Below are 144,179 nucleotides of genomic sequence, written 5' to 3'. Positions count from 1 at the left end.
TCATGAGGGGGGGTACCCTCAATCGTCAGGAGATTTTAATGGGAGCATTCGCATACCATGGTTTATATAGGGCACAGAGTGGGTGGGTACAGGCTGGCCTAGGGGCGTGGTGATTGGCTCATGTGTTACCTAGGAGGTGTTTCCGTCTATGGCGGCATGTTGTTACAATTTCGCTGCGCTTGTTGAGGGATGACAGGTCTGGACGGTAAATAATAAACAGTTTCTCTTTCAAGCATAGGTTGCATCTTTTATTACCACTATTGTAAGGTGTGCTGGATGCAAGAATTTGCCATGTTATTGAATATTCAACATTATTGTCTTTGAGGTCCCAAATGTGTTTGCTGAGTTCTGTGGTATTTCGCAGGTTTTTGTTCCTGAAAGAAGCCTTGTGATTGACAATAATGTTGAATATTCAATAACATGGCAAATTCTTGCATCCAGCACACCTTACAATAGTGGTAATAAAAGATGCAACCTATGCTTGAAAGAGAAACTGTTTATTATTTACCGTCCAGACCTGTCATCCCTCAACAAGCGCAGCGAAATTGTAACAACATGCCGCCATAGACGGAAACACCTCCATGAGCCAATCACCACGCCCCTACACCAGCCTGTACCCACCCACTCTGTGCCCTATATAAACCATGGTATGCGAATGCTCCCATTAAAATCTCCTGACGATTGAGTGTACCCCCCCTCATGAAACAGGCCTGTAGAGATGAAATAGTCTTGTGATTTTTTTCCCACACATACATATATTGCGCTCTACTACGGTATCGAGCACTATTTTTTGGATAACCTTATTAAGACATATATATATACATGTATATATATATATATATATATATATATATATATATATATATATATATATATATATATATATATATATATATATATATATATATATATATATATATATATTTATTTATTTAAAAAACAATTAAAAATTTTTTTTTAATTTATTTATAATAAAATATAAATACAAATACATATATATATATATATATATATATATATTTAATTATTTTTTAAATTATATACAGTATATATATATATATATATATATATATTTATATTAATATATATACTAATATATATATATATATATATATATATATATATATATATATATATATATATATATATATATTTATATATATGTATGTGTGGGGGAAAAAAATCACAAGACTATGTCATCTCTATTTCTCTATTTCATCTATATATATATATATATATATATATATATATATATATATATATATATATATATATATACTAAATCAAAATTAATGATGTTATAAATTATTGATCTATTCAAGGTTCCAATTATTTCACATCAAATATTTGTCTCTGAAATATTGTTTTGGGAAAAAAATGCATATTTTATTTGACATAAAACAGATGGATTTAAAGATTTAAATGTTGAAAATATAAAAAGTCTTATTTTCATAAGTAGGACCCTTTTTGGTCCCCAATATTTTTTGTGTTTTTTCTTTTTCAAACTGTCATTTCTCTAAAGTAAAAAAAACAAAAAAACAATGTAATGAATTATTCACCTAACTGAGGCTACAATTACCTCATTCCATTTTGATTTTTGAATAATTTTTTTAATATTTTGCATATTTTATGTTTTTGCCAAAGGAAAAGGGTTTTGACAAGTGTATTAAAAAATAAGTTTGTATCGAGTTAGATCTGAAGTTGACCTGGAGAGGTAAGTGCAGAATTAAAAACATAAGTATATGACTTAATTCTAACATTTTTATGACTGAGACCCTTCTGGGTCCCGGGACTAAACTTAATGGGAGTCCTAAAGCTAGTAAAAAAGCACATGTTTTATTGGTTTTGAAAATAAAAAGTATCCAAATAACCTCCCCAATAGCTTTGATTTTGTTAGTTCACGGCCCTCAGTGGTAAAAGTTTGGACACCCTTGCTGCAACGAGTCGTCACTCTAAAAATATTTCCTAAAATAAACGAACAGGTGGATGATTGCAAAAAAAAAGTCCTCATGACGCATGTAAGTGTCATGTCCCGACAGCAGGTGGCGCTGGGACGATACCGTAGCTGTTACTTTTCTCTGCGTTTCAGCCATCAAGACACTGAGACTTCACCATGGAGCACTTGTTGGAAAATAGATACACCGTTTAAGCTTTGAAGAAGTATGCACGAGTTATAAAATGTATCAACATGTTTGTGTTCGATTTGAGTGTGGCCATGAACAAATAGTGGGAACACTCACATTCTTCGGTGATGCTGAAGTGTTAAACAATATTGTTGTATGGACATTACCAAAATGTGAATGATCACCCCCATTCTCTGACTTGGACATGAACATGCAATGCTGCCACCTGGTGGATTATAGAGGAAATGACATGTGCCAAGTCCACTTGCGGAAGGTTCTCTGTGTACAAAAGCTGAATTTCCTATAGCTTATAAAGAATATTCTTCCCCATTTGATTAGGAACACACATTTCTGCATAACAACTTAATGATCACACATGCAATACACGTGTTTGGTATCTTTTATTAATACTGAACTGACATATCACCACCACAGCTTGTAGGGAATGGTTGACATCACTGACAACTTCTGGAATGTGCCGTGGCAAAGCCTTTGAAACTTCTCAATACTCCTCTCCTTCTTCTTCATCCTCCCCAATGCTGTCAGTGCCCACCTCTTCATAATCCTTCTCCAGGGCGGCCATATCTTCCCTGGCCTCAGAGAACTCTCCCTCCTCCATTCCCTCTCCCACATACCAATGCACAAAGGCCCTCTTGGCATACATCAGGTCAAACTTGTGGTCCAAACGAGCCCAGGCCTCAGCGATGGCCGTGGTGTTGCTCAGCATGCACACCGCTCTCTGCACTTTGGCCAGATCTCCTCCAGGAACCACTGTTGGAGGCTGGTAGTTGATGCCCACCTTGAAGCCCGTGGGACACCAGTCCACAAACTGGATGGTGCGTTTAGTCTTGATGGCGGCGATAGCGGAGTTGACGTCTTTGGGCACCACATCACCACGGTACAGCAGACAGCAGGCCATGTATTTACCATGACGAGGGTCACACTTCACCATCTGATTGGCTGGCTCGAAGCAGGCGTTGGTGATGTCTGCCACAGAGAGTTGCTCATGGTAGGCCTTCTCAGCGGAGATGACCGGGGCATATGTCGCCAGAGGGAAGTGGATACGAGGGTAGGGCACCAAGTTGGTCTGGAACTCTGTCAGGTCAACATTCAGGGCTCCGTCAAAGCGAAGAGAGGCCGTGATAGACGACACTATCTGGCCAATGAGCCTGTTCAGGTTAGTGTAGGATGGCCTTTCAATATCGAGGTTTCTGCGGCAGATGTCATAGATGGCTTCGTTGTCAACCATGAAGGCACAGTCGGAGTGCTCCAGGGTGGTGTGAGTGGTGAGAATGGAGTTGTAAGGCTCTACGACTGCTGTTGAAACCTGGGGTGCTGGGTAGACGGCAAATTCAAGCTTGGATTTCTTCCCATAATCAACAGACAGCCTTTCCATGAGGAGGGAAGTGAACCCAGAGCCAGTGCCTCCACCAAAGGAATGAAAGATGAGGAAACCTTGCAAACCGGTGCACTGATCAGCCTGAAGGAAGAAATTAGCTGGTTTTTTTTATTCAAATACTTTCACAGAGAGATGTTCTCAACCAAAAAAACTTACCAGTTTGCGAGTCCTGTCCAAAACCAGATCGATGATCTCCTTCCCGATGGTGTAGTGACCACGGGCGTAGTTGTTGGCAGCATCTTCTTTCCCTGTGATCAGCTGCTCTGGGTGGAAGAGCTGACGGTAGATACCTGTACGTACCTCATCTGTGGAAAACCATTCAAGTTTGAGACATTTTCACCCACCAACCACTAAATTTGAGTAAAACCATAAAGTTAAGGGCATAGTTTCAGGATTTACAGGTCACTAACCAATGACAGTAGGTTCCAGATCAACAAAGATGGCTCTAGGAACATGCTTGCCGGCTCCCGTCTCACTGAAGAAAGTATTGAATGAGTCATCTCCTCCTCCAATGGTTTTATCAGAGGGCATCTGTCCATCTGGCTGGATGCCATGCTCCAGGCAGTACAGCTCCCAGCATGCATTGCCCATCTGGGCTCCGGCTTGGCCCACATGCATTGAGATACATTCACGCTGGATGGAAGAGAGCGTCGTTATTGGTAAAACAGTATGGTCAAGTGATCAACAGGAGCTAAACCATCTAGACATTTTGGGAAATACACTGTCACAAACAATTTTACGCTGGGATGTTACCATGGCGACCGCCACTTCCTCCTGCACGTTAGCACCTATTGACCCTGCGTTTCTAGTCTTTATTACATGCATGACGTCACGGCCCCCCAATCAGCTGTTGTTCTGGCACATCCCATGAAGAATGACTGAAAGACCATTTGAATTGTTTCTACACCAGAACAATACAATGAGAAGTCTCATGATAACTTGATTTTGTTGTGACATTAAAAAAAGGCCAATCTTATGGCACGTTCCATTTGTACTGGGAAGTCGGAATTACCGAGTTCCATCCATCCATCCATTCGGGGGAAGCTGCCTAAGCATGGAAGCCCAGACTTCCCTCTCCCCAGCCACTTGGTCCAGCTCCTCCCGGGGGATCCAGAGGCGTTCCCAGGCCAGCCGGGAGACATAGTCTTCCCAACGTGTCCTGGGTCTTCCCCATGGTCTCCTACCGGTCGGACGTGCCCGAAACATCTCTCTAGGGAGGTGTTTGGGTGGCATCCTGACCAGATGCCCGAACCACCTCATCTGGCTCCTCTCCATGTGGAGGCGCAGCGGCTTTACTTTGAGTTCCTCCCGGATGGCAGAGCTTCTCACCCTATCTCTAAGGGAGAGACCCGCCACCCGGCGGAGGAAACTCATTTGGGCCCCTTGTACCCGTGATCTTGTCCTTTCGGTATACATTTTCCTGAGGGAGCTCTCCTGAAGGAATCAATAAAGTACTCTCTATCTATAGCCCAAAGCTCATGACCATAGGTGAGGATGGGAACGTAGATCGACCGGTAAATTGAAAGCTTTGCTTTCCGGCTCAGCTCCTTCTTCTTCTGTACCGGATCAATACAGCGTCCGCATTACTGAAGACGCCGCACCGATCCGCCTGTCGATCTCACCATCCACTCTTCCCTCAGACCCTGAGGTACTTGAACTCCTCCACTTGGGGCGAGATCTCCTCCCCAACCCGGAGATGGCACTCCACCCTTTTCTGGGTGAGAACCATGGACTCGGACTTGGAGGTGCTGATTCCCATCCCAGTCGCTTCACACTCGGCTGCGAACCGATCCAGTGAGAGCTGAATTACTGAGAATTACAGAGTTCCTAGTTGGAATTTCAACTGAAGTCAGATTTCCAACTCAGTAAGTCTGAGAATTCTGACCAGGCCGGACGGAGTTTGCTTCAAAGATGGCTGCTCTGGATGTAAACAATGGTATATGTTTCAATAAGATCTGTTATTAGCACTTCTGGTTAGTGTTTGTATCACTAAATTAGCCATAAAGGATGTACCGTTGAAGGGTTATGCTAACATCACTGTAGTGTAAACAATTTTCTTTTAATGTGGTATACACCTTTTAGATCACTAGCAACAGCGTCTTAGGTTCCTCTTCATCCATCGTGTTGGAAGGTTGCATCTTTCCGCAAAAGTTGTTTCTATTCAGACAAGGCAAACTCAAAAGTGGCCATCTTGATTTCCAACCTCTAACTGGAACGCTCACAATTCAGCTGCGACGTCATTTCCAGCTCCGACTTCCGTGGCTCAATGGAACAAACTAAATTGTGATTCAGTGATTTCTTACTTGCTCCAAGTGGAGGAGTTCAAGTACCTGGGAGTCTTGTTCACCAGTGAGGGAAGAGTGGCTGGTGAGATCGACAGGCGGATCGGTGCGGCGTCTTCAGTAATGCGGACGCTGTATCGATCCGTTGTGGTGAAGAAGGAGCTGAGCCGGAAGGCAAAGCTCTCAATTTACCGGTCGATCTACGTTCCCATCCTCACCTATGGTCATGAGCTTTGGGTTATGACCGAAAGGACAAGATCACGGGTACAAGCGACCCAAATGAGTTTCCTCCGCCGGGTGGCGGGGCTCTCCCTTAGAGATAGGGTGAGAAGCTCTGCCATCCGGGAGGAGCTCAAAGTAAAGCCGCTGCTCCTCCACATGGAGAGGAGCCAGATGAGGTGGTTCGGGCATCTGGTCAGGATGCCACCGGAACGCCTCCCGAGGGAGGTGTTTCCAGTAGGAGACCACGGGGAAGACCCAGGACACGTTGGGAAGACTATGTCTCCCGGCTGGCCTGGAAACGTCTCAGGATCCCCCGGGAGGAGCTGGACCAAGTGGCTGGGGAGACTTAGCTGCTGCACCCGCGACCCGACCTCGGATAAGCGGAAGAAGATGGATGGATGGATGGATGGATGGATGGATGGATGGATATATATCAGGACTGTCCAAGTTAACGCAATAATAACTCGTCAACTATACGTCCGCTTTAACGTCAATCGTTTTTGGGACGCGCGATTAACGTTTTTTACCCTCGGCCCGTTCCGTAGTTTGGGGAAATGTGTAATTGCGTCTCGTCGCATCTACGTTCCCATCCTCACCTATGGTCATGAGCTTTGGGTTATGACCAAAAGGACAAGATCACAGGTACAAGCGGCCCAAATGAGTTTCCTCCGCCGGGTGGCGGCGCTCTCCCTTAGAGATAGGGTGAGAAGCTCTGTCATCTGGGAAGAGCTCAAAGTAAAGCCGCTACTCCTCCACATGGAGAGGAGCCAGACGAGGTGGTTCGGGCACCTGGTCAGGATGCCACCCGAACGCCTCCCTAGGGAGGTGTTTAGGACACGTCCAACCGGTAGGAGGCCACGGGGAAGACCCAGGACACGTTGGGAAGACTATGTCTCCTGGCTGGCCTGGGAACGCCTCGGGATCCCCCGGGAGGAGCTCAACGAAAGCTTAGGCTGCTGCCCCCGCGACCCGACCTTGGATAAGTGGAAGAAGATGGATGGATGGATGGATGGATGATTTCTAACTTTTGCAGAACCATGTCGTCCCAATTGGTAAAGTGTCTACACTCACATCATATACATGTCGTTGGTGACAATAGATCCAATAAATAAGATACATTTGTTGGGTTTTTGGAACTATGCGTGCACTTTTTACAACAGCAAGTATTGAGGACCTTTTTATTTGATGAAGGAAGGCAGTGAAGAACAGGAAGGCCCGGCTGACTAAACATGACCTCCCCCTCCCCCCACAGCCACAATGCTGAGTAATCCTCAGGATGTTTGGCCTCCCTCCACTTCAACCCATGGACAAAAAAAAAAAAACGCCCAACAGCTGAAAAATGGCGGACGAGTAACTTCTGACTCCAGACCACTCCTCTTTTTTTTTCCTCCCTTTTTCTTTCTATCAATCCCCCGACTGCCACGAGGACTTTTTGGAACCAACACAAGACTTCATTATTGAATTATACCAAGTACAACGCTGTTTAATTGGAGTTGCAACATACTAAACACGTGTAAGACTGTACAATACATGTTGAAAATAAATGTAAATATATTTATATATTTACATACATGGTGGAGAAAGTTGCGGTTAACTAGCGCCGACTAAGGGAGTAACGGTACTGTGGTTAGCAGCAGCCTAGCTAGCATGACGCAGTCATCACAATGGCGCCAAGAGCGGCGAGGATGCAAAGTTTCTTGACTCACCATCTTGTCTGCTTGTCCTTCGAACGACGTGGAGGATTCAGACAGGGAGTAGAAGTGTGGGAGCGAGGGGGGAGTGAGGCGTTATATAGGAGGAGGAGGAGGACCCACAGGCACCCGGCAGCTGCATTGCTCATTGGCAGGGAGGAGTCCAGTCGCCATTGTTGAGGCGGACAAGATGTCAGCAGGCGGGGTGGACTCTGCACTCTAGTCCTGATACTTGCATTGTGGCGCAGTTTCTACTCACTTTGTACTTGCACACACTATGACTCTTTTTAGCAATATAGACAATGAACTACTATGACTATGACTCTTTTTAGCAATATAGACAATGAACTACTATGACTATGACTCTTTTTAGCACTATAGACCAAGATTTACTATGACTATGACTCTTTTTAGCAATATAGACAATGAACTACTATGACTATGACTCTTTTTAGCAATATAGACAATGAACTACTATGACTATGACTCTTTTTAGCAATATAGACCAATGAACTACTATGACTATGACTCTTTTTAGCACTATAGACCAAGATCTACTATGACTATGACTCTTTTTAGCAATATAGACAATGAACTACTATGACTATGACTCTTTTTAGCAATATAGACAATGAACTACTATGACTATGACTCTTTTTAGCAATATAGACAATGAACTACTATGACTATGACTCTTTTTAGCAATATAAACAATGAACTACTATGACTATGACTCTTTTTAGCAATATAGACAATGAACTACTATGACTATGACTCTTTTTAGCAATATAGACCATGAACTACTATGACTATGACTCTTTTTAGCAATATAGACCATGAACTACTATGACTATGACTCTTTTTAGCAATATAGACCATGAACTACTATGACTATGACTCTTTTTAGCAATATAAACAATGAACTACTATGACTATGACTCTTTTTAGCAATATAGACCATGAACTACTATGACTATGACTCTTTTTAGCACAATAGACCAAGACCTACTATGACTATGACTCTTTTTAGCAATATAGACAATGAACTACTATGACTATGACTCTTTTTAGCAATATAGACAATGAACTACTATGACTATGACTCTTTTTAGCAATATAAACAATGAACTACTATGACTATGACTCTTTTTAGCAATATAAACAATGAACTACTATGACTATGACTCTTTTTAGCAATATAAACAATGAACTACTATGACTATGACTCTTTTTAGCAATATAAACAATGAACTACTATGACTATGACTCTTTTTAGCAATATAGACCATGAACTACTATGACTATGACTCTTTTTAGCAATATAAACAATGAACTACTATGACTATGACTCTTTTTAGCAATATAGACCATGAACTACTATGACTATGACTCTTTTTAGCAATATAGACAATGAACTACTATGACTATGACTCTTTTTAGCAATATAAACAATGAACTACTATGACTATGACTCTTTTTAGCAATATAGACCATGAACTACTATGACTATGACTCTTTTTAGCACTATAGACCAAGAACTACTATGACTATGACTCTTTTTAGCAATATAGACAATGAACTACTATGACTATGACTCTTTTTAGCAATATAGACAATGAACTACTATGACTATGACTCTTTTTAGCAATATAGACAATGAACTACTATGACTATGACTCTTTTTTAGCAATATAGACAATGAACTACTATGACTATGACTCTTTTTAGCAATATAGACAATGAACTACTATGACTATGACTCTTTTTTAGCAATATAGACCATGAACTACTATGACTATGACTCTTTTTAGCACTATAAACAATGAACTACTATGACTATGACTCTTTTTAGCAATATAGACCATGAACTACTATGACTATGACTCTTTTTAGCAATATAGACCATGAACTACTATGACTATGACTCTTTTTAGCACTATAGACCAAGAACTACTATGACTATGACTCTTTTTAGCAATATAGACAATGAACTACTATGACTATGACTCTTTTTAGCAATATAGACAATGAACTACTATGACTATGACTCTTTTTAGCAATATAGACAATGAACTACTATGACTATGACTCTTTTTTAGCAATATAGACAATGAACTACTATGACTATGACTCTTTTTAGCAATATAGACAATGAACTACTATGACTATGACTCTTTTTTAGCAATATAGACCATGAACTACTATGACTATGACTCTTTTTAGCACTATAAACAATGAACTACTATGACTATGACTCTTTTTAGCAATATAGACCAAGAACTACTATGACTATGACTCTTTTTAGCAATATAGACAATGAACTACTATGACTATGACTCTTTTTAGCAATATAAACAATGAACTACTATGACTATGACTCTTTTTAGCAATATAAACAATGAACTACTATGACTATGACTCTTTTTAGCAATATAGACCATGAACTACTATGACTATGACTCTTTTTAGCAATATAGACCATGAACTACTATGACTATGACTCTTTTTAGCAATATAGACCATGAACTACTATGACTATGACTCTTTTTAGCAATATAGACCATGAACTACTATGACTATGACTCTTTTTAGCACTATAGACCATGAACTACTATGACTATGACTCTTTTTAGCAATATAAACAATGAACTACTATGACTATGACTCTTTTTAGCAATATAAACAATGAACTACTATGACTATGACTCTTTTTAGCAATATAGACCATGAACTACTATGACTATGACTCTTTTTAGCACTATAGACCAAGACCTACTATGACTATGACTCTTTTTAGCAATATAGACAATGAACTACTATGACTATGACTCTTTTTAGCAATATAGACAATGAATTACTATGACTATGACTCTTTTTAGCAATATAAACAATGAACTACTATGACTATGACTCTTTTTAGCAATATAGACCATGAACTACTATGACTATGACTCTTTTTAGCAATATAGACCATGAACTACTATGACTATGACTCTTTTTAGCAATATAAACAATGAACTACTATGACTATGACTCTTTTTAGCAATATAGACCATGAACTACTATGACTATGACTCTTTTTAGCACTATAGACCAAGAACTACTATGACTATGACTCTTTTTAGCAATATAGACAATGAACTACTATGACTATGACTCTTTTTAGCAATATAAACAATGAACTACTATGACTATGACTCTTTTTAGCAATATAAACAATGAACTACTATGACTATGACTCTTTTTAGCAATATAGACCATGAACTACTATGACTATGACTCTTTTTAGCAATATAGACCATGAACTACTATGACTATGACTCTTTTTAGCAATATAAACAATGAACTACTATGACTATGACTCTTTTTAGCACTATAGACCATGAACTACTATGACTATGACTCTTTTTAGCAATATAAACAATGAACTACTATGACTATGACTCTTTTTAGCAATATAGACAATGAACTACTATGACTATGACTCTTTTTAGCAATATAGACAATGAACTACTATGACTATGACTCTTTTTAGCAATATAGACAATGAACTACTATGACTATGACTCTTTTTAGCAATATAGACCATGAACTACTATGACTATGACTCTTTTTAGCAATATAGACCATGAACTACTATGACTATGACTCTTTTTAGCACTATAGACCATGAACTACTATGACTATGACTCTTTTTAGCAATATAAACAATGAACTACTATGACTATGACTCTTTTTAGCAATATAAACAATGAACTACTATGACTATGACTCTTTTTAGCAATATAGACCATGAACTACTATGACTATGACTCTTTTTAGCACTATAGACCAAGACCTACTATGACTATGACTCTTTTTAGCAATATAGACAATGAACTACTATGACTATGACTCTTTTTAGCAATATAGACAATGAACTACTATGACTATGACTCTTTTTAGCAATATAGACAATGAACTACTATGACTATGACTCTTTTTAGCAATATAGACAATGAACTACTATGACTATGACTCTTTTTAGCAATATAGACAATGAACTACTATGACTATGACTCTTTTTAGCAATATAAACAATGAACTACTATGACTATGACTCTTTTTAGCAATATAGACCATGAACTACTATGACTATGACTCTTTTTAGCAATATAGACCATGAACTACTATGACTATGACTCTTTTTAGCAATATAAACAATGAACTACTATGACTATGACTCTTTTTAGCAATATAGACCATGAACTACTATGACTATGACTCTTTTTAGCACTATAGACCAAGAACTACTATGACTATGACTCTTTTTAGCAATATAGACAATGAACTACTATGACTATGACTCTTTTTAGCAATATAAACAATGAACTACTATGACTATGACTCTTTTTAGCAATATAAACAATGAACTACTATGACTATGACTCTTTTTAGCAATATAGACCATGAACTACTATGACTATGACTCTTTTTAGCAATATAGACCATGAACTACTATGACTATGACTCTTTTTAGCAATATAAACAATGAACTACTATGACTATGACTCTTTTTAGCAATATAGACAATGAACTACTATGACTATGACTCTTTTTAGCAATATAGACAATGAACTACTATGACTATGACTCTTTTTAGCAATATAGACCATGAACTACTATGACTATGACTCTTTTTAGCAATATAGACCATGAACTACTATGACTATGACTCTTTTTAGCAATATAGACCATGAACTACTATGACTATGACTCTTTTTAGCAATATAGACCATGAACTACTATGACTATGACTCTTTTTAGCAATATAGACCATGAACTACTATGACTATGACTCTTTTTAGCACTATAGACCAAGAACTACTATGACTATGACTCTTTTTAGCACTATAGACCAAGAACTACTATGACTATGACTCTTTTTAGCAATATAGACCATGAACTACTATGACTATGACTCTTTTTAGCAATATAGACCATGAACTACTATGACTATGACTCTTTTTAGCAATATAAACAATGAACTACTATGACTATGACTCTTTTTAGCAATATAGACAATGAACTACTATGACTATGACTCTTTTTAGCACTATAGACCAAGAACTACTATGACTATGACTCTTTTTAGCAATATAGACAATGAACTACTATGACTATAACTCTTTTTAGCAATATAAACAATGAACTACTATGACTATGACTCTTTTTAGCAATATAAACAATGAACTACTATGACTATGACTCTTTTTAGCACTATAGACCATGAACTACTATGACTATAACTCTTTTTAGCAATATAAACAATGAACTACTATGACTATGACTCTTTTTAGCAATATAGACAATGAACTACTATGACTATGACTCTTTTTAGCAATATAGACCATGAACTACTCATATAACAGGGAGGGGTCTTTGAAGGGGAATTTTGCCTATAATTAACAATCCTTATTATGTAAGACAGGAACACATGTCTGCATTACTGTAACCTATTATATTCATGTCTCCCTATGTCCATCCATCCATCCATTTTCTACTGCTTGTCCCTATGTCTAGCATTAAAGGATTACAGTTGGTACAAAATGTGTCTGCTAGACTTTTGACAAGAACAAGAAAGTTTGATCATATTACGCCTATACTGTATATACCTTTATATATATATATTAGAGATGCGCGGATAGGCAATTTATTTCATCCGCAACCGCGTCAGAAAGTCGTCAACCATCCGCCATCCACCCGATGTAACGTTTGATCAGAACTGCACCCGCCCGCCATCCGCCCGCACCCGCCCGAAGTTTTATTTACGGAGGCAATAATTGAGCATGGATTTCCAATCGCACTGGCTGATCACATGGGACAGTTAAATGTTTGTAATGCAACCTTTAAAAATCATTACGCGGTGATCGCGGTCCCAAAAATAAACTTTTCTTGCATGATAATGTCCAGAAAAATTCGCTTTATATTACTATAGAGTCCTTTTAACGAATGAGTTTGATGGTTTATCACAAACCTTAAATGAAAGAAGTCCTTTGTTCTCCTGCACCATGCGCGCTCGCGCTTTGGCCTTGCTTCGTGTTTGGTGCGCAATCCTGTCGGCTGTATTTCACAGCACGACATACTGTTAAAAGTGTTTATACTATTTATGCTTTCAAGTCCAAGTTGAAGAAATCTTGTTAAATGTTGACAGCATAACTACCAAAATACAGAAGTATGTCCTTAATATTTTTGCAGTGCTATTTCTGTTGAAAAGTTCAAATGATTACATTAGATGTGATGTGCCACTTTTCAAGTGTCTGATGGCTTAAATTCATTTTCATTAATTTTTCATATTTTGAATTCTTTTGAAAGGCTTACAAAAAAACTACATTTGAATTGTAATTCCATGCTATTGACAGGACTATTCATTTTAATGAAGTTAGCTTACCATGTTTACGGTATGATAATTGTGATAGAAATGTGAATTTTAGGCACAGAATATTTTTTACAATTGAACAAGGCAGTAGATTATACAAGCTTGGACAGAAAGTTAATAATGACACCAATTTTTTTTTTAATGGAATTGTTTAGTACTGTTTTACCATTTGTTTACTGTTAAAAGTGTTTATACTATTTATACTTTCAATTAACAAATTGAAGTCTTGTGAAAGGTTGACAGGATAACTGGCATTAACTGTCAAAATAATTTCAAACTATTGAAGTTAGCTTACAGAATAAACATGTCAATCAACCCATATGATTTTTGCTGTAATATTTTTGTTTTGAAAAGTCACTGTGACTGATAGAAAAGTGATGGTTTTAGCAACATTTTAACCTGTCTGAATGCTAATAATCATTTTGCGTCGGGGGGCGAAGCCCTGAACCCTCCACCAGGACTTTGTCCTGGACCTACCGGGGCCTACGGCCCTTGGACCCTGGCTACTAGGTTTTTCTGATTTCAAAAGTTGGCAGGTATGGTGAGGTTATAAAGCTTTTGCCTGTTAAAGAAAGGAGACTGATCCAATGCAGCACAGACTTTCGCGTGCCACGCTGTCACGACCCAGACGCACACCAGTGCGCAATCATATGGGAGCCGCGCTGAGCGCCCCTCCAAGCGCGTCTCGCTGCCGGCGACGGCCGGGTATGGGCCCGACGCTCCAGCGCCATCCATTTTCAGGGCTAGTTGATTCGGCAGGTGGGTTGTTACACACTCCTTAGCGGGTTCCGACTTCCATGGCCACCGTCCTGCTCTCTATATAAACCAGGGTGAGCCCCACCCCTTTCGTGAGCGCACTGCGCGCGGAGTGACCCCTGTTACGCGCCCCCGGCAACAGGGGTGGCGGGCAGGTAAGCTGCGCGGGCGGAGCGCGCGGAGTGACCCCTGTTACGAGCCCCCGGCCACGGGGGTGGCGGGCAGGTAAGCTGCTTACCTGCTGCGCGTGACGCCGGCCGCGGCGAAGGCGGACGAGGCGGGGTGTCGGTGCGGTGGGCGCGGTAGTGACCCTGGACGTGCGTCGGGCCCTTCTCGCGGATCGCCTCAGCTACGGCTCCCGGTGGGGCCCTCTCGGGGGAAGGGGCCTCGGTCCCGGACCCCGGCGAGGCGTCCCTTCTCCGCTCCGTAAAAGTGTCCATCTCTTTTCTTTTCTTTTTCTTCTGTTGTGGCATATGCTGCAGGTGCCTGCTCGTTTTTCGTATGTGGGTAACAACATTTAACTATGTATATATATTTACCAATTGGTTTAACTGCCACCCGCAAAAAAAAAAAAAAAAAAAAATCTAATTAATCCGCCCGACCCGACCCGCGCGCGGATAAAATCTTATTTTTTTTAATTTCATCCGCCCGATCCGCGGATAATCCGCGGACTCCGCGGTTGAGCCCGCAAACCGCGCATCTCTAATATATATATATATATATATATATATATATATATATATATGTCTTAATAAGGTTATCCAAAAAATAGTGCTCGATACCGTAGTAGAGCGCAATATATGTATGTGTGGGAAAAAAAATCACAAGACTACTTCATCTCTACAGGCCTGTTTCATGAGGGGTTCCCTCAATCTCCTGATAATTGAGGGAACCCCTCATGAAACAGGCCTGTAGAGATGAAGATTTTTTCCCCACACATACATATGTATATATATATATATATCCTTGAGAGGGCGTTTACTACCTCTGCCCCCTAAAGTGCCACTCCACCTGGGTGACGTTACAAAGGCTCTCACATCTGTGTATACTAATGACATCACCACCGAAGACCTGGTAGCTTTGACCTTAGGAGCAGGTGCAGGCAACCTGTGGCTCAGGTGGATGACTAGCATGGCTAAGAGCCAAGACCTGGGTGACTGTGTTGCTTGCCCCGCCCCTTTTAAGTTGACTGACACAAATGGCTCGCACTGTCTTATCTCCTTGTTTTCTGAACCCACACCGCCAGGTTGTGATTTGTTGGCTAGTGTGTACCCTCCTGTTGACAATTTCACCCGACTTCTTCTTTTGTGGCCCAAAAGCTGAAATACACGTGTTTTCAATTCACAGGATCCTCAACATCCCCCTACAAATTGGGTGACATTGACCCCTCCTGGTGCACCACACTGATAGATGGCTCAAAGCTAGGCCCTTGGGCACGAGCTGACTTATTCTGGTATTGCGGGGAGCACAGATTGTACATTAGAATCCCGACGTCAGCCGTTGGGCTTTGTGCTATGGTTAGACTGGTGACCCCACTCACCCTAGTGGGTACCAAATTAACACCCCTTGGAACTCCTGTTTCAGTGGCCTCTCTAACTTCCCACAGTTTTATCTCGGAGGAGTGTAATGGGCTCCTTTGATTTGATGAGAAACCCTGATGGTGTTTACTTTGATGCAATAGGACAACCAAGGGGGGTCCCACCACAACATAAATTGTGGTGTGAATCCTGTGCAGGTTTCGAGAACCTTCCTATCATTGGTGCTATTTTCCCTGTGACTGCTACTAAAAATGTAGAACGCATTAACTATGTTTTTTATAATCTGTTGAGACTGACCAACCTGACTCGTGACGCTGTTGAGGGACTTGCTGAACAACTTGCCCCAACTTCCCTCATGGCCGTCCAGAACCGCATAGCCCTTGACCGCATCCTAGCCAAGGAAGAAGGTGTGTGTGCAATGTTTGTTGACCAATGCTGTACCTTCATTCCTAACAGCACCGCCCCCGATGGCTCGGTCCAGAGGGCCCTGGAGGGCCTCCAAGCCCTGTCTAAGGAACTTACTGAAGTTTTTGGTGTCTCTGACCCCTTCAAAGATTGGCTCCAAAGCACCTTTGGAAGGTGGTCTAACCTAATTAAGTCTGCCCTGATCTCCGTTGGAGTTTTCTTGGCCATCATAGCCCCTTTATCGCCCCTTGTGCTAGGTCTTTATGCACCCGCATCATTGTTAGAGCTGTAGAAGGACAACCCCACCCTGTTTCTGGGTTTGCTATGTCACTGAAGGGGGTCAAGCAAAGTGGTGACTTTCGAGAAATGCTAGTTTCCTTCCCTGAGAGTGACGACATTGACATAGATTGCATCCGTTTATCTCCCATGTAACTATGCTTTTAATTTTTTACTAGCTTGCTCAAAGAGGGGCGTATTTTAGAAGTGTTGTACTAGTGATAAAGATCTTTTTAGAAGATCTGAAGGGGGAATTGTCGGAGGCAGATATTTACAAATATCCGAATTTAAATGTTACTTCTTTTGATTTCATAGTCATATTTGAAAATAGCTCGTGTTTGCCATTTATTTTCTTTCTGTTTCTCTGCAAGTAAACTGTGTGTGTTAACCTTGAATTCTTTGGAATGTGTTTTGACTAGGGAGACGATGTGCATGTGTTTTGACTAGAGAGAGGGGAGAGGAGAGAGGGTTTTGGGGTCGGGAAGACAGACCATTTTGGCGGGGGTGATAGAATGTTCTATGCTGGACTGGTCTCAAATGTATATCTGCAAAGCTTTGAAAATATACAACAAAATACCTATTCTGTCTCTGGTGGTTTTTCAACTCAGCTTTAAGTGTCGTAAAAAGCTTGGGAGCGACTTGTGACTTGAATTCCCTGGGAGGAACAACTGGTCATAAAACGCAACAATATATATATATATATTCCTATACTGTATATCAGAGGTGTGGACTCGAGTCACATGACTTGGACTCGAGTCAGACTCGAGTCATGAATTTGATGACTTTAGACTCGACTTGACAAAATGTAAAAAGACTTGCAACTCGACTTAGACTTTAACATCAATGACTTGTGACTTCACTTGGACTTGAGCCTTTTGAATTGACATGACTTGACATGACTTGCTACTTTCCCCAAAACCCAAAGATGAAAAAGTTATTCGGGAGCGCTCCGTATTTTTCATTGTGTACTTGTCTATCAGCGTTGCGTGTGTCAGCTGGTGTGCTCTCAGTACAACAGCCAATCAAATTACATCTACTTTGTTTTCATCACACAGCATTCATCCAATCAAATTGCAGGACAACCAACGAAGAAGACATGTCCAAACCACACGCCAGTGAACAAAAAATGATACCTAAAATAATTTCGTTTGGGTATAAAAATTACGAGGTGGTCAACACAAAACGGTTTGCAGTATGCAACACATGCGGTTCGAAAATTACTGATGGAGAGGAAACAACTTCCAACTTCGTCCGGCATTTGAAGTTGCACAAAGAAGGGTAAGTTTTGAATGTAAGATAACGTTTATTGGCTAAGTAACGTGACTTTTATTTGCTGTGTAGTTAAATCAGTGAGGCTGTAAACTCACTGCTAACGTTATAACGTTATTGCAAACACGGGAATCTGTTGCAGTTCACTACCTTATTCATACTTTTTGTTCAGTGATTTTTTTTAAGCAGGGTTACGTTAGTCAATATATCACACGTAACGTTAGACGGCGGTCAGCAGCACCGCGTATTTTAGCCACCTAAAGAAGACAAAAATAGTAAAATAAAGGTCAGTTAAAATGTATACTATATTATGAATATGTGTACCGTTTTAGCTAGCTTTCTGACATACTGTTGGTTGTTTACCTCAGTGGTCCCCAACCACCGGGCCACGGCCCGGTACTGGTCCGTGGATCGATTGGTATCGGGCCGCACAAGAAATATATTTTTTAAATTAAATCAACATAAAAAACACAAGATACACTTACAAGTAGTGCACCAACCCAAAAAACCTCTCTCCCCCTTTTGTTCTGGGCATTGAACATGAAGACTCTTCCTTCACTGTTCCGAGTGGCCATGAGAGTCTTGGCAGTGCCTGCCTCCAGTGCTCCAGTGGAGCGAGTTTTCAGCCATGGTGGCATCATACTACGCCCCCATCGTGCACAAATGACTGACAGACTCTTGGCTAATTTGGTCTTTTGCAAATGCAATGCAGCATAGGGCCCTGACACATAAAAAGTACAACTTTTTTGTTATGTTCACGTATATGTCATGTTTTTTCAATGTTAACACTTTTGTACAAATAAGTACATTTGCAGTTTATTTTTCAATGTGTTTGTTCTGTAAAGGAATGAGTTAATGTTTAAAATGACTGGTTAATAGTGCTATTATAAAGTGCAATGTCAGCACAATTTTCTTTCCTGCAATTTAAAATGCACTTGTTTTAATAAATAAATACAGCGTTTGAAAAGCATACACAATCTGTGTTAATATATTAGTCTGTGGTTAAAAGGACTTGAAAGGACTCGAAACTCAAAATGCAGGACTTAGGACTTGACTTGAGACTTTCCAGTCTTGACTTTGGACTTGACTCGGGGCTTGCCTGTCTTGACTCGGGACTTGACTCGGACTTGAGGGCAAAGACTTGAGACTTACTTGTGACTTGCAAAACAATGACTTGGTCCCACCTCTGCTGTATATACCTTTATATACATATATACACATATACCCAAAAGGGACAAGCGGTAGTAAATGGATGGATGGATGGATGGATATATACCTATACTGTATATACCTTTATAGGGGTGTAACGGTACAAAAACATTTCGGTTCGGTACGTACCTCGGTTTAGAGGTCACGGTTCGGTTCATTTTCGGTACAGTAAGAAAACAACAAAATATGCATTTTTGTTTTATTTATTTACCAAATTTGCAAAATCTTCCACCAAAAATATTTTTCTTAGTGGAATATTTGATGTGAAGTAAAAAAAGAAGAAAAAAAAAACCCGCTTTGTTTTATTAGTCAACATTGCAACTTTTTCTAAATTACATTTAACCTTTAAGCTTTTTTATTTCACTTTTGTTATGTTTTTGTTTATTTGAATAGTATTTTTAGAATGGGCCGTGGGCCTTTAAAACATTAGCTGTGGGCCGCAAATGGCCTCCGGGGCACACTTTTGACACCCCTGCTATAGATAATCAAAAATTAAACGTGATAAATGTATGGATAAAAATCAGAGCCTGGCGACGCATGCGCGTTTATCATAACTCTCTCTCTCTCTCTCTGTCTCTGCCCCTCCCTCACCAATGCTGCTGTTTGTTTTGTTTTTAACCCCTTCTTAACCCTGAACGTACATTGAAAATACACACAACCCTAACTCAAAATTCCAGACATTTGAGGCATTTAAGAAACTCCGCCCTGACAGCTCCGCAAAAGAGGACATGTCCGGTGAAAAGAGGACGTATGGTCAGTCTGTCCTAGCCCGCTAGCTGCTAGCATGCTAGCAGCTAACGGGCCGTGTGTTGTGCCTCGGTGTGCATTGTTTACACAATGTGCGTTACGCTACTTAATATGTCCGTGTGGAAACTCATTTGGTACACCTCCGCACCGAACCAGAACCCCCCGTAATAATAATAATAATAATAACTGCTATAGCAGCCGCAACATTAATGCTGCTACGATGACTCTTGCTGGCCTACTGCCTTCGGTAATGGCACCATTCCTAAATTATGTGGGCTCTATTGATAACCTCACTAACAACTTTAAAGATGCCCTGCGCGACACCGATGATAGTATAGCACCGCTAAAGCTAAAAAGGGCCCCTAAAAGGCGTACCCCATGGTTTGCATGGGGTACGGCGTGGCAAAGTTGGGAGAGTGGCCGTGCCAGCAATCTGAGGGTTCTTGGTTCAATCCCCACCTTCTACCATCCTAGTCACGTCCGTTGTGTCCTTGAGCAAGACACTTCACCCTTGCTCCTGATGGGCCTGGTTAAATAATAATTAACTTAGAATTTCATGGCTGCAACACGTGACAAAGAAGTTGGGAAAGGGCATGTTCACCACTGTGTTACATGGCCTTTCCTTTTAACAACACTCAGTAAATGTTTGGGAACTGAGGAGACACATTTGTGAAGCTTCTCAGGTGGAATTCTTTCCCATTCTTGCTTGATGTACAGCTTAAGTTGTTCAACAGTCCGGGGGTCTCCCTTGTGCTATTTTAGGCTTCACATTTTCAATGGGAGACAGGTCTGGACTACAGGCAGGCCAGTCTAGTACCCGCAGTCTTTTACTATGAAGCCACGTTGATGTAACACGTGGCTTGGCATTGTCTTGCTGAAATAAGCAGGGGCGTCCATGATAACGTTGCTTGGATGGCAACATATGTTGCTTCAAAAGCTGTATGTACCTTTCAGCATTAATGGTGCCTTCACAGATGTGTAAGTTACCCATGTCTTGGGCACTAATACACCCCCATACCATCACACATGCTGCCTTTTCCACTTCGCGTCTATAACAATCCGTATGGTTCTTTTCCTCTTTGGTCCGGAGGACACGACGTCCACAGTTTCCAAAAACAATTTGAAATGTGGACTCGTCAGACCACAGAACACTTTTCCACTTTGTATCAGTCCATCTTAGATGAGCTCAGGCCCAGCGAAGCCAACAGCGTTTCTGTTTGTTGTTGATAAACGGTTTTCGCCTCGCATAGGAGAGTTTTAACTTGCACTTACAGATGTAGCGACCAACTGTAGTTACTGACAGTGGTTTTCTGAAGTGTTCCTGAGCCCATGTGGTGATATCCTTTACACACTGATGTCGCTTGTTGATGCAGTACAGCCTGAGGGATGGAAGGTCACGGGCTTAGCTGCTTACGTGCAGTGATTTCTCCAGATTCTCTGAACCCTTTGATGATATTACGGAGCGTAGATGGTGAAATCCCTAAATTCCTTGCAATAGCTGCTTGAGAAAGGTTTTTCTTAAACTGTTCAACAATTTGCTCACGCATTTGTTGACAAAGTGGTGACCCTCGCCCCATCCTTGTTTGTGAATGACTGAGCATTTCATGGAATCTACTTTTATACCCAATCATGGCACCCACCTGTTCCCAATTAGCCTGCACACCTGTGGGATGTTCCAAATAAGTCTTTGATGAGCATTCCTCAACTTTATCAGTATTTATTGCCACCTTTCCCAACTTCTTTGTCAAGTGTTGCTGGCATCAAATTCTAAGTTAATTATTATTTGCAAAAAAAAATAAAGTTTATGAGTTTGAACATCAAATATGTTGTCTTTGTAGCATATTCAACTGAATATGGCTTGAAAATGATTTGCAAATCATTGTATTCCGTTTATATTTACATCTAACACCATTTCCCAACTCATATGGAAACGGGGTTTGTACAACCCATTTACCATTTACAGAAGAAACTAGAGCTCATAAATCATCATGTAGAAAGCTGGAACACAAATGGCGCGCGACTAAACTTGAGGTTTTCCATCAAGCATGGAGTGATAGTTTAATAACTTATAAACGCATGCTTACCTTAGCTCAAGCTAAATATTACTCAAATCTCATCCGCCTCAACAAAAACGACCCTAAATATTTGTTCTGTACAGTAGCATCGCTAACCCAACAAGGGACTCCTCCCAATAGCTCCACCCACTCGGCAGATGACTTTATGAATTTCTTTAATAAGAAAATTGAACTCATTAGAAAGGAGATTAAAGACAACGCATCCCAGCTACAACTGGGTTCTATTAACACAGATACAACTGTATATACGACGGATACTGCAATACAAAATAGTCTCTCTCTTTTTGATGAAATAACATTAGAGGAATTATTACGGCGTGTAAGTGGGATAACACAAACAACATGTTTACTTGACCCACTTCCTGGGAAACTTATCAAGGAGCTTTTTGTATTATTAGGTCCATCAGTGCTAAATATTATAAACTTATCACTTTCCTCCGGCACTGTTCCCCTAGCATTCAAGAAAGCGGTTATTCATCCTCTGCTCAAAAGACCTAACCTCCATCCTGACCTCATGGTAAACTACCACATCTGCGGTCCCCTCCAAGGTTTCTCATTGTCATCCCATTGGGTTGAGTTTTTCCTTGCCCTGATGTGGGATCTGAGCCCAGGATGTGGTTGTGGCTTGTGCAGCCCTTTGAGACACTTGTGATTTAGGGCTATATAAATAAACTTTGATTGATTGATTGATATACTGTAATATTGTACATGCTCATTGCTATGTATTGTAAAATATTATATAATAATATAATATAAAATAATAATATCGTATATCAGTATATATAATATACTGTATATATAATATACATATATGTTACATTTTATATTGCTACTACGGTACATTTTTAGTCTACTTTATACCTGCATTATCCTTTCCATCCTTACACTTTCCATCCTTTGTAAGTGAGCTACTGTGTGGAACAATTTCCCTTGTGGATCATTCAAGTTCAGGCCCGGCCCTAACCAATCTGGCGCCCTAGGCAAGATTTTAGGTGGCGCCCCCCCACATCGGCAGTGAAGTGTATATACTCACAAGAAACCGAATAGCTTTGTCTTTGACCTTTTTTTTTACTTAAAGAAAGCAAATTAACAATCAGAATAGTTAACAAGATAAAAAAAAAAATGAATAAATAAATGAATGCAAAAAAATAAAAAATGAATATATGAAATACAATATTTTTTACATACATATTGCTTAATTTACAAAAATGATGTGCACTTTAACAACTAGGCTTACAACTATAACTAATATATAAAGGGGTGGAAAAGTGACTATTACCTGCAGGGCAAACATTAGCTAACCATAAGGCAATAACAATGTAAACAAAAAACACCTGCTTAAAAGATCTAATACAAATGTCCCTGAGGAATGTAAGGTGGGAGTACTGTAATTACCTAACGTTACATTATTATTTTCCATAACAATTTAGCCCCCTCCACAATATTAACCCGACGTTAAAACAGAACTAGCTATTTATTGATTAGCAATTGCCGAATCATGTAACATTAGCTTAATGCTAAAAAGCCAGGTTACTATCACATTCTGTAACAGACAAATAATTTCATGTAGGCTAACGTTACCTACCTGCTACCTCTTGTCTTTTTCTCGTTTCTCCTCCTCTTCTTTTCTCTTTTTTCTTCCCTGGGCACCTGACAGTTTTGGCCGTTTTGACATCTTGTGTTGATTTTTTGATGTGGTGACGTCCAAAAAGAGTCATGATACGGGAAGGGAGGGGGCGCACTGTGCGGGGGGAAGGGGGGGGGTGCGTAATGTTGTAACAAATAATATTTCTATTATATAGGCTTTACTTTGCATTTTAATTAACGTGGGATTATTTTTTGTATTTAGAAATAATAGTACCAACTTTTTTTTTTTTTTTCTCCAACATTTGTGGCACTGGCGTGGCGCCCCCTGATGGACGGCGCCCTTAGCATTTGCCTATACGGCCTATGCCACGGGCCGGCCCTGTTCAAGTTTGTCTAAGTCTAAGAAGTCTCTAAAAGACGAGTGGTGTCATTTTCAGGGTAGCGAGATATAGGGCGTATAGGGTGTCCAAAGTGCGGCCCAGTGGCCATTATTGTGGCCTGTGGGACAGTACCGTATTTTTCGGACTATAAGTCGCAGTTTTTTTCATAGTTTGGCCGGGCTCCAGTGCGATTTATATATATTATTTTCCTTCTTTATTATGCATTTTTCGGCAAGTGCGACTTATACTCCGGTGCGACTTATACTCCGAAAAATACGGTACATGAATACATAAAAACCTCACACACAACAAACATCGGGTGCGGGTATGCAGAAGGGTATGCAGAAGGGTATGATGCAGGGAGGCAAAGTAAAAATGTTGATTTTAGCTCGGGGTGTAACGGTACATGAATGTCCATCATCATTTGTCTGTACGGAAGCTCCGGTGATGAGGTGTACCCATTGGTATCTGTACCAATGGTTTACCTCTCGGTGTGCAGTAAAGTAAGAGCCAGGAAGTGGGCCTGGCATCAGTAAAAAGATGCACTCCAGCCCACAGCCGAGCCTTAGGCTAGCAGGAGTTATGGCTGACAAAAGAGAATCTCGAGCCTGCAGACTGTCAAGACTTGGTCCTGGGTGTTTGCTTTTCCGGAATGCAACGGAAAGTTGGCTCGGGCGAGACGGGAATGTGAGTACATGATTGTTTATCACTATCAAAAAAAGTACAAACGAAAAGCGCGCACAGTGGCGGAGAACAAACTATGAAACCAAAAGACTATAGCATTAATAAACAAAAACTTACTTGGCTTGGACTAAAGTTGCAGCATGAAAGATGGACATGAAAAAACAAGTGTCAGGAATGTGAAGAGCATAAATGTGGGATGTCGCCAGAAAGACAAACTGAAAACAATGAACTTAAATACTACAGACATTTATTAACGAAAACAGGTGCGTGACTCAAAACGTGAAACAGGTGCGTGACGTGACAGGTGAAAACTAATGGGTTGCTATGGTGACAAACAAGAGTGCACAATGAGTCCAAACGTGGAACAGGTGAAACTAATGGGTAACCATGGAAACAAGACAAGGGAGTGAAAAGCCAGAAACTAAAGAGTACAATAACTAAACAAAACAAAACATGACTAAAACAAAACATGATTACACAGACATGACACAGACTCATTCAAGTCTTCTGTTTGACAAAGACTATTAGTGGATAAGATGAAAAAGGTGTGCCACTATAGCACTTCATCCAATGAGAGACTTTGATGTACTAAACATAAAGTAGTCATGCACAATGTTGAAACTGTTGCTCTTTGCTTGCATTGTTGCACTTTCATAAAAAGGTGCACTGTAAACATTGGTTTTCATGTTATCTATTATTATATTAATAACTTCATCTTTTTATTTATTCAATGTTCTATATTTTGTCAAATTTAGATGTCAATCCATCCATCCATCTTCTTCCACTTATCCGAGGTGGGGTCGCGGGGGCAGCAGCCTAAGCAGGGAAGCCCAGACTTCTCTCTCCCCAGCCACTTGGTCCAGCTCCTCCCGGGGGATCCCGAGGCGTTCCCAGGCCAGCCGGGAGACATAGTCTTCCCAACGTGTCCTGGGTCTTCCCCGTGGCCTCCTACCTGTCGGACGTGCCCTAAACACCAGTGGCTTTACTTTGAGCTCCTACCGGATGACAAAGCTTCTCACCCTATCTCTAAGGGAGAGCCCCGCCACCCGGCGGAGGAAACTCATTTCAGCCGCTTGTACCCGTGATCTTGTCCTTGCGGTCATGACCCAAAGCTCATGACCATAGGTGAGGATGGGAACGTAGATCGACCGGTAAATTGAGAGCTTTGCCTTCCGGCTCAGCTCCTTCTTCACCACAACGGATCGATACTGAAGACGCCGCACCGATCCGCCTGTCGATCTCACCATCCACTCTTCCCTCACTCGTGAACAAGACTCCCAGGTACTTGAACTCCTCCACTTGGGTCAGGGTCTCCTCCCCAACCCGGAGATGGCACTCCACCCTTTCCCGGGCGAGAACCATGGACTCGGACTTGGAGGTGCTGATTCTCAAATTTAGATGTCAAATAACTTATTCAATATGTGATCAATTCAAACACAATGTCCTGGAATGTTGGACATTTGCCTTTAAGGTAATCAATCACAGGTGGCAATGATGTCATCGCAGCCTGTAAATCGCACATCAAAGAAACAAAGACAAGTTTTGAATCTGCTAACTTTATAATTGGTCATCCGCTGTCACATGCTGACATTACAACACATGACATTGTTGAGTCTTTACAAGTAATACATCAAACACATTTCAACTAAGATGGCTTATGCTGAAGAAACCACCTCTCCAAGTAGATAGGTATCACACACTTCACAGCTGGAGCGCCTGTGGCTCAGCTCCAAACCAGAGTCCATGCTCAAGGGCATTTGCCTATTACAGGAGGGAGGGGGCACATTGTTGTATCATCTCCATCCATCCATCCATCCATCTTCTTCCGCTTATCCGAGGTCGGGTCGCGGGGGCAGCAGCCTAAGCAGGGAAGCCCAGACTTCCCTCTCCCCAGCCACTTCGTCCAGCTCCTCCCGGGGGATCCCGAGGCGTTCCCAGGCCAGCCGGGAGACATAGTCTTCCCAACGTGTCCTGGGTCTTCCTCGTGGCCTCCTACCGGTCGGACATGCCCTAAACACCTCCTTAGGGAGGCGCTCAGGTGGCATCCTGACCAGATGACCGAACCACCTCATCTGGCTCCTCTCGATGCGGAGGAGCAGCGGCTTTACTTTGAGCTCCCCCCGGATGACAGAGCTTCTCACCCTATCTCTAAGGGAGAGCCCCGCCACCCGGCGGAGGAAACTCATTTCGGCCGCTTGTACCCGTGATCTTGTCCTTTCGGTCATAACCCAAAGCTCATGACCATAGGTGAGGATGGGAACGTAGATCGACCGGTAAATTGAGAGCTTTGCCTTCCGGCTCAGCTCCTTCTTCACCACAACGGATCGATACAGCGTCCGCATTACTGAAGACGCCGCACCGATCCGCCTGTCGATCTCACGATCCACTCTTCCCTCACTCGTGAACAAGACTCCGAGGTACTTGAACTCCTCCACTTGGGGCAAGATCTCCTCCCCAACCCGGAGATGGCACTCCACCCTTTTCCGGGCGAGAACCATGGACTCGGACTTGTATCATCTCTATTTGGGCAATTTGACATGATCTTTTACGGGTGTTGTATCAACAAGGAGAATCTGTACAATATGCACATCCTGTTTCCGTGAAAACAAACATGAGATGGAAAAATGGTGTAAACTAAAAAGGTTGACAAACATCGATGTAAGAATATATCTATCTCTCTTTCTAGATGTTCCTTTGTGTTATGGTAGAGTTGCAGTGTAAAACAAGATGAGAAGGATTCAGTGGGCTGGGCGTTGGTGGATGATTATCTGGCTCTAACGCTCTCACAGAGTCACAGCTGAATAGTACACAGAAACAGACATTGGATCCCTTTCATAACTTACATTCCACATGTGGGGCTAGTGGGGGAGGTGCACAAAAGAGAGTCTGACACTGGACAAAGGAACATCTCTCTGGAAGTTTAAACTAAGAAATCTCCACTATTTTAATACACGATCACAGGCAGGACTTCTTGTCTGAACTAAAAAAAAAAACTCAACTAAACCACCTCATGTGTGCTAAAATCTACTGTACTTGCGTTTACTTGCGACAATTGTCAACTTTTCTTTGGCTCTTTGGGTCAATATTCCTCTCCTTCATCCTCATCCCCCATGTAGTCTGCACCCACCTCTTCATAATCCTTCTCCAGGGCGGCCATATCTTCCCTGGCCTCAGCGAACTCTCCCTCCTCCATTCCCTCTCCCACATACCAATGCACAAAGGCCCTCTTGGCATACATCAGGTCAAACTTGTGGTCCAAACGAGCCCAGGCCTCAGCGATGGCCGTGGTGTTGCTCAGCATGCACACCGCTCTCTGCACTTTGGCCAGATCTCCTCCAGGAACCACTGTTGGAGGCTGGTAGTTGATGCCCACCTTGAAGCCCGTGGGACACCAGTCCACAAACTGGATGGTGCGTTTAGTCTTGATGGCGGCGATAGCGGAGTTGACGTCTTTGGGCACCACATCACCACGGTACAGCAGACAGCAGGCCATGTATTTACCATGACGAGGGTCACACTTCACCATCTGATTGGCTGGCTCAAAACAGGTGTTGGTGATGTCTGCCACAGAGAGTTGCTCATGGTAGGCCTTCTCAGCGGAGATGACCGGGGCATATGTCGCCAGAGGAAAGTGGATACGAGGGTAGGGCACCAAGTTGGTCTGGAACTCTGTCAGGTCAACGTTCAGGGCTCCGTCAAAGCGAAGAGAGGCCGTGATAGACGACACTATCTGGCCAATGAGCCTGTTCAGGTTAGTGTAGGATGGCCTTTCGATATCGAGGTTCCTGCGGCAGATGTCATAGATGGCTTCGTTGTCAACCATGAAGGCACAGTCAGAGTGCTCCAGGGTGGTGTGAGTGGTGAGAATGGAGTTGTAAGGCTCTACGACTGCTGTTGAAACCTGGGGTGCTGGGTAGATAGCAAACTCAAGCTTGGACTTTTTACCATAATCAACAGACAGCCTTTCCATGAGGAGGGAAGTAAAACCAGAGCCAGTGCCTCCACCAAAGGAATGGAAGATGAGGAAGCCTTGCAAACCGGTGCACTGATCAGCCTACAAACATATTAGTAAAATATAAACAATGTATTTATTTCTTTTTTGGGGGCGGCCTCACCAGCTTGCGAGTTCGGTCCAGAACCAGATCAATGATCTCCTTCCCGATGGTGTAGTGACCACGGGCGTAGTTGTTGGCAGCATCTTCTTTCCCTGTGATCAGCTGCTCTGGGTGGAAGAGCTGACGGTAGGTACCTGTACGTACCTCATCTGGACAAAAATAATAATAATAATAATAATAATTTTCACAATGATGACAACAGTGAAGAAAAAGTTCAATTAGGCACCAACCAATGACGGTGGGCTCCAGGTCTACAAAGATGGCTCTTGGGACATGTTTTCCAGCTCCGGTCTCACTGAAAAAGGTGTTAAAGGAGTCATCTTTACTCACAAATGTCTTATCAGAAGGCATTTGTCCATCCGGCTGGATACCATGTTCCAGGCAGTAAAGCTCCCAGCATGCATTGCCAATCTGAGCCCCAGCCTGGCCCACATGTATGGAAATACATTCACGCTGCAAAGAGAGATGGCATTCAAATTCCACCAGCATATTAAGGATTTCTTGTATTGTATCAATACATTACCATCGTTGATATCTCTCTTCTCCAACGTTCAGGTGTCAGCAAGAAGATTTAGTCCTGTCACCACCGGTGTTGCTTCACTTTATATACCTGCACTTTGAGGTGAGCAGTGATTTGATATTCGCTGTAATCAGAGAACTTTCTGATGGGACAATGACAAGCTCATCCGCTCAACAATGCTAAAGGATGTCACCACCCAAGGCATTGTGCGGCCTTTGTCCTAGTGTGTGTATAATGTGTAGCAGAATGGGGCTATGTTTGTGCAAGCATTATATTTGCAATGAGGGGAAGATAATGCATCAGAGTTTCACTCAGCAGTCTCACATGTTTGACCTTCTAGCTGCTGTATGGCTCCAAGTCAAACAATGTTAAACCAAACACCAAGTTGCAATTTCTTACCACACATTGACTTGAACACAAATTGTTGTGCAGGCCGGATAAGCTAATTGGCTATCATAGCTGCCACACACATACACTCCCAGAACACACACCCTAGTCCCAGAGAAGCAACCAACAATTTGAAATCATGCTGTTGTTATCCCACCTCGCCTGTTTAAGGAGGTACTTGCTACTATTGGATCAAGTGTCCTTAACATTATCAATAGTAGCCTCTCTTCTGGAATAGTTCCAGTAGAGTTTAAACATGCAGTGGTACGACCTCTACTTAAAAAACCCAGCCTCGACCCCTCTCTCCTCTCTATCTTCAGACCTATCTCTAATCTTCCATACATTTCCAAAATATTAGAGAAGGTTGTCTACAGTCAGTTGTTGCCCTTCTTAGAGGATAATGGTATCACTGAGCTGTTCCAGTCCGGTTTTAAAGCCCTCCACAGCACAGAGTCAGCGCTTCTAAAAGTTTTTAACGATATCCTCCTGTCCACTGATTCTGGTAAATATGTTGTCCTGGTGCTTTTAGATCTGTCCGCTGCGTTCGACACCGTCGACCACGCCACCTTAATCACTCGTCTTGAGAACTGTGTGGGCATTAAGGGCGCCGCCCTCAACTGGTTCCGGTCGTACCTAACCGACAGGAGTTTTTGTGTAAAAGTAGACAGTTTTATGTCGTCCACAGCTCCTTTACCACATGGGGTCCCCCAGGGCTCAATCCTTGCCCCAATTTTATTTGCGCTTTACCTTCTCCCCCTTGGTTCTATTTTTAGGAAGTACAGTATTGCATTTCATTTTTATGCCGATGATTGCCAGATTTATTTTCCCATGGCACAAAATAACACGGTTCAACGTCTTATTGACTGCCTGCACGACATCAAAGTCTGGCTTTCAGCTAACTTCCTGAGCCTAAATGAAGATAAAACAGAAGTTATGTTGTTCGGTCCAAGTCGCTCTCCCTCCCCCAACGTTGACCTCGTCACTCTGACCCCGTATCTCAGCGACTCTGTCACAAACCTGGGGGTAAAGTTTGACTCAGATTTTAAATTCGAAAAACAAATCAGCAGCGTCGTTCAAAAAAGCTTTTATCAATTACGCCAAATAGCGAAAGTGAAACCGCTTCTATCAAGACATGATCTTGAGAAATTAATCCACGCTTTTATCTCGACTCGTCTTGATTATTGTAATGCCCTGTATGTTGGCATTAGCCAGGCCTCCCTCGCCCGCCTGCAGCTCGTGCAGAACTCTGCTGCTCGTCTGCTAACACAGACCCGCAGACGTGAGCACATCACCCCTATTTTAGCGTCCCTTCACTGGCTCCCTGTGCGTTACCGAATACATTTTAAACTCCTTTTATTTGTTTTTAAATGTCTAAACAACCTCGCGCCAACCTATCTCTCCGACCTCCTTCAGCCTTACTGCCCCACCCGATCCTTAAGATCAGCCGATCAGCTGCTGTTGACGGTCCCTGACACAAGGCTGAAGCTTAGAGGTGACAGAGCTTTCGCCGTTGCTGCTCCCAAGCTCTGGAACGACCTACCCCCGAGTGTTAGACAAGCCTCCTCTCTTCCTGTTTTTAAATCTCTCTTAAAAACATACTTTTATTCCATGGCTTTTAACACTGAGTGATATCCATCCTGCAATGGCACCCCATAATACACCTGCTGTGATCCTGTTTTTATGTTTTTATGTTTTTATTAATTCTATTTTAATTATTTATTTTTTATCGTGTTCTGTTTGTGTTGTGTTGTGTTTGCTCGGTACTCGTTTTATCTTTTAACCTGCTCATTGTACAGCACTTTGGCTACCCCTGTGGTAAATTTTAAATGTGCTCTATAAATAAAGTTGATTTGATTTGATTTGATGGGCTAAATATCCAAGAATGCTAACATTAGTAGCTAAACTTTCATTAACCGCTATCATTCGCTGATAACAAGCATAACTAATGTGTCATGTGGGGCGTAGTTTACATACTCAAAGCTGCAAAAGGGCAGAATGAAATGCTTACAACACTGTCAAGAGTTAGGCCCTCTAGAAAGCAGACAGCAGCTTTAAGATGTTGCTTACATCAGGATAAGAAACACCCGAGGCTTCAACTTGGTCATTTTTGAAGAATGGCATTTGGTAGAACACAGACACAATTCCCTTCATCAAGCATGGTTTAGTTTTCACAACTGTTCATTGTTTGGTTTGTGTGTCTGTAGTGTTGAAAAGACACTACTTTGTATAGGTTGCATTTGTGGGTGTTATGGTTGCAGGGGGGAGTTGACGGCACAGACACAAGGGGCAGTATAGCCCTATGTTTAATTATATATATATATGCATAATATATATAATACACAATACTAAATATATACAAACCCCGTTTCCATATGAGTTGGGTAATTGTGTTAGATGTAAATATAAACGCAATACAATGATTTGTAAATCATTTTCAAGCCATATTCAGTTGAATATGCTACAAAGACAACATATTTGATGTTCAAACTCATAAACATTTTTTTTTTTTTGCAAATAATCATTAACTTTAGAATTTGATGGCAGCAACACGTGACAAAGAAGTTGGGAAGGGTGGCAATAAATACTGATAAAGTTGAGGAATGCTCATCAAAGACTTATTTGGAACATCCCACAGGTGTGCAGGCTAATTGGGAACAGGTGGGTGCCATGATTGGGTATAAAAGTAGATTCCATGAAATGCTCAGTCATTCACAAACAAGGATGGGGCGAGGGTCACCACTTTGTCATACAAATGTGTGAGCAAATTGTTGAACAGTTTAAGAAAAACCTTTCTCAAGCAGCTATTGCAAGGAATTTAGGGATTTCACCATCTACGCTCCGTAATATCATCAAAGGGTTCAAAGAATCTGGAGAAATCACTGCACGTAAGCAGCTAAGCCCGTGACCTTCCATCCCTCAGGCTGTACTGCATCAACAAGCGACATCAGTGTGTAAAGGATATCACCACATGGGCTCAGGAACACTTCAGAAACCCACTGTCAGTAACTACAGTTGGTCGCTACATCTGTAAGTGCAAGTTAAAACTCTCCTATGCAAGGCGAAAACAGTTTATCAACAACACCCAGAAACGCCGTCGGCTTGGCTGGGCCTGAGCTCATCTAAGATGGACTGATACAAAGTGGAAAAGTGTTCTGTGGTCTGACAAGTCCACATTACAAATTGTTTTTGGAAACTGTGGACGTCGTGTCCTCTGGACCAAAGAGGAAAAGAACCATCCGGATTGTTATAGGTGCAAAGTTGAAAAGCCAGCATGTGTGATGGTATGGCGGTGTATTGGTGCTCAAGACATGGGTAACTTGCTGAAAGGTACATACAGGTTTTGGAGCAACATATGTTGCCATCCAAGCAACGTTACCATGGACGCCCCTGCTTATTTCAGTGAGACAATGCCAACCCACGTGTTACAACAGCGTGGCTTCATAGTAAAAGAGTGCGGGTACTAGACTGGCCTGCCTGTAGTCCAGACCTGTCTCCCATTGAAAATGTGTGGCGCATTATGAAGCCTAAAATAGCACAAGGGAGACCCCCGGACTGTTGAACAACTTAAGCTGTACATCAAGCAAGAATGGGAAAGAATTCCACCTGAGAAGCTTCAAAAATGTGTCTCCTCAGTTCCCAAACCTTTACTGAGTGTTGTTAAAAGGAAAGGCCATGTAACACAGTGGTGAACATGCCCTTTCCCAACTACTTTGGCACGTGTTGCAGCCATGAAATTCTAAGTTAATTATTATTTACAAAACAAAAATAAAGTTTATGAGTTTGAACATCAAATATGTTGTCTTTGTAGCATATTCAACTGAATATGGCTTGAAAAGGATTTGCAAATCTAACACAATGTGTAGGAATTAATTGCTGAGTGTTTACCAGAAGTGTTGACTCGAGAGGAGGAACAAGGCATGTCCGTGGGGCAGGCAGATGATCCAGGGCGAGAGAGAGGCGTCAGAGTCCGTGTCCATGCGAGGGGTCGAGGATCGAGGGTGGCAGTCCAAAGTCCAAAAGGAAAGACAAGGCCCACAGCTCGATCACGCGGGGACGAAGGCAGATTGCTGGGGAGGACAACAAGGAAGAACAATGAAACACGGAGGGGAAAACGCAGAGAGAGAGAGCACAAAGCTGGGTAATCGGCTTACGGTACAGAAGAGTAAGTTCCGGCAAGGATCCTTGGGTCAACTGGTTTAAATACAGCTAGCCCTCATCAGTCCCAGGTGTGTTGATTGCTGACCGCTCACAGCCTTGCCGGCATGTGGGCGTGATGCGGCCAGCGCGAGCAGGGGCGTGTCTCGGCGCTCCGCCAGCGGAGGTGCTGGCAGACCCAGCTGCCGGAGAAAAGCGGGTTCGAGCCTGCGCCGTGACAGTGGGTTGGGAGAACGTTGTGAGGAGAGGTACAGTATACACACTTTCTGGCCAAAAATGTCACCACATGGATTTAACCAAGCATTGCGGTTGCTGCAGTCGGTCAAGTCTAAGTTTAGCGACAATCTCTACCTAAACAATGAGGTCAGATGACTACCTGACCAAACTGAATGGCAAGGTTGTTCCATTTTGCAACTTGTATTTTTTAATGGGGTGGCGAGGCTCAGATGGTAGGGCGGTCACCCAGAAATGTGAGGGTTCTTGGTATGAATCTTCCGTCATCCCAGTCACTGCCGTTGTGGTTTTGGGCGAGAGCCTTCTCCATTTTTTTTCTACCGCTCCCGGCTCCAACCCAGGTTGTCGACATTACGAGCGAGCATGCTGACGACTGAGCTAAAAGCCCGAACTATCGACCCGATAGCCAGCACATACCGTACTCAGTCTTTCGGCTGTGTTGTGTTTTTCCTATTGTTCCGCCTGGGGCTCCAACTCAGGTCAGAGCGTGCTGACTACTGATCTCAAACCCAGCCAGCATTACTTAACTGTCATGGAGTGAGGTTTACCAACGTACACATGGTGGCTGGCCTCTGTTACATTGGGTAGGACCATCTTGCTCCCAGTGCCACCAACACTGGTATGGGGGGACTACAGATGGAAATTCTCAACTATGTTCTAACTCATTCACAGTCTGGACAACAGACTGTGCATTAATGTGCACATTGTCCGGAATAAATCAAGTCTGGACAGAAATAAATGAAACATTTAGAAGCTTGGGCAGCAAGTCATTCCTCGGATTCAGGAGGAACAGTGTGGTTTTCGTCCTGGTCGTGGAACTGTGGACCAGCTCTATACTCTCGGCAGGGTCCTTGAGGGTGCATGGGAGTTTGCCCAACCAGTCTACATGTGCTTTGTGGACTTGGAGAAGGCATTCGACCGTGTACCCCGGGAAGTCCTGTGGGGAGTGCTCAGAGAGTATGGAGTAACGGACTATCTTATTGTGGCAGTTCGCTCCCTGTATGATCAGTGTCAGAGCTTGGTCCGCATTGCCGGCAGTAAGTCGGACACGTTTCCAGTGAGGGTTGGACTCCGCCAAGGCTGCCCTTTGTCACCCATTCTGTTCACTTTTATGGACAGAATTTCTAGGCGCAGTCAGGGCGTTGAGGGGATCTGGTTTGGTGGCTGCAGGATTAGGTCTCTGCTTTTTGCAGATGATGTGGTCCTGATAGCTTCTTCCGGCCAAGATCTTCAGCTCTCACTGGATCGGTTCGCAGCCGAGTGTGAAGCGACTGGGATGGGAATCAGCACCTCCAAGTCCGAGTCCATGGTTCTCTCCCGGAAAAGGGTGGAGTGCCATCTCCGGGTTGGGGAGGAGATCTTGCCCCAAGTGGAGGAGTTCAAGTACCTCGGAGTCTTGTTCACGAGTGGGGGAAGAGTGGATGGTGAGATCGACAGGCGGATCGGTGCGGCGTCTTCAGTAATGCGGACGCTGTATCGATCCGTTGTGGTGAAGAAGGAGCTGAGCCGGAAGGCAAAGCTCTCGATTTACCGGTCGATCTACGTTCCCATCCTCACCTATGGTCATGAGCTTTGGGTCATGACCGAAAGGACAAGATCACGGGTACAAGCGGCCGAAATGAGTTTCCTCCGCCGAGTGGCGGGTCTCTCCCTTAGAGATAGGGTGAGAAGCTCTGTCATTCGGGGGGAGCTCAAAGTAAAGCCGCTGCTCCTCCACATCGAGAGGAGCCAGATGAGGTGGTTCGGGCATCTGGTCAGGATGCCACCCGAACGCCTCCCTAGGAAGGTGTTTCGGGCACGTCCGACCGGTAGGAGGCCACGGGGAAGACCCAGGACACGCTGGGAAGACTATGTCTCCCGGCTGGCCTGGGAACGCCTCGGGATCCCCCGGGAGGAGCTGGACGAAGTGGCTGGGGAGAGGGAAGTCTGGGCTTCCCTGCTTAAGCTGCTGCCCCCGCGACCCGACCTCGGATAAGCGGAAGAAGATGGATGGATGGATGGATGGGCAGCACGGTGGAAGAGGGGTTAGTGCGTCTGCCTCACAAAACGAAGGTGCTGAGTAGTCTGGGGTTCATTCCCAGGCTCGGGATCTTTCTGTGTGGAGTTTGCATGTTCTCCCCGTGACTGCGTGGGTTCCCTCCGGGTACTCCGGCTTCCTCCCACCTCCAAAGACATGCACCTGGGGATAGGCCCCTCCCACCTTCAAAGACATGCACCTGGGGATAGGCCCCTCCCACCTTCAAAGACATGCACCTGGGGATAGGTTGATTGGCAACACTAAATGGTCCCTAGTGTGTGAATGTGAGTGTGAATGTTGTCTGTCTATCTGTGTTGGCCCTGCGATGAGGTGGCGACTTGTCCAGGGTGTACCCCGCCTTCCGCCCGATTGTAGCTGAGATAGGCTCCAGCGCCCCCCGCGACCCCGAAGGGAATAAGCGGTAGAAAATGGATGGATGTAGAAGCTTGTGAAAACGATGCCTCAGCGAATATGTGCTGTGATCAAAGCTTAGGGCGGTCCAACAAAATATTGCAGTATGCAACTTTTATTTGGCCAGGACTTGTATTTTCTCTTGTCCCTGTCACTCGCTCTCATTGGAACTTTCAACTCCTCCGTCCCAGAATGCAATTGGTTCTATCTCACTCACATTACACCACACTAGATGACCTTCACATGATTCCATGCTCTTACATTTGAGCGAGGAACGGCATAAAGATGAACGCACAACGTTCTACAACTTCGCCACGTGACACGCAAAGTGTATGGACTACACACAGTCCGGTCAACCGCAACTTGATGTTACTTTGCGTACTTCTGAGCCACAAACTGTGCTTTTTTGACAGCAGTGAGCACTAGTGAGGATGGTGTACTGGTCTGGGTCTGTCCGTAGATGGTGTACTGGTCTGGGTCTGTCCATAGATAGTGTACTGGTCTGGGTCTGTCCGTTGATGGTGTACTGGTCTGAGTCTGTCCATAAATGGTGTACTGGTCTGGGTCTGTCCATAGATAGTGTACTGGTCTGGGTCTGTCCGTAGATGGTGTACTGGTCTGGGTCTGTCCATAGATGGTGTACTGGTCTGGGTCTGTCCATAGATGGTGTACTGGTCTGGGTCTGTCCGTAGATGGTGTACTGGTCTGGGTCTGACCATAGATGGTGTACTGGTCTTGGTCTGACCATAGATGGTGTACTGGTCTGGGTCTGACCATAGATGTACTGGTCTGGGTCTGTCCATAGATAATGTACTGGTCTGGGTCTGACCATAGATGGTGTACTGGTCTGGGTCTGTCCATAGATGGTGTACTGGTCTGGGTCTGACCATAGATGGTGTACTGGTCTGGGTCTGACCATAGATGGTGTACTGGTCTGGGTCTGTCCATATATGGTGTACTGGTCTGGGTCTGACCATAGATGGTGTACTAGTCTGGGTCTGACCATAGATGGTGTACTGGTCTGGGTCTGTCCATAGATAGTGTACTGGTCTGGGTCTGTCCATAGATGGTGTACTGGTCTGGGTCTGTCCATAGATGGTGTACTGGTCTGGGTCTGTCCATAGATAGTGTACTGGTCTGGGTCTGTCCGTTGATGGTGTACTGGTCTGAGTCTGTCCATAGATGGTGTACTGGTCTGGGTCTGTCCATAGATAGTGTACTGGTCTGGGTCTGTCCGTAGATGGTGTACTGGTCTGGGTCTGTCCATAGATGGTGTACTGGTCTGGGTCTGTCCATAGATGGTGTACTGGTCTGGGTCTGTCCGTAGATGGTGTACTGGTCTGGGTCTGTCCGTAGATGGTGTACTGGTCTGGGTCTGTCCATAGATAGTGTACTGGTCTGGGTCTGTCCGTTGATGGTGTACTGGTCTGAGTCTGTCCATAGATGGTGTACTGGTCTGGGTCTGTCCATAGATGATGTACTGGTCTGGGTCTGACCATAGATGGTGTACTGGTCTGAGTCTGTCCATAGATAGTGTACTGGTCTGGGTCTGTCCATAGATAGTGTACTGGTCTGGGTCTGTCCGTTGATGGTGTACTGGTCTGAGTCTGTCCATAGATGGTGTACTGGTCTGGGTCTGTCCATAGATAGTGTACTGGTCTGGGTCTGTCCGTAGATGGTGTACTGGTCTGGGTCTGTCCATAGATGGTGTACTGGTCTGGGTCTGTCCATAGATGGTGTACTGGTCTGGGTCTGTCCGTAGATGGTGTACTGGTCTGGGTCTGTCCATAGATGGTGTACTGGTCTGGGTCTGTCCGTAGATGGTGTACTGGTCTGGGTCTGTCCATAGATAATGTACTGGTCTGGGTCTGTCCGTAGATGGTGTACTGGTCTGGGTCTGTCCATAGATGGTGTACTGGTCTGGGTCTGTCCATAGATGGTGTACTGGTCTGGGTCTGACCATAGATGGTGTACTGGTCTGGGTCTGTCCATAGATAATGTACTGGTCTGGGTCTGTCCGTAGATGGTGTACTGGTCTGGGTCTGTCCGTAGATGGTGTATTGGTCTGGGTCTGTCCGTAGATGGTGTACTGGTCTGGGTCTGTCCATAGATAATGTACTGGTCTGGGTCTGTCCGTAGATGGTGTACTGGTCTGGGTCTGTCCGTAGATGGTGTATTGGTCTGGGTCTGTCCGTAGATGGTGTACTGGTCTGGGTCTGTCCATAGATAATGTACTGGTCTGGGTCTGACCATAGATGGTGTACTGGTCTGAGTCTGTCCATAGATAGTGTACTGGTCTGGGTCTGTCCATAGATAGTGTACTGGTCTGGGTCTGTCCATTGATGGTGTACTGGTCTGGGTCTGTCCGTAGATGGTGTACTGGTCTGGGTCTGTCCATAGATGGTGTACTGGTCTGGGTCTGTCCATAGATGGTGTACTGGTCTGGGTCTGTCCGTAGATGGTGTACTGGTCTGGGTCTGACCATAGATGGTGTACTGGTCTGGGTCTGTCCATAGATGGTGTACTGGTCTGAGTCTGTCCATAGACACAGACAACACACAATCGACTACATATCTCACATTTCTTATCCAATTTGAACTGTTCCAACATCCACACACTCCACTCAGACTGGACATTCACGCCATCATGTTTCCCGGTTCGGAACATTCCCCGATTACCTGGAATTACCAGGAATTTCCCCGCATTGAAAATGAATTGGCGATAAACAAATCTCTCTATATCCCACATTTCTCAACCCATTCGAAGCGTTCCAACATCCACACACTCCACTCACCCTGGACATTCAAACATTTCAGTTCCGCTCACGTGTATCGGCAGTTGGACGAATCGCACACAAAGAGTATTCACACGTAATTCCTACCGGAATTGCAATTTCCAGTTAGCATATAATTTCCTGTTTGCTAAACATACCAAAGACTTTCCCACGCTCTACAATCAAGTCTGAATGACTGGAGGGACTTCACAAAGCAGCCGTACAATGTGGAGTACACAGCTTGTGGGTTACTCATCCCCTGGGGGAAGACAAGAAACTGGATAGCTGTGAGGTGAATCACCTAAATTGAAGACTGTATGGTGGACATAGCCGAGTGAGATTCAAAAGTCTGCCAACATGTGGTCCGTTAGCAAGGTTTTCATGAGACAAGTCTTCTCTCAATGAGAGTCAGTGGACTAACAGTAGAGTCCGACTGTTTTTTTTTGTTTTTTTTGTTTTTTCGTTTCAAGTTTATTCACAATACCATATAACAAATACAATAGTAGTAAAATATCATCATTTAAAGATGTTGGTACGTGAAAGGGTCCCCCAAATAAGCTAGAAGAAGCTTTTGACAGGGGGTCCAGAGGATAGAATATACATGAAATGATGGAATATACATGAAATGATGGAACATGGTAGCAAGTACAACAACAAAAAACAAAACAAAAAACAACGCTATATGATTAACACAAGATAATAGTACTAAAGCAAGCATACACATACATACATACATTCATTCAACCATGCAAAACCCAACAGTAGTCTACCCTACATGAGGCATTAAATATAGGTGGTTAATAGATAAGTTTTTAGTTTATTTTTGAAGTTGGAGAATGGATACAGCATCTTGAGGTTCTCATTAAGCCGGTTCCAAATCTTTGGTCCCCTGCATACAACACTTGGAGCGGTACAATCCAGTAAACCATGTTTCCCTGATATCAAATCTAAGTTAGGAGTGTTGTGGGCATGCTGGGGATGGTAGATAGGAACCAAGCTACAGAGCCTTAAATTCAGCCTGTAAATGACTTGATAGGTTAAACAAGCATTTTGATGAATATTGAACTCTGTCAGTCTTAAGAGATGATAATTATGGAATAGATGTGGAGTGGGGGCATTAAACTTGGACCATGACAGGGCCCGTATGATTTTCTTTTGCATAGATTCTAATTTGTGGAGGTAGGTAGGGAAGGTGTTACACCAGATGACATTACAGTAGTTTAGATGTGGTTCAAAGAGAGTTTTATATAGTGTGAGTAGAGCATAAAGAGGAAGATAATGACGAAGGTGAAAGAACAGGCCAACATATTTGGATAATTTGTTTAACAGATGGCTAATGTGACATTTGAAATTGAGGTATTCGTCAATGATGACCCCCAGGAATTTTGTGGAGTTCACTCTCTGTATTTCCTGCCCATTGATGTTGATATGGCAGTGCTCAGTATTTGTCCGCTTTTTATTAGAACGAAATAGAATACAATTTGTTTTATTTACATTAAGTGAGAGCTTATTGCATTTGAACCAGGAATCCACTTTCACAAGCTCTGAATTGACAGTTACTTGTAGATGGTGTAGGCTCCTGTGTGAGGTAAACACATTTGTATCGTCAGCAAAAATTATTTTATGAAAAGTTTCGGAGGAGTTGACAAAATCATTTATGTATAGGATAAAAAGGAGAGGCCCCAAGATGGATCCCTGGGGAACCCCATAATTGATGGTCATACAGGGTGAATTGTGATCATTGACGCATACACATTGCTGCCTTCCGTATAGGTAAGAGCGGAACCAATCGAGAGGTACCCCTCTGACACCATAGTGATATAGTTTATACAATAAGATCTCAAAGTCTATTGTGTCAAAGGCCTTGGATAGATCCAAAAAAATGCCAATACCGCATTTTCCTTCTTCAATACAGTCATTGACCTTTTCCAAAAGGTCGAGTATAGCCATACAGGTGGTGCTTTTTTTACGAAAACCATATTGGGAGGGGACAAGGATATTTAGTTTTTCCAGAAAGCCATTCAGTCGGTTATAGACCACTTTCTCAAATATTTTTGAAAATGTTGGTAAAATTGAAATTGGCCTATAATTGTTCATATTATTTTTATCACCTGATTTAAAAATTGGGATTATTTTTGCCACTTTGGACATTTTGGGTACAATGCCAGCACTAAGTGACAGGTTTATACAGTGACAGAGAGGATTTATGATCACATTTGCTATGGCTTTCAAGATTTTGCTACATATCCCGTCCACTCCAGCTGTATGTGATGACTTTAGGTCCATAATGATCGTATAAAGCTCATTGATGTCGGTTGGCTGCATGAAAAAGGAGCTAGGGTAGCTGCCTGATAAAAATTCTTTAAAGGAATACCCTGGAGGTTGACCTATTTTACTGGATAGGTTTTCCCCAATAGAAGCAAAAAATGTATTAAAACTATTGGCAAGATCAGCCCTATTTGACCCTGTATCCGGAACAACAGTTCAGTTGACTGAGAGGAACTAAACTGTTGATCCGGCACATAGCTCCAGGCGGAGGCCTCAGCTCACACCAGAAATATTTCACACAAAGCAAACGGCCAGCAGGCATCAGACCAAGCGAGACTAAGCACACCTGTAAGCTCCGTAAGCTTTGTGACAAATATGCAAGTTCTTGTTCTAACAAAACCTGAATCAATCAATTAAAACATAGTTTTATAGCCCTTATTCCCAAGTGTCTAAAAGGGCTTTGCAAAGACATCTGATTATCTAAACCCACATCCGGGCAAGGAAAAACTCAAAAGACCCCGGCTGGGAAAAAGAAGAACCGTTGAGAAGGGATTGCAGGTGTGGGTACACCCATATGAATTATATACGTTAACAGTAACGTCTGTGGTTTGACTTGTGCAGGTTAATTCCTTGTCTCCTAAAGAGTAAGAACACTCCATCTCCTTTTCATATAGAAAGATAAGTCATGACAAATAAGAGCCTCAAGTGGAGTGAACTTCTGTTGTTGAAGCAAACTGTTATGTTGAGTGATTGTTTCCACTGGAGCTTGTGGTTCCTGCTGAAAAAGGAGGCAGCTTCCTGTGGACAAAAATACTTAGTGGCTCACGTCCCAGGATGGAGAAGATGTGCTGCGTCACACTCATGACCTTGTTGACTGTGACCTCTAGTGTTCACATACTGTAACTGCATGACCTTGTTGACTGTGACCTCTAGTGTTCACATACTGTAACTGCAGCTGTGACCTCTAGTGTTCACATACTGTAACTGCAGCTGTTGACTGTGACCTCTAGTGTTCACATACTGTAACTGCAGCTGTGACCTCTAGTGTTCACATACTGTAACTGCAGCTGTGACCTCTAGTGTTCACATACTGTAACTGCAGCTGTGACCTCTAGTGTTCACATACTGTAACTGCAGCTGTTGACCTCTAGTGTTCGCATACTGTAACTGCAGCTGTGACCTCTAGTGTTCACATACTGTAACTGCAGCTGTTGACCTCTAGTGTTCACATACTGTAACTGCAGCTGTTGACCTCTAGTGTTCACATACTGTAACTGCAGCTGTGACCTCTAGTGTTCGCATACTGTAACTGCAGCTGTTGACCTCTAGTGTTCACATACTGTAACTGCAGCTGTGACCTCTAGTGTTCGCATACTGTAACTGCAGCTGACACGGCAGCATTTGCACTCATTTTACATCACTCACAAAAGGTGAAAGACCCTTTTTTTGGGACCCATTTACAATCATATATAAGACAAGATCACATGTTTTTTATGCATTCTAAATCCTGAATAAAAGCTGGCAAACATAAGCTAACAATGGAGCTAATAAGGAGCCACTCTATTCTGCCAATGAAGCACCCTAAGAAACATCCATCAAGGTTGTATATACACACTGTGAGTATATAGTAACATTCATAATAACATGTAATATATACATGATGTAAGTATATATGTAGTATCTAGTAACATTCATAATAACATGTAATATATACATGATGTAAGTATATATGTCATGTAGTAACATTCATAATAACATGTAATATATACATGATGTAAGTATATATGTCATGTAGTAACATTCATAATAACATGTAATATATACATGATGTAAGTATATATGTCATGTAGTAACATTCATAATAACATGTAATATATACATGATGTAAGTATATATGTCATGTAGTAACATTCATAATAACATGTAATAAATACATGATGTAAGTATATATGTCATGTAGTAACATTCATAATAACATGACATACATACATGATGTAAGTATATATGTCATGTAGTAACATTCATAATAACATGACATACATACATGATGTAAGTATATATGTCATGTAGTAACATTCATAATAACATGTAATATATATATGATGTAAGTATATATGTCATGTAGTAACATTCATAATAACATGTAATATATACATGATGTAAGTATATATGTCATGTAGTAACATTCATAATAACATGTAATAAATACATGATGTAAGTATATATGTCATGTAGTAACATTCGTAATAACATGTAATATATACATGATGTCAGTATATATGTCATGTAGTAACATTCATAATAACATGTAATATATACATGATGTAAGTATATATGTCATGTAGTAACATTCATAATAACATGCAATATATACATGATGTAAGTATATATGTCATGTAGTAACATTCATAATAACATGTAATATATACATGATGTAAGTATATATGTCATGTAGTAACATTCATAATAACATGTAATATATACATGATGTAAGTATATATGTCATGTAGTAACATTCATAATAACATGTAATATATACATGATGTAAGTATATATATGTAATGTAGTATGTACACCATGACAGTGCTAGTGTACAACATGACTAGTGAGACATGTAGTCCATGGACTCGAGAGACATGTATATTATTACATATATAAACATCTGTTTATGAATGTTATTACCTATATAGACATCTACTTATGAATATTATTACTTTTATAAACATATATTTATGAATATTATTACCTATATAAACTTTTATTTATTTATGAATAATATTACCTATACAAACATCTACTTATGAATATTATTACCTATATAAACATCTATTTATGAATATTATTACCTATATAAACATATTTATGAATATCATTACTTATGTAAACATCTACTTATGAACATTATTACATATATAAACATCTATTTATGAATATTATTACCTACATAAACATCTGCTTATGAATATTATTACCTATACAAACATCTATTTATGAATATTATTACTTATATAAACATCTATTTATGAAATTATTACCTATATATAAACATCTATATATGAATATTATTACCCATATAAACATTTATTTATTTATGAATATTATTATCTATCTAAACATCTATTTATGAATAATATTACCTATACAAACATCTACTTATGAATATTATTACCTATATAAACATATATTTATGAATATTATTACCTATATAAACATATTTATGAATATCATTACTTATATAAACATCTACTTATGAACATTATTACATATATAAACATCTATTTATGAATATTATTACCTACATAAACATCTGCTTTTGAATATTATTACCTATACAAACATCTATATATGAATATTATTACTTATATAAACATCTATTTATGAAATTATTACCTATATATAAACATCTATATATGAATATTATTACCCATATAAACATTTATTTATTTATGAATATTATTATCTATCTAAACATCTATTTATGAATATTATTACCTATATAAACATCTACTTATGAATATTATTACCTATACAAATATCTATGTATGAATATTATTACCTATATAAACATCTACTTATGAATATTATTACTTTTATAAACATATATTTATGAATATTATTACCTATATAAACTTTTATTTATTTATGAATAATATTACCTATACAAACATCTACTTATGAATATTATGACCTATACAAATGTCTATGTATGAATGTTATTACCTATGTAGACATTTACTTATGAATATTATTACTTTTATAAACATATATTTATGAATATTATTACCTATATAAACTTTTATTTATTTATGAATAATATTACCTATACAAACATCTACTTATGAATATTATTACCTATATAAACATCTATTTATGAATATTATTACCTATATAAACATATTTATGAATATCATTACTTATATAAACATCTACTTATAAACATTATTACATATATAAACATCTATTTATGAATGTTATTACCTACATAAACATCTGCTTTTGAATATTATTACCTATACAAACATCTATATATGAATATTATTACTTATATAAACATCTATTTATGAAATTATTACCTATATAAACAGCTATATATGAATATTATTACCCATATAAACATTTATTTATTCATGAATATTATTATCTATATAAACATCTATTTATGAATAATATTACCTATACTAACATCTACTTATGAATATTATTACCTATTTAAACATCTATTTATGAATATTAATACCTATATAAACATATTTATGAATATTATTACTTATATAAACATCTACTTATGAAAATGATTACATATATAAACATCTATTTATGAATATTATTACCTACATAAGCATCTACTTATGAATATTATTACCTATACAAACATCTATTTATGAATATTATTACTTATATAAACATCTATTTATGAAATTATTACCTATATAAACATCTATTTATGAATATTATTACCTATATAAACATTTATTTATTTATGAATATTATTATCTATATAAACATCTACTTATGAATATTATTACCTATACAAACATCTATTTATGAATATTATTACTTATACAAATATCTATTTATGAATACTCTAGACCAGCAAACTACCATTTTCCAAATTGCAAAAAATTCCAGGAATTTTCACAATTCACGGTTTTCCAAAGCTTTATTTTCACCTCTTTCTGGAAAGTTTTCACAGTCCACATTTATCAACCGTTTTTGACCATTGCACCTTCAAAACATTCTTCTTAACTGGGACAACTAAACTACCATTTTTCTGTTCGTACAATTACAGGTTTTCCCCAAATTCCAGTAATTCTGAAATACCCATTTAAATTCAAACTGTACGTCAACATTATTGAAAAATTCCAACACCAACATATTCATATCATCTAGGACAATTGTTGTAGTATCTACATTTTCATAAATTCTCTTTTTTCCAAAATTGTTCAAATTTCCAGCAAATTCCCACTCAAATGCAAGATGGTATTCATAGTTATATAATGCCCCAAATTCTCAAAATGTTGTGCCATTTTTGACCCGATTCTGACCTTTCAACCATCAACCCACAACGCCAAACATGTTGTCCCTTTGCCAAAATTCCCGGAATTTCCAGTAATTTTCTCCCCATTGACAATAAATGGGAAATATACAATCGACGCATATCCCACTTTTCTCAACCGATTTGAGCTCTTCTACCATCCACACACTCCACTCACCCTGGACCAGCAAACTACCATTTTCCAAATTCCAGGAATTCTCACAATTCACGGTTTTCCAAAGCCCTATCTTCACCTCTTTCTGGAAAGTTTTCACAGTCCACATTTATCAACCGTTTTTTGACCATTGCACCTTCAAAACATTCTTCTTAACTGGGACAACTAAACTACCATTTTTCTGTTCGTACAATTACAGGTTTTCCCCAAATTCCAGTAATTCTGAAATACCCATTTAAATTCAAACTGTACGTCAACATTTTTGAAAAATTCCAACACCAACATGTTCATATCATCGAGGACAATTGTTGTAGTATCTACATTTTCATAAATTCTCTTTTCTCCAAAATTGTTCAAATTTCCAGCAAATTCCCACTCAAATGCAAGATGGTATTCATAGTTATACAATGCCCCAAATTCTCAAAATGTTGTGCCTTTTTTGACCCGATTCTGACTTTCAACCATCAACCCACAACGCCAAACATGTTGTCCCTTTGCCAAAATTCCCGGAATTTCCAGTCATTTTCTCCCCATTGACAATAAATGGGAAATATACAATCGACGCATATCCCACTTTTCTCAACCGATTTGAACGCTTCTACCATCCACACACTCCACTCACCCTGGACCAGCAAACTACCATTTTCCAAATTCCAGGAATTCTCACAATTCACGGTTTTCCAAAGCCCTATCTTCACCTCTTTCTGGAAAGTTTTCACAGTCCACATTTATCAACCCTTTTTGACCATTCCACCTTCAAAACATTCTTCTTAACTGGGACAACTAAACTACCATTTTTATTGTCGTACAATTGCCGGTTTTCCCCCCCCAAATTCCAGGAATATCTGGAATTTGAACATCGGAGCTCCGTGCTTGTTGGCGGTGACATTTTCCCTTCCTCAGCAAGCTGGGTGTGTAATCCTGGTCATGCAAAGCAGTCCGTCCAGGTGGGAGTGGTTCCAGGTCTAATATAGCTCCTAGTCTCGCTGGATCCGGCAGTTCAGCTCACTGGGACCACATTGAGGACCGCCGTGAGAGGCAGACACAGAAAGTCAAAGACTCCCGAGTCCAAGGAACCATGGTGAGTACGGTAGAACTTTTCTTCAATGTTTCCATTTTCCCGCACCAGACCGGCTGGTATCAGACAACCTAGTATCTGTAGTAGCTGGTATCAGACCACGTAGAATCCTGTAGTAGCTGGGATCAGACCACCTAGTATCTGTAGTAGCTGTTATCAGACCACCTAGTATCTGTAGTAGCTGGTATCAGACCACCTAGTATATGTAGTAGCTGGTATCAGACCACCTAGGTCAGCCCGGCTTGTCTGCCAATCTCTGGGCCAAAGTTCTATTTGTGACAGCAGGAGTCTCGCTAGGAGGGCAGCTGGGAGTTTTCCATAGCCGACACTCAAGGTGAACGGCAAAGAAAGAAATAGAGCTTTTAAGGCTTGTAGTTTCTGGGCTTTGAGAAGAGTTAGTCTCCAATAGTGGCTGGCGTGGAATGTAGGTGTGTCCTGTAAAGCATGCAGGTGCCAACAAGTCCGATCAGTCGTCCTACTGGGGACTTTTCTAGTTTCTGCCTTGAGCAAGAACAAGAACTTAGCCCACACTTTGTAGGTAGACGACAAATAAAATTGGACATGAAGTCTTGGTTGTAGAATTGTTCTTTGTCTAGTAGCTTTGACAGCTGATGTGCAAACAGACTGTGAGTGTTTGCACAGCCAAGAACAAACACGAGCTGCTAGCACTGCTCCTAAAAGGAATATAGCACAGCCTGAATAAATATATTCTTCAACTATTTCAACTTGTATTTCTCATCTTTCACTTTATTTCCACTCTAATGTGGTTTTTAAAGGGGAACTGCAATTTAAAAAAAAAAATACAATCCCTATGTAAGACAAGAACACATGTTTTCTTTATTTTTTTTAAATGCATTCTAAGTTGTAAAATACGGCCAATAAGAGGTAGCTAACAAGAGAGCTAATTGGAGTACTTTCTCCGCCCATGAAGACCTTTAAAAAACTACCAACAATATGTGGTGACATGAATATCAACAAGTATTAGCGCTGACATTAAAGAGAGAGCTAACTCGCTTATGTTGCTATATTGGCATATTGAGCTGCTGCATGGTCTCTGAGTTGGTGAAAGTTAATTCTAGATGATAAATCATGACTCTCACCTGGATAGTAGAAGGTTGTGGACATAATCCCACAAGTTAGACCCGGAGATGGCCAGAAAAACACAAAAAAAACAAAAAAAAACCACTTTTTTTTAACCATTTGTGAGCATGATGATGAATTGTTGATGTAAAGTGGAAGATATAAACATCCCATCAGTCTTTATCCCAGTGAGAGCAGACATTGTACAGTAAGTGATTGTTTTTATTATGTTTGTATATCTTGTTTAGCACTTAGCAATACTGCTACATGATGCTTAGTGTTTGACTAAAGCTGCATCTGTCGTATGCTTGTAATAGTCAAAAGTATGTAAATATTACATGTTATTATGAATGTTACTAGATACTACATATATACTTACATCATGTATATATTACATGTTATTATGAGTGTTACTACATGACATATATACTTACATCATGTATATATTACATGATATTATGAATGTTATTACATGACATATATACTTATATCATGTATATGTTACATGTTATTATGAATGTTACTACATGACATATATACTTACATCATGTATATATTACATGTTATTATGAATGTTACTACATGACATATATACTTACATCATGTATATATTGCATGTTATTATGAATGTTACTACATGACATATATACTTACATCAAGTATATATTACATGTTATTATGAATGTTACTACATGACATATATACTTACATCATGTATATAATACATGTTATTATGAATGTTACTACATGACATATATACTTACATCATATATATTACATGTTATTATGAATGTTACTACATGACATATATACTTACATCATGTATATATTACATGTTATTATGAATGTTACTACATGACATATATACTTACATCATGTATATATTACATGTTATTATGAATGTTACTACATGACATATATACTTACATCATGTATTTATTACATGTTATTATGAATGTTACTACATGACATATATACTTACATCATGTATATATTACATGTTATTATGAATATTTCTACATGACATATATACTTACATCATGTATATATTACATGTTATTATGAATGTTACTAGATACTACATATATACTTACATCATGTATATATTACATGTTATTATGAATGTTACTACATGACATATATACTTACATCATGTATATATTACATGTTATTATGAATGTTACTACATGACATATATACTTACATCATGTATATATTACATGTTATTATGAATGTTACTACATGACATATATACTTACATCATGTATATATTACATGTTATTATGAATGTTACTACATGACATATATACTTACATCATGTATATATTACATGTTATTATGAATGTTACTACATGACATATATACTTACATCATGTATATATTACATGTTATTATGAATGTTACTACATGACATATATACTTACATCATGTATATATTACATGTTATTATGAATGTTACTACATGACATATATACTTACATCATGTATATATTACATGTTATTATGAATGTTACTACATGACATATATACTTACGTCATGTATTTATTACATGTTATTATGAATGTTACTACATGACATATATACTTACAACATGTATGTATTACATGTTATTATGAATGTTACTAGATACTACATATATACTTACATCATGTATATATTACATGTTATTATGAATGTTACTACATGACATATATACTTACATCATGTATATATTACATGTTATTATGAATGTTACTACATGACATATATACTTACATCATGTATATATTACATGTTATTATGAATGTTACTACATGACATATATACTTACATCATGTATTTATTACATGTTATTATGAATGTTACTACATGACATATATACTTACATCATGTATATATTACATGTTATTATGAATATTTCTACATGACATATATACTTACATCATGTATATATTACATGTTATTATGAATGTTACTAGATACTACATATATACTTACATCATGTATATATTACATGTTATTATGAATGTTACTACATGACATATATACTTACATCATGTATATATTACATGTTATTATGAATGTTACTACATGACATATATACTTACATCATGTATATATTACATGTTATTATGAATGTTACTACATGACATATATACTTACATCATGTATATATTACATGTTATTATGAATGTTACTACATGACATATATACTTACATCATGTATATATTACATGTTATTATGAATGTTACTACATGACATATATACTTACATCATGTATATATTACATGTTATTATGAATGTTACTACATGACATATATACTTACATCATGTATATATTACATGTTATTATGAATGTTACTACATGACATATATACTTACATCATGTATATATTACATGTTATTATGAATGTTACTACATGACATATATACTTACGTCATGTATTTATTACATGTTATTATGAATGTTACTACATGACATATATACTTACAACATGTATGTATTACATGTTATTATGAATGTTACTAGATACTACATATATACTTACATCATGTATATATTACATGTTATTATGAATGTTACTACATGACATATATACTAAGGTGCAGTCCCCTTTAAATGAAACGGGACTTTTCCTGGGGCTCCTGTCAGTGTTTACAGCAGCAGAGCCCACATTGCTACTGGCTGTCATCTGAGCAGCAGCACCCTAAATAGCTGCTCTGTAATGACCTGCATGCCTGCTCACTGACACCATGGTCACATGACACTTGCCTGTTCTCCTTTTAGATCAACATGGATTTAAAGAGCCATGAAACACTTTCAACATGAGTCAATATTTACCATCATATACACCATGTACTTTCTGTGAGGGAATATAATAGCCTGGATTTATACACTATATGCTTATATACCGATATTCATTAAGTACCACCATAATGACACCATTAAATACAGTAGTGTAGTAGACCTAAGTATTCATTAAGTACCACCATAATGACAACATTAAATACAGTAGTGTAGTAGACCTAAGTATTCATTAAGTACCACCATAATGACAACATTAAATACAGTAGTGTAGTAGACCTAAGTATTCATTAAGTACCACCATAATGACAACATTAAATACAGTAGTGTAGTAGACCTAAGTATTCATTAAGTACCACCATAATGACAACATTAAATACAGTAGTGTAGTAGACCTAAGTATTCATTAAGTACCACCATAATGACAACATTAAATACAGTAGTGTAGTAGACCTAAGTATTCATTAAGTACCACCATAATGACAACATTAAATACAGTAGTGTAGTAGACCTAAGTATTCATTAAGTACCACCATAATGACAACATTAAATACAGTAGTGTAGTAAGCCTAAGTATTCATTAAGTACCACCATAATGACAACATTAAATACAGTAGTGTAGTAGACCTAAGTATTCATTAAGTACCACCATAATGACAACATTAAATACAGTAGTGTAGTAGACCTAAGTATTCATTAAGTACCACCATAATGACAACATTAAATACAGTAGTGTAGTAGACCTAAGTATTCATTAAGTACCACCATAATGACAACATTAAATACAGTAGTGTAGTAGACCTAAGTATTCATTAAGTACCACCATAATGACAACATTAAATACAGTAGTGTAGTAGACCTAAGTATTCATTAAGTACCACCATAATGACAACATTAAATACAGTAGTGTAGTAGACCTAAGTATTCATTAAGTACCACCATAATGACAACATTAAATACAGTAGTGTAGTAGACCTAAGTATTCATTAAGTACCACCATAATGACAACATTAAATACAGTAGTGTAGTAGACCTAAGTATTCATTAAGTACCACCATAATGACAACATTAAATACAGTAGTGTAGTAGACCTAAGTATTCATTAAGTACCACCATAATGACAACATTAAATACAGTAGTGTAGTAAGCCTAAGTATTCATTAAGTACCACCATAATGACAACATTAAATACAGTAGTGTAGTAGACCTAAGTATTCATTAAGTACCACCATAATGACATCATTAAATACAGTAGTGTAGTAGACCTAAGTATTCATTAAGTACCACCATAATGACAACATTAAATACAGTAGTGTAGTAGACCTAAGTATTCATTAAGTACCACCATAATGACAACATTAAATACAGTAGTGTAGTAGACCTAAGTATTCATTAAGTACCACCATAATGACAACATTAAATACAGTAGTGTAGTAGACCTAAGTATTCATTAAGTACCACCATAATGACAACATTAAATACAGTAGTGTAGTAGACCTAAGTATTCATTAAGTACCACCATAATGACAACATTAAATACAGTAGTGTAGTAGACCTAAGTATTCATTAAGTACCACCATAATGACAACATTAAATACAGTAGTGTAGTAGACCTAAGTATTCATTAAGTACCACCATAATGACAACATTACATACAGTAGTGTAGTAGACCTAAGTATTCATTAAGTACCACCATAATGACAACATTAAAATACAGTAGTGTAGTAGACCTAAGTATTCATTAAGTACCACCATAATGACAACATTAAATACAGTAGTGTAGTAGACCTAAGTATTCATTAAGTCCCACCATAATGACAACATTAAATACAGTAGTGTAGTAGACCTAAGTATTCATTAAGTACCACCATAATGACACCATTAAATACAGTAGTGTAGTAGACCAAAGTAGTCATTAAAAACAAGACAGATGTTTTCTGTAACGTGTATACTTATTATTTTTGCCAGTGTAACATTACATACAGTTTGAACGGTAACACTGTGTTTGAATATTTAATTAAGTGATTCTTGGTTATACCACTAGATGGATAATGGCTGATATAGAGTAAATATGTGAGAGGTTAAATGTTATTTTAACTGACAGTATTCTTTTGGGTATTTTTGCTCTCTTGCACTGCAAAAAATGACCAGAATTATTTGTGAAAGACGGTAAAATAATGGGATTAAAAGTCTTTATGAATAAGAAAATAAAAAAGCTAGCCTATAATAACACATTTCAATGTACATAAAAAAATCAAACAATTCCAAGTAAAAGAAGAAAATTAAATGTCAATTTGGCTGAATTGTTCCGGTCTGGTGTTGGCATTGTTGGTCCGGACCCCAGGATGCAGAGAGAATAGGCAAAGTGCGGGTGAAATACTCTTTTATCGGAGAAAACACAAAAGTAGTGCAGCAGGGAAGTGCACCATAACAAGCAGGGAAGCACTTTGGGGTACGAGGAAGAACAAAGGACAGGTCAGGCAAACAGGAAGTGGAACAGCACTGGACAGGAAATAGAATGGAAAGTAATAAAAAATGTAATTATCATCAATGTCTCAAACTTCATCGGAAATATTTCTTGTGTTCATATTGTACCCACAAAGAAGTCAGGATTATAGTCCACTAAGGAAGGATGTGTATTTGGTTCTTTAATGGCTGCCACGTGTTACATACCATAGGAACTACACCGCTTCTAAACTTCCCATAGGAACTACACCGCTTCTAAACTTACCATAGGAACTACACCGCTTCTAAACTTCCCATAGGAACTACACCGCTTCTAAACTTACCATAGGAACTACACCGCTTCTAAACTTACCATAGGAACTACACCGCTTCTAAACTTCCCATAGGAACTACACCGCTTCTAAACTTACCATAGGAACTACACCGCTTCTAAACATACCATAGGAACTACACCGCTTCTAAACTTCCCATAGGAACTACACCGCTTCTAAACTTACCATAGGAACTACACCGCTTCTAAACTTACCATAGGAACTACACCTCTTCTAAACATACCATAGGAACTACACCGCTTCTAAACTTCCCATAGGAACTACACCGCTTCTAAACTTACCATAGGAACTACACCTCTTCTAAACTTCCCATAGGAACTACACCGCTTCTAAACTTACCATAGGAACTACACCTCTTCTAAACTTACCATAGAAACTACACCGCTTCTAAACTTACCATAGGAACTACACCGCTTCTAAACTTACCATAGGAACTACACCGCTTCTAAACTTCCCATAGGAACTACACCGCTTCTAAACTTCCCATAGGAACTGCACCGCTTCTAAACTTCCCATAGGAACTACACCGCTTCTAAACTTCCCATAGGAACTACACCTCTTCTAAACTTACCATAGAAACTACACCGCTTCTAAACTTACCATAGGAACTACACCGCTTCTAAACTTACCATAGGAACTACACCGCTTCTAAACTTCCCATAGGAACTACACCGCTTCTAAACTTCCCATAGGAACTACACCTCTTCTAAACTTACCATAGAAACTACACCGCTTCTAAACTTACCATAGGAACTACACCGCTTCTAAACTTACCATAGGAACTACACCGCTTCTAAACTTCCCATAGGAACTACACCGCTTCTAAACTTCCCATAGGAACTACACCGCTTCTAAACTTCCCATAGGAACTGCACCGCTTCTAAACTTCCCATAGGAACTACACCGCTTCTAAACTTCCCATAGGAACTACACCGCTTCTAAACTTACCATAGGAACTACACCGCTTCTAAACTTACCATAGGAACTACACCTCTTGTAAACTTCCCATAGGAACTACACCGCTTCTAAACTTACCATAGGAACTACACCTCTTCTAAACTTACCATAGGAACTACACCGCTTCTAAACTTCCCATAGGAACTATACCGCTTCTAAACTTACCATAGGAACAACACCGCTTCTAAACTTACCAAAGGAACTACACCGCTTCTAAACTTTCCATAGGAACTACACCGCTTCTAAACTTCCCATAGGAACTACACCGCTTCTAAACTTCCCATAGGAACTACACCGCATCTAAACTTACCATAGGAACTACACCGCTTCTAAACTTCCCATAGGAACTACACCGCTTCTAAACTTACCATAGGAACTACACCGCTTCTAAACTTCCCATAGGAACTACACCGCTTCTAAACTTCCCATAGGAACTACACCTCTTCTAAACTTACCATAGAAACTACACCGCTTCTAAACTTACCATAGGAACTACACCGCTTCTAAACTTCCCATAGCAACTACACCTCTTCTAAACTTACCATAGGAACTACACCGCTTCTAAACTTCCCATAGGAACTACACCTCTTCTAAACTTACCATAGAAACTACACCGCTTCTAAACTTACCATAGGAACTACACCGCTTCTAAACTTCCCATAGGAACTGCACCGCTTCTAAACTTCCCATAGGAACTACACCGCTTCTAAACTTCCCATAGGAACTACACCACTTCTAAACTTACCATAGGAACTACACCGCTTCTAAACTTACCATAGGAACTACACCTCTTGTAAACTTCCCATAGGAACTACACCGCTTCTAAACTTACCATAGGAACTACACCTCTTCTAAACTTACCATAGGAACTACACCGCTCCTAAACTTCCCATAGGAACTAGACCGCTTCTAAACTTCCCATAGGAACTACAACTCTTCTAAACTTCCCATAGGAACTACACCGCTTCTAAACTTCCCATAGGAACTACACCGCATCTAAACTTACCATAGGAACTACACCGCTTCTAAACTTACCATAGGAACTAGACCGCTTCTAAACTTCCCATAGGAACTACAACTCTTCTAAACTTCCCATAGGAACTACACCGCTTCTAAACTTCCCATAGGAACTACACCGCTTCTAAACTTCCCATAGGAACTACACCGCATCTAAACTTCCCATAGGAACTGGACCGCTTCTAAACTTCCCATAGGAACTACACCGCTTCTAAACTTCCCATAGGATCTGCACCGCTTCTAAACTTCCCATAGGAACTACACCGCTTCTAAACTTCCCATAGGAACTACACCGCTTCTAAAACTACACCGCTTCTAAACTTACAATAGGAACTACACCTCTTCTAAACTTACCATAGGAACTACACCGCTCCTAAACTTCCCATAGGAACTAGACCGCTTCTAAACTTCCCATAGGAACTACAACTCTTCTAAACTTCCCATAGGAACTACACCGCTTCTAAACTTCCCATAGGAACTACACCGCTTCTAAACTTCCCATAGGAACTACACCGCATCTAAACTTACCATAGGAACTACACCGCTTCTAAACTTACCATAGGAACTACACCTCTTCTAAACTTACCATAGGAACTACACCGCTCCTAAACTTCCCATAGGAACTAGACCGCTTCTAAACTTCCCATAGGAACTACAACTCTTCTAAACTTCCCATAGGAACTACACCGCTTCTAAACTTCCCATAGGAACTACACCGCTTCTAAACTTCCCATAGGAACTACACCGCATCTAAACTTACCATAGGAACTACACTGCTTCTAAACTTACCATAGGAACTACACCTCTTGTAAACTTCCCATAGGAACTACACCGCTTCTAAACTTACCATAGGAACTATACCTCTTCCAAACTTACCATAAGAACTACACCGCTCCTAAACTTCCCATAGGAACTGGACCGCTTCTAAACTTCCCATAGGAACTACACCGCTTCTAAACTTCCCATAGGAACTACACCGCATCTAAACTTACCATAGGAACTACACCGCTTCTAAACTTACCATAGAAACTACACCTCTTGTAAACTTCCCATAGGAACTACACCACTTCTAAACTTACCATAGGAACTACAGCTCTTCTAAACTTACCATAGGAACTACACCGCTCCTAAAATTCCCATAGGAACTACACCGCTTCTAAACTTCCCATAGGAACTACACCGCTTCTAAACTCCTCATAGGAACTACACCTCTTCTAAACTTCCCATAGGAACTACACCGCTTCTAAACTTCCCATAGGAACTACACCGCATCTAAACTTACCATAGGAACTACACCGCTTCTAAACTTACCATAGGAACTACACCTCTTGTAAACTTCCCATAGGAACTACACCGCTTCTATACTTACCATAGGAACTATACCTCTTCTAAACTTACCATAGGAACTACACCGCTCCTAAACTTCCCATAGGAACTGGACCGCTTCTAAACTTCCCATAGGAACTACACCGCTTCTAAACTTCCCATAGGAACTACACCGCATCTAAACTTACCATAGGAAGTACACCGCTCCTAAACTTCCCATAGGAACTACACCGCTTCTAAACTTACCATAGGAACTACACCGCTTCTAAACTTCTCATAGGAACTACACCTCTTCTAAACTTCCCATAGGAACTACACCGCTTCTAAACTTACCATAGGAACTACACCGCTCCTAAAATTCCCATAGGAACTACACCGCTTCTAAACTTCCCATAGGAACTGCACCGCTTCTAAACTTCCCATAGGAACTACACCGCTTCTAAACTTCCCATAGGAACTACACCTCTTCTAAACTTCCCATAGGAACTACACCGCTTCTAAACTTCCTATAGGAACTACACCGCTTCTAAACTTCCCATAGGAACTGCACCGCATCTAAACTTACCATAGGAACTACACCGCTTCTAAACTTACCATAGGAACTACACCGCTTCTAAACTTACCATAGGAACTATACCTCTTCTAAACTTACCATAGGAACTACACCGCTCCTAAACTTCCCATAGGAACTGGACCGCTTCTAAACTTCCCATAGGAACTACACCGCTTCTAAACTTCCCATAGGAACTACACCGCATCTAAACTTACCATAGGAACTACACCGCTTCTAAACTTACCATAGGAACTACACCTCTTGTAAACTTCCCATAGGAACTACACCGCTTCTAAACTTACCATAGGAACTACACCTCTTCTAAACTTACCATAGGAACTACACCGCTCCTAAACTTCCCATAGGAACTACACCGCTTCTAAACTTCCCATAGGAAATACACCGCTTCTAAACTTCCCATAGGAAATACACCGCTTCTAAACTTCCCAAAGGAACTACAGCGCTTCTAAACTTCCCATAGGAACTACACCGCTTCTAAACCTCCCAGCCCTTCATGCAAAAATCTTCACATATTTTGCTTAGCGGCAAAGGTTGTAATTGTTCCTCCACCTGCTGATCCAGTCCAGCGAGGTGATGACTATCTTGCTACAGGAAGTGTGGGTGTGTTGTGTGTCTACACGGGTATGTCAAGCGGGTGTGGCCTTTGTCCGTTAAACCACAGTCAACACAAACCTGCTGTCTGAGAGCGGCTCACACTCGCTAATATTAGCTGCCGTGTCATTCGCTGTATTTTCCAGACTGTAGAGAGCGCCGGTATATAAGCCACACCCACTAAAGTTTAAGGGGAAAAACATATGTTTCCATATATTAGTCACACTGGACTATAAACCGCAGATATAAACGTTGTGGAATGACTTATTTACACTGAAATATTCTGTAAATGTTTATTTACTTACCTTCATTGTTTCCAAACGGTGTCTGTAACACTGCAGTAAAACGGCTGATCAAACAAAACGTCAGTCATCATCATGGAACGCCACGGTGACGTTTTGGTGAATTTAATAAACTGAAACAATACATAAAGAATGTCATTGTAAGTTAATAACAATAACACAGACACTGGTAAATGTGTTAGCATATTAGCTGATGCTAACGACGGTAGCTTGGTTTCATATGCATGAAAACACTCCTACAGACATCACACATGGGACGCTTTAGCAAGTAAGAATAGTTTTAGTTATATTGTAAAACTTAAAAAGGTTGCTTGGAGTGATGAATGAAGAATCCATACGAGTAGAAACGCTAAACAAGCAAAGACACGGAAAAGGTGTGCTATTGTCTGTGCTATGGTGCCATCTTCTGGACGAGTTTGCTCACTGCAGTGTCCTTCCATTTTGTGCTTTTCAACCGGAAGTAGAAGTGCTATTACTAGTCAAAGCCATTATCTTCATATGTAGGCTACATTTCAAGCAGTGTGGGTGGCACTGGGAGCAGGTGGCTAATGTGTCTTGCCCAAGGACACAACGGCAGTGACTAGAATGGCGTAAGTGGGGATTGACCCGGGAACTCTCAAGTTGCTGGCTCTACCAACCGAGCCACCCCACCCCTAAAGAACATGGACACACTTGTCAGTAATAGCCCCTCACTACTATTAAGACCCTTTTAGTCATTCCAGATTCTTCCCTTCTGAGACTGTCCAACATGATGAGAAGTGACTCAAATGGAAGATTAACAAGAAATTTTACAGAAAAAGAGGAAGTACAAACAATTGTGGAGAGACAAAACCCAGCTAGGCAGCACGGTGGAAACAGGGGTTAGTGCATGTGCCTCACAATACGAAAGTCTTGAGTAGTCCCGAGTTCAATCCCGGGCTCGGGATCTTTCTGTGTGGAGTTTGCATGTTCTCCCCGTGACTATGTGGGTTCCCTCCGGGTACTCCGGCTTCCTCCCACCTCCAAAGACATGCACCTGGGGATAGGCCCCTCCCACCTCCAAAGACATGCACCTGGGGATAGGCCCCTCCCACCTCCAAAGACATGCACCTGGGGATAGGTTGATTGGCAACACTAAATGGTCCCTAGTGTGTGAATGTTGTCTGTCTATCTGTGTTGGCCCTGTGATGAGGTGGTGACTTGTCCAGGGTGTACCCCGCCTTCCGCCCGAATGCAGCTGAGATAGGCTCCAGCACCCCCCGCCACCCCAAAAGGGACAAGCGGTTGAAAATGGATGGATGGATGGATGGAGAACCCAGCTATCTATAGGTCGGAGCAATCTTTAAAATGGTTGCCCGTCTCTCATGCTTTTGTCCACCTAGGTTGATCCGCCCTGACAAGAGTTTGAAAGTTAACTTGAGGTGAATGTATCTCTTTCATGACACCTTTTAACTTAAATATGAGCGATAAGGAAAGGTGTGTGTATCTCTTCTAGCAGAACCAACTAAGGTGTTCTTATTCTGCCAAAAACAGGGAAAAGGTTCCTCTGACGCTCCCAAAACTACAACTCCAAAAAGGAGTGAACTCACATCCAGATCTTGTTTTCTGAGGGTGGACTTTAACAAACCTTGCATCCTTCTGTCTCTCTTCCCTCCGCCTTCAAGCGCGAATGCATCTCAGTCCATGTCGGCCAGGCCGGCGTCCAGATGGGGAACACCTGCTGGGAGCTCTACTGTCTGGAACATGGCATCCAGCCAGATGGTCAGATGCCCAACCCCAAATCCATAGGTGGAACCGACGACTCCTTCACCACTTTCTTCAGTGAGACCGGGGCTGGGAAGTACGTCCCCAGAGCGATCTTTGTAGACCTGGAACCCACAGTTGTCGGTGAGTACTATCAGAGGAGTTATGTATCCAAGCTTTTGTGTTCCCAGAATTATACAAACTCCAGCAGGTGGCACAATTGTTTGCCACGTCCACCTCATCATACACACAAGACTCCAAGTCTTTGTTAAGCAAGCGTCTATTGTCAAAGTTCTAGGTGCCTATCTTGAAAAAACATTGCCTCAATGCCTGCCTGGTTTTAGACGGTTCGAACTGTTCAAATCGCAAAAAGGATACAAGTTTCTTCAGAGTTCCTCGAGAGGTAATCAACGACAACGAGAATAGTGACTCTGGAATATGGCAAAGAAGCAGAGTCAAAGAACTCAGCAGTTTGCAGCGATCACTTCATTGCTCGTTTGTTTGATATACTTTTAACTTTCAGAATCCGAAGAATCAGAATCAGAAGAGTTTTTATTGCCATTGTTTTAGAACGGGTTCACAAACTAGGAATTTTACTTGGCGCAATCGTGCAACATAAACCGCACATAACACAGAATAGGTCATAAAAAGAGCTGTAACTGAGCTATCAGATCTTGTTATTGTTCATGTGCCTGATGGCCGAGGGGAAAAAAAACTGTTCAGATGGCGGGAGGTGTGGGTCTGGATGGATTGTAGTCTCCTGCCTGAGGTAAGAGGGGAGAATAGTTTGTGTCCAGGGTGAGAAGAGTCAGCTGTGATACAACCCACACGCCTCCTGGTCCTGGAAGAGAACAGGTTCTGGAGGGATGGGAGCTTGCAGCCAACCACCTTCTCAGCAGCACGTACCATGCGCTGCAATCGATGCTTATCCCGGACCGTGGCGCCGGGGAACCACACGGTGATGGAGGAGGTGAAGATGGACTCGATGATGGCTGAGTAGAACTGCACCAGCATCTCGGTCGGCACCTTCAGTTTCTTCAGCTCCCGCAGGAAGTACATCCTCTGCTGGGCCTTCTTGATGAGGGAACTGATGGTCAGCTCCCACTTGAGGTCCTGGGTGATGGTGGTGCCCAAGAAACGGATGGAGTCCACAATGGAGACGGGGGTGGGAGAGTCAATCAGGGTTAGGGGGGATGGTGAGGTTATGACTTTCCTGAAGTCCAAGATTATCTCCACTGTTTTCTATGCGTTCAGCTCCAGGTTGTTGGGACTGCACCAGGTTGCCAGCCGGTCCACCTCTCTCCTGTAGGCGGACTCATCGCCATCCGAGATGATATCATCCGAGATGAGATTCAGTATTTCCCATTGAAGTATTATCTTGATATTATTTGTTTTGTATTTTGTTTCTGAGTTTGTGTCTCCAATGATCTCTGTGGAAAAGGAAAAACGGCAGTGAATCAAGGCTATCGAGTGCTACTCACAGTTTTTTTACACAGACGCGTCCTTCCAGGACTTGACGTTAGATCATTCAATGCAATTTTAGCCGAGCAAAAACGATGTTCGATTTATGCGGGAGAGTCTCGACACCAATTTCCTTGACCCATCCACACACAACGAAGGTGTGGCTTCCATGCGTTTCCATCTGTTTTGTTGTGGAGAAAGATATCTGGAGGACCAGTTGGAGATGTCTGGGATCTCGTCCAACAAATAATCTTTGAGATCACTCAACAAATCGTTTTTTGATAACGTATAGGGGTCTACTCCAATGTTGATTTTTGCTCGTATTTGCTGTTGTCAATACAATCTTGGGCCCTTGCTGTACAGTAGCCATATTGGTCTGGTTGACCACCACTTTGTTCACCGGAAGTAAACATGCCAGAAAAAGTCACGTGACTGAATACAAAAAAAATTGATGTTTATGGTTTGAAACGTTTTGAAACCTTGCCAAAACGTTTTGTTTTACACAGTTGGGTTCTTCATGAGTTTCTTCTGCCCCTCACATTTCCAGATGAGGTGCGTACAGGCACATACCGCCAGCTCTTTCACCCCGAGCAGCTGATTTCTGGGAAAGAAGACGCCGCCAACAACTATGCGCGTGGACACTACACCATTGGCAGGGAGATCATTGACTCGGTCCTCGACAGGATGCGCAAACTGGTAAAAACTAAGTGGACGTTTTTTTTTAATTCATTTATCATATGACTTGTCCAAAAACAGCTTATTTGTTGCTAAAGAAACCGAAACATAAATGCCAGCATTTGACATCTCTGACATTGCCTGTAATCTGACTTTCTCTTTTGGCAGGAACTTAATTTGAAATGCAAATCGTTCAGTAACAAATCAACAAGAACCTTATGCTACTTATTCTCTCTCCATTTGCAGTCTGACCAATGCACTGGTCTCCAAGGGTTCTTGGTTTTCCATTCCTTTGGTGGAGGCACTGGCTCAGGCTTCACTTCCCTCCTCATGGAAAGGCTGTCTGTTGATTATGGTAAAAAGTCCAAGCTTGAGTTTGCTATCTACCCAGCACCCCAGGTTTCAACAGCAGTCGTAGAGCCTTACAACTCCATTCTCACCACTCACACCACCCTGGAGCACTCCGACTGTGCCTTCATGGTTGACAACGAAGCCATCTATGACATCTGTCGCAGGAACCTCGATATTGAACGTCCGTCCTACACCAATCTCAACCGGCTGATCAGTCAGATAGTGTCGTCTATCACGGCCTCTCTTCGCTTTGACGGAGCCCTGAACGTTGACCTGACAGAGTTCCAGACCAACTTGGTGCCCTACCCTCGTATCCACTTCCCTCTGGCGACATATGCCCCGGTCATCTCCGCTGAGAAGGCCTACCATGAGCAACTCTCTGTGGCTGAAATCACCAACGCCTGCTTTGAGCCAGCCAATCAGATGGTGAAGTGTGACCCTCGTCATGGTAAATACATGGCCTGCTGTCTGCTGTACCGTGGTGATGTGGTGCCCAAAGATGTTAATGTGGCCATTGCCGGCATCAAGACCAAGCGCGCTATCCAGTTTGTGGACTGGTGTCCCACGGGCTTCAAGGTGGGCATCAACTACCAGCCTCCAACAGTGGTTCCTGGAGGAGATCTGGCCAAAGTGCAGAGAGCGGTGTGCATGCTGAGCAACACCACGGCCATCGCTGAGGCCTGGGCTCGTTTGGACCACAAGTTTGACCTGATGTATGCCAAGAGGGCCTTTGTGCATTGGTATGTGGGAGAGGGAATGGAGGAGGGAGAGTTCGCTGAGGCCAGGGAAGATATGGCCGCCCTGGAGAAGGATTATGAAGAAGTTGGGATCGACTCCTTTGAAGAAGAGGAGGACGGAGAAGAATATTAAACATCTGGCTATCCTTCACTCTCAGGGGCAAAATATCTGCGTTCAATCGATATGATTTGTGTTATGATGACAGCAGTCGTCAATATTGGCCTTGGATCATCATTTTCAAACGGTTTGAATTTTGCTGTGACCTATTAAATCTTTCAGAATGCACCTTTTTTGTTGTTTGTCAATATTTTGGATGGATTGTGTGTGTACCACAAAGCGTTAAAGAGGGAAAAATATATAATTATGATCTACAACCTTCATGACATCACACAGGTAGTGAATATACTATACTTTGGACTATGTGGGCTTTGTACCGAGGATGTCGTTGTGGCTTGTGCAGCCCTTTGAGACACTTGTGATTTAGGGCTATATAAATAAACATTGATTGATTGATTGATTGAAGTGCAGATTGTATTTAAAAGCAGTTAAATGCATAAATAGTTCAAGTCAGAGTTCTGTTTAGCGGATTTACCAGATTGCACCTGGACACCTAAAATCGGTGAAGAGACTTTGGGCAGTATTTAGAGACAGCTATATACAAGGCTACTTTGAATCCTAGTACTGTTTAAAAATGTAGAGAGAGCTATATACAAGGCTACTTTGAATCATGGTACTGTTTAAAACTTTAGAGAGAGCTATATACTGTGATACAGTATATCTGTGATACTAATTCCTGCATACAAGCCCCTGCTGATCAGGAAGCAAGCTACAGTGAATCAGGTGAGGACCTGGCCAGAGGGAGCAATGTCAGCATTACAAGACTGCTTCCAAACCACAGACTGGGACATGTTCAAAGCAGCCGCCACCGAAAATCACCACACATGTGTGGAGGAGTATGCAGAGTCTGTGTCCGCATACATTCAGACGTGCATGGAGGATGTCAGTGTGATCAAGAACATCCCCACACGGGCCAACGAGAAACCCTGGATGAACAGTGAGGTACGTGCAGTGCTGAAGGCTCGGAACAAGGCTTTCAAGTCTGGTGACATGGTGGCATTAAAATCAGCCAGAGCTAACCTGAACCGTGCCATTAAGGTTGCCAAGCGTGCTCACAGTCAGAAAGTGCAGGACTTCTTGGAGAACCCTACAAACACTAGACGAATGTGGCAGGGCATACAGGTCATCACGGACTATAAAGCTGCCCCCCTGTACCTGTGACAACAGTATCAGCTTCCTAGATGACCTTAACAACTACTTTGCAAGGTTTGAGGCACTTAACACCACTCCAGCGAGAAAATCCATCCCTAACCCTGATGAGCAGCCGCTCAACCTGGATATAGCGGATGTCCGGAAAACCCTGAGGAGAGTGAACCCCCGGAAAGCACCGGGACCTAATGACATTCCGGGCAAGGTGCTTAAGGGATGTGCAGACCAGCTGGCTGGGGTTCTCACAGACATCTTCAACATCTCGCTGACCCAGGCTGTGGTACCATCATGTTTTAAGACGGCCACATTCATTCCAGTGCCAAAAAAACCCCACAATCTCCTCCCTCAATGATTACCGCCCTGTTGCACTCACCCCCATCATAATGAAGTGCTTGGAGAGGCTGGTAAAGGAATATATTGTCTCCAGACTTCCCCCCACATTCGACCCATACCAGTTTGTTTATCGCCCTAAGCGCTCCACAGAGGACGCCATCTCCTCTGCACTCCACCTGAGCTTAGAACATCTGGAAGGAAACGACACACACGTGCGGATGTTGTTCCTGGACCTCAGCGCAGCATTCAACACCATCATCCCGCAGCACTTGGTGAGCAAACTGTCCCCCCTTGGATTCAGTACCCCCCTTTGCAACTGGCTGCTTGACTTCCTCACAGACAGACCCCAATCTGTGAGAGTGGGCAACAACACCTCCAGTGCCATCTCCCTTAGCACCGGCTCCCCCAAGGGCCAGCCTCTCCAAGCACTTCATTATGATGGGGGTGAGTGCAACGGGGCGGTAATCATTGAGGGAGGAGATTGTGGGTTTTTTTTGGCACTGGAATGATTGTGGCCGTCTTAAAACATGATGGTACCACAGCCTGAGTCAGCGAGATGTTGAAGATGTCTGTGAGAACCCCAGCCAGCTGGTCTGCACATCCCTTAAGCACCTTGCCCGGAATGTCATCAGATCCTGGCGCTTTCCGGGGTTTCACTCTCCTCAGGGTTTTTCGGACATCCGCTATATCCAGGTTGAGCGGCTGCTCATCAGGGCGAGGGATGGATTTTCTCACCGGAGTGGTGTTAAGTGCCTCAAACCTTGCAAAGTAGTTGTTAAGGTCATCTAGGAAGCTGATACTGTTGTCACAGGGACGGGGGGCAGCTTTATAGTCCGTGATGACCTGTATTTCCCTGCCACATGTTGTGTTTACTGAGGGGAGGTGACGGCAAACAGACACCAGGGGGTAGTATATACAATTATTTATTATATATAAATATATATAGTCAACATATATATATATATATATAAATAATAATAAACAATACTACTAAACTAAGGAAATGGAGTGTGAACTAGAATACAAGAGTGTGTGGTGTAAGACTATGTGTGTAGTTAACTGAAGTGAGTGTTACCAACGTGTTGAACGAGATACGAGGAAGTCCATGGGGCAGGCAGGTTATCCGGGGCGAGAGAGAGGCGTCGGAATCCAGGGGCGAGCAAGAGGTCGAGGAACGAAGGAAGCAGTCAGAGTCCAGAGGGAGATCCAGGGGAAAATGAGACGCACAGCTCACTTTCCAGGCGACGGAGGGTACTGCGGGGACACGGGAGAAGACAAGGGACAAATCAAGGCACGGAGAGGAAACACGAATATAGCATAAAGCTTGTTGCTTACGGTACACCATGAGAAAGCTAAGTTCCTGCGCTGATCCTTGGGTCCACTGGTCCTTTATTGAGCTTGCCCTCATCAGACCCAGGAGTGTAGATTGCCGGTGAGTGATTGCAGCTGGTGGCTGCTGCAGGGCGAGGACGTGCGCGGCGCGTCCCTGGATGTGCGCACCCGTGGGCGTGTCCCGAGGTGCGCACAGACGGATGAGCGGCGTTGGCAGGAGCCTGAACCGTAACACCACATTCGTCAAGTGTTTGTAGGGTTCTCTAAGAAGTCCTGCACTTTCTGACTGGGAGCACGCTTTGCAACCTTAATGGCACGGTTCAAGATAGTTATATAAATGTCTACGTTGAATCATATGGTACTGTTTAAAAATGTAGAGACAGCTATATACAAGGCTTCTTTGAATCCTGGTACTGTTCAAAAATCATTCCCAAGTTGCAGAGGAGTACAAAGATAGCTGCCCTTGATCCCATAATGCATTGCTGCAAATAAATCAAAGTTGAACCTGTAAGTTACAATGGTTTGCTCAACGGTGACGCCCCTTATTTGACGTATTTGTCACAAACTCCAGATGTGTGGGTCAATATCATCAGGTTTGCAGTTCTGTCCGCAAGAATTGATCATGAAAATGTCAAAGTTATGATGTGAGGGAACTATGAGTAAAAGACGCAGAGAAGGATTCAACATAAGGTGGTCTTTTAAGTTGAAATGTGCAAATGTAACTACAAGATGTTTCATGTCTGAAACAAATCACAACATAACATTCACGTGGAAACATGCACAGTGTTACATGAATAGGAATATAAATGTCTATATTCAGCAAAGAAGCACCATTAGGTGTTATGTAGACCACAAGGAAGTCTTTTGTAACTACACGCTACTCTGTACTAGACATGGATGCATGTGCATGTACGAGCCAGTCTGCCCCACAACAAGAGGATGGAGACCCAGAAGGAGTTCACTGACTGCAGCGTGGACTACAATATAGAACACTTAGGCTCCATTTCTTCCTTATATGGACAATGTGATGATGTCACCATTGAGAAAAACATCACTGCTGAGGAACATTTGGAGGAAGGAAGGCAAGATTGTTTTATAAACATATCCGCCACGCCTACATGGTTTTATTTCATGAATGCAGATCATAAACAGACAAACACAGCATAAAAGGTCCCTTTAAAGGTAAACATGTTGTGTCTCAAGTGTTTCATTTAGCTGATTTTTGTGCAGTAATTATTCACATCATGGAACAACCTTTCCCAAAAGCCTAAATACTATTCTCCTTTTTTTTGAAATACAGATATTGCATGACAATGCAACATTTTATACTGGAGGCCCACCACCCATGTGCCCATGAGCACTATGTACTGGGTTGGAGCGCCCCCTAGTGACCACATCAGCAGTGTGCTTGTCTTCATACAGGGTATGTATATACAGTATATACAGGTAAAAGCCAGTAAATTAGAATATTTTGAAAAACTTGAATTATTTCAGTAATTGCATTCAAAAGGTGTAACTTGTACATTATATTTATTCATTGCACACAGACTGATGCATTCAAATGTTTATTTCATTTAATTTTGATGATTTGAAGTGGCAACAAATGAAAATCCAAAATTCCGTGTGCCACAAAATTAGAATATTACTTAAGGCTAATACAAAAAAGGGATTTTTAGAAATGTTGGCCAACTGAAAAGTATGAAAATGAAAAATATGAGCATGTACAATACTCAATACTTGGTTGAAGCTCCTTTTGCCTCAATTACTGCGTTAATGCGGCGTGGCATGGAGTCGATGAGTTTCTGGCACTGCTCAGGTGTTATGAGAGCCCAGGTTGCTCTGATAGTGGCCTTCAACTCTTCTGCGTTTTTGGGTCTGGCATTCTGCATCTTCCTTTTCACAATACCCCACAGATTTTCTATGGGGCTAAGGTCAGGGGAGTTGGCGGGCCAATTTAGAACAGAAATACCATGGTCCGTAAACCAGACACGGGTAGATTTTGCGCTGTGTGCAGGCGCCAAGTCCTGTTGGAACTTGAAATCTCCATCTCCATAGAGCAGGTCAGCAGCAGGAAGCATGAAGTGCTCTAAAACTTGCTGGTAGACGGCTGCGTTGACCCTGGATCTCAGGAAACAGAGTGGACCGACACCAGCAGATGACATGGCACCCCAAACCATCACCCAACCATGCAAATTTTGCATTTCCTTTGGAAATCGAGGTCCCAGAGTCTGGAGGAAGACAGGAGAGGCACAGGATCCACGTTGCCTGAAGTCTAGTGTAAAGTTTCCACCATCAGTGATGGTTTGGGGTGCCATGTCATCTGCTGGTGTCGGTCCACTCTGTTTCCTGAGATCCAGGGTCAACGCAGCCGTCTACCAGCAAGTTTTAGAGCACCTCATGCTTCCTGCTGCTGACCTGCTCTATGGAGATGGAGATTTCAAGTTCCAACAGGACTTGGCGCCTGCACACAGCGCAAAATCTACCCGTGCCTGGTTTACGGACCATGGTATTTCTGTTCTAAATTGGCCCGCCAACTCCCCTGACCTTAGCCCCATAGAAAATCTGTGGGGTATTGTGAAAAGGAAGATGCAGAATGCCAGACCCAAAAACGCAGAAGAGTTGAAGGCCACTATCAGAGCAACCTGGGCTCTCATAACACCTGAGCAGTGCCAGAAACTCATCGACTCCATGCCACGCCGCATTAACGCAGTAATTGAGGCAAAAGGAGCTCCAACCAAGTATTGAGTATTGTACATGCTCATATTTTTCATTTTCATACTTTTCAGTTGGCCAACATTTCTAAAAATCCCTTTTTTGTATTAGCCTTAAGTAATATTCTAATTTTGTGACACACGGAATTTTGGATTTTCATTTGTTGCCACTTCAAATCATCAAAATTAAATGAAATACACATTTGAATGCATCAGTCTGTGTGCAATGAATAAATATAATGTACAAGTTACACCTTTTGAATGCAATTACTGAAATAAATCAAGTTTTTCAAAATATTCTAATTTACTGGCTTTTACCTGTATATTAGAGATGCGCGGATAGGCAATTTATTTCATCCGCAACCGCGTCAGAAAGTCGTCAACCATCCGCCATCCACCCGATGTAACGTTTGATCAGAACTGCACCCGCCCGCCATCCGCCCGATCTAATATAGATGATGCAAGGCATTAGTGAGCCTGCCAACTACTCCGGTTTTCCCGTAATTCGTACGGTTTTCATCAACCTATTCCGGGTTTTTCATTAATTAAAAAAAAAAAAAAAAGGGTGAAAACTACGCGAATTGCACCTTGTGCAGACAAGATTTTTCGATGGGACACGGAGGAATTAGCGATGTAAAAGACCACGTTGGGACAAAAAAACACAAGTCTAATGCCGTTGCTAGCGATACAAGTGGAAAACTTTCAACGTTTTTCGTCGCCCAAACAGATTCTTTGGATGTGATAAATGCCGAAGTTTTATTTACGGAGGCAATAATTGAGCATGGACTTCCAATCGCACTGGCTGATCACATGGGACAGTTAAATGTTTGTCATGCAACCTTTAAAAATCATTACGCGGTGATCGCGGTCCCAAAAATTAACTTTTCTTGCATGATAATGTCCAGAAAAATTCGCTTTATATTACTATAGAGTCCTTTTAACGAATGAGTTTGATGGTTTATCACAAACCTTAAATGAAAGAAGTCCTTTGTTCTCCTGCACCATGGCCTTGCTTCGTGTTTGGTGCGCAAGCTTTATAACCTCACTGAGGTTATAAAGCTTTTGCCTGTTAAAGAAAGGAGACTGATCCAACGCAGCACAGACTTGCGCGTGCCACGCTGTCACGACCCAGACGCACACCAGTGCGCAATCATATGGGAGCCGCGCTGAGCGCACCTCCAAGCGCGTCTCGCTGCCGGCGACGGCCGGGTATATGGGCCCGACGCTCCAGCGCCATCCATTTTCAGGGCTAGTTGATTCGGCAGGTGGGTTGTTACACACTCCTTAGCGGGTTCCGACTTCCATGGCCACCGTCCTGCTCTCTATATCAACCAGGGTGAGCCCCACCCCTTTCGTGAGCGCACTGCGCGCGGAGTGACCCCTGTTACGCGCCCCCGGCAACAGGGGTGGCGGGCAGGTAAGCTGCGCGGGCGGAGCGCGCGGAGTGACAATGTTCTTGTCATCCACGTGAAGAAAAGTATGGCAAATAATAACCACAGTGATGATGCACAATGCATCTCACACGACTCAGACTCATCTTTTTGAACAGTTTGCATGTGAATATGTACATTTGACATGTGAATATTTGTACATTTTACATGAGAGTATTTGTATATTTTACATGTACATATGTACATATTTGACATGTAAATATGTACATATTCAAATTTTACATGTGAATATGTACATTTGCTAGATTTCAGATCACATGAATGTTAGAGGTTTATTTATATTCTTCACGTGTTTTTAAAAGTGACAAAAGTTATGGAAGCTTGTTTCCGCCAAAAAAAATTTTAAAAAAAATAAAATAAAAAAATACCGCAATCGCAAGTCATAATTATGAGATAAGAAAGTCAAAATTATGAGATAAAATGTCATAAATATGAGATAGAAAGTCGAAATGATATATGAGATAAAAATCCATAATAATGAGATAAAGTCATGACTTTGTATCTTATAACCATTAATGTTTTTAATCTCATAATAAAGATAGATACAAAGTCATAATTCTGAGTTAAATACGACTTTTTATTTCAAGAAAGTCGAAATGATGAGATCAACATGATTTTCCCCTCATAATTTCCACTTTGTTATCTCCTAAATATGACGTTTTATCTCAAAACTGTGACTTTTTATCTCATTAGTTTGACTTTTTCCTCGTAATTATGACCTTATCTCATGATGACTTTTTAAAAAATCATATAATAATGAATATCATATAATAATAAAAATCATATAATAATGAATATCATATAATAATAAAAATCATATAATAATGAATATCATATAATAATGAATATCATATAATAATAAATATCATATAATAATGAATATCATATAATAATGAATATTATGTAATAATACACATCATATAATAATGAATATCATTTAATAATAAATATCATACAATAATAAATATCATATGATAATGAATATCATATAATAGTGAATATCATATAATAATAAATATAATATAATAATGAATAAATTATAATAATAAATATCATATAATAATAAATATCATATAATAATAGTTATCATATAGTAATGAATATCATGTAATAATAAATATCATATAATAATTAATATTATATACTAATAAATATCATATAATAATTAATATCATATACTAATGAATATCATATAATAATGAATATCATATAATAATGAATATCACTCCAGACGCTGCTGGAAGACTCTGGCCAGGACCCACACTTTGTGGAGTCCATGGTCAGGGTCCTTGGAAGGATGCAGACCTGAATTGAGACCCGGCTTGTGACTCTCTTATCTCATCATCATAACTTTCTGCTCATAATTTCGACCTTTTATCTCTTAATTATGATGTTTTATCTCATCATTTTGACACTTTATCTCAAAATTATAACGTTTTTTCCCCTCATATTTGTGACTTTCTTTTCATCATTTCGACTTTGGTTTGACCATTTATCAAATAACCAACTGATAAATATTGCTTTTATGACTTAGCAAAGGGGAACATGTTTGTTCTTAGTGGCGGAAACGGGCTTCCTTTCAAAGTAAAATGACCTAGGTGTTTTAAAAAGACTACCGGAAGTGGTGTCCTGGCCCTTTAAATGGAGGCGGGCCACATGTGGACGGTTGCCTAGCAACTCCACAAACGCTTCCTCCACTTCCGGTTGTGCGTGGCTGCAGAAAGATGGCGCACAGACGCTGCTTTGCAGTCTTAGATCAAATATTTTCTCTCTTTTTTCTCTGCTTTTGTCTTCTAGTCGCGTCGCAAAGAGGACAAAGTCACGATGTGTTCAGTGCGAGTCGCGCGGCTGCAGTACCCATCAGCGCCGCCAGGGACCTGCGGTGAGTAGCGCTTCATTAACTGCAAATATAGCTTTTTAATTGCATTTTTTACCCTCGACATATTATAAACCTTGTCTTACGTCACATTGTGCTGTTTAAATGTGGCCAACTTTCACACATTGTGCTGTTTAAACGTGGCCAAGTTTCACACAACAACAAAGTGCAGCCTTGCTGGTGCAGCTCGCGGTATCGCCTTCACAAAGGAGCCGTTTTATGAGGAGTTTCATTAATTAGGACCTCCGACCTTCATTCATGTGCTTTTTCAGTCTTGCATTCGAACTCTACACTGCCTTGCTGGTATTCGGCGCCATGAGTATTGATCTAGTAGCCCGTTTTATTGATCTAGTAGCCTGTTTTACTCGCAAATGGCTTTCATTTAGGGCGAGGTTGCCAGATGCTGCGATACTCACAGAATGGCTGCAGTTGGAAATGTAATAAAGTGCTAATTATCCTCCCCCTATCATTATATAAGTCTTTATACCGTAAATATGTCCACAAGTCAATTATGTTTATGTAGCAGCACTTGTAGTGTCAACCATGACTTGATCAACGTGGACTCCGACTTAAACAAGTTGAACAACTTATTGGGGTGTTACCATTTAGTGGTCAGTTGTATGGAATATGTACTTTGATTAATTTATTAATTCATTCATTTAACTTTGATTGATTGATTGAGACTTTTATTAGTAGATTGCACAGTACAGTACATATTCCCTATAATTGACCACTAAATGGTAACACCCCAATAAGTTTTTACACTTCTTTAAGTCCACGTTAATCAATTCATGGTACAAATATATATACTGTAAATACTGTACTGTGCAATCTACTAATACAAGTTTCAATCAATCAATCAAAAATCACATCAACACAACACTATTCCATATAAATTACATCAACACAACAATATTCCACATAAAGCACATTAACACAACAATATTCCACATAAAGCACATCAACACAACAATATTCCACATAAAGTACATCAACACAACAACATTCCACATAAAACACATCAACACAACAATATTCCACATAAAGCACAACGATATTCCACATAAAGTACATCAACACAACAATATTCCACATAAAGCACAACGATATTCCACATAAAGTACATCGACAGAACAATATTCCACATAAAGTACATCAACACAACAATATTCCACATAAAACACATCAACACAACAATATTCCACATAAAGCACAACGATATTCCACATAAAGTACATCAACACAACAATATTCCACATAAATTACATCAACACAACAATATTCCACATAAAACACATCAACACAACAATATTCCACATAAAGCACAACGATATTCCACATAAAGTACATCAACACAACAATATTCCACATAAAGCACAACGATATTCCACATAAAGTACATCGACAGAACAATATTCCACATAAAGTACATCAACACAACAACATTCCACATACATTACATCAACACAACAATATTCCACATAAATTAAATCATCACAACAACATTCCACATAAAACACATCAACACAACAATATTCCACATAAAGCACAACGATATTCCACATAAAGTACATCAACACAACAATATTCCACATAAAGCACAACGATATTCCACATAAAGTACATCAAAACAACAATATTCCACATAAAACACAACAATATTCCACATAAAGTACATCAACACAACAATATTCCACATAAAACACAACAATATTCCACATAAAGTACATCAACACAACAATATTCCACATAAAGTACATCAACACAATATTCCACATATATAATAAAGCACATCAACACAACAATATTCCACATATGTAAAAAAGCACATCAACACAACAATATTCCACATAAAGCACATCAACACAACAATATTCCACATATACATTAAAGCGCATCAACACAACAATATTCCACATAGAGTACATCAACACAACAATATTCCACATAAAGCACAACGATATTCCACATAAAGTACATCAACACAACAATATTCCACATAAAGTACATCAACACAACAATATTCCACATCAATGAAATCATCACAACAACATTCCACATAAAACACATCAACACAACAATATTCCACATAAAGCACAACGATATTCCACATAAAGTACATCAAAACAACAATATTCCACATAAAACACAACAATATTCCACATAAAGTACATCAACACAACAATATTCCACATAAAACACAACAATATGCCACATAAAGTACATCAACACAACAATATTCCACATAAAGTACATCAACACAATATTCCACATATATAATAAAGCACATCAACACAACAATATTCCACATATGTAAAAAAGCACATCAACACAACAATATTCCACATAAAGCACATCAACACAACAATATTCCACATATACATTAAAGCGCATCAACACAACAATATTCCACATAGAGTACATCAACACAACAATATTCCACATAAAGTACATCAACACAACAATATTCCACATAAAGTACATCAACACAACAATATTCCACATCAATGAAATCATCACAACAACATTCCACATAAAACACATTAACACAACAATATTCCACATAAAGCACAACGATATTCCACATAAAGTACATCAAAACAACAATATTCCACATAAAACACAACAATATTCCACATAAAGTACATCAACACAACAATATTCCACATAAAACACAACAATATGCCACATAAAGTACATCAACACAACAATATTCCACATAAAGTACATCAACACAATATTCCACATATATAATAAAACACATCAACACAACAATATTCCACATATGTAAAAAAGCACATCAACACAACAATATTCCACATAAAGCACATCAACACAACAATATTCCACATATACATTAAAGCGCATCAACACAACAATATTCCACATAAAGTACATCAACACAACAATATTCCACATAAAGCACAACGATATTCCACATAAAGTACATCAACACAACAATATTCCACATACATTACATCAACACAACAATATTCCACATAAAGTACATCAACACAACAATATTCCACATAAAGCACAACGATATTCCACATAAAGTACATCAACACAACAATATTCCACATAAAGCACAACAATTTTCCACAAAGTACATCAACACAACAATATTCCACATAAAACACAACAATATTCCACATAAAGTACATCAACACAACAATATTCCACATAAAGCACATTAACACAACAATATTCCACATAAAGTACATCAACACAATATTCCACGTACATAATAAAGCACATAAACACAACATAATTCCAAATGTGTAAAAAAGCACATCAACACAACAATATTCCAAATAAAGCACATCAACACAACAATATTCCACATATACATTAAAGCGCATCAACACAACAATATTCCACATAAAGTACATCAACACAATATTCCACATGTATAATAAAGCACATCAACACAACATAATTCCACATATGTAAAAAAGCACATCAACACAACAATATTCCAAATAAAGCACATCAACACAACAATATTCCACATATACATTAAAGCGCATCAACACAACAATATTCCACATAAAGTACATCAACACAACAATAGTCCACATAAAGTATGTCAACACAACAATATTCTACATAAAACACAACAATATTCCACATAAAGTACATCAACACAACAATAATCCACATAAAGCACATCAACACAACAATATTCCACATAAAGTACATCAACACAATATTCCAAATATATAATAAAGCACATCAACACAACAATATTCCACATATGTAAAAAAGCACATCAACACAACAATATTCCACATAAAGCACATCAACACAACAATATTCCACATATACATTAAAGCGCATCAACACAACAATATTCCACATAAAGTACATCAACACAACAATAGTCCACATAAAGTACATCAACACAACAATATTCCACATAAAGCACAACGATATTCCACATAAAGTACATCAACACAACAATATTCCACATAAAGCACAACAATTTTCCACAAAGTACATCAACACAACAATATTCCACATAAAACACAACAATATTCCACATAAAGTACATCAACACAACAATATTCCACATAAAGCACATTAACACAACAATATTCCACATAAAGTACATCAACACAATATTCCACGTACATAATAAAGCACAAACACAACATAATTCCACATATGTAAAAAAGCACATCAACACAACAATATTCCAAATAAAGCACATCAACACAACAATATTCCACATATACATTAAAGCGCATCAACACAACAATATTCCACATAAAGTACATCAACACAATATTCCACATGTATAATAAAGCACATCAACACAACATAATTCCACATATGTAAAAAAGCACATCAACACAACAATATTCCAAATAAAGCACATCAACACAACAATATTCCACATATACATTAAAGCGCATCAACACAACAGTATTCCACATAAAGTACATCAACACAACAATAGTCCTCATAAAGTATATCAACACAATAATATTCTACATAAAACACAACAATATTCCACATAAAGTACATCAACACAACAATAATCCACATAAAGCACATCAACACAACAATATTCCACATAAAGTACATCAACACAATATTCCAAATATATAATAAAGCACATCAACACAACAATATTCCACATATGTAAAAAAGCACATCAATACAACAATATTCCACATAAAGTACATCAACCCAACAATATTCCACATAAAGTACATCAACCCAACAATATTCCACATAAAGCACATCAACACAACAATATTCCACATAAAGTATATCAACACAACAATATTCCACATAAAGTACATCAACCCAACAATATTCCACATAAAGCACATCAACACAACAATATTCCACATAAAGTACATCAACACAACAATATTCCACATAAAGTACATCAACACAATATTCCACATGTATAATAAAGCACATCAACACAACATAATTCCACATATGTAAAAAAGCACATCAACACAACAATATTCCAAATAAAGCACATCAACACAACAATATTCCACATATACATTAAAGCGCATCAACACAACAGTATTCCACATAAAGTACATCAACACAACAATAGTCCTCATAAAGTATATCAACACAATAATATTCTACATAAAACACAACAATATTCCACATAAAGTACATCAACACAACAATAATCCACATAAAGCACATCAACACAACAATATTCCACATAAAGTACATCAACACAACAATATTCCACATAAAGTACATCAACCCAACAATAATCCACATAAAGCACATCAACACAACAATATTCCACATAAAGTACATCAACCCAACAATATTCCACATAAAGTACATCAACCCAACAATATTCCACATAAAGCACATCAACACAACAATATTCCACATAAAGTATATCAACACAACAATATTCCACATAAAGTACATCAACCCAACAATATTCCACATAAAGCACATCAACACAACAATATTCCACATAAAGTACATCAACACAACAATATTCCACATAAAGTACATCAACACAACAATATTCCACATAAATAAATAAATGTACCATGAATTGATTAAAGAAGTGTAAAAACTTATTGGGGTGTTACCATTTAGTGGTCAATTGTAGGGAATATTTAATGTACTGTGCAATCTACTAATAAAAGTTTCAATCAATCAATCATGCAGCTAAAATATAATTCAGCATGCTAGCTTTTTTTATTAAACATTTTTTATCTGATTTTGCTACAGGACACTATCTGGCTGGCGTGTTCACTGTTAGCATTTCAGTTCTGCTTTAGCTCTTCACACACAATTTCTACCAAAATTGTAGTTCTTTAAAAAACATTTATAAATTGTACTGCTTTTGGAGGTGAAAACTCGCAAAATGGCCCCACATTCTTTTCATCTGTAAGAAATATTTGACTGCAATATTTACTATTGATTTGACCGCAGCATTGACGGTGTTTTTTTTACAGCATGTTTCTGTAAATTGAAAAAACTCCGACTGTTTTGTTTTTCTACAGTAAAATTGTGTCGACTGAGCTGCCAGTTTTTTTGACCATAAAAATCAACAGTTATTGTTTGCATGCTGTATTTATTGTACTGGAAATGGAAAAACTACCACATTGTTTTTTATGGTAAAAAAACTTGCAGCTCAGTTACCAGAATGAAAAGACAATAATATGTTGTAAAAACACCTTCAATAAAATCCCAAGAGACTAAACTGCCAGTTTTTCCGTAAAAAAACACGTATTTTTCTCTCTTTTACCGTAACATGTTGTAAGGAAAAACACTGCATATTTTACAGTACAATTCTGGTGACTGATTTGCCAGTTTTTTGTTATTTACTGTAAATATTTCTTCATAGTTGACTCAAAATTAATCGCAGATAAATATAATTTTTCATAATTAATAAATGTAACCTGAACAGATATTTTTTTAGTTTTTATTGCCATGGCTGGACAATTAGTTGGCTTGAATTAAGTTTTTTCAACACAAACCGTACCTAAACACACTTTCCATGACAACAAAAACATTTACCTGCAGTGCGTTGGCGTCTTGCCCTTATTTGTGTTTGGTAGAAATGCTGAATTTGTATTCCTGCTGTAGGAGCACCTGCATTCAGAGGAGAGGAGCTACACCATGTTTAGTCGGGCTGTGAATCTTTGGGCACCACGCGATTCGATTCTTGGAATTAACGATTCCATTCAGAATCGATTCTCGATTCAAAATCAATACTTTTTTAATAACATTGGGTGCCAGTTCTATGATGAACTATATTCCTCCATGAAATACAGGTAAAAGCCAGTAAATTAGAATATTTTGAAAAACTTGATTTATTTCAGTAATTGCATTCAAAAGGTGTAACTTGTACATTATATTTATTCATTGCACACAGACTGATGCATTCAAATGTTTATTTCATTTAATTTTGATGATTTGAAGTGGCAACAAATGAAAATCCAAAATTCTGTGTGTCACAAAATTAGAATATTACTTAAGGCTAATACAAAAAAGGGATTTTTAGAAATGTTGGCCAACTGAAAAGTATGAAAATGAAAAATATGAGCATGTACAATACTCAATACTTGGTTGGAGCTCCTTTTGCCTCAATCACTGCGTTAATGCGGCGTGGCATGGAGTCGATGAGTTTCTGGCACTGCTCAGGTGTTATGAGAGCCCAGGTTGCTCTGATAGTGGCCTTCAACTCTTCTGTGTTTTTGGGTCTGGCATTCTGCATCTTCCTTTTCACAATACCCCACAGATTTTCTATGGGGCTAAGGTCAGGGGAGTTGGCGGGCCAATTTAGAACAGAAATACCATGGTCCGTAAACCAGGCACGGGTAGATTTTGCGCTGTGTGCAGGCGCCAAGTCCTGTTGGAACTTGAAATCTCCATCTCCATAGAGCAGGTCAGCAGCAGGAAGCATGAAGTGCTCTAAAACTTGCTGGTAGACGGCTGCGTTGACCCTGGATCTCAGGAAACAGAGTGGACCGACACCAGCAGATGACATGGCACCCCAAACCATCACTGATGGTGGAAACTTTACACTAGACTTCAGGCAACGTGGATCCTGTGCCTCTCCTGTCTTCCTCCAGACTCTGGGACCTCGATTTCCAAAGGAAATGCAAAATTTGCATGGTTGGGTGATGGTTTGGGGTGCCATGTCATCTGCTGGTGTCGGTCCAATCTCACGCCGCATTAACGCAGTAATTGAGGCAAAAGGAGCTCCAACCAAGTATTGAGTATTGTACATGCTCATATTTTTCATTTTCATACTTTTCAGTTGGCCAACATTTCTAAAAATCCCTTTTTTGTATTAGCCTTAAGTAATATTCTAATTTTGTGACACACGGAATTTTGGATTTTCATTTGTTGCCACTTCAAATCATCAAAATTAAATGAAATAAACATTTGAATGCATCAGTCTGTGTGCAATGAATAAATATAATGTACAAGTTACACCTTTTGAATGCAATTACTGAAATAAATCAAGTTTTTCAAAATATTCTAATTTACTGGCTTTTACCTGTAGATAAACAGTTCTGATTAATTTCTGTACTACTTAAAAGAAAATGGGTTTTGTGTAGTAGAATTTTACCCGAACATTTACTAAAGTGGACAGGACAGATTTTTTGGTAAAAGAAAAAATAGTTTTTCCGTTAAACGCGTTCTTTTCTCTCTTCTACCGTAACATGTTGTAAGAAAAAACACTGCATATTTTACAGTCAATTTCTGGTGACTGATTTGCCAGTTGTTGTTTTTTTTACTGTAAAATCTTCAGATTGTTTTTACATTGTATGTTAAAAAAGATACAATAATCAAATGTATATATTATTTGCTATTACAAGCCGTAACTGTAAAAGAGGGTTTGACACCCCTGCCCTACGGTAAAGTTGGACACATTATGTTTATGTTCAACAACTCGGACACACAACTAGTGTTTTGAGAACAAGACATTGTTTTTACCAACAACAAGAGAGCAGAGTTGTTGAATGACTAAGCAGGCACCAGTCATTGATACAACGTTGGTTATACCTACTTGTTGTTTAAAACGGACTTCTTAACAACGTTGCAAAATACTTGTATTTGTAAACTGAGACAACGTTGATGTCCAGTGTTGGATCCATGTTGTTGCTTGGGAAATGACCAAATGTCAATGGCCAAATCAACATCACAACCCAACATTTATTAAACGTTGTCGAAAAGCATGTTGTTCAACGTTGTACCGTATTTTCCGCACCATTAGCCGCACCTAAAAACCACAAATTTACTCAAAAGCTGACAGTGCGGCTTTTAACCCGGTGCGCTTTATATATGGATAAATATTAAGATTCATTTTCATAAAGTTTCGATCTCGCAACTACGGTAAAAAGCCGCCATCTTTTTTCCCCGTAGAACAGGAAGCGCTTCTTCTTCTACGCAAGCAACCGCCAAGGTAAGCACCCGCCCCCATAGAACAGGAAGCGCTTCTTCTTCTACTGTAAGCAACCACCCGCCCGCGTAGAAGGAGAAAAAGCGCGCGGATATTACGTTTCATTTCCTTTGTGTGTTTACATCTGTAAAGACCAGACTACAAAATGGCTCCTACTAAGCGACACGCGTATAACGCAGAATTTAAACTTAAGGCAATAAGTCATGCCGAAGAACACGGAAATAGAGCAGCAGCAAGAGAATATAACATAAATGAATCAATGGTGCGTAGGTGGAGGAAGCAAGAAGATGACCTGCGCCAGGTAAAGAAGACAAAACAGAGTTTCCGAGGGAACAAAGCAAGATGGCAACTGTTGGAGGACAAACTGGAACAGTGGGTTGTTGAGCAGAGAGCAGCAAGCAGAAGTGTCAGCACCATCACTATTCCAATGAAGGCAACAGCGCTAGCAAGCGAACTTCACCTGGATGATTTTAAAGGTGGTGCTTCTTGGTGTTTCCGGTTCATGAAAAGACGCAATCTCTCCATCCGCACACGGACCACTATTTCACAGCAACTGCCTAAAGACTTTAAAGAAAAGCTGGCTACTTTCCGTGCATATTGTAAAAACAAGATAGCTGAAAAAAAGATCCGGCCAGAGAACATTATCAACATGGACGAGGTTCCACTGACTTTTGATATTCCTGTGAACCGCACTGTTGATATAACGGGAGCACGTACGGTGAATATTCGCACCACAGGGAATGAGAAGTCGTCCTTCACTGTGGTTCTAGCTTGCCATGCTAATGGCCAGAAACTTCCACCCATGGTGATATTCAAAAGGAAGACCTTGCCAAAAGAGACCTTTCCAGCCGGCGTCATCATAAAAGCTAACTCGAAGGGATGGATGGATGAAGAAAAGATGAGCGAGTGGTTAAGGGAAGTTTACGCGAAGAGGCCGGGTGGCTTTTTTCACGCAGCTCCGTCCATGTTGATATACGACTCCATGCGCGCCCACATCACAGATGGTGTCAAAAAACAAGTGAAGCACACAAATACAACACTCGCCGTCATTCCGGGTGGATTAACCAAAGAACTCCAACCGCTGGATATTGGTGTCAACAGGGCATTCAAATCACGACTGCGAACGGCGTGGGAACAATGGATGACCGAAGGCGAACACACCTTCACTAAGACAGGCAGTCAGCGCCGGACGACATACGCCAACATTTGCCAGTGGATCGTAAATGCCTGGGCAGATATTTCGGTCACAACTGTGGTCCGGGCTTTCCGGAAGGCAGGATTCACAGAACTACTGGACAACAACAGCGACACTGACTCCGATGACTTCGACGAGACGGAACCGGCCATTTTGGATCCCACATTTGCCCAACTTTTTAATTCGGACACCGAAGACGAAGAATTCGAAGGATTTACGAATGAAGAATAACTTCAGAAAGTGAGCGCTATGTTTATTTTGTGTGTTGTGACATTAACGTTCGAGCAACATTATGTTGCTATTGCTCTGCACTATTTTGAATTTGACTATGTTTGTGATTGCACATTTGCGTACATTTTGGGAGTGAACAGAGTTGTTAGAACGCTGGTTTTTAATATATTATTAAAGTTTGACTGACCTATCTGACTGTTTTTTTGACATTCCCTTTAGCGCAGCGTAGGCGCGGCTTATAGTCCGGTGCGGCTTATAGGTGGACAAAGTTTTGAAATATGCCATTCATTGAAGGTGCGGCTAATAATCCGGTGCGCCTTATAGTGCGGAAAATACGGTATTTGTGTTGTAGAATATTGGTTGGGAAATGACCACATTTCAATGTTAAATCAACGTCAGAACCTAACATTGATTAAACGTTGTCGAAAAGCATGTTGTTTCAACGTTTTATTTGTATTGTAAAATATTGGTTGGGAAATGACCACATTTCAATGTTAGATCAACGTCACAACCTGACATTGATTAAAGGTCATTAAAAAGCATGTTGTTTCAACGTTGTATTTGAGTTGTCAATGTCGTTGTAATGTCTCGTGGCTGCTGGGTTAGCATGCTCCTCCATGACGTGATAGCCACTTGTAGCTTACCCGGCGGACAAAAACGATCTCCGAAACTCAATCAATCAATCAATCAATCTTTATTTATATAGCCCTAAATCACAAGTGTCTCAAAGGGCTGCACAAGCCACAACGACATCCTCGGTACAAAGCCCACATACGGGCAAGGAAAAACTCACCCCAGTGGGACGTCGATGTGAATGACTATGAGAAACCTTGGAGAGGACCGCATATGTGGGTAACCCCCCCCCCCTCTAGGGGAGACCGAAAGCAATGGATGTCGAGTGGGTCTGACATAATATTGTGAGAGTCCAGTCCATAGTGGATCCAACATAATAGTAAGAGTCCAGTCCATAGTGGGGCCAGCAGGACACCATCCCGAGCGGAGACGGGTCAGCAGCGCAGAGATGTTCCCAGCCGATGCACAGGCGAGCGGTCCACCCCGGGTCCCGACTCTGGACAGCCAGCACTTCATCCATGGCCACCGGACCTGTGCCCCCCCCCCCCCCCCCTCAAGGAAAAGGGGAGCAGAGGAGAAAAGAAAAGAAACGGCAGATCAACTGGTCTAACAGGGGGGCTATTTAAAGGCTAGAGTATACAAATGAGTTTTAAGATGGGACTTAAATGTTTCTACTGAGGTAGCATCTCTAATTGTTACCGGGAGGGCATTCCATAGTACTGGAGCCCGAATAGAAAACACTCTATAGCCCGCAGACTTTTTTTGGGCTCTGGGAATCACTAATAAGCCGGAGTTCTTTGAACGCAGATTTCTTGCCGGGACATATGGTACAATGCAATCGACAAGATAGGACGGAGCTAGACCGTGTAGTATTTTATACGTAAGTAGTAAAACCTTAAAGTCACATCTTAAGTGCACAGGAAGCCAGTGCAGGTGAGCCAGTATAGGTATATATATATGTATATATGTATTAGAGATGCGCGGATAGGCAATTTATTTCATCCGCAACCGCGGCAGAAAGTCGTCAACCATCCGCCATCCACCCGATGTAACGTTTGATCAGAACTGCATCCGCCCGCCATCCGCCCGTTGTTATATATCTAACATTAAAAAAAAAAAAAAAAAGGGTGAAAACTACGCGAATTGCACCTTGTGCAGACAAGATTTTTCGATCGGACACGGAGGAATTAGCGATGTAAAAGACCACGTTGGGACAAAAAAACACAAGTCTAATGCCGTTGCTAGCGATACAAGTGGAAAACTTTCAACGTTTTTCGTCGCCCAAACAGATTCTTTGGATGTGATAAATGCCGAAGTTTTATTTACGGAGGCAATAATTGAGCATGGACTTCCAATCGCACTGGCTGATCACATGGGACAGTTAATAATGTAATGCAACCTTTAAAAATCATTACGCGGTGATCGCGATCCCAAAAATAAACTTTTCTTGCATGATAATGTCCAGAAAAATTCGCTTTATATTACTATAGAGTCCTTTTAACGAATGAGTTTGATGGTTTATCACAAACCTTAAATGAAAGAAGTCCTTTGTTCTCCTGCACCATGCATGCACTTTGGCCTTGCTTCGTGTTTGGTGCGCCATCCTGTCAGCTGTATTTCACAGCACGACATACTGTTAAAAGTGTTTATACTATTTATACTTTCAATTAACAAATTGAAGTCTTGTGAAAGGTTGACAGGATAACTGGCATTAACTGTCAAAATAATTTCAAACTATTGCAGTTAGCTTACAGAATAAACATGTCAATCAACCCATATGATTTTTGCTGTAATATTTTTGTTTTGAAAAGTCACTGTGACTGATAGAAAAGTGATGGTTTTAGCAACATTTTAACCTGTCTGAATGCTAATAATCATTTTGCGTCGGGGGGCGAAGCCCTGAACCCTCCACCAGGACTTTGTCCTGGACCTACCGGGGCCTGCGGCCCTTGGACCCTGGCTACTAGGTTTTTCTGATTTAAAAGTTGGCAGGTATGGTGAGGTTATAAAGCTTTTGCCTGTTAAAGAAAGGAGACTGATCCAACGCAGCACAGACTTGCGCGTGCCACGCTGTCACGACCCAGACGCACACCAGTGCGCAATCATATGGGAGCCGCGCTGAGCGCACCTCCAAGCGCATCTCGCTGCCGGCGGCGGCCGGGTATGGGCCCACGCTCCAGCGCCATCCATTTTCAGGGCTAGTTGATTCGGCAGGTGGGTTGTTACACACTCCCTTAGCGGGTTCCGACTTCCATGGCCACCGTCCTGCTCTCTATATCAACCAGGGTGAGCCCCACCCCTTTCGTGAGCGCACTGCCACCCCTGTTACGCGCCCCCGGCAACAGGGGTGGCAAGCAGGTAAGCTGCGCGGGCGGAGCGCGCGGAGTGAGACCCCTGTTACGAGCCCCCGGCCACGGGGGTGGCGGGCAGGTAAGCTGCTTACCTGCTGCGCGTGACGCCGGCCGCGGCGAAAGCGGACGAGGCGGGGTGTCGGTGCGGTGGGCGCGGTGGTGACCCTGGACGTGCGTCGGGCCCTTCTTGCGGATCGCCTCAGCTACGGCTCCCGGTGGGGCCCTCTCGGGGGAAGGGGCCTCGGTCCCGGACCCCGGCGAGGCGTCCCTTCTCCGCTCCGTAAAAGTGTCCATCTCTTTTCTTTTTTTTTCTTCTGTTGTGGCATATGCTGCAGGTGCCTGCTCGTTTTTCGTATGTGGGTAACAACATTTAACTATGTATATATATTTACCAATTGGTTTAACTGCCACCCGCAAAAAAAAAAAAAAAAAAATCTAATTAATCCGCCCGACCCGACCCGCGAGCGGATAAAATCGTATTTTTTTAAATTTCATCCGCCCGATCCGCGGATAATCCGCGGACTCCGCGGTTGTGTCCGCAAACCGCGCATCTCTAATAGGTATATAAAGGTATATCCAGTATAGGCGTAATATGATCAAACTTTCTTGTTCTTGTCAAAAGTCTAGCAGCCGCATTTTGTACCAACTGTAATCTTTTAATGCTAGACATAGGGAGACCCCAAAATAATACGTTACAGTAGTCGAGACGAGACGTAACGAACGCATGAATAATGATCTCAGCGTCGCTAGTGGATAAAATAGAACGCATTTTAGCGATATTACGGAGATGAAAGAAGGCCGTTTTAGTAACACTCTTAATGTGTGACTCAAAGGAGAGAGTTGGGTGGAAGATAATACCCAGATTCTTTACTGATTCGCCTTGTGTAATTGTTTGGTTGTCAAATGTTAAGGTGGTATTATTAAATAAATGTCGGTGTTTAGCAGGACCGATAATCAGCATTTCCGTTTTCTTGGCGTTGAGTTGCAAGAAGTTAGCGGACATCCATTGTTTAATTTCATTAAGACACGCCTCCAGCTGACTACAATCCGGCGTGTTGGTCAGCTTTAGGGGCATGTAGAGTTGGCTGTCATCAGCATAGCAATGAAAGCTAACACCGTATTTGCGTATGATGTCGCCTAGCGGCAGCATGTAAATACTAACGAGTGCAGGGCCAAGAACCGAACCCTGAGGAACTCCGCACGTTACCTTAACATAGTCCGAGGTCACATTATTATGGGAGACGCATTGTATCCTGTCAGTAAGATAAGAGTTAAACCACGACTCCCCAATCGTTCCTTTCTTTAAAACAAAAACTGTGGTTAAAAAGTCCCATTTGGACTCTGATTACCAGAAGATGGTTCTAGCAAGGCCGAACAAACAGATGGCAGAAAACTCGAGCGGCAATGAGATTGGCTCAGTCTGGTAGTGTAGGTCAGTGTTTTTCAACCTTTGAGGCAAGGCACATTTTTTGCGTCGAAAAAATGCGGAGGCACACCACCAGCAGGAATCATGAACTCGGTTGACAGTAAAAAGTCGTTGTCACAATTGTTGGATGTGACTTTAAAGCATAACCAAGCGTGCATCACTATAGCTCTTGTCTCAAAGTAGGTGTACTGTCACCACCTGTCACATCACACCCTGACTTGTTTTGAATTTTTTGCTGTTTTCCTGTGTGTAGTGTTTTACTTCTTGTCTTGTGCTCCTATTTTGGTGTATTTTTCTCTTTTTTTGGTATTTTTTTTTTGGCAGTTTCATGTTTTCCTTTGAGCGATGTTTCCAGCATCTACTTTGTTTTAGCAATCAAGAATATTTCCGTTGTTTTTATCCTTCTTTGTGGGGACATTGTTGATTGTCATGTCATGTTCGGATGTACTTTGTGGACGCCGTCTTTGCTCCTTAGTAAGTCTTTGCTGTCGTCCAGCATTCTGTTTTTGTTTACTTTGTAGCCAGTTCAGTTTTAGTTTCGTTCTGCATAGCCTTCCCTAAGCTTCAATGCCTTTTCTTAACGGCACTCACCTTTTGTTTATTTTTGGTTTAAGCATTAGATACCTTTTTACCTGCACACTGCCTCCCGCTGTTTCCGACATCTACAAAGCAATTAGTTACCCGCTGCCACCTACTGATATGGAAGAGTATTACACGGTTACTCTGCCAATCTCTAGACAGCACCGACACTCAACAACAACACATCATTTGCAGACTATAATTACTGCTTTGCAAAAAATGTTTTTATCCCAAATAGGTGAAATTACATAATCTCCCACGGCACACCAGACTGTATCTCACGGCACACTAGTGTGCCACGGCACAGTGGTTGAAAAACACTGGTCTAGGTGAGGTAGTCTGGTGGTCTGGTAGTCTGGGTGGGGGTAGTCTGGTAGTCTAGGTGGGGGTAATCTGGTAGTCTGGGAGTCTAGGTGGGGGTAATCTGGTAGTCTAGGTGTGGGTAGTCTGGTAGTCTAGGTGTGGGTAGTCTGGTAGTCTAGGTGGGGGTAATCTGGTAGTCTGTAGTCAGTCTGTAGCAGCTAAAAAAGATATAATGATATTTTTCAGACTATTGTTCATTTTTCCAGTAAGACAATGACTGTAGGACAAAGTGCGTCCCTTGACAGATCAATACGGAATTGATGATTGTAAATAGGGGGAGGTTGGCAACCCTACCTGAGATCGTAATGGTCGTAGAGGTTCAGCAAGTGTGAAAACAGTGTTTGTTGTTGTTTGTATCCCAGATACCTTCTATACGATGTCAACCCCCCGGAGGGTTTCAACCTGCGAAGAGATGTTTATATCCGCGTAGCGTCCCTGGTCAAATCTCTGAGGAAGCACGGCGACGACTGGGTCCTGGTGCTGCCCCCCTGGGGTCGCCTGTACCACTGGCAGAGCCCCAACATCCACCAGCTCCGCATCCCTTGGAGCCACTTCTTCAGTCTTAGCAGCTTACAGGCCAACGTTCCTGTGATTGAGTATGAAGAATTCATTGCAGGTGAGATTTCTCCTGGAGCAACCTGGCCTGAACCACATCACAAACTCTGTTGGAATGGTTTCTTTCTAGAGAACGGAGGGCCGTTCATTGATCGAGTTGTGGTCCTGCAAAATTACGCAGAGGGATGGACTGATGGGAAATGGGAGGAGAAAGTGGATGAGCGGCCGTGCGTGGACAAGCTGATGTACAACAAAGACAAACATGGCTACTACAGGTAATGCCACACCAGCACTACAAATCTGTCACACCTTTAACGTCTTGTAGTGAAACCGCCAATTAGGAACTTTATTGGCTCTTATACATGGTTCGTAAATTCATGCAAACAATGCAGAGTGTCCGCCCTGAGATGGGTAGCTTGTGAGTTCAAACCCCGGCCGAGTCATACCAAAGACCATAAACATGGGAACAATTACCTACCTGCTTCTTTGGTCTTTGGTCTTTGGTATGACTTGGCCGGGGTTTGAACTCACAACCTACCCATCTCAGGGCGGACACTTTAACCACTAGGTGTGGGTGTGACAATCATGGGTAATTTAACTTTAACTTCAAACATGGGTAATTGATTCTAGCCTCGATAAAAGTCTCTATTTAACTTAAATAATGCACACTTTCAAAACACTGTAATGTCTATGTGTTTACTTTAAATATTCCTTCATAGTTAACTCAAAATTAATCGCAAATAAATGTAATTTTTCATAATGAATAAATGTAACCTGAACAGATCATTTTTAAGTTGTTGTTGCCATGACTGGACAATTAGTTGGCTTGAATTAAGTTTTTTTTAACATTGTTTTTTCAACACAAACAGTACCTAAACACACTTTCCATGACAACAAAAACATTTACCTGCAGTGCGTTGGCGTCTTGCCATTATTTGTGTTTTTTAGGAATGCTGAATTTGTATTCCTGCTGTAGGAGCACCTGCATTCAGAGGAGAGGAGCTACACCATGTTTAGTCGAGCTGCGACTCTTTGGGGACCATGCGATTCGATTCGATTCTTGGGAGTAACGATTCCATTTAGAATCGATTCTCGATTCAAAACGATTCTCGATTAAAAATCAATACTTTTTTTAATAACTTTGGGTGCCAGTTCTATGATGAACTATATTCCCCCATAAAATAGATAAACAGCTCTGATTAATTTCTGTATTACTTAAAAGAAAATCGGTTTTGTGTAATAGAATTTTACCCAAACATTTACTAAAGTAGACAGGACAGATCTTTTGGTAAAAGAAAAAATAGATTTTTGATTTTTCTGAATCGTTTAAGAATCGCTATTAATTCGAAACACTTTTTTTTTTTTTTACACCTCTAATGTTGAGATACCAGATCATGATTTGATTGTCAAAGATGTCTGGTAATGTAATCGGTGATATTTGTGCCCGAATGAATGCTCCTGATATTAGTTAGTTAATGGTATTCATAGGAATGCTGAATTTGTATTCCTGCTGTAGGAGCACCTGCATTCAGAGGAGAGGAGCTACACCATGTTTAGTAGGGCTGTGAATCTTTGGGCACCACGCGATTCGATTTGATACTTGGGAGTAACGATTCCATTAAGAATCGATTCTCGATTAAAAATCAATACTTTTTTAATAACATTGGGTGCCAGTTCTATGATGAACTATATTCCTCCATAAAATAGATAAACAGCTCTGATTAATTTCTGTATTACTTAAAAGAAAATTGGTTTTGTGTAATAGAATTTTACCCGAACATTTACTAAAGTAGACAGGACAGATCTTTTGGTAAAAGAAAAAATAGATTTTTGATTTTTCTGAATCGATTAAGAATCGCGATTAAATGATAAATGATAAATAAATCGAAACACTTTTTTTTTTACACCCCTAATGTTGAGATACCAGATCATGATTTGATTGTCAAAGATGTCTGGTAATGTAATCGGTGATATTTGTGCCCGAATGAATGCTCCTGATATTAGTTAGTTAATGGTATTCATAGGAATGCTGAATTTGTATTTCTGCTGTAGGAGCACCTGCATTCAGAGGAGAGGAGCTACACCTTGTTTAGTTGGGCTGTGAATCTTTGGGCACCACGCGATTCGATTTGATACTTGGGAGTAACGATTCCATTAAGAATCGATTCTCGATTAAAAATCAATACTTTTTTAATAACATTGGCTGCCAGTTCTATGATGAACTATATTCCTCCATAAAATAGATAAACAGCTCTGATTAATTTCTGTATTACTTAAAAGAAAATGGTTTTTGTGTAATAGAGTTTTTCCCAAATATTTACTAAAGTGGACAGGACAAATTTTTTGTTAAAAAAAAAAATAGATTTTTGATTTTTCTGAATCGATTAAGAATCGCGATTAATTCGAAACACTTTTTTTTTACACCCCTAATGTTGAGATACCAGATCATGATTTGATTGTCAAAGATATCTGGTAATGTAATCGGTGATATTTGTGCCCGAATGAATGCTCCTGATATTAGTTAATTAATGGTATTCATAGGAATGCTGAATTTGTATTCCTGCTGTAGGAGCACCTGCATTCAGAGGAGAGGAGCTACACCATGTTTAGTAGGGCTGTGAATCTTTGGGCACCGCGCGATTCGATTTGATACTTGGGAGTAACGATTCCATTAAGAATCGATTCTCGATTAAAAATCAATACCTTTTTAATAACTTTGGGTGCCAGTTCTATGATGAACTATATTCCTCCATAAAATAGATAAACAGCTCTGATTAATTTCTATATTACTTAAAAGAAAATTGGTTTTGTGTAATAGAGTTTTACCCAAACTTTACTAAAGTGGACAGGACAGATTTTTTGGTAAAAAAAAAATAGATTTTTCATTTTTCTGAATCGATTAAGAATCGCGATTAATTCGAAGCACTTTTTTTTTTACACCCCTAATGTTGAGATACCAGATCATGATTTGATTGTCAAAGATGTCTGGTAATGTAATCGGTGATATTTGTGCCCGAATAAATGCTCCTGATATTAGTTAGGTAATGGTATTCATATTGCTGCATGACTACGTTCGAACCTTCTCTATTGATCAATAAAGTGTAATATTCAGCCTGCTAAACATCCTGTAATTGTGGACGATCATCCAGAGCATGTTAAAAAACAACATCAACTTTATTTCAGAAAATATTTGTTTAGGTAGGAATATCACAGATTACATTACAAGGTCAATTTGACAAAGCAAGATGATTAGTAACTGAACACCATCCTACCATGCTCCCAACATAACAATGGATCAACAATCTATTCTTCACCCAAATAACACAACAACAAAGCCTATTTGCTGTAGAATTACACAGTGCTCTGGAACGCCTCTGAACAAATAAACTACCCGCACACAAATAATAATGGCCAGAATCCTGTATCACTGCTATGATAATACCAGTGAATGTAGTTGTTAACTCAATCCTGTATCACTGCTATGATAATACCAGTGAATATAGTTGTTAACTCAACCCTGTATCACTGCTATGATAATACCAGTGAATATAGTTAACTCAATCCTGTATCACTGCTATGATAATACCAGTGAATGTAGTTGTTAACTCAACCCTGTATCACTGCTATGATAATACCAGTGAATGTAGTTGTTAACTCAATCCTGTATCACCGCTATGATGATACCAGTGAATGTAGTTGTTAACTCAATCCTGTATCACTGCTATGATAATACCAGTGAAAATAGTTGTTAACTCAATCCTGTATCACTGCTATGATGATACCAGTGAATATAGTTAACTCAACCCTGTATCACTGCTATGATAATACCAGTGAATATAGTTTTTAACTCAACCCTGTATCACTGCTATGATAATACCAGTGAATATAGTTAACTCAACCCTGTATCACTGCTATGATAATACCAGTGAATATAGTTGTTAACTCAATCCTGTATCACTGCTATGATAATACCAGTGAATATAGTTGTTAACTCAACCCTGTATCACTGCTATGATAATACCAGTGAATATAGTTAACTCAACCCTGTATCACTGCTATGATAATACCAGTAAATATAGTTGTTAACTCAATCCTGTATCACTGCTATGATGATACCAGTGAATGTAGTTAACTCAACCCTGTATCACTGCTATGATGATACCAGTGAATGTAGTTAACTCAACCCTGTATCACTGCTATGATGATACCAGTGAATGTAGTAGTTAACTCAATCCTGTATCCTGTATCACTGCTATGATAATACCAGTGAATATAGTTAACTAAACCCTGTATCACTGCTATGATAATACCAGTGAATATAGTTGTTAATTCCATCCTGTATCACTGCTATGATAATACCAGTGAATGTAGTTGTTAACTCAATCCTGTATCACTGCTATGATAATACTGTGAATGTTGTAGTTAACTCAATTCTGTATCCTGTATCACTGCTATGATAATACCAATGAATATAGTTAACTCAACCCTGTATCACTGCTATGATAATACCAGTGAATATAGTTGTTAATTCCATCCTGTATCACTGCTATGATAATACCAGTGAATGTAGTTGTTAACTCAATCCTGTATCACTGCTATGATAATACCAGTGAATGTAGTTGTTAACTCAATCCTGTATCACTGCTATGATAATACCAGTGAAAATAGTTAACTCAACTCTGTATCACTGCTATGATAATACCAGTGAATATAGTTAACTCAACCCTGTATCACTGCTATGATAATACCAGTAAATATAGTTGTTAACTCAATCCTGTATCACTGCTATGATGATACCAGTGAATGTAGTTAACTCAACCCTGTATCACTGCTATGATGATACCAGTGAATGTAGTTAACTCAACCCTGTATCACTGCTATGATGATACCAGTGAATGTAGTAGTTAACTCAATCCTGTATCCTGTATCACTGCTATGATAATACCAGTGAATATAGTTAACTAAACCCTGTATCACTGCTATGATAATACCAGTGAATATAGTTGTTAATTCCATCCTGTATCACTGCTATGATAATACCAGTGAATGTAGTTGTTAACTCAACCCTGTATCACTGCTATGATAATACCAGTGAATGTAGTTAACTCAACCCTGTATCACTGCTATGATAATACCAGTGAATGTAGTAGTTAACTCAATCCTGTATCACTGCTATGATAATACCAGTGAATATAGTTAACTCAATCCTGTATCACTGCTATGATGATACCAGTGAATGTAGTTGTTAACTCAATCCTGTATCACTGCTATGATAACACCAGTGAATATAGTTAACTCAATCCTGTATCACTGCTATGATGATACCAGTGAATGTAGTTGTTAACTCAATCCTGTATCACTGCTATGATAATACCAGTGAATGTAGTTGTTAACTCAATCCTGTATCACTGCTATGATGATACCAGTGAATGTAGTTAACTCAACCCTGTATCACTGCTATGATGATACCAGTGAATGTAGTTAACTCAACCCTGTATCACTGCTATGATGATACCAGTGAATGTAGTTAACTCAACCCTGTGTCACTGCTATGATAATACCAGTGAATGTAGTAGTTAACTCAATCCTGTATCCTGTATCACTGCTATGATAATACCAGTGAATATAGTTAACTTAACCCTGTATCACTGCTATGATAATACCAGTGAATATAGTTAACTCAACCCTGTATCACTGCTATGATAATACCAGTGAAAATAGTTAACTCAACCCTGTATCACTGCTATGATAATACCAGTGAATGTAGTTGTTAACTCAATCCTGTATCACTGCTATGATAATACCAGTGAATATAGTTAACTCAACCCTGTATCACTGCTATGATAATACCAGTGAATATAGTTGGTAACTCAATCCTGTATCACTGCTATGATAATACCAGTGAAAATAGTTAACTCAACCCTGTATCACTGCTATGATAATACCAGTGAAAATAGTTAACTCAACCCTGTATCGCTGCTATGATAATACCAGTGAATATAGTTGTTAACTCAACCCTGTATCACTGCTATGATGATACCAGTGAATGTAGTTGTTAACTCAATACATTTGAAGGGGCTGACGTCTACATTCACACCTTCTTGACAACGTCCCGTATGAATGATACCGCAATACTGAAACTGAGGTAGTGAATATTTGTCCACGACAGTCACCTTGAAATTTCTCTCTCATCCTGTCTTTGTCTCCTTCCAAGAGGCTGGTTTTGGGGCTTTGAAGAGACAAGAGCTGCAAATGTGACTTGTGTGTCGGCACAAGGCCACGCCTCCATCATGGTTCCCGTTCTGCAGAAGAACATTTCAGCCACGTGAGTCGTCAAAGTGTTGTATCAGGCCAGACATCACTAGTCCCACTGTGGAACTTGGATTAGTGACATTAGCGCTGGCTGGTCAAACCTGTTTTGTGTCGTCTGCAGCTCAGTAATGCTTGACCGAGCAGAGACTCTCCTCCATGATCACTATGCTGGCAAGGATTACTGGGATGTAAGTCACAACACTGCTTTATGTTACACCTGTGCCATTCTTTGGGCATTTCCTGAGTTAAATAAAAAACAACATTGCAGTTTTAACATATATATATATATATATATATATATATATATATATATATATATATATATATGTATGTGTGGGAAAAAAAATCACAAGACTATTTCATCTCTACAGGCCTGTTTCATGAGGGGGGGGTACCCTCAATCGTCAGGAGATTTTAATGGGAGCATTCACATACCATGGTTTATATAGGGCACAGAGTGGGTGGGTACAGGCTGGCGTAGGGGCGTGGTGATTGGCTCATGTGTTACCTAGGAGGTGTTTCCGTCTGTGGCGGCATGTTGTTACAATTTCGCTGCGCCTGTTGAGGGATGACAGGTCTGGACGGTAAATAATAAACAGTTTCTCTTTCAAGCATAGGTTGCATCTTTTATTACCACTATTGTAAGGTGTGCCGGATGCAAGAATTTGCCATGTTATTGAATATTCAACATTATTGTCTTTGAGGTCCCAAATGTGTTTGCTGAGTTCTGTGGTATTCCGCAGGTTTTGGTTCCTGAAAGAAGCCTTGTGATTGTTCCATCTGGTTTTGAACTCTCCCTCGGTTAATCCTACATATGTGTCGGATGTGTTAATGTCCTTGCGTATTACCTTAGATTGGTAGACAACTGATGTTTGTAAGCACCCCCCGTTGAGGGGGCAATCAGGTTTCTTTCGACAGTTACATGCTTTGTTGGTTTTGGAGTCGCTCTGACTGGGGGTCAACGGCTCATTTGCAATTGTTTTGTTGTGGTTTGAGATGATTTGTCGTATATTGTTCATGCAGCTGTAGTATAATAATAATGTTGAATATTCAATAACATGGCAAATTCTTGCATCCAGCACACCTTACAATAGTGGTAATAAAAGATGCAACCTATGCTTGAAAGAGAAACTGTTTATTATTTACCGTCCAGACCTGTCATCCCTCAACAGGCGCAGCGAAATTGTAACAGCATGCCGCCATAGACGGAAACACCTCCTAGGTAACACATGAGCCAATCACCACGCCCCTACGCCAGCCTGTACCCACCCACTCTGTGCCCTATATAAACCATGGTATGCGAATGCTCCCATTAAAATCTCCTGACGATTGAGGGTACCCCCCTCATGAAACAGGCCTGTAGAGATGAAATAGTCTTGTGATTTTTTTCCCACACATACATATATATATATATATATATACACATACATATACTTACAGTCGCGATCAAAAGTGTACGTACACTTGTAAAGAACATCATGTCATGGCATACTTGCCAACCTTGAGACCTCCGATTTCGGGAGGTGGGGGGTGGGGGCATGGTCGGGGGTGGGGCAGGGCGTGGTTAAGAAGGGAGGAGTATATTGACAGCTAGAATCCACCAAGTCAAGTATTTCATATATACAGGTAAAAGCCAGTAAATTAGAATATTTTGAAAAACTTGATTTATTTCAGTAATTGCATTCAAAAGGTGTAACTTGTACATTATATTTATTCATTGCACACAGACTGATGCATTCAAATGTTTATTTCATTTAATTTTGATGATTTGAAGTGGCAACAAATGAAAATCCAAAATTCCGTGTGTCACAAAATTAGAATATTACTTAAGGCTAATACAAAAAAGGGATTTTTAGAAACGTTGGCCAACTGAAAAGTATGAAAATGAAAAATATGAGCATGTACAATACTCAATACTTGGTTGGAGCTCCTTTTGCCTCAATTACTGCGTTAATGCGGCGTGGCATGGAGTCCATGAGTTTCTGGCACTGCTCAGGTGTTATTAGAGCCCAGGTTGCTCTGATAGTGGCCTTCAACTCTTCTGCATTTTTGGGTCTGGCATTCTGCATCTTCCTTTCCACAATACCCCACAGATTTTCTATGGGGCTAAGGTCAGGGGAGTTGGCGGGCCAATTTAGAACAGAAATACCATGGTCCGTAAACCAGGCACGGGTAGATTTTGCGCTGTGTGCAGGCGCCAAGTCCTGTTGGAACTTGAAATCTCCATCTCCATAGAGCAGGTCAGCAGCAGGAAGCATGAAGTGCTCTAAAACTTGCTGGTAGACGGCTGCGTTGACCCTGGATCTCAGGAAACAGAGTGGACCGACACCAGCAGATGACATGGCACCCCAAACCATCACCCAACCATGCAAATTTTGCATTTCCTTTGGAAATCGAGGTCCCAGAGTCTGGAGGAAGACAGGAGAGGCACAGGATCCACGTTGCCTGAAGTCTAGTGTAAAGTTTCCACCATCAGTGATGGTTTGGGGTGCCATGTCATCTGCTGGTGTCGGTCCACTCTGTTTCCTGAGATCCAGGGTCAACGCAGCCGTCTACCAGCAAGTTTTAGAGCACTTCATGCTTCCTGCTGCTGACCTGCTCTATGGAGATGGAGATTTCAAGTTCCAACAGGACTTGGCGCCTGCACACAGCGCAAAATCTACCCGTGCCTGGTTTACGGACCATGGTATTTCTGTTCTAAATTGGCCCGCCAACTCCCCTGACCTTAGCCCCATAGAAAATCTGTGGGGTATTGTGAAAAGGAAGATGCAGAATGCCAGACCCAAAAACGCAGAAGAGTTGAAGGCCACTATCAGAGCAACCTGGGCTCTCATAACACCTGAGCAGTGCCAGAAACTCATCGACTCCATGCCACGCCGCATTAACGCAGTAATTGAGGCAAAAGGAGCTCCAACCAAGTATTGAGTATTGTACATGCTCATATTTTTCATTTTCATACTTTTCAGTTGGCCAACATTTCTAAAAATCCCTTTTTTGTATTAGCCTTAAGTAATATTCTAATTTTGTGACACACGGAATTTTGGATTTTCATTTGTTGCCACTTCAAATCATCAAAATTAAATGAAATAAACATTTGAATGCATCAGTCTGTGTGCAATGAATAAATATAATGTACAAGTTACACCTTTTGAATGCAATTACTGAAATAAATCAAGTTTTTCAAAATATTCTAATTTACTGGCTTTTACCTGTATGTATGTATGTATGTATGTATGTATGTATGTATATATATATATATATATATATATATATATATATATATATATATATATATATATATATATATTTATCCTGAAAATATGCAAACAAAACTGTGTTTAGGTAATTGATACTTCAAACTTGCATAAATAAATATTAAGGAATATAACATAACTTGGCTTCTGAGAGCTTCAAAATGTAATGACTAAAATGCTAAAGTTGTTGATAAACAAGCAATTATTTTAATAATTAAATATGGTCATTTTAAGTGAATTATTATGATAATTTAAAATTAATTATTTCAAATATGTTTATTTTAATGTATAGTTCTAATGCCTGGATGTAATAAGGAGTCAGAAAAAATACAAATAAAAATGCAATTAATTTTGATGTTTTTAGCAAAATATAGTGAAAATGTATGTAGTTTTTTTTTTTTTTTTTTTTAATTAATAAATACATTTATTTGTAGGTAAGATAAACATAATAATACAATTTATCTCTAGTCTGGATGATTTATTTCTTGTCACCCAGTTGTCCTCCCGTCATGAAGAAGGGCTGTCCTCACTCAGGTCCGCATGGAGCTGGAGGGGGCGTGGCCTCCAGCTCCGGCTGAAAATCGGGAGATTTTCGGGAGAATATTTGTCCCGGGAGGTTTTTGGGAGAGGCGCTGAATTTCGGGAGTCTCCCGGAAAATTCGGGAGGGTTGGCAAGTATGTGTCATGGCTGTCTTGACTTTACAATCATTTCTACAACTCTTATTTATTTGTGATGTAGTGATTGGAGCACATACTTGTTGCTCACAAAAAACATTCATGAAGTTTGCTTCTTTGATGAATTTATTATGGCTCTACTGAAAATGTGAGGGTCAAAAGTATACATACAGCAATGTTAATATTTGCTTACATGTCCCTTGGCAAGTTGACCTGCAATAAGGCGCTTTTGGTAGCCATCCACAAGCTTCTGCTTGACCACTTGACCACTAAATTGCTGCACTTCAGCTAAATGTGTTGACATGGACTTGTTTCTTCAGCATTGTCCACACCTTTAAGTCAGGACTTTGGGAAGGCCATTCTAAAACCTTCATTCTAGCCTGATTTAGCCATTCCTTTACCACTTTTGAGGTCATTGTCCTGTTGGAACACCCAACTGCGCCCAAGACCCAACCTCCGGGCTGATGATTTTAGCTTGTCCTGAACAATTTGGAGGTAATCTTCCTTTTTCATTGTCCCATTTAAAGCAGCAGTTCCATTGGCAGCAAAACAGGCCCAGAGCATAATACTACCACCACCATGCTTGACGGTAGGTTTGGTGTTCCTGGGATTAAAGGCCTCACCTTTTCTCCTCCAAACATATTGCTGGGTATTGTGGCCAAACAGCTCCATTTTTGTTTCATCTGACCACAGAACTTTCCTCCAGAAGGTCTTATCTTTGCCCATGTGATGTCAGATGAAACAACAATTGAGCTGTTTGGCCACAATCCCCAGCAATATGTTTGGAAGAGTAAAGGGGAACACCACACCTACCGTCAAGCATGGTGGTGGTAGTATTATGCTCTGGGCCTGTTTTGCTGCCTATGGAACTGCTCTTTAAAGGGGAACATCATCACAATTTCAGAATGGTTAAAACCATTAAAAATCAGTTCCCAGTGGCTTATTATATTTTTCGAAGTTTTTTTCAAAATTTTACCCATCACGCAATATCCCTAAAAAAAAGCTTCAAAGTGCCTGATTTTAACCATCGTTATATACACCCGTCCATTTTCCTGTGACGTCACATAGTGAGGCCAACACAAACAAACATGGCGCATAGAACAGCAAGCTATAGCGACATTAGCTCGGATTCAGACTCGGATTTCAGCGGCTTAAGCGATTCAACAGATTACGCATGTATTGAAACGGATGGTTGTAGTGTGGAGGCAGGTAGCGGAAACCAAATTGAAGAAGAAACTGAAGCTATTGAGCCATATCGGTTTGAACCGTATGCAAGCCAAACCGACGAAAACGACACGACAGCCAGCGACACGGGAGAAAGCGAGGACCAATTCGGCGATCGCCTTCTAACCAACGATTGGTATGTGTTTGTTTGGCATTAAAGGAAACTATGAACTAGGTTTACAGCATATGAAATACATTTGGCAACAACATGCACTTTGAGAGTGCAGACAGCCCAATTTTCATCAATTAATATATTCTGTAGACATACCCTCATCCGCGCTCTTTTCCTGAAAGCTGATCTGTCCAGTTTTGGAGTTGATGTCAGCAGGCCAGGGAAGCTAGGGTCGATATTCTTCTCTTGATCATCTTCAGTGGCATAAGGGACGGTGTGAGCCAAGACATCCAGGGGGTTTAGCTCGCTCGTCTGCGGGAACAAACCGCCGCCATTGCTTGCCGTGCTACCGAGGTCCTTTGTCCCTGAATTGCTCACACACTCCGGCAGATTCAATGGGGGTCTGGCGGCAGATTTCTTTGACTTTACGGTTGGAAATGCATCTGCTTTGAGTGTCGCAGGATATCCACACATTCTTGCCATCTCTGTCGTAGCATAGCTTTCGTGGGTAAAGTGTGCGGAACAAAGGTCCAATTTCTTGCCACTTTGGCATCTTTGGGCCACTGGTGCAACTTGAATCCGTCCCTGTTGGTGTTGTTGCACCCTCCGACAACACACCGACGAGGCATGATGTCTCCAAGGTACGGAAAACAGTCGAAAAAACGGAAAATAACAGAGCTGATTTGACTCGGTGTTTGAGAAAATGGCGGATTGCTCCGAGAGCGAATAATAGAAAGGCGTTTAATTCGCCAAAATTCACCCATTTAGAGTTCGGAAATCGGTTAAAAAAATATATGGTCTTTTTTCTGCAACATCAAGGTACCGTATTTTCCGCACTATAAGGCGCACCTAAAAACCACAAATTTTCTCAAAAGCTGACAGTGCGCCTTATAACCCGGTGCGCTTTATATATGGATTAATATTAAGATTCATTTTCATAAAGTTTCGGTCTCGTAACTACGGTAAACAGCCGCCATCTTTTTTCCCGGTAGAACAGGAAGCGCTTCTTCTTCTACGCAAGCAACCGCCAAGGTAAGCACCCGCCCCCATAGAACAGGAAGCGCTTCTTCTTCTACTGTAAGCAACCACCCGCCCGCGTAGAAGAAGAAAAAGCACGCGGATATTACCGTACGTTTCATTTCCTTTGTGTGTTTACATCTGTAAAGACCACAAAATGGCTCCTACTAAGCGTCAGGGATCCGGTTCATGAAAAGACGCAATCTCTCCATCCGCACACGGATTACTATTTCACAGCAACTGATATTCCTGTGAACCGCACCGTGGATACAACGGGAGCACGTACGGTGAATATTCGCACCACAGGGAATGAGAAGTCATCCTTCACTGTGGTTCTAGCTTGCCATGCTAATGGCCAGAAACTTCCACCCATGGTGATATTCAAAAGGAAGACCTTGCCAAAAGAGACCTTTCCAGCCGGCGTCATCATAAAAGCTAACTTGAAGGGATGGATGGATGAAGAAAAGATGAGCGAGTGGTTAAGGGAAGTTTACGCGAAGAGGCCGGGTGGCTTTTTTCACGCAGCTCCGTCCATGTTGATATACGACTCCATGCGCGCCCACATCACGCTGGTTTTAATATATTATTAAAGTTTGACTGACCTATTTGACTGTTTTTTTGACATTCCTTTAGCGCAGTTAGATGCGGCTTACAACACGGGGCGGCTTATAGGTGGACAAAGTTTTGAAATATGCCGTTCATTGAAGGCGCGGCTTATAACCCAGGGCGCCTTGTGGTGCGGAAAATACGGTATATATTGACGCTTACATAGGTCTGGTGATAATGTTCCCCTTTAACTGGGACAATGAAAAAGGAGGATTACCTCCAAATTCTTCAGGACAACCTACCTAAATCATCAGCCCGGAGGTTGGGTCTTGGGCGCAGTTGGGTGTTCCAACAGGACAATGACCCCAAACACGCCTCAAAAGTGGTAAAGGAATGGCTAAATCAGGCTAGAATGAAGGTTTTAGAATGGCCTTCCCAAAGGCCTGACTTAAAGGTGAGGACAATGCTGAAGAAACAAGTCCATGTCAGAAAAGCAACAAATTTAGCTGAACTGCAGCAATTTTGTCAAGTGTTGATTGATTGATTGATTGAAACTTGTATTTATTAATAGATTGCACAGTACAGTACATATTCCGTACAATTGACCACTAAATGGTAACACCCAAATAAGTTTTTCAACTTTTCCACGTTAATCAATTCATGGTACAAATATATACTATCAGCATAATACAGAGGAGTGGTCAAGTGGTCAAGCAGAAGCTTGTGGATGGCTACCAAAAGCGCCTTATTGCAGGTAGGAATCCGAGCTAATGTCGCTATAGCTTGCTGTTCTTTCCGCCATGTTTGTTTGTGTTGGCATCACTATGTGACGTCACAGGAAAATGGACGGGTGGTTAAAATCAGGCACTTTGAAGCTTTTTTTAGGGATATTGCGTGATGGGTAAAATTTTGAAAAAAACTTCGAAAAATATAATAAGCCACTGGGAACTGATTTTTAATGGTTTTAACCATTCTGAAATTGTGATAATGTTCCCCTTTAAAGAGCAGTTCCATAGGCAGCAAAACAGGCCCAGAGCATAATACTACCACCACCATGCTTGACTGTAGGTCTGGTGTTCCCCTTTACTCTTCCAAACATATTGCTGGGGATTGTGGCCAAACAGCTCAATTGTTGTTTCATCTGACATCACATGGACAAAGATAAGACCTTCTGGAGGAAAGTTCTGTGGTCAGATGAAACAAAAATGGAGCTGTTTGGCCACAATACCCAGCAATATGTTTGGAGGAGAAAAGGTGAGGCCTTTAATCCCAGGAACACCAAACCTACCGTCAAGCATGGTGGTGGTAGCATTATGCTCTGGGCCTGTTTTGCTGCCAATGGAACTGCTGCTTTAATCGGGACAATGAAAAAGGAGGATTAGCTCCAAATTGTTCAGGACAAGCTAAAATCATCAGCCTGGAGGTTGGGTCTTGGGCGCAGTTGGGTGTTCCAACAGGACAATGACATCAAACGTGGTAAAGGAATGGCTAAATCAGGCTAGAATGAAGGTTTTAGAATGGCCTTCCCAAAGTCCTGACTTAAAGGTGTGGACAATGCTGAAGAAACAAGTCCATGCCAACACATTTAGCTGAACTGCAGCAATTTAGTGGTCAAGTGGTCAAGCAGAAGCTTGTGGATGGCTACCAAAAGCGCCTTATTGCAGGTCAACTTGCCAAGGGACATGTAAGCAAATATTAACATTGCTGTATGTATACTTTTGACCCTCACATTTTCAGTAGAGCCATAATAAATTCATCAAAGAAGCAAACTTCATGAATGTTTTTTGTGAGCAACAAGTATGTGCTCCAATCACAAAAAAATAAGAGTTGTAGAAATGATTGTAAAGTGAAGACAGCCATGACATGATGTTCTTTAGCGGCCATCTGTTTAATGCGGCCACTCGGTTTGCATGCCAAAACAGTTTTTGACTGGGTATTAGAGATGCGCGGATAGGCAATTATTTCATCCGCAACCGCATCAGAAAGTCGTCAACCATCCGCCATCCACCCGATGTAACATTTGATCAGAACCGCACCCGCCCGTTGTCATATATCTAATATAGACGATGCAAGGCATTAGTGAGGTTATAAAGCTTTTGCCTGTTAAAGAAAGGAGACTGATCCAATGCAGCACAGACATTCGCGTGCCACGCTGTCACGACCCAGACGCACACCAGCGCGCAATCATATGGGAGCCGCGCTGAGCGCACCTCCAAGCGCGTCTCGCTGCCGGCGACGGCCGGGTATGGGCCCGACGCTCCAGCGCCATCCATTTTCAGGGCTAGTTGATTCGGCAGGTGGGTTGTTACACACTCCTTAGCGGGTTCCAACTTCCATGGCCACCGTCCTGCTGTCTATATCAGCCAGGGTGAGCCCCACCCCTTTCGTGGGCGCACTGCGCGCGGAGTGACCCCTGTTACGCACCCCCGGCAACAGGGGTGGCGGGCAGGTAAGCTGCGCGGGCGGAGCGCGCGGAGTGACCCCTGTTACGAGCCCCCGGCCACGCGTGACGCCGGCCGCAGCGAAGGCGGACGAGGCGGGGTGTCGGTGCGGTGGGCGCGGTGGTGACCCTGGACGTGCGTCGGGCCCTTCTCGCGGATCGCCTCAGCTACGGCTCCCGGTGGGGTCCTTTCGGGGGAGGGGGCCTCGGTCCCGGACCCCGGCGAGGCGTCCCTTCTCCGCTCCGTAAAAGTGTCCATCTCTTCTTCTTTTTTTTTCTTCTGTTGTGGCATATGCTGCAGGTGCCTGCTCGTTTTTCGTATGTGGGTAACAACATTTAACTATGTATATATATTTCCCAATTGGTTTAACTGCCACCCGCCTGAATCTATTTAAAATCTAATTTTTTTTTATTTCAACCGCCCGACCCGACCCGACCCGACCCGACCCGACCCGACCCGACCCGCGGATATAATCTAATTTTTTTAAATTTCATCCGCGGATAATCCGCGGACTCCGCGGTTGTGCCCGCAAACCGCGCATCTCTACTGGGTATAGTGGCCACCATATAAGTGAGGACACCCCTGGGTTAGGGCATCTTTCTGTCCATGAGGTGTGGTCCTGTACATTGACACTACACACGGTGGAGGGGACATTTTCCTTTGGCATTTGAAGCAAATCATGCATTTTCCATCTTCAACCAAGAGCCGCCGCAGTATGGTGTTTGCCAAGCACCTCCGCCTCATTGGAGACGACTTCAGAGCAAAGTACCTCAACTCCACAGACCATGGCGACCAGACTGTTTACAACGAAGACTGGACTCGCATGAAGGTGAGTCAGCAAACACAATTGGACGTGCGTATAAGTTGCATTTACCTTCCGATGCAGTCTTGTTTGACCGTGGTTTAGGTTACTTGGTGAACATGTTTTTCACCTGGACAAGAACAGTAAACAATGGAAGGTATTGTGTCAGCACCCGGAGCATAGTTGACCTCCCAGGAGGACTCTACATCAGGGAAGTCGCAATTTAGAATGCAACTTTTAAAAATTAGCTGATTATGATAACTGCCGTCCAGTTTTGTACGTTTTGGGTCGTTATCACATTTCTGAGTATCATTTGCGGGTATGATTGCAAGTCTAAGACATTAGATGGCAGTAGTGTATCGTTTATGGTGTGTTGGTCACTTCAGTCTTTGCTGGCTGTTGCGCTCTACAAGGTGTTGTACGGTAAATATTGTACTTATTACCAGAGGTGGGTAGAGTAGCCAGAAATTGTACTCAAGTAAGAGTACTGTTACTTTAGAGATTTATTACTCAAGTAAAAGTAAGGAGTAGTCACCCAAATATTTACTTGAGTAAAAGTAAAAAGTATGTTGTGAAAAAACTACTCAAGTACTGAGTAACATACACACACATATCATATATATATATATATATATATATATGTCTTAATAAGGTTATCCAAAAAATAGTGCTCAATACCGTAGTAGAGCGCAATATATGTATGTGTGGGGAAAAAAAATCACTATTTCATCTCTACAGGCCTGTTTCATGAGGGGGGTACCCTCAATCGTCAGGAGATTTTAATGGGAGCATTCGCATACCATGGTTTATATAGGGCACAGAGTGGGTGGGTACAGGCTGGCCTAGGGGCGTGGTGATTGGTTCATGTGTTACCTAGGAGGTGTTTCCGTCTATGGCGGCATGTTGTTACAATTTCGCTGCGCTTGTTGAGGGATGACAGGTCTGGACGGTAGATAATAAACAGTTTCTCTTTCAAGCATAGGTTGCATCTTTTATTACCACTATTGTAAGGTGTGCTGGATGCAAGAATTTGCCATGTTATTGAATATTCAACATTATTGTCTTTGAGGTCCCAAATGTGTTTGCTGAGTTCTGTGGTATTTCGCAGGTTTTTGTTCCTGAAAGAAGCCTTGTGGTTGTTCCGTCTGGTTTTGAATTCTCCCTCGGTTAATCCTACATATGTGTCGGATGTGTTAATGTCCTTGCGTATTACCTTAGATTGGTAGACAACTGATGTTTGTAAGCATCCCCCGTTGAGGGGGCAATCAGGTTTCTTTCGACAGTTACATGCTTTGTTGGTTTTGGAGTCGTTCTGACTGGGGGTCGACGGCTCATTTGCAATATATATATATATATATATATATATATATATATATATATATATATATATATATATATATATATATATATATACACACACACACATATATATATATATATACATACATACACACATACATATACATTGATATATACAGTATATAATTTATATGTATTTATTTTGCTGTTTTTGTTTACATGTTAAAGGTGTTTTAATGAATATACATGCATGTTTAACACATATAGATTCCTTTCTTTCATGAAGACAAGAATATAAGTTGGTGTATTACCTGATTCTGATGACTTGCGTTGATTGTAATCAGACAGTAGTGATGATAACGTCCACGTTTTCAAATGGAGGAGAAGAAAAGTTCCTCCTTTCTGTCTAACACCACATGAAAGTGGTGGGTTTTTGGCATCTTATTTGTCCAGCTTCCATATTCGTTTTTATACACTTTACAAGAAATATATTGGCGTCAAACTCCGTAGCTTGCTAGCTTGTTTGCGCTGGCTTTCGGAGACTCTTGTTTTGAAAGCGCAGGCGCGATGGAGCGGCACTTTTATTGTGAAGACAGGAACGTCCTCGTGCGGTTGAAATAAAAAAGTATATTTTTTCCTTCACACTTTTGATTGATTGATTGGAACTTTTATTAGTAGATTGCACAGTACAGTACATATTCCGTACAATTGACCACTAAATGGTAACACCCGAATAAGTTTTTCAACTTGTTTAAGTCAGGTCATGTGACCACCTGGCTCTGTTTGATTGGTCCGACGTCACCAGTGACTGCATCTGATTGGTGGAACGAAATGAAGTGTCACCAGTAAGGCAGGCACTTTGAAGGTCTGTCTGACAGACCAAAACAAACAAAGCGTGCATTAACAGATCGATAAAAATTAGTAGCGAGTAGCGAGCTGAATGTAGATACAAGTAGCGGAGTAAAAGTAGCGTTCCTTCTCTATAAATATACTTAAGTAAAAGTATGTTGCATTAAAACTACTCTTAGAAGTACAATTTATCCCAAAAGTTACTCAAGTAGATGTAACGGAGTAAATGTAGCGCGTTACTACCCACCTCTGCTTATTACACACCAGCTCTTTGATTGTAACGAGCATCTCAGGTATAGTTTTCATTAGCAAATTTAAAGGTTTTGAAATTACCTTGTAAAATTGCTAATGCTAATCTGTAGCATAAGGTATGTTAGCATCAAGCTAGCACAGGAAAAGTGGAGCGTTACTTAACTTATGTTGGAGCATTTTCTTAAGACATTTCTTTGTTGGCATTAAAATTTGCAACATTACCTGGAGGTGGTTTGGCTGGAGTGATTGCCAAGTGTCGAGGTGCAAAGAGCCGGCAAGCGGGCGTAAAGTCACACGCAACCCAGGTACTGAAACCGTTGGATTTTACGCAACTTGGTGCCCGGTAGGACTGGCGGGAATTGCTTGGTGCCAAGAAAGTATCGGATAAGGTACCCATCCCTAGTCAGAAGTCACTGGATGAGAGATCCTGGCTCACTGTCTTTGTTTTATGTCTATGAATGTTCATTCATCCTGGTCATTGTCCTCTCAGGACATTCAATCGACTAGATCTGACCAATCTAAGACTAGAAGTGACCATTATAAGTCTAAGACTAGATGTGACCAATCTAAGTCTAAGACTGAATGTGACCAATCTAAGTCTAAGACTGAATGTGACCAATCTAAGACTGGATGTGACCAATCTCAGACTGAATGTGACCAATCTCAGACTGAATGTGACCAATCTAAGACTGGATGTGACCAATCTAAGACTGGATGTGACCAATCTCAGACTGAATGTGACCAATCTCAGACTGAATGTGACCAATCTCAGACTGAATGTGACCAATCTAAGTCTAAGACTGGATGTGACCAATCTCAAACTGAATGTGACCAATCTCAGACTGAATGTGACCAATCTAAGACTGAATGTGACCAATCTAAGTCTAAGACTGAATGTGACCAATCTAAGACTGAATGTGACCAATCTAAGACTGGATGTGACCAATCTAAGACTGGATGTGACCAATCTAAGACTGAATGTGACCAATCTACCACTGAATGTGACCAATCTAAGACTGGATGTGACCAATCTACCACTGAATGTGACCAATCTAAGACTGGATGTGACCAATCTAAGACTGGATGTGACCAATCTAAGACTGGATGTGACCAATCTAAGACTGGATGTGACCAATCTAAGACTGGATGTGACCAATCTAAGACTGGATGTGACCAATCTAAGACTGGATGTGACCAATCTAAGACTGGATGTGACCAATCTAAGACTGGATGTGACCAATCTAAGACTGGATGTGACCAATCTAAGACTGGATGTGACCAATCTAAGACTGAATGTGACCAATCTAAGACTGAATGTGACCAATCTAAGTCTAAGAATGAGTGTGACCAATCGAAGACTGAATGTGACCAATCTAAGACTGAATGTGACCAATCTACCACTGAATGTGACCAATCTAAGACTGAATGTGACCAATCTACCACTGAATGTGACCAATCTAAGACTGGATGTGACCAATCTCAGACTGAATGTGACCAATCTAAGACTGGATGTGACCAATCTAAGACTGGATGTGACCAATCTAAGACTGAATGTGACCAATCTAAGACTGAATGTGACCAATCTACCACTGAATGTGACCAATCTAAGACTGAATGTGACCAATCTACCACTGAATGTGACCAATCTAAGACTGGATGTGACCAATCTCAGACTGGATGTGACCAATCTAAGACTGGATGTGACCAATCTCAGACTGAATGTGACCAATCTCAGACTGAATGTGACCAATCTAAGACTGGATGTGACCAATCTAAGACTGGATGTGACCAATCTAAGACTGGATGTGACCAATCTAAGACTGAATGTGACCAATCTAAGACTGGATGTGACCAATCTAAGACTGGATGTGACCAATCTAAGACTGAATGTGACCAATCTAAGACTGAATGTGACCAATCTAAGTCTAAGACTGAATGTGACCAATCTAAGACTGGATGTGACCAATCTAAGACTGGATGTGACCAATCTAAGACTGGATGTGACCAATCTAAGACTGGATGTGACCAATCTAAGACTGGATGTGACCAATCTAAGACTGAATGTGACCAATCTAAGTTTAAGACTGAATGTGACCAATCTAAGACTGAATGTGACCAATCTAAGTCTAAGACTGAATGTGACCAGTCTAAGACTGAATGTGACCAATCTAAGTCTAAGACTGAATGTGACCAATCTAAGTCTAAGACTGAATGTGACCAATCTAAGACTGAATGTGACCAATCTAAGACTGGATGTGACCAATCTAAGACTGGATGTGACCAATCTAAGACTGGATGTGACCAATCTAAAACTGAATGTGACCAATCTAAGTCTAAAACTGAATGTGACCAAACTAAGTCTAAAACTGAATGTGACCAAACTAAGTCTAAAACTGAATGTGACCAATCTAAGTTGAAGACTGGATGTGACCAATGTAAGTCTAAGACTAGATGTGACAAATCTAAATCTAGAGTGTCCGCCCTGAGAACGGTAGGTCGCGAGTTCAACCCCCCCCCCCCCCCCAAGTCATACCAAAGACTATAAAAATGAGACCCATTACCTCCCTGCTTGGCACTCAGCATCAAGGGTTGGAATTGGGGGTTAAATCACCAAAATGACTCCCGAGCGCAGCCACCGCTGCTGCTCACTGCTCCCCTCACCTCCCAGGGACTGAACAAGGGGATGGGTCAAATGCAGAGGTTAATTTCACCACACCTAGTGTGTGTATGACAATCATTGGTACTTTAACTAACTTAAGTCTATGATCATGAAGTGATGAAGTGTACTCGAATGAGAGTCCAAACGTCTTCAAAGACAAACCAAACAGTCCAGTTGCGATGGATTGAATGCCCTGAGAGGTGTCTTGGTTTTAGTTTAATTCATTGGGGTCTTTCAAGTTCTTCCAAGCATGCCTCTATTGACCTGGCCTTGTGCACCAGGGCTCAGTCATGCTAGAACAGAAAAGAGACTAATTCAAACGGTCTTTACAAACAAGAAGAATTATTGTGAAAATTCAAGGTTTCTGTCCCCAAATACTTTGGTGTATTTCCACTGGACCGTGTACTACATATACCACGTACCTACACAAAGAAACACATGAAGGCCTGGACCACACCAAATATTCACTGAGGTCATGTTTCAAAAATAAGCCTTAGAACAGGGTTCTTCAATTAAAGTTGTCCAAGGGCCAGAAGTGATGAATTTTTTCAGTCAAAATGGTTATCAAACCGTCATACTGTTAACTTAGTAGAAGTCAAGATAAACACATGCTAGCCCGAACAAAGTGTATGGTAGTGATGGAATAACTGGGGGCCACAAATTGGTGAAAGCCTGTCCTTCATTTTGATTTCCACCATTGCCCCTGATAGGCTAAGCTGGGCACTGCCAAAGGGGGCCCCTATCTCGGAGTCCACTTGCGGCGGAAGGATTTCATATGGGGCCACAGAGAGGACGTACCCAGCCTGAAGGGGGCAGTCAAGAACATCCGAAGCCTTATGAAGAAGCACAAGTTGGACAAAGTGTTTGTGGCGACAGACGCAGACGAGGAAGGTGAGGACATGACAGAACATTTGGACTTTGTATCCTATAGACTTACTCTAACAACTTCAAGTGAAACCACTGGGAATTCCACATCTGGCAGAAGAAGAAGCTCACCCTTGTAATCTCTGCAGAAGTGAAGGAGATGAAGAGGTGGTTGCCTGAGTTGGTGAGATTTGAAGCATCCAAGGAGGATCTGGAGCTCTTTAAAGATGGAGGAGTGGCCATCATTGATCAGTGGATTTGTGCCCATGCAAGGTAAGGACAGTAATCTGGATGTAGTCTATGTTAGGTAAGGACTGTAGTCTGGATGTAGTCTGTATTAGGTAAGGACAGTAGTCTGGATGTAGTCTGTATTAGGTAAGGACAGTAGTCTGGATGTAGTCTGTATTAGGTAAGGACAGTAGTCTGGATGTAGTCTGTTAGGTAAGGACAGTAGTCTGGATGTAGTCTATGCAAGGTAAGGACAGTAGTCTGGATGTAGTCTATGCAAGGTAAGGACTGTAGTCTGGATGTAGTCTATGCAAGGTAAGGACAGTAGTCTGGATGTAGTCTATGCCAGGTAAGGACAGTAGTCTGGATGTAGTCTATGCAAGGTAAGGACAGTAGTCTGGATGTAGTCTATGCAAGGTAAGAACAGTAGTCTGGATGTAGTCTATGCAAGGTAAGGACAGTAGTCTGGATATAGACTATACCAGGTAAGGACAGTATTCTGGATGTAGTCTATGCCAGGTAAGGACAGTAGTCTGGATGTAGTCTATGCCAGGTAAGGACAGTAGTCTGGATGTAGTCTATGCAAGGTAAGGACAGTAGTCTGGATGTAGTATATGCAAGGTAAGGACAGTAGTCTGGATGTAGTCTATGCAAGGTAAGGACAGTAGTCTGGATGTAGTCTATGCAAGGTAAGGACAGTAGTCTGGATGTAGTCTATGTCAGGTAAGGACAGTAGTCTGGATGTAGTCTATGCCAGGTAAGGACAGTAGTCTGGATGTAGTCTATGCCAGGTAAGGACAGTAGTCTGGATGTAGTCTATGCCAGGTAAGGACAGTAGTCTGGATGTAGTCTATGCCAGGTAAGGACAGTAGTCTGGATGTAGTCTATGCCAGGTAAGGACAGTAGTCTGGATGTAGTCTATGCCAGGTAAGGACAGTATTCTGGATGTAGTCTATGCCAGGTAAGGACAGTAGTCTGGATGTAGTCTATGCCAGGTAAGGACAGTAGTCTGGATGTAGTCTATGCCAGGTAAGGACAGTAGTCTGGATGTAGTCTATGCCAGGTAAGGACAGTAGTCTGGATGTAGTCTATGCAAGGTAAGGACAGTAGTCTGGATGTAGTCTATGTCAGGTAAGGACAGTAGTCTGGATGTAGTCTATGTCAGGTAAGGACAGTAGTCTGGATGTAGTCTATGCCAGGTAAGGACAGTAGTCTGGATGTAGTCTATGCCAGGTAAGGACAGTAGTCTGGATGTAGTCTATGCCAGGTAAGGACAGTAGTCTGGATGTAGTCTATGCCAGGTAAGGACAGTAGTCTGGATGTAGTCTATGCCAGGTAAGGACAGTAGTCTGGATGTAGTCTATGCCAGGTAAGGACAGTAGTCTGGATGTAGTCTATGCAAGGTAAGGACAGTAGTCTGGATGTAGTCTATGTCAGGTAAGGACAGTAGTCTGGATGTAGTCTATGTCAGGTAAGGACAGTAGTCTGGATGTAGTCTATGCCAGGTAAGGACAGTAGTCTGGATGTAGTCTATGCCAGGTAAGGACAGTAGTCTGGATGTAGTCTGTATTAGGTAAGGACAGTAGTCTGGATGTAGTCTATACCAGGTAAGGACAGTAGTCTGGATGTAGTCTGTATTAGGTAAGGACAGTAGTCTGGATGTAGTCTGTAAGGTAAGGACAGTAGTCTGGATGTAGTCTATGCAAGGTAAGGACAGTAGTCTGGATGTAGTCTATGCCAGGTAAGGACAGTAGTCTGGATGTAGTCTATGCCAGGTAAGGACAGTAGTCTGGATGTAGTCTATGCCAGGTAAGGACAGTAGTCTGGATGTAGTCTATGCCAGGTAAGGACAGTAGTCTGGATGTAGTCTATGCAAGGTAAGGACAGTAGTCTGGATGTAGTCTATGCAAGGTAAGGACAGTAGTCTGGATGTAGTCTATGTCAGGTAAGGACAGTAGTCTGGATGTAGTCTATGTCAGGTAAGGACAGTAGTCTGGATGTAGTCTATGCCAGGTAAGGACAGTAGTCTGGATGTAGTCTATGCCAGGTAAGGACAGTAGTCTGGATGTAGTCGATGCAAGGATGTAGTCTATGTATTGCTTCCTGTTGGTTAAGTAGCTTCTTGCCCAGTTCAATATCAATCCTCTGATTCTATACTGTTCTAATAATTAGGATTACAAAAAAAATGAATTCAAATAAAAAAATATAGGAAAAATAAACGTAAACTAATTAAATCGGACAACAAATGGTTTAATAATATTTTGTATTCTTTACTGTCAAGTGAGGCATAACTTATTTGCCACTTACCCCCGGTGAGCCCGTTCCACACTAAGAACGCATGAACAATCAAGTAATTTTAGTTGATATCACGTCTCGCTCTAATAAAGTAGACTATCATTCATCAATTCTGGATTCATGGCTTTGGAAGGTGTTGAATTTCAAAATCTACAGAGGATCAAATCCTTATTTCAATGTGATGTTATTGCACAGTGTGACATATTGCACACTGCATACGTAGAATGATGACTTTGACTTAAGAACACAGTGTCAAGACTTGGACTTTGACGTGGTTTGTTTTCCCATGGTGCAAAGGATTTGGACCTGACATGGCGTGAAGTTAAATACATGATTTAATAATAGATTATAAAAAGTATAAACAAAAAACTTACGTGGCAAGAAAAGAGCAGCATGAACTATGACCTGGACAGAGTCAGCAGTGTGTCAAGAGTGCAGAGCGTGGATGTGATGTCGCCAGGCCGACCAACAGAAAATGAAAAGCTTAAATAACACAGACATGATTAACAACAGGTGCGTGAGTGCAAATGAATCAGGTGTGTGACATGAGGACAGGTGAAAACTAATGGGTGGTCATGGAAACAAAACGGGGAGTGAAAAAACAGGAACTGACAAAATCCAAAAAAGCACATGGCCAAACAAAACATGATCATACAGACATGACAGAACCCCTCCCTTAAGGACAGATCCCAGATGTCCAAAATCTACCAACAAAAACAAGATCAAGAGTCATGGGAGGGCGGGAGGGGGACATGGTGGTAGGTTGCCAGACCCAGTGTCCCCGAATCCACCGAGGCAGAGTCAGGTGGCGGCGACGCGTAAAGCTCCACTGTACCTGACGAGGTGGGTGACCCGGGAAGGGCCACATCCGTGACCGACGAGGAGGTCGGCGTACTTGGCGTGGCGGACGCCCATGGAATGGTCACATCTGTGGCCGACGAGGAGGTGTTTGCGTCGTCATTGTGGCAGGTGGCGAAGCTTGGCGTGGCGAAGCTTGGTCTTGTCTTGGTCTTGGCGTGGGTCTTGGTCTTGGCGTGGGTCTTGTCTTGGGTCTTGGCTTGGGTCTTGGCTTGGGTCTTGGCGTCGTGGAGCTGCGACTGGCGGCACTTGGCGTCGTGGAGCTGCGACTGGCGGCACTTGGCGTCGTGGAGCTGCGACTGGCGGCACTTGGCGTCGTGGAGCTGCGACTGGCGGCACTTGGCGTTGTGAAGCTGCGACTGGCGGCACTTGGCGTCGTGAAGCTGCGACTGGCGGCACTTGGCGTCGTGGAGCTGCTACTGGACGAACTTGGCGTGGTGGAGCTTGGCGTGGTGCGGTTAGGTATGTTGCTAGCCTTGGAGCAGGGCGTGGAGCTAGCCGTGGCGTAGGTGCGAGCCTTGGTGCTGGTGGAGGTGGCCTCGCCGGAGGTTGCGGCTTGGCAGGCCGAAAGATTGGTGGTGGTGGCCGGGCCGGAGGTTGCGGCTTGGCATGGCGAAAAGTTGGTGGTGGTGGCCGCGCTGGAGGCTGCGGCTTAGCAGCCTGAAGAACTGGTGGATCCCCCCCCCTCAAGGGGCGGATACCAGACGCGCTCCCTGCGGTCTGGAACAGTCTTTTGGGGTGGGTGGAGGGAGGTCAGGAGGGGGTCAGAATCCTCCCCTTTAAATTGTCCAAAAAATATTTCTTTATCCCCCACCTGAGGGTGTGTGGACGGAAAAAAAGAAACATTTTGTGACGGGGGCGGGGCTTGAGTCTTGGGGGGCAAGGACAGTCCCGGTGAGCGGGTCTGTGAAAATTTTTTCTGGAGGTGTCTGATTTTGGCAAAAAAGTCCTTTGGTGGTGGCTGACAGAAAAAGTTAACAGAATCTAAAAAAAATCTTGGTCTCTGACATCATCACCAGTGGGCGGGGTGACGTCATGACAAGGCGGCGGCGTGATGTCATCTGCGGGAAAACTTATTTGCTGGCGACATCTGTCATGACTTGGACTTTGGCGTGGTTTGTTTTCCCATGGTGCAAAGGATTTGGACCTGACATGGCATGAAGTTAAATACATGATTTAATAATAGATTATAAGAAGTATAAACAAAAGGCGCGCACAAGGCGGGGAACAAACTTGGCTAATAAAACAAAACTCGCACAAAGGCAGAACTATGGAAAAAAGGAACAAACAAAAGGCGCTCACAGCGGAGGTACAAAACAGTGGCTTGAATAAACAAAAAACTTAGGTGGCAAGAAAAGAGCAGCATGAACTATGACCTGGACAGAGTAAGCAGCGTGTCAAGAGTGCAGAGCATGGATGTGATGTCGCCAGGCCGACCAACAGAAAATGAAAAGCTTAAATAACACAGACATGATTAACAACAGGTGCGTGAGTGCAAATGAATCAGGTGGTGTGTGACATGAGGACAGGTGAAAACTAATGGGTTGTCATGGAAACAAAACGGGGAGTGAAAAAAACAGGAACTGACAAAATCCAAAAAAGCACATGGCCAAACAAAACATGATCACACAGACATGACACACAGTCACATGTCATCTTTTCTCTCTTTGTATTGCTTCATCCAGATTCTTCGTGGGAACATCAGTGTCCACTTTCTCCTTCCGTATCCACGAAGAGCGAGAAATCCTTGGTTTTAATCCCAAAACCACTTACAATCGTTTGTGTGGGGACGCAGAGACGGAGTGTGAGCAGCCCACTCACTGGAAGATAGTTTACTGACGTCACTTTGCATTCTCTTCATACACACAAGTGCCAACAACAGTGTTACTCTAAGGTATGCCACTACAACTCTTCAGAGTTACAAGGTGGGCACCTTTCACAGGTGTTAGGAGTTTTGCAATCAGGTGCCAAAGCTGTAATTACTTCTTTTTTAAAGTCACCAAACACAGCACATAGCCCCACATTCTAGGCCCCCATACACAAGACTCCTTATAAGGGAACTGCTACACCTTTCTTTCAATGTTGTCTATCATTCACAATAATGATGTAAGACCAGCACACATGCTTTTCTTTTTGTATGCATTCTAACTCGTAAATAAAGGCTACCAAGAGTCAGCTAACAATAGAGCCAATGAGTGTCGCCCTTTTCCGCCTCTAGAAACATCCATCAATGTTTTATATACACACTGTAAGTACATAGGTAATGTAGTAACATTCATAGAAACATGTAGTATATACATGATGTAAGTATATATGTCATGTAGTAACATTCATAATAACATGTAATATATACATGATATAAGTATATATGTAGTATCTAGCAACATTCATAATAACATGTAATATATACATGATGTAAGTATATGTCATGTAGTAACATTCATAATAACATGTAATATATACATGATGTAAGTATATATGTCATGTAGTAACATTCATAATAACATGTAATATATACATGATGTAAGTATATATGTAGTATCTAGTAACATTCATAATAACATGTAATATATACATGATGTAAGTATATATGTCATGTAGTAACATTCATAATAACATGTAATATATACATGATGTAAGTATATATGTCATGTAGTAACATTCATAATAACATGTAGTATATACATGATGTAAGTATATATGTCATGTAGTAACATTCATAATAACATGTCATATATACATGATGTAAGTATATATGTAGTATCTAGCAACATTCATAATAACATGTAATATATACATGATGTAAGTATATGTCATGTAGTAACATTCATAATAACATGTAGTATATACATGATGTAAGTATATATGTCATGTAGTAACATTCATAATAACATGTAGTATATACATGATGTAAGTATATATGTCATGTAGTAACATTCATAATAACATGTAGTATATACATGATGTAAGTATATATGTAGTATCTAGCAACATTCATAATAACATGTAATATATATATATGATGTAAGTATATATGTCATGTAGTAACATTCATAATAACATGTAATATATACATGATGTAAGTATATGTCATGTAGTAACATTCATAATAACATGTAATATATACATGATGTAAGTATATGTCATGTAGTAACATTCATAATAACATGTAATATTTACATGTTGTAAGTATATATGTCATGTAGTAACATTCATAATAACATGTAATATATACATGATGTAAGTATATATGTAGTATCTAGCAACATTCATAATAACATGTAATATATACATGATGTAAGTATATATGTCATGTAGTAACATTCATAATAACATGTATTATATACATGATGTAAGTATATATGTCATGTAGTAACATTCATAATAACATGTGATATATACATGATTTAAGTTTAAATGTCATGTAGTAACATTCATAATAACATGTAATATATACATGATGTAAGTATATATGTCATGTAGTAACATTCATAATAACATGTAATATATACATGATGTAAGTATATAGTATATATGTAGTATCTAGCAACATTCATAATAACATGTAATATATACATGATGTAAGTATATATGTCATGTAGTAACATTCATAATAACATGTAATATATACATGATGTAAGTATACATGCCATGTAGTAACATTCATAATAACATGTAATATATACGTGATGTAAGTATACATGTCATGTAGTAACATTCATAATAACATGTAATATATACGTGATGTAAGTATACATGTCATGTAGTAACATTCATAATAACATGTAATATATACATGATGTAAGTATATAAGTCATGTAGTAACATTCATAATAACATGTCATATATACATGATGTAAGTATATATGTAGTATCTAGCAACATTCATAATAACATGTAATATATACATGATGTAAGTATATATGTCATGTAGTAACATTCATAATAACATGTAATATATACATGATGTAAGTATACATGCCATGTAGTAACATTCATAATAACATGTAATATTTACATGTTGTAAGTATATATGTCATGTAGTAACATTCATAATAACATGTCATATATACATGATGTAAGTATATATGTCATGTAGTAACATTCATAATAACATGTAATATATACATGATGTAAGTATATATGTAGTATCTAGCAACATTCATAATAACATGTAATATATACATGATGTAAGTATATATGTCATGTAGTAACATTCATAATAACATGTAATATATACATGATGTAAGTATATATGTCATGTAGTAACATTCATAATAACATGTAATATATACATGATGTAAGTATATATGTCATGTAGTAACATTCATAATAACATGTAATATATACATGATGTAAGTATATATGTCATGTAGTAACATTCATAATAACATGTAATATTTTCGTATTTTGCTCATCACAACGTTCACTTTCCCTTCAACAACAACAACAAGACTACTAATCATGGCAGACTTGATGAGAGACAACAAAGACTACTTTGATGATCCAGAAATTTCTATTTTTGAGGCTGAACATAAAGAGGATGATGTACAAGTTTTAGAAGCTAAACAGATGCAGCTTTAGTCAAACACTAAGCATCATGTAGCAGTATTGCTAAGTGCTAAACAAGATATACAAACATAATAAAACAACTTACTGTACAATGTCTGCTCTCACTGGGATAAAGACTGATGGGATGTTTATATCTTCCAGTTTAGATGAAGAATTAGTAAATATTTAGGTCACAACCTGGAACTATTTTTTGGATGTTTTTTTAGACATCTTCATGGATGGAATAGTGTACTCATGTTAGCCAGGGCCTACTTTCTGTATGTCAATTGTTTAATTGTTCAAGGTCTAGTCCTGGACTCTGATGTGTGTTTAAGGTCTAGTCATGGACTCTGATGTGTTTGTTCAAGGTCTTGTCCTGGACTCTGATGTGTGTGTTCAAGGACTAGTCCTGGACTCTGATGTGTGTGTTCAAAGTCTAGTCCTGGACTCTGATGTGTGTGTTCAAGGTCTAGTCCTGGACTCTGATGTGTGTATTCAAAGTCTAGTCCTGGACTCTGATGTGTGTGTTCAAGGTCTAGTCCTGGACTCTGATGTGTGTGTTCAAGGTGTAGTCCTGGACTCTGATGTGTGTTCAAGGTCTAGTCCTGGACTCTGATGTGTGTGTTCAAGGTCTAGTCCTGGACTCTGATGTGTGTGTTCAAGGTCTAGTCCTGGACTCTGATGTGTGTGTTCAAGGTCTAGTCCTGGACTCTGATGTGTGTGTTCAAGGTCTAGTCCTGGACTCTGATGTGTGTGTTCAAGGTCTAGTCCTGGACTCTGATGTGTGTGTTCAAAGTCTAGTCCTGGACTCTGATGTGTGTGTTCAAGGTCTAGTCCTGGACTCTGATGTGTGTGTTCAAGGTCTAGTCCTGGACTCTGATGTGTGTGTTCAAGGTTTAGTCCTGGACTCTGATGTGTGTGTTAAAAGTCTAGTCCTGGACTCTGATGTGTGTGTTCAAAGTCTAGTCCTGGACTCTGATGTGTGTGTTCAAGGTCTAGTCCTGGACTCTGATGTGTGTGTTCAAGGTCTAGTCCTGGACTCTGACGTGTGTGTTCAAGGTCTAGTCCTGGACTCTGACGTGTGTGTTCAAGGACTAGTCCTGGACTCTGATGTGTGTATTCAAAGTCTAGTCCTGGACTCTGATGTGTGTGTTCAAGGTCTAGTCCTGGACTCTGATGTGTGTGTTCAAGGTCTAGTCCTGGACTCTGATGTGTGTGTTAAAAGTCTAGTCCTGGACTCTGATGTGTGTGTTAAAAGTCTAGTCCTGGACTCTGATGTGTGTGTTCAAGGTCTAGTCCTGGACTCTGATGTGTGTGTTCAAGGTCTAGTCCTGGACTCTGACGTGTGTGTTCAAGGTCTAGTCCTGGACTCTGACGTGTGTGTTCAAGGTCTAGTCCTGGACTCTGACGTGTGTGTTCAAGGTCTAGTCCTGGACTCTGACGTGTGTGTTCAAGGACTAGTCCTGGACTCTGATGTGTGTATTCAAAGTCTAGTCCTGGACTCTGATGTGTGTTCAAGGTCTAGTCCTGGACTCTGATGTGTGTGTTCAAGGACTAGTCCTGGACTCTGATGTGTGTGTTCAAGGTCTAGTCCTGGACTCTGATGTGTGTGTTCAAGGTCTAGTCCTGGACTCTGACGTGTGTGTTCAAGGACTAGTCCTGGACTCTGATGTGTGTATTCAAAGTCTAGTCCTGGACTCTGATGTGTGTTCAAGGTCTAGTCCTGCACTCTGATGTGTGTGTTCAAGGTCTAGTCCTGGACTCTGATGTGTGTGTTCAAAGTCTAGTCCTGGACTCTGATGTGTGTGTTCAAGGTCTAGTCCTGGACTCTGATGTGTGTGTCCAAGGTCTAGTCCTGGACTCTGATGTGTGTGTTCAAGGTCTAGTCCTGGACTCTGATGTGTGTGTTCAAGGTCTAGTCCTGGACTCTGATGTGTGTGTTCAAGGTCTAGTCCTGGACTCTGATGTGTGTGTTCAAAGTCTAGTCCTGGACTCTGATGTGTGTGTTCAAGGTGTAGTCCTGGACTCTGATGTGTGTGTTCAAGGTGTAGTCCTGGACTCTGATGTGTGTGTTCAAAGTCTAGTCCTGGACTCTGATGTGTGTGTTCAAAGTCTAGTCCTGGACTCTGATGTGTGTGTTCAAAGTCTAGTCCTGGACTCTGATGTGTGTGTTCAAAGTCTAGTCCTGGACTCTGATGTGTGTGTTCAAAGTCTAGTCCTGGACTCTGATGTGTGTGTTCAAGGTCTAGTCCTGGACTCTGATGTGTGTGTTCAAGGTCTAGTCCTGGACTCTGATGTGTGTGTTCAAGGTCTAGTCCTGGACTCTGATGTGTGTGTTCAAGGTCTAGTCCTGGACTCTGATGTGTGTGTTCAAGGTCTAGTCCTGGACTCTGATGTGTTTGTTCAAGGTCTAGTCCTGGACTCTGATGTGTGTGTTCAAGGTCTAGTCCTGGACTCTGATGTGTGTGTTAAAAGTCTAGTCCTGGACTCTGATGTGTGTGTTCAAATCAAATCAAATCTGGACTCTGATGTGTGTGTTCAAGGTCTAGTCCTGGACTCTGATGTGTGTGTTCAAGGTCTAGTCCTGGACTCTGATGTGTGTGTTCAAGGTCTAGTCCTGGACTCTGATGTGTGTGTTCAAAGTCTAGTCCTGGACTCTGATGTGTGTGTTCAAACTCTAGTCCTGGACTCTGATGTGTGTGTTCAAGGTCTAGTCCTGGACTCTGATGTGTGTGTTCAAGGTCTAGTCCTGCACTCTGATGTGTGTGTTCAAGGTCTAGTCCTGGACTCTGATGTGTGTGTTCAAAGTCTAGTCCTGGACTCTGATGTGTGTGTTCAAAGTCTAGTCCTGGACTCTGATGTGTGTGTTCAAGGTCTAGTCCTGGACTCTGCTGTGTTTGTTCAAAGTCTAGTCCTGGACTCTGATGTGTGTGTTCAAGGTCTAGTCCTGGACTCTGATGTGTGTGTTCAAGGTCTAGTCCTGGACTCTGATGTGTGTTCAAGGTCTAGTCCTGGACTCTGATGTGTGTGTTCAAGGTCTAGTCCTGGACTCTGATGTGTGTGTTCAAGGTCTAGTCCTGGACTCTGATGTGTGTGTTCAAGGTCTAGTCCTGGACTCTGATGTGTGTGTTCAAAATCTAGTCCTGGACTCTGATGTGTGTGTTCAAAGTCTAGTCCTGGACTCTGATGTGTGTGTTCAAGGTCTAGTCCTGGACTCTGATGTGTGTGTTCAAAATCTAGTCCTGGACTCTGATGTGTGTGTTCAAAGTCTAGTCCTGCACTCTGATGTGAGGTTCAAGGTCTAGTCCTGGACTCTGATGTGTGTGTTCAAGGTCTAGTCCTGGACTCTGATGTGTGTGTTCAAGGTCTAGTCCTGGACTCGGATGTGTGTGTTCAAGGTCTAGTCCTGCACTCTGATGTGTGTGTTCAAGGTCTAGTCCTGGACTCTGATGTGTGTTCAAGGTCTAGTCCTGGACTCTGATGTGTGTGTTAAAAGTCTAGTCCTGGACTCTGATGTGTGTGTTCAAGGTCTAGTCCTGGACTCTGATGTGTGTGTTCAAGGTCTAGTCCTGGACTCTGATGTGTGTGTTCAAAGTCTAGTCCTGGACTCTGATGTGTGTGTTCAAGGTCTAGTCCTGGACTCTGATGTGTGTGTTCAAAGTCTAGTCCTGGACTCTGATGTGTGTGTTCAAGGTCTAGTCCTGGACTCTGATGTGTGTGTTCAAAGTCTAGTCCTGGACTCTGATGTGTGTGTTCAAGGTCTAGTCCTGGACTCTGATGTGTGTGTTCAAGGTGTAGTCCTGGACTCTGATGTGTATTCAAGGTCTAGTCCTGGACTCTGATGTGTGTGTTCAAGGTCTAGTCCTGGACTCTGATGTGTGTTCAAGGTCTAGTCCTGCACTCTGATCTGTGTGTTCAAAGTCTAGTCCTGGACTCTGATGTGTGTGTTCAAGGTCTAGTCCTGCACTCTGATGTGTGTGTTCAAGGTCTAGTCCTGGACTCTGATGTGTGTGTTCAAGGTCTAGTCCTGGACTCTGATGTGTGTGTTCAAGGTCAAGTCCTGGACTCTGATGTGTGTGTTCAAGGTCTAGTTCTGGACTCTGATGTGTGTGTTCAAGGTCTAGTCCTGGACTCTGATGTGTGTTCAAGGTCTAGTCCTGGACTCTGATGTGTTTGTTCAAAGTCTAGTCCTGCACTCTGATGTGTGTGTTCAAGGTCTATTCCTGGACTCTGATGTGTGTGTTCAAGGTCTAGGCCTGGACTCTGATGTGTTTGTTCAAGGTCTAGTCCTGCACTCTGATGTGTGTGTTCAAGGTCTAGTCCTGGACTCTGATGTGTGTGTTCAAGGTCTAGTCCTGGACTCTGATGTGTGTGTTCAAAGTCTAGTCCTGGACTCTGATGTGTGTTCAAGGTCTAGTCCTGGACTCTGATGTGTGTGTTCAAGGTCTAGTCCTGGACTCTGATGTGTGTTCAAGGTCTAGTCCTGGACTCTGATGTGTTTGTTCAAGGTCTAGTCCTGGACTCTGATGTGTGTGTTCAAGGTGTAGTCCTGGACTCTGATGTGTGTGTTCAAGGTCTAGTCCTGGACTCTGATGTGTGTGTTCAAGGTCTAGTCCTGGACTCTGATGTGTGTGTTCAAGGTCTAGTCCTGGACTCTGATGTGTGTTCAAGGTCTAGTCCTGCACTCTGATGTGTGTGTTCAAGGTCTAGTCCTGCACTCTGATGTGTGTGTTCAAGGTCTAGTCCTGGACTCTGATGTGTGTGTTCAAGGTCTAGTCCTGGACTCTGATGTGTGTGTTCAAGGTCTAGTCCTGCACTCTGATGTGTGTGTTCAAGGTCTAGTCCTGGACTCTGATGTGTGTGTTCAAAGTCTAGTCCTGGACTCTGATGTGGGTGTTCAAAGTCTAGTCCTGGACTCTGATGTGTGTGTTCAAAGTCTAGTCCTGGACTCTGATGTGTGTGTTCAAGGTCTAGTCCCGGACTCTGATGTGTGTGTTCAAGGTCTAGTCCTGGACTCTGATGTGTGTGTTCAAGGTCTAGTCCTGGACTCTGATGTGTGTGTTCAAAGGCTAGTCCTGGACTCTGATGTGTGTGTTCAAAGTCTAGTCCTGGACTCTGATGTGTGTGTTCAAGGTCTAGTCCTGGACTCTGATGTGTGTGTTCAAGGTCTAGTCCTGGACTCTGATGTGTGTGTTCAAGGCCTAGTCCTGGACGCTGATGTGTGTGTTCAAGGTCTAGTCCTGGACTCTGATGTGTTTGTTCAAGGTCTTGTCCTGGACTCTGATGTGTGTGTTCAAGGTCTAGTCCTGCACTCTGATGTGTGTGTTCAAGGTCTAGTCCTGGACTCTGATGTGTGTGTTCAAGGTCTAGTCCTGGACTCTGACGTGTGTATTCAAAGTCTAGTCCTGGACTCTGATGTGTGTTCAAGGTCTAGTCCTGGACTCTGATGTGTGTGTTCAAAGTCTAGTCCTGGACTCTGATGTGTGTGTTCAAGGTCTAGTCCTGGACTCTGATGTGTGTGTTCAAAGTCTAGTCCTGGACTCTGATGTGTGTGTTCAACGTCTAGTCCTGGACTCTGATGTGTGTGTTCAAGGTCTAGTCCTGGACTCTGATGTGTGTGTTCAAAATCTAGTCCTGGACTCTGATGTGTGTGTTCAAAGTCTAGTCCTGGACTCTGATGTGTGTGTTCAAGGTCTAGTCCTGGACTCTGATGTGTGTGTTCAAGGTCTAGTCCTGGACTCTGATGTGTTTGTTCAAGGTCTAGTCCTGGACTCTGATGTGTGTGTTCAAGGTCTAGTCCTGGACTCTGATGTGTGTTCAAGGTCTAGTCCTGTGGTTCTCAAACTTGTCACCACCTCAAAAACACTTGACTCTCCAAGTACCACCATCATGACCATAATGTAGTAGACCTAAGTATTCATTAAGTACCACCATAACCTTAATGAAGTGCTTCATTGATGTACCACTAGATGGAGCCAGTACTAGAGTTTGAGGCTCACTGGTTCTAGTCCTTGGTGCCAGGAGACAATAACAAACAATGGCCACACCAAAGCCCTGCCCCCTACATATCTACTTCTTATTAGTATTTATGTCATACTACATGTCTACTTCTTATTAGTATTTATGTCATACTACATGTCTACTTCTTATTAGTATTTATGTTATACTACATGTCTACTTCTTATTAGTATTTATGTCATACTACATGTCTACTTCTTATTAGTATTTATGTTATACTACATGTCTACTTCTTATTAGTATTTATGTTATACTACATGTCTACTTCTTATTAGTATTTATGTTATACTACATGTCTACTTCTTATTAGTATTTATCTTATACTACATGTCTACTTCTTATTAGTATTTATGTTATACTACATGTCTACTTCTTATTAGTATTTATGTTATACTACATGTCTACTTCTTATTAGTATTTATGTTATACTACATGTCTACTTCTTATTAGTATTTATGTTATACTACATGTCTACTTCTTATTAGTATTTATGTTATACTACATGTCTACTTCTTATTAGTATTTATGTTATACTACATGTCTACTTCTTATTAGTATTTATGTTATACTACATGTCTACTTCTTATTAGTATTTATGTTATACTACATGTCTACTTCTTATTAGTATTTATGTTATACTACATATCTACTTATTAGTATTTATGTTATACTACATATCTACTTCTTATTAGTATTTATGTTATACTACATGTCTACTTCTTATTAGTATTTATGTTATACTACATGTCTACTTCTTATTAGTATTTATGTTATACTACATATCTACTTCTTATTAGTATTTATGTTATACTACATATCTACTTCTTATTAGTATTTATGTTATACCACATATCTACTTCTTATTAGTATTTATGTCATACTACATGTCTACTTCTTATTAGTATTTATGTTGTACTACATATCTACTTCTTATTAGTATTTATGTTATACTACATATCTACTTCTTATTAGTATTTATGTTATACTACATATCTACTTCTTATTAGTATTTATGTTATACTACATGTCTACTTCTTATTAGTATTTATGTTATACTACATGTCTACTTCTTATTAGTATTTATGTTATACTACATGTCTACTTCTTATTAGTATTTATGTTATACTACATGTCTACTTCTTATTAGTATTTATGTTATACTACATGTCTACATCTTATTAGTATTTATGTTATACTACATGTTTACTTCTTATTAGTATTTATGTTATACTACATGTCTACTTCTTATTAGTATTTATGTTATACTACATGTCTACTTCTTATTAGTATTTATGTTATACTACATGTCTACTTCTTATTAGTATTTATGTTATACTACATGTCTACTTCTTATTAGTATTTATGTTATACTACATGTCTACTTCTTATTAGTATTTATGTTATACTACATGTCTACTTCTTATTAGTATTTATGTTATACTACATGTCTACATCTTATTAGTATTTATGTTATACTACATGTCTACTTCTTATTAGTATTTATGTTATACTACATGTCTACTTCTTATTAGTATTTATGTTATACTACATGTCTACTTCTTATTAGTATTTATGTTATACTACATGTCTACTTCTTATTAGTATTTATGTTATACTACATGTCTACTTCTTATTAGTATTTATGTTATACTACATGTCTACTTCTTATTAGTATTTATGTTATACCACATTTCTACTTCTTATTAGTATTTATGTTATACTACATGTCTACTTCTTATTAGTATTTATGTTATACTACATGTCTACTTCTTATTAGTATTTATGTTATACTACATGTTTACTTCTTATTAGTATTTATGTTATACTACATGTCTACTTCTTATTAGTATTTATGTTATACTACATGTCTACTTCTTATTAGTATTTATGTTATACTACATGTCTACTTCTTATTAGTATTTATGTTATACTACATGTCTACTTCTTATTAGTATTTATGTTATACTACATGTCTACTTCTTATTAGTATGTATGTTATACTACATATCTACTTCTTATTAGTATTTATGTTATACTACATGTCTACTTCTTATTAGTATTTATGTTATACTACATGTCTACTTCTTATTAGTATTTATGTTATACTACATATCTACTTCTTATTAGTATTTATGTTATACTACATGTCTACTTCTTATTAGTATTTATGTTATACTACATGTCTACTTCTTATTAGTATTTATGTTATACTACATGTCTACTTCTTATTAGTATTTATGTTATACTACATATCTACTTCTTATTAGTATTTATGTTATACTACATGTCTACTTCTTATTAGTATTTATGTTATACTACATATCTACTTATTAGTATTTATGTTATACTACATATCTACTTCTTATTAGTATTTATGTTATACTACATGTCTACTTCTTATTAGTATTTATGTTATACTACATGTCTACTTCTTATTAGTATTTATGTTATACTACATATCTACTTCTTATTAGTATTTATGTTATACTACATATCTACTTCTTATTAGTATTTATGTTATACCACATATCTACTTCTTATTAGTATTTATGTCATACTACATGTCTACTTCTTATTAGTATTTATGTTATACTACATGTCTACTTCTTATTAGTATGTATGTTATACTACATGTCTACTTCTTATTAGTATTTATGTTATACTACATGTCTACTTCTTATTAGTATTTATGTTATACTACATGTCTACTTCTTATTAGTATTTATGTTATACTACATGTCTACTTCTTATTAGTATTTATGTTATACTACATGTCTACTTCTTATTAGTATTTATGTTATACTACATGTCTACTTCTTATTAGTATTTATGTTATACTACATGTCTACTTCTTATTAGTATTTATGTTATACCACATTTCTACTTCTTATTAGTATTTATGTTATACTACATGTCTACTTCTTATTAGTATTTATGTTATACTACATATCTACTTATTAGTATTTATGTTATACTACATATCTACTTCTTATTAGTATTTATGTTATACTACATGTCTACTTCTTATTAGTATTTATGTTATACTACATGTCTACTTCTTATTAGTATTTATGTTATACTACATATCTACTTCTTATTAGTATTTATGTTATACTACATATCTACTTCTTATTAGTATTTATGTTATACCACATATCTACTTCTTATTAGTATTTATGTCATACTACATGTCTACTTCTTATTAGTATTTATGTTATACTACATGTCTACTTCTTATTAGTATGTATGTTATACTACATGTCTACTTCTTATTAGTATTTATGTTATACTACATGTCTACTTCTTATTAGTATTTATGTTATACTACATGTCTACTTCTTATTAGTATTTATGTTATACTACATGTCTACTTCTTATTAGTATTTATGTTATACTACATGTCTACTTCTTATTAGTATTTATGTTATACTACATGTCTACTTCTTATTAGTATTTATGTTATACTACATGTCTACTTCTTATTAGTATTTATGTTATACTACATGTCTACTTCTTATTAGTATTTATGTTATACTACATGTCTACTTCTTATTAGTATTTATGTTATACTACATATCTACTTCTTATTAGTATTTATGTCATACTACATGTCTACTTCTTATTAGTATTTATGTCATACTACATGTCTACTTCTTATTAGTATTTATGTTGTACTACATATCTACTTCTTATTAGTATTTATGTTATACTACATATCTACTTCTTATTAGTATTTATGTTATACTACATGTCTACTTCTTATTAGTATTTATGTTATACTACATATCTACTTCTTATTAGTATTTATGTTATACTACATGTCTACTTCTTATTAGTATTTATGTTATACTACATGTCTACTTCCTATTAGTATTTATGTTATACTACATGTCTACTTCTTATTAGTATTTATGTTATACTACATGTCTACTTCTTATTAGTATTTATGTTATACTACATGTCTACTTCTTATTAGTATTTATGTTATACTACATGTCTACTTCTTATTAGTATTTATGTTATACTACATGTCTACTTCTTATTAGTATTTATGTTATACTACATGTTTACTTCTTATTAGTATTTATGTTATACTACATGTCTACTTCTTATTAGTATTTATGTTATACTACATGTCTACTTCTTATTAGTATTTATGTTATACTACATGTCTACTTCTTATTAGTATTTATGTTATACTACATGTCTACTTCTTATTAGTATTTATGTTATACTACATGTCTACTTCTTATTAGTATTTATGTTATACTACATGTTTACTTCTTATTAGTATTTATGTTATACTACATGTCTACTTCTTATTAGTATTTATGTTATACTACATGTCTACTTCTTATTAGTATTTATGTTATACTACATATCTACTTCTTATTAGTATTTATGTTATACTACATGTCTACTTCTTATTAGTATTTATGTTATACTACATGTCTACTTCTTATTAGTATTTATGTTATACTACATGTCTACTTCTTATTAGTATTTATGTTATACTACATATCTACTTCTTATTAGTATTTATGTTATACTACATGTCTACTTCTTATTAGTATTTATGTTATACTACATGTCTACTTCTTATTAGTATTTATGTTATACTACATGTCTACTTCTTATTAGTATTTATGTTATACTACATATCTACTTCTTATTAGTATTTATGTTATACTACATGTCTACTTCTTATTAGTATTTATGTTATACTACATGTCTACTTCTTATTAGTATTTATGTTATACTACATGTCTACTTCTTATTAGTATTTATGTTATACTACATGTCTACTTCTTATTAGTATTTATGTTATACTACATATCTACTTCTTAATAGTATTTATGTTATACTACATGTCTACTTCTTATTAGTATTTATGTTATACCACATATCTACTTCTTAGTAGTATTTATGTTATACTACATGTCTACTTCTTATTAGTATTTATGTTATACTACATGTCTACTTCTTATTAGTATTTATGTTATACTACATGTCTACTTCTTATTAGTATTTATGTTATACTACATGTCTACTTCTTATTAGTATTTATGTTATACTACATGTCTACTTCTTATTAGTATTTATGTTATACTACATATCTACTTCTTATTAGTATTTATGCTATACTACATGTCTACTTCTTATTAGTATTTATGTTATACTACATGTCTACTTCTTAATAGTATTTATGTTATACTACATGTCTACTTCTTAATAGTATTTATGTTATACTACATGTCTACTTCTTATTAGTATTTATGTTATACTACATATCTACTTCTTATTAGTATTTATGTTATACTACATATCTACTTCTTATTAGTATTTATGTTGTACTACATGTCTACTTCTTATTAGTATTTATGTTATACTACATGTCTACTTCTTATTAGTATTTATGTCATACTACATGTCTACTTCTTATTAGTATTTATGTTATACTACATATCTACTTCTTATTAGTATTTATGTTATACTACATATCTACTTCTTATTAGTATTTATGTTATACTACATGTCTACTTCTTATTAGTATTTATGTTATACTACATGTCTACTTCTTATTAGTATTTATGTCATACTACATGTCTACTTCTTATTAGTATTTATGTTATACTACATATCTACTTCTTATTAGTATTTATGTTATACTACATGTCTACTTCTTATTAGTATTTATGTTATACTACATATCTACTTCTTATTAGTATTTATGTTATACTACATATCTACTTCTTATTAGTATTTATGTTGTACTACATGTCTACTTCTTATTAGTATTTATGTTATACTACATGTCTACTTCTTATTAGTATTTATGTCATACTACATGTCTACTTCTTATTAGTATTTATGTTATACTACATATCTACTTCTTATTAGTATTTATGTTATACTACATATCTACTTCTTATTAGTATTTATGTTATACTACATGTCTACTTCTTATTAGTATTTATGTTATACTACATGTCTACTTCTTATTAGTATTTATGTCATACTACATGTCTACTTCTTATTAGTATTTATGTTATACTACATATCTACTTCTTATTAGTATTTATGTTATACTACATGTCTACTTCTTATTAGTATTTATGTTATACTACATGTCTACTTCTTATTAGTATTTATGTTATACTACATATCTACTTCTTATTAGTATTTATGTTATACTACATATCTACTTCTTATTAGTATTTATGTTATACTACATGTCTACTTCTTATTAGTATTTATGTTATACTACATGTCTACTTCTTATTAGTATTTATGTTATACTACATATCTACTTCTTATTAGTATTTATGTTATACTACATGTTTACTTCTTATTAGTATTTATTATACTTATGTTTATGTGACTGAAACATATCATTCTTGGAGATTGCTCCTGAGGTTTTATAATAATAATACACATGGTTTTCTTTCTTTATACATTCTAAGTCATAAAATATGGCAAGTAAGAGGTGGCTAACAATGGAGTGCACTATTACACTCATAAAGTACATTAACAACATCTAAAAAGCAGCAACATTTCTCCATTTACATGTGGTGACCTGAATATTAATCTCCTACTGAGAAGTCCCACATCCTTGTGTGGAGCTCAGCCAACTACAATGATCTGGCCACAGTCTGCTTAGGAGATGACAAGAAAAACACAAAAAAAAAAATCATTTTTTTTTTAACCATTTGTGAGGATTATGATGAATGTTGATGTAAACTGGAAGATATAAACATCCCATCAGTCTTTATCCCAGTGAGAGCAGACATTGTACAGTAAGTTGTTTTATTATGTTTGTATATCTTGTTTAGCACTTAGCAATACTCCTAAATGATGCTTAGTGTTTGACTAAAGCTGCATCTGTTTAGCTTCTAAAACTTGTACATCATCCTCTTTATATTCAGCCTCAAAAATAGAAATTTCTGGATCATCAAAGTAGTCTTTGTTGTCTGCCATGATTAGTAGTCGTGTTGTTGTTGTTGAAGGGAAAGTGAACGTTGTGATGTGTCTGTGAAATTGATACTTAAAATGATGAAAATATGAAAATATTACATATTATTATGAATATTACTATATTATATACTGTATATACTTACATCATGTATATACTACATGTTATTATGAATGTTACTACATGACATATATACTTACATCATGTATATATTACATGTTATTATGAATGTTAGTAGATACTACATACTGTATATACTTACATCATGTATATATTACATGGTAGTTACTACATGACATGTGTACTTACAGCATGTATATATTACATGTTATTATGAATGTTACTGGATACTACATACTGTATATACTTACAGCATGTATATATTAAATGGTAGTTACTACATTACATATATACTTACATCATGTATATATTACATGGTAGTTACTACATGACATGTGTGCTTACAGCATGTATATATTACATGTTATTATGAATGTTAGTAGATACTACATACTGTATATACTTACATCATGTATATATTACATGGAAGTTACTACATGACATATATACTTACATCATGCATATATTACATGGTAGTTACTACATGACATGTGTACTTACGGCATGTATATATTACATGTTATTATGAATGTTAGTAGATACTACATACTGTATATACTTACATCATGTATATATTACATGGTAGTTACTACATGACATGTGCACTTACAGCATGTATATATTACATGTTATTATGAATGTTAGTAGATACTACATACTGTATATACTTACATCATGTATATATTACATGGTAGTTACTCCATGACATGTGTACTTACATCATGTATATCAAATGTTGATAAAGGTTTTTTTGATGTTTTTTTTAAAACGCTTTAAAGGCGTTACCTCCATTGTTAACTGACTCTCTCTATCTTTTATTTAGGAGTTAGAATGCATAAGAGAAGGTGTAGTGTGATTGTGAAGGATGGACACAAGTGCAGTTCTTCTTTTAATATAAAGTTACACAACATGCTTTTAGGAACTTTATGACTCAAAATGGCTGCATCTTGACAGGTTAGTGTCACTTGATGGCATATAAGTAACCTCTCTAGTCCAGTTTGTGTTAACCTCTCTAGTCCAGTTTGTGTTAACCTCTCTAGTCCAGTTTGTGTTGCATGCTGAGAAGGTCCTACATGCACTCCTTCATCCCTCACAGTATTATTAGCTTTACATTTATTCCTCTCCTCCACTCATGGATTAAATGTTTTGTATTTGACTTATTGTCTCCTGCATTTATTGTCATCAATCTAAAACACATTTGCAACATTTGTAGTGTTTGTAATGTCAAGAATCAATTTAACTTGTCCAGCAAGCTAGTTACCGAGCTAAAAGCCTGGGCCAGCACTGCTCTTGACCTTGTAATCCAGCATTGTAAGTAATTAAATCTCCAGTATCATGTACAATGACATCATGCATCATCATTTCATGTATTTATATAACAAACCCCGTTTCCATATGAGTTGGGAAATGGTGTTAGATGTAAATATAAACGGAATACAATGATTTGCAAATCCTTTTCAAGCCATATTCAGTTGAATATGCTACAAAGACAACATATTTGATGTTCAAACTCATAAACTTTATTTTTTGCGAATAATCATTAACTTTAGAAATGGATGGAAGGTGGCAATAAATACTGATAAAGTTGAGGAATGCTCATCAAAGACTTATTTGGAACATCCCACAGGTGTGCAGGCTAATTGGGAACAGGTGGGTGCCATGATTGGGTATAAAAGTAGATTCCATGAAATGCTCAGTCATTCACAAACAAGGATGGGGCGAGGGTCACCACTTTGTCATACAAATGCGTGAGTAAATTGTTGAACAGTTTAAGAAAAACCTTTCTCAAGCAGCTATTGCAAGGAATTTAGGGATTTCACCATCTACGCTCCGTAATATCATCAAAGGGTTCAGAGAATGTGGAGAAATCACTGCACGTAAGCAGCTAAGCCCGTGACCTTTGATCCCTCAAGCTGTACTGCATCAACAAGCGACATCAGTGTGTAAAGGATATCACCACATGGGCTCAGGAACACTTCAGAAAGCCACTGTCAGTAACTACAGTTGGTCGCTACATCTGTAAGTGCAAGTTAAAACTCTCCTATGCAAGGCGAAAACCGTTTATCAACAACACCCAGAAACGGCGTCGGCTTGGCTGGGCCTGAGCTCATCTAAGATGGACTGATACAAAGTGGGAAAGTGTTCTGTGGTCTGACGAGTCCACATTTCAAATTGTTTTTGGAAACTGTGGACGTCGTGTCCTCCGGACCAAAGAGGAAAAGAACCATCCGGATTGTTCTAGGCGCAAAGTGTAAAAGGCAGCATGTGTGATGGTATGGGGGTGTATTAGTGCCCAAGACATGGGTAACTTACACATCTGTGAAGGCACCATTAATGCTGAAAGGTACATACAGGTTTCGGAGCAACATATGTTGCCATCCAAGCAACGTTACCATGGACGCCCCTGCTTATTTCAGCAAGACAATGCCAAGCCACGTGTTACATCAACGTGGCTTCATAGTAAACGAGTGCGGGTACTAGACTGGCCTGCCTGTAGTCCAGACATTGAAAATGTGTGGCGCATTATGAAGCCTAAAATAGCAGAAGGGAGACCCCCGGACTGTTGAACAACTTAAGCTGTACATCAAGCAAGAATGGGAAAGAATTCCACCTGAGAAGCTTCAAAAATGTGTCTCCTCAGTTCCCAAACCTTTACTGAGTGTTGTTAAAAGGAAAGGCCATGTAACACAGTGGTGAACATGCCCTTTCCCAACTACTTTGGCACGTGTTGCAGCCATGAAATTCTAAGTTAATTATTATTTGCAAGTTTATGAGTTTGAACATCAAATATGTTGTCTTTGTAGCATATTCAACTGAATATGGCTTGAAAAGGATTTGCAAATCATTGTATTCCGTTTATATTTACATCTAACACCATTTCCCAACTCATATGGAAACGGGGTTTGTACAGTGTGATGTACAATGACATCATGCATCCAGCGGAGATGCTTGTAGCTCAGTCCCAAGGGGGAGGAGTCAAAGTGCATGATGTATACTTTTTTTTCACCGCAAGAATTTTCCCATTTCCCCGGGTGGATACTGCGAGGTCGTTCTTCCAGGATGCAGACGGACAACTCCGGACAAAGCGTGAAGGTAGGAGATGATTTATTCTCCATAAATCATACACAGTCAATCAGAACAGACAAAAAACAAACAAGACGCGTGCCGATCACACGGGAAGATAAGGCGAGACTTCGCACAGGAATCTCGAAGCATAGAAGACAAGGAATTCACCCAACTGTTGCATTCGGCAAACAAGGAAGCTAAACTGAGCGTGACCAGAAAGGTGAATAAATAGCTCTCTGATTAGTGCTCGACAGCAGGTGAGCATGCCGACCACTAACCAGAGGCAGGTGAACCCAATTAGTACCCATGGAAACCAAAAAAAACCCAGAGGTGCACAAAACAGGAACTGAAGGAGTCCAAAACTAACAGAACATAACTAAACAAAACATGATCCAGGCCACGGATCATGACAGCACCTCCCCCTTAAGGACAGATTCCAGATGTCCCCAGAATATCCATCCATCCATCTTCTTCCACTTATCCGAGGTCGGGTCGCGGGGGCAGCAGCCTAAGCAGGGAAGCCCAGACTTCCCTCTCCCCAGCCACTTCGTCCAGCTCCTCCCGGGGGATCCCGAGGCGTTCCCAGGCCAGCCGGGAGACATAGTCTTCCCAGCGTGTCCTGGGTCTTCCCCGTGGCCTCCTACCGGTCGGACGTGCCCGAAACACCTCCCTAGGGAGGCGTTCGGGTGGCATCCTGACCAGATGCCCGAACCACCTCATCTGGCTCCTCTCCATGTGGAGGAGCAGCGGCTTTACTTTGAGCTCCCCCCGGATGACAGAGCTTCTCACCCTATCTCTAAGGGAGAGCCCCGCCACCCGGCGGAGGAAACTCATTTGGGCCGCTTGTACCCGTGATCTTGTCCTTTCGGTCATGACCCAAAGCTCATGACCATAGGTGAGGATGGGAACGTAGATCGACCGGTAAATCGAGAGCTTTGCCTTCCGGCTCAGCTCCTTCTTCACCACAACGGATCGATACAGCGTCCGCATTACTGAAGACGCCGCACCGATCCGCCTGTCGATCTCACGATCCACTCTTCCCTCACTCGTGAACAAGACTCCGAGGTACTTGAACTCCTCCACTTGGGGCAAGATCTCCTCCCCAACCCGGAGATGGCACTCCACCCTTTTCCGGGAGAGAACCATGGACTCGGACTTGGAGGTGCTGATTCCCATCCCAGTCGCTTCACACTCGGCTGCGAACCGATCCAGTGAGAGCTGAAGATCTTGGCCGGAGGAAGCCATCAGGACCACATCATCTGCAAATAGCAGTGACCTAATCCTGCAGCCACCAAACCAGATCCCCTCAACGTCCTGACTGCGCCTAGAAATTCTGTCCATAAAGGTTATGAACAGAATCGGTGACAAAGGGCAGCCTTGGCGGAGTCCAACCCTCACTGGAAACGTGTCCGACTTACTGCCGGCAATGCGGACCAAGCTCTGACACTGATCATACAGGGAGCATACTGCCACAATAAGACAGTCCGTTACCCCATACTCTCTGAGCACTCCCCACAGGACTTCCCGGGGTACACGGTCGAATGCCTTCTCCAAGTCCACAAAGCACATGTAGACTGGTTGGGCAACCAGTCAGTCCCCAGAATAGCACACAAAAAAAAAAACAAGTTCAAGAGTCATGGGAGGGCGAAGAGTGGACTTGGTGGATTCGGGGACACCTGGCCTGGCGACCCACCACCAAGTGGCGGCGGTGAGTGCAACGCCGCTGCAGCAGGCGAGGCGGGCTACCACGGAACGGGCCGTTGAGAAGATGGACGCGAGTCACGCCAGAACCTCAGCAACCTTTTGAGTTCTACACCCAAGTCGTGGGCGTCGCTGCCGTCTGCGCCAATGACGTCCATTGATTGACCCCTGAGAGAGCCGCATGTAGGCGCTTGATTGCCGCTTGCGCAGCCGGCCAGCTCGAGGTCGCGGAGACGATGATGCTGGAGACGAGGAAGGTGGTGGCGCTGTGGGAAGGCCCGCCGGAGCACCTCAGGAGCTTGAGCGGCAGGCGAAGGAAGCAGCCATGGAGTCAGTGGTGCTTGCCTCGGCGCAGGAACAGGAACTGGAGCTTGCCTCGGCACAGGAACTGGAGCTTGCCTCGGCGCAGGAACAGGAACTGGAGCTTGCCTCGCCGCAGGAACAGGAACTGGAGCTTGCCTTGCCGCAGGAACAGGAACTGGAGCTTGCCTCGGCACAGGAACTGAAGCTTGACTCGGCGCAGGAACAGGAACTGGAGCTTGCCTCGGTGCAGGAACGGGAACTGGAGCTTGCCTCGCCGCAGGAACAGGAACTGGAGATTGCCTCGCCGCAGGAACAGGAACTGGAGCTTGCCTCGGCACAGGAACTGAAGCTTGACTCGGCGCAGGAACAGGAACTGGAGCTTGCCTCGGTGCAGGAACGGGAACTGGAGCTTGACTCGGCGCAGGAACAGGAACTGGAGCTTGCCTCGGCGCAGGAACAGGAACTGGAGCTTGCCTCGGCACAGGAACTGAAGCTTGACTCGGCGCAGGAACAGGAACTGGAGCTTGCCTCGGCGCAGGAGCAGGAACTGGAGCTTGCCTTGGCGCAGGAACAGGAGCTTGCCTCGGCGCAGGAACGGGAACTGAAGCTTGACTTGGCGCAGGAACAGGAACTGGGGCTTGCCTCGGCGCAGGAACAGGAACTGGAGCTTGCCTCGGCACAGGAACTGAAGCTTGACTCGGCGCAGGAACAGGAACTGGAGCTTGCCTCGGCGCAGGAACAGGAACTGGAGCTTGCCTCGGCACAGGAACTGGAGCTTGCCTCGGCGCAGGAATGGGAACTGGAGCTTGACTCGGCGCAGGAACAGGAACTGGAGCTAGTCAAGGTGCCCCAACAGGAACAGGAGCTAGCCGAGGTGCAGCAACAGGAACAGGAGCTTGCCTCGGCGCAGGAACAGGAACTGAAGCTTGCCTCGGCGCAGGAACAGGAACTGAAGCTTGACTCGGCGCAGGAACAGGGACTGGAGCTTGCCTCGACGCAGGAACAGGAACTGGAGCTTGCCTCGGCGCAGGAACAGGAACTGAAGCTTGCCTCGGCGCAGGAACTGGAGCTTGCCTCGGCGCAGGAACAGGAACTGGAGCTTGCCTCGGCGCAGGAACAGGAACTGAAGCTTGACTCGGCGCAGGAACAGGAACTGGAGCTTGACTCGGCGCAGGAACAGGAACTGGAGCTAGTCGAGGTGCCCCAACAGGAACAGGAGCTAGCCGAGGTGCAGCAACAGGAACAGGAGCTTGCCTCGGCGCAGGAACAGGAACTGGAGCTTGCCTCGGCGCAGGAACAGGAACTGAAGCTTGCCTCGGCGCAAGAACTGGAGCTTGCCTCGGCGCAGGAACAGGAACTGGAGCTTGCCTCGGCGCAGGAACTGGAGCTTGCCTCGGCGCAGGAACAGAAACTGGAGCTTGCCTCGGCGCAGGAACAGGAACTGAAGCTTGACTCGGCGCAAGAACAGGAACTGGAGCTTGACTCGGCGCAGGAACAGGAACTGGAGCTAGTCGAGGTGCCCCAACAGGAACAGGAGCTAGCCGAGGTGCAGCAACAGGAACAGGAGGGGCGCAGCTGTGCATCTCCACTAGCACAGCTCCCAGCACTAGCCCCCCCCCCCCCCCCCTCAAGAAGGGGATACCAGACGCGTTCTGTGCGGTCTGGAACAGTCTTTAGGGGTAGGTTGGGGGAGGTCAGGAGGGGGTAGACTCCTCCCCTTTTGATTGTCCAAAATGTCTCTTTCCACCCCTCACCTGAGATTGTGTGGGAGGACAGGAGGAGAAAGTCTGAGACGTGGGCGGGGCTTGAGTCTTGGAGGATAGTGACTGACCTGGTGAGCGAGTCTGTAAAAAAAAAAAAAAAGATATTCTGCTATGGCTGCATGAATGTTCTTAGTGGGAGGCGGAGTGAATTGGACTAAAAATAACCCTGCTCTGTGATGTCATAGATAGATAGATAGTACTTTATTGATTCCTTCAGGAGAGTTCCCTCAGGAACATTACAATTCCAGCAGCAGTGTACAGAGTTGAGATCGAATTTAAAAAGTAAAAAGTAAATAATGGAAACAAAATAGAAAAAGATTACAATAGAATAAAAATAAAAAGCAACAATGAGAATAAAAATATAACAGTAAAATAAGAATATAACAAGAGAAACTAGACAGTAGTGACCATGTTATGAAAAATTATTGCACTGTTATTGTTTTGCATCCCCTGTCATCCTAGTACCCCCCCCCCCTCCCCCTGCCCCCCAGAGAGGAGTTGTACAGTCTAATGTCATCCTAGTAACCCCCCCCCCTTCTTGAGGAAACAACACTTGGAACTAACCGCACTGGTCAGGGCCATGGCACACTTTTCTGATTACAGTTGGAGAGTTTGGCTAACACGAGTCAGACTAAGTACCTGTTGGCACAGATCTCAATCATCAATCAATCAATCAAAGTTGACTTATATAGCCCTAAATCACAAGTGTCTCAAAGGGCTGCACAAGCCACAACCACATCCTCTGCTCAGATCCCACATCAGGGCAAGGAAAAACTCAACCCAATGGGATGACAATGAGAAACCTTGGAGGGGACCACAGATGTGGTTCCAGGTAAATACTTATTTTTAATATAATATTACTTTTCTTTACATGAATATTACTATTCTTTACATAAATATTACTATTATTGACATTAATGTTACTATTATTTACATAAATATTACTATTCGTTACATAAATATTACTATTATTTACATAAATATTACTATTATTTACATAAATTCTTTATTATTTACATAAATATTACTATTATTATAAATATTACTATTCTTTACATAAATATTACTATTCTTTACATAAATATTACTATTCTTTACGTGAATATTACTATTATTTACATAAATATTACTATTATTTACATAAATATTACTATTCTTTACATAAATATTACTATTCTTTACGTGAATATAACTATTATTTACATAAATATTACTATTATTTACATAAATATTACTATTCTTTACATAAATATTACTATTCTTTACATAAATATTACTATTCTTTATATAATTATTACTATTCCTTACATGAATATTACTATACTTTACATAAATATTACTATTCTTTACGTGAATGTTACTTATCTTTGCGTAAATATGTCTACTTCCAGGTAAATATGTCTACTTTTAGGTAAATATGTCTACTTCCAGGTACAGTAAATATGTCTACTTTTAGGTAAATACGTCTGCTTCCAGGTAAATACGTCTACTTCCAGGTAAATATGTCTACTTCCAGGTAAATATGTCTACTTCCAGGTAAATATGTCTACTTTGAGGTAAATATGTCTACTTCCAGGTACAGTAAATATGTCTACTTTTAGGTAAATATGTCTACTTTTAGGTAAATATGTCTGCTTCCAGGTAAATACGTCTACTTCCAGGTAAATATGTCTACTTCCAGGTAAATATGTCTACTTTGAGGTAAATATGTCTACTTCCAGGTACAGTAAATATGTCTACTTTTAGGTAAATACGTCTGCTTCCAGGTAAATACGTCTACTTCCAGGTAAATATGTCTACTTCCAGGTAAATATGTCTACTTCCAGGTAAATATGTCTACTTTGAGGTAAATATGTCTACTTCCAGGTACAGTAAATATGTCTACTTTTAGGTAAATATGTCTACTTTTAGGTAAATATGTCTGCTTCCAGGTAAATACGTCTACTTCCAGGTAAATATGTCTACTTCCAGGTAAATATGTCTACTTTGAGGTAAATATGTCTACTTCCAGGTACAGTAAATATGTCTACTTTTAGGTAAATATGTCTACTTTTAGGTAAATACGTCTGCTTCCAGGTAAATACGTTTACTTCCAGGTACAGTAAATATGTCTACTTTTAGGTAAATATGTCTACTTTTAGGTAAATACGTCTGCTTCCAGGTAAATATGTCTGCTTCCAGGTAAATATGTCTGCTTCCAGGTAAATATGTCTACTTCCAGGTAAATATGTCTACTTTGAGGTAAATATGTCTACTTCCAGGTACAGTAAATATGTCTACTTTTAGGTAAATATGTCTACTTTTAGGTAAATACGTCTGCTTCCAGGTAAATACGTCTACTTCCAGGTAAATATGTCTACTTTGAGGTAAATATGTCTACTTTTAGGTAAATATGTCTACTTCCAGGTACAGTAAATATGTCTACTTTTAGGTAAATATGTCTACTTTTAGGTAAATACGTCTGCTTCCAGGTAAATACGTCTACTTCCAGGTAAATATGTCTACTTCCAGGTAAATATGTCTACTTTGAGGTAAATATGTCTACTTCCAGGTACAGTAAATATGTCTACTTTTAGGTAAATATGTCTACTTTTAGGTAAATACGTCTGCTTCCAGGTAAATACGTCTACTTCCAGGTAAATATGTCTACTTCCAGGTAAATATGTCTACTTTGAGGTAAATATGTCTACTTCCAGGTACAGTAAATATGTCTACTTTTAGGTAAATATGTCTACTTTTAGGTAAATACGTCTGCTTCCAGGTAAATACGTTTACTTCCAGGTAAATATGTCTACTTTAAGGTAAATATGTCTACTTCCAGGTAAATATGTGTACTTCCAGGTACAGTAAATATGTCTACTTTTAGGTAAATACGTCTGCTTCCAGGTAAATACGTTTACTTCCAGGTAAGTACGTCTACTTCTGTCTGAAATGGATTAGCAAGTTCAAAAACTTGTTATCTGTTTTGTTCATTTTCAATTGTGCACAAAATCTGAAATTTGAAAAACAAAAAATTGATGGATGGAGTCGTCCATTTTTGCCTTTTGGTTCCGGAAAAAAATAACCCAAAAACGTCTTATTTGGTTTGTTGGTGTTTGTTTGAATCAGCACTAAGTTACCTGGATCAAATATGTGGACAACCTTTGGGAGGATACATGGACTTAGAGGGACTTCAATGACACTCTCACTGCCACTTAGTGACTCTGCCACACTGCCACTTAGTGACTCTGCCACACTGCCACTTAGTGACTCTGCCACACTGGCACTTAGTGACTCTGCCACACTGGCACTTAGTGACTCTGCCACACTGGCACTTAGTGACTCTGCCACACAGGCACTTAGTGACTCTGCCACACTGGCACTTAGTGACTCTGCCACACTGGCACTTAGTGACTCTGCCACACTGGCACTTAGTGACTCTGCCACACTGGCACTTAGTGACTCTGCTACACTGGCACTTAGTGACTCTGCCACACAGGCACTTAGTGACTCTGCCACACTGGCACTTAGTGACTCTGCCACACTGGCACTTAGTGACTCTGCTACACTGGCACTTAGTGACTCTGCCACACAGGCACTTAGTGACTCTGCCACACTGGCACTTAGTGACTCTGCCACACTGCCACTTAGTGACTCTGCCACACTGGCACTTAGTGACTCTGCCACACAAAAAACTACAAGTATGCTGACTCCTTCTTTCTCGTTCCTTGCCAAGACGATGCCAACGCCAGAAAACAAAAAGAAGAAGAACGCCTGCGTGCAATCACTGCCATCATGGCCGAAGCTCCCAAACAACCAAAGAAACGAAAAGTTTTGCCTGAAGAGACAAACAGAGAAAAAAAAGAGCTTACCCGGATGAGCTCAAAGACGAGGAATTTCAGACCGGAGTTGCTTTGGCCCAGTTCCTGCTAAACTAGGAAGTGACTTTCCATGCTTAAATCCAAATGCTAATGCTAATGTTAGCTATGGGGAATGTGCAACAATTAGCCAGCAGCTTGATAGTTCCATTCTTTACATGAATAGTATATTAATATTATATTCTTTACATGAAAATTACTATTCTTTACATGGATATTATATTCCATCCATCCATCCATCTTCTTCCGCTTATCCGAGGTCGGGTCGCGGGGGCAGCAGCCTAAGCAGGGAAGCCCAGACTTCCCTCTCCCCAGCCACTTGGTCCAGCTCCTCCCGGGGGATCCCGAGGTGTTCCCAGGCCAGCTGGGA

At 40.3% G+C, this 144,179-nt stretch overlaps 3 protein-coding genes across 3 annotated transcripts; 2 read left to right on the top strand and 1 right to left on the bottom strand.

Annotated features, from left to right (window-relative positions):
• Positions 1-2,505: 2,505 nt before the first annotated feature.
• LOC133613912 (tubulin alpha chain) lies at positions 2,506-7,898 on the bottom strand. Its single transcript, XM_061971821.1, has 4 exons — positions 7,733-7,898; positions 3,933-4,155; positions 3,679-3,827; positions 2,506-3,603 (listed from the first exon to the last, which is right to left on the bottom strand). The coding sequence occupies exons 1-4, from the start codon at positions 7,733-7,735 to the stop codon at positions 2,626-2,628; spliced, it is 1,353 nt and encodes a 450-aa protein (XP_061827805.1). The 5' UTR covers positions 7,736-7,898; the 3' UTR covers positions 2,506-2,625.
• Positions 7,899-48,078: 40,180 nt separating this feature from the next.
• Positions 48,079-64,893, top strand: LOC133613915 (tubulin alpha chain-like). The gene is made up of 4 exons (XM_061971826.1): positions 48,079-48,232; positions 61,305-61,527; positions 63,392-63,540; positions 63,766-64,893. The coding sequence occupies exons 1-4, from the start codon at positions 48,230-48,232 to the stop codon at positions 64,738-64,740; spliced, it is 1,350 nt and encodes a 449-aa protein (XP_061827810.1). The 5' UTR covers positions 48,079-48,229; the 3' UTR covers positions 64,741-64,893.
• Positions 64,894-73,386: 8,493 nt separating this feature from the next.
• On the top strand, positions 73,387-117,713 carry pofut2 (protein O-fucosyltransferase 2). The gene is made up of 9 exons (XM_061971827.1): positions 73,387-73,583; positions 89,578-89,831; positions 89,901-90,045; positions 95,985-96,095; positions 96,204-96,270; positions 106,055-106,180; positions 111,923-112,103; positions 112,226-112,349; positions 117,143-117,713. Exons 1-9 carry the CDS (start codon positions 73,426-73,428, stop codon positions 117,294-117,296), a joined length of 1,320 nt encoding a protein of 439 aa, XP_061827811.1. The 5' UTR covers positions 73,387-73,425; the 3' UTR covers positions 117,297-117,713.
• Positions 117,714-144,179: the final 26,466 nt, after the last annotated feature.

Source organism: Nerophis lumbriciformis, linkage group LG13 (genome assembly GCF_033978685.3).
Source record: "Nerophis lumbriciformis linkage group LG13, RoL_Nlum_v2.1, whole genome shotgun sequence".
In the NCBI taxonomy this organism is placed as follows: Eukaryota; Metazoa; Chordata; class Actinopteri; order Syngnathiformes; family Syngnathidae; genus Nerophis; species Nerophis lumbriciformis.
Note: the sequence above shows the minus strand (reverse complement) of the source record. Positions and strands in the feature narration are given on the sequence as shown.

What these genes read in the sequence shown, in the direction of transcription:
- LOC133613912 (XM_061971821.1), bottom strand. An exon ending in TCTGGAACCTACTGTCATTG is followed by an intron (nt 3,828 to 3,932) that starts GTTAGTGACCTG and finishes GGTTTTCCACAG; the next exon opens with ATGAGGTACGTACAGGTATC. An exon ending in TGGACAGGACTCGCAAACTG is followed by an intron (nt 3,604 to 3,678) that starts GTAAGTTTTTTT and finishes TTCTTCCTTCAG; the next exon opens with GCTGATCAGTGCACCGGTTT.
- LOC133613915 (XM_061971826.1), top strand. An exon ending in CCTGGAACCCACAGTTGTCG is followed by an intron (nt 61,528 to 63,391) that starts GTGAGTACTATC and finishes TCACATTTCCAG; the next exon opens with ATGAGGTGCGTACAGGCACA. An exon ending in TCGACAGGATGCGCAAACTG is followed by an intron (nt 63,541 to 63,765) that starts GTAAAAACTAAG and finishes CTCCATTTGCAG; the next exon opens with TCTGACCAATGCACTGGTCT.
- pofut2 (XM_061971827.1), top strand. Translation starts at nt 73,426, where the DNA reads ATGGCGCACAGACGCTGCTTTGCAGTCTTAGATCAAATATTTTCTCTC. An exon ending in AGCGCCGCCAGGGACCTGCG is followed by an intron (nt 73,584 to 89,577) that starts GTGAGTAGCGCT and finishes TTTGTATCCCAG; the next exon opens with ATACCTTCTATACGATGTCA. An exon ending in GACAGACGCAGACGAGGAAG is followed by an intron (nt 112,104 to 112,225) that starts GTGAGGACATGA and finishes TAATCTCTGCAG; the next exon opens with AAGTGAAGGAGATGAAGAGG.